This window comes from Trifolium pratense, linkage group LG1 (genome assembly GCF_020283565.1).
Source record: "Trifolium pratense cultivar HEN17-A07 linkage group LG1, ARS_RC_1.1, whole genome shotgun sequence".
Lineage (NCBI taxonomy): Eukaryota > Viridiplantae > Streptophyta > Magnoliopsida > Fabales > Fabaceae > Trifolium > Trifolium pratense.
Genome location: NC_060059.1, coordinates 49,928,341 through 50,072,519, shown reverse-complemented (window position 1 = coordinate 50,072,519; position 144,179 = coordinate 49,928,341). Strand labels below are relative to the sequence as shown.

The 144,179-nt window shown below is 34.3% G+C and overlaps 8 protein-coding genes and 1 pseudogene across 12 annotated transcripts; 4 read left to right on the top strand and 5 right to left on the bottom strand.

Annotated features, from left to right (window-relative positions):
- Nucleotides 1-2,737: 2,737 nt before the first annotated feature.
- On the bottom strand, nt 2,738-10,766 carry LOC123902616 (increased DNA methylation 1-like). The gene is made up of 20 exons (XM_045952384.1): nt 10,014-10,766; nt 9,262-9,339; nt 8,927-9,131; nt 8,646-8,754; nt 7,964-8,056; nt 7,757-7,852; nt 7,539-7,637; nt 7,345-7,426; nt 7,210-7,269; nt 7,066-7,118; nt 6,767-6,933; nt 5,848-6,070; nt 5,629-5,686; nt 5,387-5,443; nt 5,052-5,297; nt 4,390-4,454; nt 4,249-4,305; nt 4,065-4,158; nt 3,431-3,571; nt 2,738-3,085 (listed from the first exon to the last, which is right to left on the bottom strand). The coding sequence occupies exons 1-20, from the start codon at nt 10,440-10,442 to the stop codon at nt 2,987-2,989; spliced, it is 2,511 nt and encodes an 836-aa protein (XP_045808340.1). The 5' UTR covers nt 10,443-10,766; the 3' UTR covers nt 2,738-2,986.
- Nucleotides 10,767-23,426: 12,660 nt separating this feature from the next.
- On the bottom strand, nt 23,427-26,084 carry LOC123895800. Its single transcript, XM_045946286.1, has 7 exons — nt 25,926-26,084; nt 25,591-25,600; nt 24,784-25,196; nt 24,580-24,703; nt 24,144-24,440; nt 23,949-24,050; nt 23,427-23,840 (listed from the first exon to the last, which is right to left on the bottom strand). Exons 1-7 carry the CDS (start codon nt 26,039-26,041, stop codon nt 23,427-23,429), a joined length of 1,476 nt encoding a protein of 491 aa, XP_045802242.1. The 5' UTR covers nt 26,042-26,084.
- A 16,002-nt stretch (nt 26,085-42,086) lies between these two features.
- Nucleotides 42,087-49,762, bottom strand: LOC123907411 (putative leucine-rich repeat-containing protein DDB_G0290503). The gene is made up of 9 exons (XM_045957679.1): nt 49,381-49,762; nt 48,277-48,474; nt 48,029-48,151; nt 47,700-47,737; nt 47,449-47,617; nt 44,100-47,075; nt 43,901-44,026; nt 43,604-43,740; nt 42,087-42,638 (listed from the first exon to the last, which is right to left on the bottom strand). Exons 1-9 carry the CDS (start codon nt 49,459-49,461, stop codon nt 42,401-42,403), a joined length of 4,086 nt encoding a protein of 1,361 aa, XP_045813635.1. The 5' UTR covers nt 49,462-49,762; the 3' UTR covers nt 42,087-42,400.
- Nucleotides 49,763-53,515: 3,753 nt separating this feature from the next.
- Nucleotides 53,516-59,175, bottom strand: LOC123907402 (carotene epsilon-monooxygenase, chloroplastic). The gene is made up of 9 exons (XM_045957666.1): nt 58,464-59,175; nt 57,014-57,310; nt 56,721-56,918; nt 56,229-56,330; nt 55,783-55,923; nt 55,326-55,433; nt 54,602-54,684; nt 54,336-54,498; nt 53,516-53,667 (listed from the first exon to the last, which is right to left on the bottom strand). The coding sequence occupies exons 1-9, from the start codon at nt 58,950-58,952 to the stop codon at nt 53,632-53,634; spliced, it is 1,617 nt and encodes a 538-aa protein (XP_045813622.1). The 5' UTR covers nt 58,953-59,175; the 3' UTR covers nt 53,516-53,631.
- Nucleotides 59,176-62,865: 3,690 nt separating this feature from the next.
- Nucleotides 62,866-92,126, top strand: LOC123902342 (peptidyl-prolyl cis-trans isomerase CYP59-like). 5 transcript variants are annotated; one of them, XM_045952037.1, is made up of 23 exons: nt 62,866-63,236; nt 65,842-65,922; nt 66,068-66,241; nt 66,438-66,582; nt 66,815-66,880; nt 66,958-67,055; nt 67,880-67,957; nt 68,049-68,163; nt 68,460-68,532; nt 68,656-68,765; nt 69,119-69,165; nt 70,250-70,367; nt 70,524-70,574; nt 72,319-72,410; nt 72,517-72,616; nt 73,492-73,614; nt 73,706-73,783; nt 75,812-75,825; nt 79,460-79,495; nt 79,582-79,637; nt 88,663-88,703; nt 91,636-91,760; nt 91,846-92,126. In XM_045952037.1, exons 6-23 carry the CDS (start codon nt 66,970-66,972, stop codon nt 91,907-91,909), a joined length of 1,407 nt encoding a protein of 468 aa, XP_045807993.1. In that variant the 5' UTR covers nt 62,866-63,236; nt 65,842-65,922; nt 66,068-66,241; nt 66,438-66,582; nt 66,815-66,880; nt 66,958-66,969; the 3' UTR covers nt 91,910-92,126. The 5 variants fall into 5 exon arrangements, 3 of the variants coding, with proteins under 3 accessions (XP_045807993.1, XP_045807992.1, XP_045807991.1); XR_006807564.1 differs by lacking the exons at nt 75,812-75,825; nt 79,460-79,495; nt 79,582-79,637; XR_006807563.1 differs by lacking the exons at nt 75,812-75,825; nt 79,460-79,495; nt 79,582-79,637 and having other exon boundaries at nt 91,618-91,760.
- LOC123902343 lies at nt 74,186-75,702 on the top strand (annotated as a pseudogene).
- Nucleotides 92,127-94,722: 2,596 nt separating the features above from the next.
- LOC123902340 (peptidyl-prolyl cis-trans isomerase CYP59-like) lies at nt 94,723-104,191 on the top strand. Its single transcript, XM_045952032.1, has 14 exons — nt 94,723-94,926; nt 95,049-95,153; nt 96,322-96,439; nt 96,596-96,646; nt 98,691-98,782; nt 98,889-98,988; nt 99,642-99,764; nt 99,856-99,933; nt 100,054-100,100; nt 100,188-100,243; nt 102,242-102,282; nt 102,728-102,824; nt 102,959-103,088; nt 103,175-104,191. Exons 1-14 carry the CDS (start codon nt 94,829-94,831, stop codon nt 103,884-103,886), a joined length of 1,848 nt encoding a protein of 615 aa, XP_045807988.1. The 5' UTR covers nt 94,723-94,828; the 3' UTR covers nt 103,887-104,191.
- Nucleotides 104,192-104,834: 643 nt separating this feature from the next.
- LOC123902341 (purine-uracil permease NCS1-like) lies at nt 104,835-106,749 on the bottom strand. The gene has a single exon (XM_045952033.1). It carries the CDS (start codon nt 106,674-106,676, stop codon nt 105,006-105,008), a length of 1,671 nt encoding a protein of 556 aa, XP_045807989.1. The 5' UTR covers nt 106,677-106,749; the 3' UTR covers nt 104,835-105,005.
- Nucleotides 106,750-112,605: 5,856 nt separating this feature from the next.
- LOC123902603 (isoleucine N-monooxygenase 2-like) lies at nt 112,606-114,316 on the top strand. The gene is made up of 2 exons (XM_045952369.1): nt 112,606-113,562; nt 113,684-114,316. The coding sequence occupies exons 1-2, from the start codon at nt 112,606-112,608 to the stop codon at nt 114,314-114,316; spliced, it is 1,590 nt and encodes a 529-aa protein (XP_045808325.1).
- The last annotated feature ends 29,863 nt before the right edge of the window (nt 114,317-144,179 follow it).

Genomic DNA, 144,179 nt, shown 5'->3' with positions numbered 1-144,179 from the left:
GACGTAAATCGTGGGAATATCTTAAGGCGTCTAATTTTGGTCAAAGATCATAATTACACTGGATTAGAAAGAAAGACAAATGTGTAATAAAAAAAACAAAGAAAGAAAGAAAAATGTTATTAAGAAATTCAAATTTACTATAGTGGTATAAAAAGTTAAAGGTACAAAATCCATATCCATATATTTACAAATTGAACAATAAAAAAAAATTAGTAAAAATAAAATAAGGAACCGCAACAATCTACTCTTTTCCACCAGCTTGAAATATTCACGAAAGTTGATGGTAAGTACTCTAGCCTTAAAATTCATGAAAAATATCAATCAATTTTTTATTTTTTGAGCCAATGTATATGATCTCAAGGTAGTAGTAAAATATTACATTATTTACAATTTGAAGTTTTCAATCCTCTCAAATATTTTACATTAGATAAATTTATTTTCTATTGAAGTTGCAGGCTGAAATGACAAAAGAAGTGATAATGGATTCAACACAAAAATGCAACCTCCACATTGTATGCATCCCTTTCATGGCAGCAGGTCACATTCTTCCCATGGTAGATATGGCAAAATTATTGGCTAGGCAAAATGTGAAGGTAACAATTATCACCACACCCCTTAATGCAATCCCATTCAAAACAACCATCAATAGAGAAATTCATTTAGGATCACAAATTCAACTTCTAGAAGTGAAATTTCCAAATGTTGAGGCTGGAATACCTGAGGGATGTGAAAGCATAGAAACACTTCCTTCAATGGGTCTCCTAGATAATTTCTACATAGCTATAAACTTGTTAAAAAAACCAATAAAAGAGCTTTTAGAAAAATTGGAACCATTTCCAACTTGCATAATATGTGACAAGAATATTATAAGTCTAGCTGAAATAATCCATAAGCTGAAAATTCCAAGAATAATATTTGATGGTACTAATTGTTTCAGCCTTTTGTGTAATCACAATATTCATACTTCTAAGGTTTGTGAAACTCTCTCCGAATCCGACGAATTCGTTGTCCCGGGATTGACACGTAGAATTGAGATTAGAAAATCTCAATTGCCTAAAATATCCCAGCCTATACCAAACAAAGATATGAATTTTATACGTGAGAAATTCAGAGATGATGCAAATAATGCATATGGGATAGTAGTGAATAGTTTTGAAGAATTGGAAAGTGGTTATGTTGAAGAGTATCAAAGGGTTACGGGACATAAAGTATGGTGTGTTGGTCCTGTTTCATTAATAAATAAAGATGATTTAGATAAAACTCAAAGAGGTAGCAAGAAACCAATTGATGATGCAAATCAATATTTGCAGTGGCTTGATTCATGGCCTGAAAAATCTGTAATTTATGTTTGTCTTGGTAGTCTTAATCGTGTAACACCTAAACAATTGATAGAATTTGGTTTAGGATTGGAAGCTACTAATAGACCGTTTATTTGGGTGGTGAGAAAAGCATATAGGTGGCGTGAAGTAGAAAAATGGCTTTTAGAAGATGGGTTTGAAAAAAGGGTAAAAAAGAGAGGATTTTTGGTAAGGACTTGGGTCCCACAAGTTTTGATATTGTCACATAAAGCAATAGGTGCATTTTTGACACATTGTGGTTGGAATTCAACATTGGAAGGTATTTGTGCTGGGGTGCCATTAGTAACATTTCCTAGGTTTGCTGATCAATTTTACAATGAGAAGTTGGTTGTGCAATTGATTGAGAATGGAGTTAAGGTTGGAGCTGAAGTTGCTGTGCAATTGGGTGATGAAGATAAGTTTGGTGATGGTGTTCAAGTGAATAGGGAAAATGTTAAAGAGTCTATTGAGAAGGTTATGGGTGATGGTGAAGGGAAAAATGAAGGAGAGAAAGGGCTATGAAGTATGCTGACATGGCAAAGAAAGCAATTGAAGAAGGTGGATCTTCTTACATCAATATATTGAAGCTTATTGAAGACTTGAAGCATGTCAAGTTAAATGGGTAAATCAAAGCTTAGTGTTAGTGCCAAATGCATGTGTTGGTGGTGCTTTATATAATGTATTTGAAGCTGTGCTTTGTTTTTCTGGGAATTGTTTTAGCGGTTCCTTGCTTATGGTTTTTTTTTTAAAAATAAATTGTGGTTTTTTATTAAGTTACTATATAATAAAGAATAAATGGAGAAAATGTACCAAAACACTAATAATAAATGGTGAATAAATTGATGTGAATCCTTGTGTTTCATGTGTTTTCAAGTTTTAAGTACTATTAAGTTATGTAAGCATTTATCACCAACTAGGTATTTTTTTAAGTACTATTACCTAATAGGTACCCACATTAGAGCAAAACACAAAGAGTACCTAATACGTACCAGTTCTACAATAAGAAGTAGTACCTATATTATTTTTGTGGACCTGTTTATAGTAATGTAGAGTTATTGGTGAGATGTGTTATTGGTGGGACATATTTAGAACTTTTTAAGAGAAGCTGTGTTGGAGGAATGAAGTACTTATTAGGTACTAATATTAAAAAATTATGAATGAGTGATGTGTATATGTGGAGTCCAGTTAAATACTCAAAAATGAGTAGCTCCATTGTGGATGCGTTTGATGGCTTATTTAATTTTTCATTCAATAAATGCACATCATAGGTAAATTTCACATAAACTTTACACATAAACTTTACACAAACAATTTCTATATCAGTTATCGAAAGGAAGTGTTTATTATGTTCCTCCAACATCTCATCTCATTTACATAAAATAAAATAGCACTGTATTAGATAACCAGAAAAAAAAAAGCATTGTATTAGACTACAAAACAATACTGGAATATTTGTCAGGGTCATTAAAACATAAAATAGGAAAATGTCATGTTAAAAAAAATGACACCATAAATGTTAGACACATCATGACAGTTTCACAAATGACTTCCAATAAAAATTTAGCACAGCCGGAAAAGAATACAATAAAGCTTGGGGTTTTCCCCTTTTATGATTAAACAACATCCTTTTTACATAGATTTCTCATATCTCATGATTTAATTACCCGACATTGAGGTACTGCTTTATGAAGCATAACTGTCCCTTTGAATGCCATCATCTGCTGGCAGTTCTTTCTATAGCTGACAAGCTGCAGCACAATGGAATACTCAGTCACTTTACGTGTTGGGATACATGGAAATATATCTTCTCCATTTCTCCTCTCCGTTACTAAAGTTTTGGAGTGATTTGAAGTGTATAGAGGATATTTGGACCTCACATAATGCCACACTATCATGTTTATGTTCTCATAACAATAGTAATGAAGATAAGATAATGAAAAATGGAGATATCCATTCCAGGTATGCATTGGTGTTGTAACAAATAATGCCGTTTGCCAAATTTCAAGCCACAAAAGTGTAAAAATAAATGCTGGAATGAAGTGGCAAAATGTTAACCTAGCTCCTGAATTGTAAGTAGTTGAGAAAATATATACCTGCTCAGGTCTCATCCTGCTAAACCCAAATTTATTTATCCATATGGATACTGCTTCTTCAGCAGCTGGTAGCACAAGGTTCTTCACATTCAAGAAGGCCAGCAACCTTTCAATACACGAGAACAATGTTTGGAAGTAGCCCTGTTCAGGTAAATCATAACAAAGATAAATATTCCGCTAGCCACGACCCAGACATAGGCACACAAGTGATAAGAAACTAACAATAACCAAGTTTATCCCAATATTCAAATCATCATAACAGAGCAATGTATCAAAATTTCGGGAACCAAAAATAAGAGGGAAAAAAATTATGTCACGAGCAAGACAGAAACCCAGATATTAAGTTACAAAAAATAAGTGGGTAGAAATCGTAGAACTGAAAACAATCATCGTTAAACACATTCTAAGGGAACTTGTCAGAACAATCCACTTTTTGAAATGTTAAGTACTGGTCTAGCTAATTAAACATGTGCAGACCGTGTAACCTACACCTTCCCCAACCTTACCATGGCCGCTTTATATTCATACAAGGAAAAAAAAAATTAAGAAAGGGAAGTAGGTTAGAGTCAGGTGAATCATATTGGTACCCAATTAAAGGCTAATCAAGTTAGTAGTACAGTCCCTCAGGCCTCACCTTTCCACGGTTCGTGTGTCTTGTAGCAATTAAAGGGAGTTCTGCAATATCTCTCCCAAAAATCCGAAGCATGCCCGCAGATACCACGAATGAACTATGATGCCAGGAAAAGAAAATGTGAATTGTGAACAATAACATAAGAGAAATATGAATTGTAAGATTTAAATAGAAAATCACTTCTTACTTGACCATTAATAATGCACAATACATTCCTCCAAAATCCTGAGTCTGCAAATTCCTTCTGTATTTGAATGATAAGTCAGTTGAGATGAGGAAAAAATAAATTGAAAAGAAATATGAAAATGTTTTGAAAGGTATTTCTTACCCATAAACCATGGAAGGAATAAGGTCACGTTCAGTAGCTGCGTCAACTATAGGATCAAAGCATTCCTAAAACAAATACCAAAGTCCAACAATCGTATTAAAGTGATGTTGTGGAAAACTTGAAAAGGGTCTTCAAAAGAAAAATAGAAATGCACTGTGGCACAGATAGACATTGAAAATTTGTAACACATTATTAAACAAATATAAGTATCATAACATGCAAGAAATTCCCCATGCAATACTATAAATGTACACAAGTATAGACAAACACATCATATAAATGTCATGTGCATAAATGAAGAGTCTGGGTGTGCACAAGCATATATAAAAAGATAAATAGCAACAAGTGAAAAAGCCATTACAGCTGAAAGTTTATCTGGGCTATGAGAAACTTTGGCGGGAATAAGTTAATCAGAAAATTAAAGCTGTGTGAACATGTTTTTATGTTAAACAAAGATTTGCAACATTTTCCAAAGGCATACAGTCGTAAGATACAATCATAGAAAGGCATACATTGAATAAGAATCAATTCAGAAAAAGACAACCATTAATAACAAAAATACAAAGCATCCCTACCATTTGTAAGGATTGTGACTTTCAACCATGCCACATAAAAAAGTTGTGATCATGAAAATGATGAAGCAAAGGACAAGAAGAAATTACATTGAATATTGACAGTGCCTCCAACAGCAACGGCCTGGTTTCAGGAGAAGCAACTTTGCCATTAACAAGTTTCCATCTTATATCAATCTCATTAAGGGGCTCCAAACATCTTTCCTCTTGCTTTTTCTTTATAACACCCAAAAGAGATTCAGGGAGACTCTCAGCCACCCTAACCAGGAGGTTCCCTAAAATAGAATGTATTCTTGTGCAATCATTGCAGCAAAGCCAATCCCCTTCCGGCAATTCCTGTCATTCAATCACGTTCAATGGACAAAAGTGAGGTCGGTGTCTAAACTTATATACCACACATGAAGAAAGCCACATAGTGATGATACCTTCAAAAAGGCCATTTTATGATCCCTCAAACAGCCCACGTGATATTTCTTTTCACACTGCAATGCACAAGGAGGGGAAGAGGGTTAAGGAAATAGCAGGAAGTTTGTTCAGCATAACTGAACCAATCCCACAAATCATTGTCGATCTGATCATACCCTTCTTCAAATAAGGATACTTAATTCTAAATGTTATCGGGGCTTTCTATGCATTGTCAAAATAATACATGGAACAGAATGATTACCTGATCACATATTATTATTGTACGTGGACCAAATCCTGATCTGCTGAAGTCAGAACCTCTACATAACAAAATTTTCCGTTTAAAAAATATAAAAGGGAAAATCAACAATGCTGAAGTAAAAGTGTGGCAACACTTTCTGATTTAACGAAATATATGTTAAGCGAAAGCCAAGTCTATGCATTGGCTTGTAAGGTATAATCTGTAGAATGTACTTATCACCTGCATAAAGCACATCCACCAGCACATCCACCAATCTCAGCTTCAATATCTTTCACTATGCGAATGCATCTCTTGGCAATCTGTTCTATAGGATCAACTCCTTCAACTCTTCCAGCTGCCACAGCATCAGGATTGAGAGCCACAGATCCTTCTCCGAGGAACTTGTGTTGACAGATTGGACAGTACCGGCAACGTCGTGGAGTACTCGATACAGATGCACATTCTGTACATTTCCAAGCATAAGACATTTACGCTCTCTTAGAAGATGACTAGTTATAACTTATCATACAGAGCAAATATTATTCCTAACTGCTGCTTCCAATTAAGTAAATCATGATATAAATTTTAGGCATCAAAGCCTTAAAATTTGATTATTTCCATAAGAAATTGGAGCCTAATACCTTTAGACAGCAAAAGGTTTACAAACAATATTATAGAACATTAATATACAAACAGCCAGAAAGCATGGTCAGATTACAAATTCCAATTGATAAATAATCCAATCAAGCATATTAGGAAATGAGATTACGCTAACTTGTATACATTTAGATAAGAAACCTAGTAGAGCCCATAACTAATAAGAAAATCAGCAAAGAAGGTAAAAAAAGATGTTGAAGAAGGCAAAGAATAGATAAACAGGCACATTTTTGTCTTGTTCCTTCTTCACTTTCTTTAATTTGAAGTACAGTTATAAAGGAGCTTTTTCCTATATGCTACCCAGGGGATACAGAAATGAGAAACTGTTGCCTCACATATCATATATCTTTGCTTCAATACAGATGACATAACTTACAAATAACAGAGCAATTTTATTTTTTTTGAATCAACAAACAGAGAGCAAATAAATAGGGAAATTGATGGTTCCACACACAAACAAACTAGATACTTCGCCCGTCAAATCTTGTCAATTAAATCTCACCTTTATGAAATGCCCTTGGGCATCCATCACAGAGCAACAGATTTCCACCATCCCAACAAACAATGCATGCAAGATCATTATATTTTGCAGTGCATTTGCGATCTTTTGAGAGGAATAATGCCAACTCATGGAGAGACACACCATTTGAAGTGTAGATATATGCATAACTGCTCAAAATCATTCCATGTCATGAAAAATTGAAGATATAAGCAATAAACAAGTCAAAAAGCTTCCCAGTTCCTTCAACACAGCCATGACCCCCCCGATCCCAGGGCATAGGGAACAAATAGAAAACTCACGGCTTCCTACGATAAGCCCACCCTGCATGAATCTCAAACTGTGCAGGGCTGATCTGCACAAATTAAAAATTCAAAGTATTACCTTTACTGCTTAAAATGCCTTAGGTGTGCCCACACACATACAAGGGAAATAAGCATAAATACCTCAGTGTTGCAGCATCGACAAATAATTCCAGATTTCATTTTAATACCCTCAAGATATTTCTGTTAATTAGAACAGAACAGTTAACCAAGGAATACACATACAATAATTTTTACATGAAATACACCACAAACAACCTGTCCACGGGCATAATAAGCTACTTCAGCTCCATCAGGCAATCCATCTTCTTCAAAAATTATTTTATGCAATCGCTGATGCCTTCAGAAGAACATGTTGGGGTGGACAAATAATTACTATCACTGATGATAAGTGATAAAGAAAATAGACAGATACACATACACAGAAATGAATTGGCAGAAAGGGAACTAACTTTTTATTGATCTTCCATTGACTCTTATTTTGTGGAGATGAACACTTTGAATTTGACGTAATTGGAGCAATCTTCAACTTGACTGTCAGTTTTGATGACCTAGTGATAACAACTGATTACAATAAGAGGGAGAAAGAGACATGGCTGTAAAAAATTTAACAAACAAGTATGTTATCCTAACTATATAAGGGTGCTAAAAAATAAAGCAAGGCACATACTTTGTTTCCATGTTGCACAAACTATTCTTCTGGATAAGAACAGGCCCTGAAGCACTCTTCTTGGAAGATTTTGACATGCTAACCCGTTTTGATGACCTTAATAACATAATTGAGAACATGTAAGAACTCTTCTTGAAAAATTGGTTATGCAAAACTTAACAAATTCAAATAATATACAGGATAAACGGAATAGATAATAAAACCTACTTTGTTCTCTTCTTCTTTTGTTTCTTAGTTTTTGATGAGACACACGTTTCAGAAATACTAGATGGACTAGAGAACAAATACGGTCGAGGAGTCCTGAAATATTGTAATACAGTGATGACATTAAAGAAAGTCAGAAAAAGGGTTTAAACACTTTTCATTTCAACTTAGGCATGGTTTGAAGAAAATGGATGATTTTTTCAATGATAGGAAAAAGTTATTTGACAAGAATCTTTCTAGTAAAATAATGTAATTCAATACATTAGTAACCAGTAAAAGAGTAAGCCAGAAGTTTTGTAGAACCATATCAATTCAAGAAAAAAATGATTTAAAAACTGTCATCTTACAATTAGAATGGGAATTCATTTTCATCTATCATTGCCCTGTAACAGTTAATTTTTGCATTTTCTTTTAATAAAATAATAATAATATAATAATAATGCCTATCATGCTTATGCAGCGGTATCGGTATCTGAAAGAAAATATATGATAAACAGATATACAAGTTGGATAAACAACTAGCTTCTATCCTTCAAAGGTTAAATAATAAGCCCAACAGAAGAATAAATAGGTTTGTTCTCTTGTACTATCATCCTTAGTACACTACACTCTCTCTTTAGGACTCTAAACTCACTCAAACTCCCAACAGTTAGATATTAAACCCAACGGAAGAATAAATAAATACCTGACTCTTTTGCCAACCGCACGCATAGAACCATTTTCAGATTTACTTGTTTCGATGCAAGAATGGCATATAAGCCCCACTCTTTTCACAGTTGAAACAGGGAAACACCCTATGGGAATAACAATGATAATAACAATAAGCATCCAAGGCAATCAACAAAGAAATAACGATTTCGTAATATTAAATTTGGTTCTTAGCTTTACCACAAAACTATGACCATGGTGACAAATTTGACGACAAAAAACACAATTGACACCAAATAACAAAAACAAAGCTCTTACCTCTGCAACTCCTGCAGGTAAAATATTTCTCTTCAGGCGGTAAACAAAGAAAGTTTTGAATAGTGGCCTCCAAAGCATGTAAGGGAGCTGCCCTGCAAACTCCCAGTAGTTCAAGCAGACTCTTCCCATTTTCAAAGCAAATATACTGCGTTGCCCTTTTATATATTTTGTTCGCATGAATCTCAAATTGGGAGGGGGGAATAATCTACATTGGCAGAAGGAACAGATAAAAGAGCAGTCTCAAACAAAAACAAAAAACCACTAGGGTAGGTAGCAGGCACTAAGTAACCAATTAACCATGACCCAAAGATAAAAAAATAACAATGACAACTCACTCTGCGTCCATTGCACAAACAGCACGAGCACAATATCCCCCCGCCAGCAATTACACCCTGCAATCCCGAATCTGAAGCCTACAATCACATCGCATCAATATTAAACTCAGTGGGAAGCTATGAAGCACCGAATAAGACCCAAGCCATCAGACACACTCACACGTCGACACCAGTAATAATTTGGCAAAAATAGAATAATTGAATCTAACTAGATATGTTAGTATCAGACATGCCTTCAATCTAAAATGTTGGTACTACATAGGTGACAGTATAATTATAAGGGTCTTGCTAACATGTGCCCAGGGCACATGTTAAGAATCCAAAAGTAGAAATATTCTCTTAAATTTTGTGTAATTAATTTGTGATCAAGTTTAAAAAGTGAATTAGATGCATGAATTATGATAAAATATTTTCTTTTTTGAATCACTAACATGTGTGTGCCTAAGGGCACATATTAGGTTTTCCCTGCAATCTAATAGGACTCCTATTAAATTAGATTAGATAATAATTAGATGATAAAATAAAGAACTTTTAGCAATGGATAAAATTAAATTAAATCATATTTATATAATTATTCACTTTAATTAAAGCATATCATATCCAAATGAGTAACTAATTTCTTAGTGAATAAGTACTAAACTAACATTTCAGTCAAAACAAAAAAATAATACAAAATTAACATTACCATTCTGGTACATTGAACAATTCATTCATGAGATAAATAAAAGAAATGAAATGAAGAAGAAACTAACCTCCTTCTTACAACCGACGTAAACAACGGGAACACCATCGAGCAAACCAGTATCAAAGAGCTCTTTTACAGACAATAGCTTTTCGCTAAACGACGCAACGCTCTTCTTCGTATTCACAACGCGAGCAACTACCTTATCAGCAGAACCATCATCTTCTGATTCAACCTGCAACTTAAACGACGGTCTACGCTGCCGTTTCGAAGTCCATAAAACGACGTCGTTCTTCACTTCCTCACCAATTTTCACCTTAACTTGTTCATTTTCATCGGTTTTGAGCCTCTTCGCTTTCTCGTTGTCGGAATCATGCTCGATCCTCTTACGTCGTGTGTAAACGAAGTAACCGTTCACCACCAACTGACCTCGCCGCCGTTGCTGTTGCATCTTGAAAGTGTCGGTTTCGAGGTTTTGGTTGGTGGTTTCCATTTCCATGGAGATGTGAGATGAATCAGACGGTGAATCTGGATGTGATGGAGTGAGTAATTACGCGGAGGGAGTGATTGAGAGGTGAATTGAAGGTGACATTGGAAATGGAGAGAGAGAGAGTAGGGTTTTGGAGGTGAGAGTGAAGTTTCAGAGATTTGGAATTAGATTGGGGAAGACGAGTGGTCCACGAATTTGACTCAGTGAGTCACTCGTAACTGATGACTAGCTCAGGAAAATGTAAGAGGCGTGGGTTTGGGTGTACTTGGGTATGTAACTTGTAAGTGTGCTCATGACGTTGGGTTCCAGATTTGGGTATACTAGTTGCACTTGCACGTGAATTAATACGGAGTAAGAATTATTGGATATACAGTACTGAATTTTTTTTTTTTAAGCAAGATAACTTTAAAAATAGTTACATTTTTTATCTTATTTATTTGTAATATTTTCTTTCTTTATCTTTTTATTTGTAATATTTTATCTTTTTCTCATTTTTTTATTAAAAAATATTGATGTGGCTGATAATTTTATTTTTAAAAATCTTTTTTATTAAAAAAATTCAAAAAAAAGTCCATCATGTTTCTTTTTTTTTTATATAAAATCCATCATGTTCCTTTGAATCTTCATCTCAAAATTTCAAAACATTTTATTTTCTCTCACTTCATCAAAATCTTCCTCCAAACTCAACAATTTTGTTAATCTCTCTAAAACTTTCCACCAAGATTCTTCATAAAAAAGAACAAAATGAAAATTAGGTTTTTGAAAAGGTTTACATAGAAATTGTTGTTGTTGTTGTTAATGATGATGAAGAAACTTCAATTTTGTGGATATTACATTGAAGATTTAAAGAACTTGACGAATAGGATGAAGATCTTCATCTTTTCCTAATTTTTTATTTTTTATTTGTAACACATAAATCATTTATTTTGTATATTTGGAACACTTCGATCTTTTTCTTATTTTTTATTAAAAAAATACTGATGGTGGTTGATGTTTTTTATTTGAGAGCTTTTTATTTATAAATACTTTGATGATAAATAAGTTAATGATCGAGTGGCCGAGATTGATTAGATTTTTTTGTCTTGTGATCTTGACACGATTTGCAAATCTCACTAAGATCGTATACGATGGTGATGACTTGGGAAGATTTGTTTTTGTGTGCTAGTGCAACCCTTTTAGAGTACGCCTCTTTGTCAAGGTTCATTTAAGCATTTAGGTGAGTCTAGTTAAGAATAAATAAATTTAAAGATAATAGTCGTTAAATAAGAATTTCTTTTATCAATTTTCAATGTAATATTAATGAATATTATTGTTAAGTGTATCTTCTAATGTTTGTAAAAAAAAAAGTGTATACTTTTGTCAAGTTATTTAGTGATTATAATTTTCACCTTTTAAAAACGAATAAGTGATGTACCAGAGTTCGATTCTAGTCCTCATATATTACATGCAAAGTTCCTACAAACTACTAGTAAGTTACTGAAATTCATCGTGGTTCTAATATGAATCTAAGGTTTTTTAATGGAGTGTATCTTCTTCTTTTTTCTTTGGCCAAAAAAACAAGTGCATCTTCTAGTTGATAATATATCACTCTCTAATCTCAATTAAAATATATTTCACATTATATATACGACAGTGGTAAATATATTTCACTCTCTTGATTGAATGCATGTGTAAAAAATGTTTTATTTTGTATTTTTCATCTATAGTTTTTTTAGTAATAATTTATTGTTATTATTATTAATAATATTATTGGATCAATAAACCTCACATCACATCTCATAGAATCCAATGGTGAAAGAATTGTCCAACTTGTGCACCATAAACCTATATATAATCAAGGACACCTTTATGCTTGGTAAAAGATTTGTCTTACTTGAACATGTTAGACAAACCATCTTTTACTAGTAAAAGGAAGGTTGAATTGCTCATAGGCCTTCATTGTGATGATGTGGCACCTCTAAAAAAACTCCATATTTTTATTGAAAATTTACCAACTTCTCTTAATTATTATTAATTAAAAATATCTAAAATAAAATTTATCCTCCACAAATTAAATTTCATGTCTAATGATTAATACATGAATAGAAAAAGAAACCCCCATAATTTCAAAAGACTATATTTTGGCATATATAAAATGATAAATATGGATTAATAGAAAACGTAAATGACTAAATAATTAAGAGTAACCTAAATATTCATATACTTGCCCAAATAAAAAACTTAATTCGTATATATGGATCAATAAAACATTCATACGTAAAAACCAAAAAAATATATCCATATGTCACTAAAATATGTACATATAAATTATATGTATATATAATTTTTAGTATTGTTATTAAATATATATAATCTAATTTTCTAAAAAAACCAAGATAAATCATATTAATATATTATTACACATTGCAAGAGGTTAAATCAACAATCAAACGATTAGCTTATCAAAAAAAAAAAAAAACAATCAAACGATTAATTACAAGGGATAAAAACAATTATGATTGACCCTTATGTATTCATATGATGCAACTATAACTGCAAAATTATTATTATTATTATATTATACAATTAACCCTCATGATTGTTGGAGTTCCTTTCAATAATTATATATAAAAAAAACTGTATGTTTTACCACAATAGTCTTTATAAATATTGATACTCACACATCACTACTTGCCCATGGTCTCATATTTTGTAATCTTATTTTTTTCTTTTTTTGTGTTTTCTAACCTTCTTTGTAGTAATTTCATCAAGTCATGTCTACTCTTGAGTAAATCAACTACACTATCTTATTGTTTCAAGGAAAAATGTAATTCTATTTTCAAATGTATTTTCCTCATTGTTTTTGGGATAGGTTCTTTTTTTTCTTTCAAATATAGCAATGAAATGTATATTCAAGAATAACATTGCGACAATGAAAAATATATATAACTGCAATTTCTTAACTTTTTTTTAGTGGTACTTGGTTTTAATATAGAAGATTTGGAAATGTAATACAAGTTGGTCGTATGAAGCAAATTTGGAAGAATTTAATCTCTACTTGGTTAGAGGTGTTTTCATATGCTTAATCATCTTGGTTAGGATTCAAATAAGTGGATTGGGCTGGTACGAAGGTTTTCAAGTTTGCAATTGAGCTAAGTTGTATTTTAATTTCTTTATTACTTTTAGAATAAACTCATTTAAGTCACTAAGAAAAATCGTAAGATTCTATTTAGTTTCTAAGACAAATATTTTGTTTGATTGATGAAGGAAAAGTGGCGTAGCAATTTAGTCACTACTTTACAATTTATACTTTTTTATTACACCAACATTTTAACTACTAATTTTGATATTCCATTGCTTAAAAAAACACATAAAATTAAAGATGCAAACAAATTAAAGAGAGGATAGTGGCATAAACCTCACTAAGAAAAATAAAATTAAACCAAAATAGAAAAGAAAAAGAATTAAGCATATGGTGAAAATGATAAACGAAACCACTAGCTAAATAATTCTGACAAATAAAAGGCAAAGAAATCTTAATAAGTAATATAAAATGTTATATTATATTTATCTATTTTATTATTTAAATTACTCTCTAAGCATAATAGTATTTAGGAGATAAGATATTATAGTTATGAGTGAGTACATAGTGAGATTGTCTTAAGAATAAGATGACATGTTGAATGTTAAATTCTTATAATATCATGCAAACTAAAAAAAAAAGAATAGTATTTCTTAATCTTTGTACTTTCGAACAGGTGGAGGGTGTTGAAGCCCTAGATTTAGACCCCCAAAAATAATTTTTTTGGTAAAGGATTTAGGCCCCAAATTTTTTTTATCACCTTTATACTATAAGAAAAGTTTACAATCTCTATTAAAAAAACCTTTTCATCATCTCTGTTAATTAAATTAAATCATTTTAATTTTAATTATCTTTAATTAAATCATTTTAATTTTAATTATCAATATATCAAATTATCACTATATAACTTCTTACACAAGGGACCAACTAACTAAAATGAAAAATTAAATTAAAAGGGACCAACTAATATATAAGATTTATATAACCACAAAATATTCATGACTATTGAAATTCTTTCAATACTAATAAAAAAAACGTGTGTCTCTCTTCATTGCATAGTTAATTGGTTCCTAAATGAAAAATTTAATTAAAAGGGACCAATATAACCACAAAATATATTCTTTCAATACTAAGAAAGAAAAAAAAAGTGTCTAAGACTATTGGAATTCTCTTCATTTCATAGTTAATTGGTCCCTAAATGACAAATGAAAAATTTAATTAAAAGGGACCAACTATCGATATCGATTTATACATATCCATTAGAATTATCAAAAATTGGATGGATTTTCAAAAGAAATTGGATGTGGCACTCTATAAAAAAAGTTTACAATCTCTATTAAAACCTTTTCATATTTCATATAATAGAGTTACTCTAATAATAAATAATAAACAATAATAATATATTAAAAAAAAACTAACACAATTTATTGTTGTTGAATTGAGACAAAAATGAATTGCAAGCAATGAAAAGTATTTTGATGATGTGGCACTCTATAAGAAAAGTTTACAATCTCTATTAAAAAACTTTTTCATCATCTCCTTTAATTAAATCATTTTAATTTGAATTATCAATATATCAAATTATCACTATATAACCTTTTCATCATCTCCTTTAATTAAATCATTTTAATTTTAATTATCTTTAATTAAATCATTTTTATTTTAATTATCAATATATCAAATTATCACTATATAACTTCTTACAAGGGAGCAACTAACTAAAATGAAAAATTATTAAATTAAAATGGACCAACTAATATATATGATTTATATAACCATAAAATATTCATGACTATTGGAATTCTTTCAATACTAATAAAAAAAGGAATCATTATATTTCAAGCAAGTGAGTCACTTTGATATTCCAAATCTCTTTGATCAATGTCTTAAAGAACTGAATTTAATAATAAAAAAAATGTGTGTGTCTCTCTTGCTTGAAATATATTCTTTCAATATTAAATGAATTAAAAGAGATCATTCTTCATTACTTATATTGTTCATAAGGGATTGCTTGAAACCAAAGGGATCATACTTCTACTTAGCCTAATGAATTAAAAGGGATCATACTTCTAATTTTATGACTCTACTTAGACATATAAGTTATTGTGATGATGTGACACTCTATAAGAAAAGTCTACAATCTTTATTAAAACTTTTTCACATTTCATATAATAGAGTTACTCTAATAATAAATAATAAACAATAATAATATATTAAAAAAAAAGCTAACACAATTTATTGTTGTTGAATTGAGACAAAAATGAATTGCAAGTAATGAAAGGTGGAATGATGCATCATGTTATTGTTTTAATTGCATTGCAATATATTATTAAAATATATATTGTATGTTACAATTTCCTATTAATGCAATTGAAAACAAAGAATTCTTGGAGACACTAATATTGAATATGTAAATTTAGCTAATTATCAAACACAAGCTCTATATAAAGTTAACCCAAAAACTAATTATCACTACCACCATATCAGGAAGTCTACCTTCTATGTTTTAACAAAATTTTAATTTATCTATCTCATGGCAAAAAAATGGAAATAAAATATTTAGAGTTTGAGTTCTTATTCAAGTATATTGATAAATGTCTATCATTGATTTTCAAGAAGCATATTCACTTGAAGTGAATTCAAAAAATTAATTAAGTTGAGTAGCATATGAAATACTCAATTCATGTGAAATATGTGTTTTAACGTATTTGACTGGCTCACTTGATAATGATGATCCCGGAAGGATTTAGTTATATTTGACAATGAATTTTTTATATCTGAGGCTTATATTGATGATAAAAATATCATTAAGACTCCTGAAGAGCTTATGAGATATTGTTATTTTTCTTACAAAATAAGTAATTGAAGAATGCTTCGTGAATCATGAACCTTATATAAAACATGATTCTATATGAAATTGTTGAAAGTTCATCAATAGTGAACTACTAATTGGTCCTGAAGTACCATATATCAAATGTTAATATATTTGTTGAGAAATATCATTTGCTATATATATTATCAGAACTCCTGAAGAGCTTCTGAAATTTGTAGATTAAAGAAATATGTTGGATGCGCAAAGTTTATTTGGAATCGCAAATTTATAATAAAATTATATAGCAAAAGTATTAAAACAGTTTGACATGGACAAATCTGTTGTGTACTAAAATAGTTGCGATGTCATTTGATCTGAGCAAAGATAGTGTAATGCATTAAGAAAAATGATGAACAATTTGAATTGGTCCTGAAGTATCATATCTTAATTCAATTAAGGACACTGATATATTTTACTATATATAGTTATACATGTCGTGGTATTTTATTCAACTAACACAAATATTGGAACAAAGTCAAGCATAATATTTATACCTTAAAGAAACACCAATATCATTCAATCATGTGAAATTTTCAGTACTACATCAAGCAAGTTGAGAAGGCATTTTTGTCGAGGTCTGTAATTCAACACATACAAGAAACTTGTTTTTATTACAAAAGGGTGGTTCATGCAACAATTCAATATGAAGATAATATCGGACACACTGCTAATTTGGAGAAGAACATAATAAAGAAGATATGACAGATCTTTCTACAAGTCAACTTCAAGTAAAACTTTTGATCAACTAGTATACTGAAGATTATTTGGTTTTTCATCTCTATATAATTGTCTTTATGAGGGGAAGACACAAATATGCACTGCACTCTTTTTCCCTTCACCATGGTTTTATCCCACTGGGTTTTCCTGGTAAGGTTTTTAATGAGGCAGTTCACACACAAATGATGATGTACTCTTTTTCCTTCACTAGGTTTTTTTTTAGAGAAAGAATATCCTTCATGGACATTCAAGGGGGAGTGTTATGAATAATATGTAATGAATGTCCATTATTGTGTAGGTTTTCTTGTCCCCTAATTGTGTCCTATAAATAAGACCCCTTTATTACAATGTAAAGCACACTTGCGAATAAATAAGACCCCATTATTTTATGTGAATAATTTAGAAATATAAATATGTGTCTCATTTTTAAATACTATATTGTCTACAATGTGTAGGTAATCTACTTGATCTCAATCAAGAGAAATATAGAAACAATAACAAAGTAGAAATTAAAATAAGTTTTTTTTTTTTTTTGTAGTTGATACTCAAGTCATGTGGTTCTTATAATTGTAATACATGCAAGAAGTATATTGATTCAACTTGACTTAGAGGTTATCCAAATATATAATCTTCATGCATTTATCGTAAAACACTTGCCTAAATCTGGATGGTTCAATATGAATATATATGAATTTTAATAGATGGTCCTATTTTAATCTACGCATGACATCCTATTCTTACAACCATAAAATGAATCGATGAAAAGAATTGTGCTAAAAACATGTTAGTTTAGAAATTGTGCTAAATACTTTTTCCTCCCACTTAGAATTGTACTAAAAACTTTCTAAATTAAATTAAAAAAAGACAAAAATTATTAAATAAAAATCGTTGATGCTCATTTGTCAAAATAAATTTTAGAAATTATTAAAACCGTAGATGTTAAAATATATTTACATATATTTAGAAAATATAATCACACATATATTTAAACATATTTACACACAACTAAAATTCACCAATAATTAAAAAATTATTAATTTAATTTACGTAATAATATAACTTTTTGGATAAATTAATTACATATTCTAAAAGAATGTTTACGTTATGGCTGAAAATAAAATAATGGAATATTTATAAGAATAAGATGTCATTTTTTTAAGCAAATAAGAAAATGACACATGTTAAATCTTAAATTCATCTATAAGACTTTCTTTACCTTAACCAAATAACTAAACCTAAATTCAAATATATAAAATCTTCGTCCAAAGTTATATATCGACAACAACAAATATTCAAGTTTATATAATATAATAAGAAAAATAAAATAAATGTTCAAGAAAATATTAAATAAGAAGGACAAAAACTAACAATAATTTTGAAGAGACACAAACCTCACCAAGAAAAAGAAAAACAAACCAAAAACAAAAGGACCAAGCAAAAAAAAATGTGAACCAAACAATAGACTAAAAAATTGGGACTAATAAAGTTGGAATAAAATTTCAGCAAGTGAATAAGTGAGAATAAACTCAAAGAGAACGAGAGATGAGTAAGTAGAGAAGTTATTTGGAACCTTAAATTGCATAGAACGTAGTAAGCAAATACGCTGTTTGAGACATAATTTTCAAAAAATGAGATCACGTGGAACAAATAGTCAAAGCCACCATATATGAATCATATTCTATAATCAAAACTTATTTTAACATTTCTCATGAGCAATATTGTCTACAAGTATAATTAGGTATGCCTCCAACTCTTATTGAAAATAATAAAATAAGGGATACATCAAAAATAAAAAAACAAAGTGACATTTGACTATAAAATTGCAACTCATATAAAGAAAACTAAAATCTTATATGATTACACTAATAAAATAAAAAATGATACATCCTTTCAAACTTATGAAATATTATAAGAAATCTATTAAATTAAAATATGAACAAACTACGATATAAATTAATAAAAAATCTAATATTTCTAAACAACTTTTTTTTTTACCCATATACTAATATTAAATATAATCATATTTTAAAATAATACCTATTATTTAAATATATGTGATTATAGTTATCACAATTATTATTTTTTATTTATAAAAATATTTTAATTATATATTTTAATCAAACCCGTGCAACGCACGGGGTTACCCCTAGTTTGTTATAAAATGAAGGGAGTACATTTTAATTTCTGTATAGCTGTGACTAATATGTTGGTTACACAAATTTAATTTGCACCATTAATATTTTAAATGAAGTAGAGAGAAGAATTATTTGGTTAGAACTGAAAAACATTGCAATGAGTTTGCATCGTGAATGCCTTGTTGGTAGGGTGCTCGCGGTTCGGTTTGGATCGGTTTTGAGGCAAAAATTCATCCGATCCAAAAAAAAATTCATTTACGGTTTGGTTCGGTTTTGGTTGACAAATAAAAAAAATCCGATCCAATCCGATCCAATATTATGCGGTTTAATTTGGATCGGTTTTTGGATATCCAAATTATAAATTGTAATTTTTTTTAATAAATATAAATATTATAAAAACGCTACAAAATAATAGTTTGACATTTTTGACAAAATAAATATTAAGTTTGATGTAAAATATAACATATAATATATTGAAAATTAATATTTTGGAATGACAATTACCAATTATATTCGAAACATATAAAAAGTAAAAAAAAAATTAAATTAAACTAACATATAGTATTAACAAAATTTAAAATGAAAAAAAAAGGTTAATGCAATATATATTTATACTAATAAAAAGATAAATAAATATTAAAATATATGTATGCGGTTTGGTTCGGTTTGGATTGGTTTTAAGAAATCAATCCGAAATCCGATCCGATCCAGCGGTTTTCACAAAAGAACATCCAAACACATCCAAAAAACTTCGGTTTTTTGCGGTTTTCAGTTTTTTTGGTTCGGTTTTTATTTGGATTGGTTTGGATTTGAGCACCCCTACTTGTTGGCAGAGACTTTAATGAAATAGTGGCAATTTTTTAGAAGATAAAAGTGTTAATTAATGGATCTCATGCCTAAAAAAAATTAATGGATCTCAGAAGGGTTTAATGTCACTTTCCTTAGAAATTGCAGGGACCGTTTTCATATTTAAGTCTAAATTTAACGATATTTTGTAAATGCATGGTCAACGCATTTTTCAAAAGTCGTTATCAAATAATTTTGCATAATAAAATAATTCATAAGGCCATAATTAAGTATGCAATTTACAAAATTAACTAGTAATAGATCCGTGCATTTGCACGGGTCGTAATGTTACGCCATTAATTTTTTAAGTCACACTTTGCGATAGCAGAATTACTAAAGAAATTTTTGCTTTTACACACTAATTTTAATTTAAAGTTAAGCAGAATTTAATTAAGTAGGCATTGATTACAACTTATTTGTTCAACAGCATATTTTAAATTGCACAAAGACATAAACGGATAGTACAACAGTTATTGCATCAGCTTAACTAAAACAACATTGTTTTCGTAGTAGTGATTACATATGAATTTCAAACGATTTTCAGGCTGAATGTTGTTAAGTTGACAAAAATAGCGTCATCCTTCTCCAAACTTGACGGTCAAATTGTCTTCATATGAAACCAGTAGTCTCCAAATAACAATGTTACCTAAGGGTCCACAAAGCTTAAATTCAGAATAAGTTGTCTGAGAAATGAGATAATGTCCAAAGCGCTGAGAAAGAACCTATACATTTAGATTCAATAGTCAATGATTAAAATGTTGTAATTCAATAGTCAATAGTCAATTATTTAAAATTTGTATTAAATTGAAAAATACAATACTCACAAATTCAGATGTAATGTTGTTTTGTTCAGGCACGCATTGACAATATGAATGATCATATGAAGTTGTTGTACTCATACTATGATAAGATGGAAGAAGTCTTACTGAAGGTATGTTTGATGAAATTAGCATGAGGAAAGAACTTTCTCCAAAGTAGAAAAGTGTAAGTTTTTTAATGTCAGTCCAATTATAATGGTTTCTTAAATCCTGTCAGCCGTTGGTTAGACGTGGTTGGATTGTCGAACCATTGAAGTTAACATTGTGAGCAACACCTTCATCATCAAAGAACTTCCACTGATTACTAATCTCGTTGAAGAAGTTAACTACAAAAAAAGGATTCAGCTGCCATATGTTTGCATTAAGATTTGAGATAAATTAATCAATTGAGTTTGCAAGCATGAAAGAAATAATGAGTTAGAAAACGAACCTGATTTGGAACATGAACTGTGACAAACATTCATTTAGGACTTCATTGCAAGATAGGAGGCCTCCTTGATGTCATAATGTTTGGGATGTTATGAATGATTCAGTGGGGAACATAGTATGGGATTCCCTTTATATACATAGGTTGAAATTAATATAATAACTTTTAATTGTTTCATTTGATTAGATGTATTTTGTCTTCTTTAAAGGGATTTGACAATAGATAAAAAGTTGGAAAAGATGTTACAAATGTGATGTGAGTGGAAAAAAAAAGTAGTGTGTGGTTTTTTTTTTGCAGAAAAAACAGACATATCAATTAATATATTGAAAATAATAGAATGCAAATATATGAAGTACCAAAATATAGATAAGATATGATAAATTTGATTTAACTCTACCTTGCCAAAAAATTTGTGACCATACAAAAATTGTTCTTGAATAATTATTCTTCAATGAAATGTGTTTTAAATAATGGAAATATAATCAAATCAATATATTGAGATATAATTAAATTATTAAAAGGTGTATAAGTATTGTTGATATTTGGATTTACATAAACACAATATATTGTATAGTTATGAAAAGTCAAAAGACAAAAATTTTGTAGTCATTTTCAGGAAATGTATTAATGAAAAAAAAATCAGATATAAGTATTGTGATGCTTGTTTGTCTTTTATTCATTTGTCAATAGCATGTGAAGAATATTTGATCAATGAAGCAATTGATGATGTAACATATCAATGACATTTGAGTATAACTTTATTGATTGAAGCATTGTATTACTAATATTATCTTGTAACATAGCATGTGATAATAATTCTTAGATAGTAGCATAACAGATTAATACCAAACATGATTAACACAAAGAGATTAGTACAAATAACTTAATGCTTAGATACATATGAAGTTGGAATGGAAGCATGCAACATCTTACATAAACCATGATAGTTAAGGTTCTATAACAATGTTAAAACTAAATAAAAGTGATACAAAAGATAGCACATACAACTTGAACACTAGTGAAGCTTGAATTTTTGCGACTGCCCTATAATACAAATTGCTAAATAAAACTGATAGTTGTACATTAAAAAGAGCATGTCATAATTTCTGACTTTGATTTAAAGTTTCCTATTTTGGTTATTGTTTGAACGAACAATGTCAATGTGAAGAATATTCGATCCCCTCTCAAGTTCGAAAATCAACTGGTCTCCTTCATTTAGACTATTAGCCAAAACCCAGGTATATCATCCTTGAGTGAAGTATTTCTCAACAATCTTTTTCTTTTTCTTGTCCTTGTTATTTCTTTCGTATGTCTTAATGGTGCACCTAATTCCACTCATTTTATGGGGAGTATGAATAGATATTTCTTGCCCCTCAGTACAAACTCATCTGTTTTAGGTGGAAAGTGCTATAAGATTGAAAAAATTACTAATCATTACACTACTAGAAATTTGGGGTTTTCGAACGGAATTTCAGGCGGATTAGAGATGGATTTCGGACAAATTTTGGACGGAAAGAAGGGTTCAGACCAAATTCGGACGGATTGTGTCACGTCCGAAAAACCCTCGTTGCTAATTGAAGTGTTCGTCTGCAATCCGTCCGAAATTATTTCAGACAAATTTCAGACGAAATTGGGACAAATATTGCCAACCAAATTTGTCTTACTTTCATTTGATTTGAGATGGATAGCAAAACTTTTTTAGATAGATTTCAAACAAAATGCATACTGCACTAGTGAAAAATATATAGCCAATATCATATTCATATAGATCAATTAAACAACATAACATCAGTTCCTAAACCAGAAGAAAAAAAATAGCAGACAAATAAACCAGGATCTTTAAAGTAGAACATTGTATTTTTAAGTTTGGAATAAAGCAAAACAAAGTAGCACAATTAAAGTGCTAGTCACAGCAACAACTCAAGCAACCATACTGCTTGTAAGTCAAAACATCACAAACTAACTAAATTCATAAGAGTGTTCATCAATCTATGTCAAAACAAAACTAACTAGAGCCACCTAAAGTGTTGATAATGTAGACTAAAGTCAACAATTGACATTAAAGTTATCACCATTGTTGCTACTAGAGGGAACATGATTCTGATTCAATTCATCTTCTATGGGAGCTCCACTTGCAAAATTTGAAGTAGTGGCATGTTGAGTTTTCCAAATAAAGTAACAAGCATGCTTTCAGTTGATTCAATTCTTTTTTGTTGCGCTTCTAACTTACTTTTTTGCTGTAGATTCTCAAGTTCTTGTTCTTTTACCTTTTCCTGCCACTTAACCAATTCTTGTTCTAGATTTGTTTCTTTGGATGCAAATGAGAATGAGCTAGTACAAGGCTTTGAAGAGATATTTGATCCTAGAGATCCAAGGCCATATAATTTCCCTTTTTTACCTCTATGAACTACTTCCTTCCAAATCGTCATTTCATCGGGCATAAGCTGGCTTTCATGAGACAATCCCTCACCATTCTCATTTTGAGTCAATGATAATTCAGAGAGCTCAGTTTTTCTCTTTTTAAACCCTTCCTGCAAAATGTTTCATGTTGAGTATCATTAGTCATTCATTGACAAACCATTTTGTATTATGCTTAAAACAAAATTTACAGAGAAGCTACAATTAATAACATCACATACAAATGCATTCTTAGCTCTATTATCAACCCAAGACTTGTTCTGTTTCATGTGACACTTAGCAAACATCTCCTCAAATGTAGGTTTGATTCCAGTAGCTTCCTCCTAAACATTTTGAGAACATTAGTGAGAACATTCTAAATAAATTGTTATAAAATGTAATGATTCAGAATAAAAAAAAACCAATGTTTATCTTACCATTCTACGTGCATGCTCACCCATAGATATAGAACCGCCTGTATGCATAGAACTACCTTCATTTGAAGCACGATTTATAGTATTTGCCACTGACAAATTCTTATATTTTTTATCTGTAGCCCAATAATGTTTCAATTGATTCCAGATTGGCAAAGACATGTATTTTGGTTTGTAATTTGGGTCTTTGACATAATTAAACCTCTCCTGATACATAATACCCCTAAATCGAGCATCTCCCTTAATATCAAAAATTTGACAAATCCTTGCCTCATATTTAGGTTCCCATGTACAATACTTCTACAATAGAAAAGAAATATGACATGTAATGAATCATATATCATGTTAAAGATACAAATTAGTAATCTAATATCATGATTCTTCTTTAATGTATAATTATCTTAAGAGATATAAATTAACAAACCTAATACCATATTACCTTAAATTCATTAAACCATAAATCTCTCATGTCCTTTGTTGATTTTCCCCATGTAGGACAATACCAATCAAATTTGCTCTTAATGGCAGCAGTCAAGAAACGAACAGCAGAAGATGGATTAAATCTATTAAAATAAAAATTATTGTAAGAAATATATGCATAATTATCATTTCTTAAAAGAATGATACCATTTTGTGCACTTACTCATTTCCATAAGGCATGATCTCTGGAAGGCATTCTTGATCAACATGATCATCTTGAGATTCAATATCAGATGATTGAGTTTGTTGTTGAGTTTGTTCCAAACTTTGAGGTATATGTGATGGTAATGGTGTTGGGGTTGGTGTTGTTGGCAACTGGGTTGGGGATGAGATTAGGATTGATGTTGTGGTTGGTGTAGGGGTCGAAGTTGTTGTAGGTAATGGGGTTGGTGTTGGGGATGAAGTTGTAGGTGATGGGGTTGGTGTTTGCGTATGGTCTGGTGTTGGAGTTGGGATTAGTGATGAGTTTGGCAACAATGGAGATGCATCTTGTAAAACATTCTTCCCTCTACTAGATGGGCATCGACCTCGAGAGGTTATGGACCTCCCACCTCTCTTTGAACCTCTACTTGACACCTAAAACAACAAATGTAAATATATATATATATATATATATATATATATATATATATATATATATATATATATATATATATATATATATATATATATAGTATAATAACAACATCAAGATAAAAACTTTATAAAACACAAAAACTCAAATATAAACTCACCCTTAAACTTTATAAAACACCAAAAAAGTATAAAGCTTCAAATAAACTTTATAAAAAAAACACAAAAACTCACCCTTAAATAAAATCATCCATAAAGAACAAAACACACAAGATAAAAACTCAAAAAAAATTCCCTACATACTAAAATGGAAGAATATCTAAGATACTTGCATATTGTTCAATATATATAAACTCATAAGTGACATCTAAATTAAGAGTTGTGATAGAAAACTTACAGCAGCAGGACTGCAACGACGAACAAAGTCAACCGTAATGCAAGCGAGACAACGAAATTAACCAAATGCAATGTCAAATAAACCGAAATTAGTATAGAAAGTGACTGAACAAAATAAAAAAGGAATACACTAAATTTATGTTCTACGTTGTTAGAAGTTTGTATGGTTATATTATATAAGTTTAATACATTTCAATTTCTTCTCAAATTTTGCAGTCTGCAATTTAGCAACCCTGCCAATTATAAATTGTTAATGTTATTATTAGCACAAACGAAAATAAATCATTCGGAACTAAAAAATGAAGTAAAAAAGATGGAGAGATTGAAGAAAGATACTTGGTATAGAGTTCAAAGTGTTTAGATTGGACATTGAGTGTGGCCATCATTTCCTTGTTGATGCGAATGTTTTCGAGTCGCATGCGTTCGTATTTAGTGAGTTTTGGAGATGCCATTGAAGACAGGAGAGAAAATTAGGAATTTAAGAGCAACACGATACAACCTCTATGCTATTAAAAAAAAATTTTACTGTATGAATGTTGAAATTCCTGGCACACAGTGGACAGGTGTTGCTCAAGGTGTAGCAACACTTGTCTGTTGTAGACAGATGTTGTTACTAGTGCGCCAACACTTGTCTATAAACAGAGCAAATAACATAAAACAATACAAACAGTAAAGTAAATAACACACGAGAGTTGTTAACCCAGTTCAGCCTAAAGCCTACTCTGGGGGATACCAATCCAGGAATGAAGTCCACTATCAGCAGTATTACTTCGAAGCTAAACTCACCCGTTTACAACTTCTCACTTAATCACTACCCAATGATCCTTCTACCTAGGAACTCCTAGATATGAGACCCCGTCCCAATTCCCACCTTAGCAACACAGACAGCGCTGCTATTCAACTCAGACGATTACAACGGTTGGAGACACACTCCTAAAAACTAGGATTCACTCTTGCTTAAAAGCTTGCGAGTAAACCACACAACACAACAGAACAATCTCCGTACTTCAAAGCTTAGGAGAAGTTCACACTTACAACTCAATAACACTCAGGTCCTAAGCTTGCATCAATGAGACACAAGATAGGCTCACAATTAACACTCTAAAATCCCTAAAAACACACGCTTTGTAAGACTCGATTTTAGATGCTTGAAACCATATGCTTGCCTTCGTATTTATAGTAGTAGAACGACTTGGGCTTCAAGAAAAAATTAGGGCTTCTAGAATTGCGGCAGCAGTGATATATTTTTGAAAACAATAGTTATATTTTTGAAACCGCACAAATATATTTTCCAAAAATATAATTCCTTTGGAAAATAAAACTAGGGTTTAGCTGCCTCATGAAACACATTAAACACGTGCGCCTTCTTCTGTAAGAAACCTTGACATAATTCTTCAAACAGATCTTCAAAAGATTGAGTAGAAAATAATAACATCCAGCTGGCGCGCGCAGAACAGAGTCAGGTGTTGTTCCAAAGTGTCACAACATTTGTCACAACACTTGGGGTCAGCACACTTGTCTCAACACTTGGCTAAAATATGTTTTTGCAAAATGTAGCCAATATACAAAAACCCAACAATCTCCCCCTTTGGCAAATTTTGGCTAAAACAATATTAGACCAGTATATAGAGAGATACCGTATTACCTTTCCTTCGAGTCAACATGATCACACAACTAGGAAAGAAAGTAACACATAATAAACACTACTTCCAAGATAGTCAAGTAGCATCAGAGGCAATGCAACAGCGGAATAAAACACAACTAGCCTCATGGAACAACACAAGGGAGAAATAAACTCCGATAGTAGATGCTAAGAAGTAGGAGAAATAAACTCCTAATAGTTTAAGGCGCATTCCATCAACATAAGAACAGCAGGGAAAAATAAATTCCCATAAACATCTGAGAAAAATAAATTCTCAGTCATAATGGATAGTGGACTCAATAGTCAGGTGCCATAACACTTGGCACAACATTTGTCATCAAACATATTCAGGCGATCAAGAGATAATATCACTCACACTCCCCCTGAATTCATGCATACACGCACCAGAATATTTACTACTCCCCCTCAGTACATGCATATTACTCACACTCCCCCTCAATACGAGCATACAGATACTAGCACAAAAACAGTCAACAGTCACCAGATGTGAGAACATCTGACCACACACTTGTCACACACACACACACTACTCCCCCTTTTTAGCCACAATTTAGGCAAACATCATGAATAGGAAATCATAGTGTACCAGAGCATAGAGAATATCAGTGTGCAGTTATTACAGACCATAGAGCACACACAGGTGCTAGAAATTCAGGGCCTAGTCCATAAAGGAACAACAAAAGAAACACCAAAAGTACATCAGAAACAAATATAAGGAAAACATCAGAAATTATATTGAAGAACTTTCATCAGAGTCCTCCATCACATCCTCAGACTCACTAGCCTCTTTTCCTTCTTGTCCATTTGGCTCACCCTCAGCCATCTCAGCAGCTTCCTCAGCCTTGAGTGCCTCAATCACACGGTCTATTTTCAGCTTCCTGGCCTCAAGAGCTCTGCTGGTCTCAGTCAAGTCTGCAATCATCTGCTTCCTTGAAAGAACACCACCCTGGACAGATGTGCCAACACCTGCTGCAGCATTTGTCCCATCCAGCAGCCTCTGCTCAATCACCAACACCCCTTTCCTTTTACAAGGAACATCAGTACTCCTTAGTATATCTGGGTGTTGCTCAAGAATGATATTGCATAGCAGAGTAGGGAGAGCAACTGGCTTCTCAACAGCATAAGTCAGGGCATGGCTCAGAGTCTCTTGAAAGAAATAAGATCCATAATCAAACTTGGCCTTTGTACCCACAGCATAGATAAACTTTCCCAATCCTCTTGCAATGTCACCTGAGTGAGTGGTTGGTACCCAATTATGGGCAGCAATCCTATTTAAAACAGCATAGAATGGTGAGAGGGAAGTTGCAGACAACTTTGCCTTGCTTGGCCACACTTTAATTTTTCCACCAGTGAGGACCTTGCAGATTTCATTATCTGTGGCTTTCAGAGGAGCCACTTCATCAGAACTTCTTTGGAGATATTGGTTTATCACAATAGGGGAGAATTGAACACACTTTCCACGAACAAACACTTGCCTGTATTCAGGACTTGCTGGATCATTACAGTCTGCAGCCACATTAATCAAAAATTCCTTGACAAGCCTGTCATAGCACTTGTCCAAACCCACAACAGTTTTCATCAAACCAGCATACTCAAGAGCTTCAACAACACTTGGACATTCAAGAATATCATTCTTCAAATTCCTTTCTAGAGCTAACCTTCTATGATACACAAATTTCCATCTTGCAGACCCATTTTCTAGATGGAATGAGACATTATCTAAAGGAGCATAGGGAACAGTTTGAGGAATCTTCTTCCTTCCTATACTCTTTCTAGATGTGCTGCCAGATGCAGCAACATCTGTCTCAGGTTCAAAATCAGAATCACTAGTTGGAGGAGTTTTTCTTTTCTTGGTCTCTGACCTAGGGACCACTTTACTGACAGGTTTTGGAGGTCCATACACAGGCTTTTTACCAGTAGCCTTTCCATCCTTAGAGGGTTTGGGTGTTTGGGCAGGTGTGTTAGTAGCCTCTACAGTTTTACCAGCCCTACTTCTAGTCCTCCTAGCTACACTAGCTTCAGAATGTGCAGAAATAGCCTTATCACTAGCTGTAGTTTCATTTTCATTAACAATTATTACCTCAGGAGTTTCATTCACAACTTTATCAGAACCAGCTTCTTTATCAGTATCCTTAGGTGGGGGACTCTCATCAGACTCTGAATAGTCCACCAGACTTTCTTGTGCCAAAGATGTGGGAACATCTGGCACCACATTTGGCGCAGCGCCATGTGTTGCAACATTCGGCGCAACATGAGTCTCAGGAGCAGTTTTCTTAATGGACTCATTAGCAACAGGATTATTGGTCTCAGTAGAAGCACCAATATTAGCATCATCAGCAACAGGGGAGTTAGGAACACTTTTCCCCAAATTTTCAGACACAGTAGGTTTCTCTAAACCTAGGTTTTCAACAGAATTTGGAGCATCAGAGTTTTGATTAAGTGAGTTCTTACCAGATGTGTCAACATTAACCTCTGCAGCTTTTACGACAGGAGTAGCAACACCACTCGATGGAAGTGGATCAACATGCAGTTCAGACATTGTAAAACTTCTTCTTGATTCAGACTTCGATTTCTTGCTCTTACGCTTTGAAACTTTAATCGAAGCGGAGGAAGATGAAGGATTTGTACTTGTTCGAGATGATTTATCCTTCTTTGCAACTGATTTTCTCCTCATAGTTGGACTTATGGACGGTATGGTGGTGAGAGGAACAGCATCGATTACCACCTTTTGAAGTGATGGAGTAGCGTCTGTCTTTGTTGGTGAAGATTTGGCGGAGTTAGACATGATTTGGAATTGAGATTTTCTGAGAAATGTAAAGGTTGAAGAAATGTTGATGAGGAAGTTGGAGTGGTTTTGAGCGTGAGAGAGAAGATGAATGAGAAGTAATGATTGTGGTTGATAGAAGTTATGGGAAGTTGAATGAAAACTTCCTTGATTAGCGTGTAACTTTAAGTGAAGAGAGGTAGTTACACGCATTACATGCTGTAACTGCTATTTGTCTTCAAAAAGGCAAATTCCAAGTTTGCCTCTTAAATTTTCAAATTGACTTGCATCCAACGCTTTAGTAAAAATGTCTGCTAGTTGTTCTTCTGATGCAATGTGCTCAAGTGTAACAATTTTTCCTTCTACAAGCTCTCTTATAAAATGATGACGTATATCAATATGTTTAGTCCTACTATGTTGAATAGGATTTTTAGAAATGTTTATAGCACTAAGATTGTCACAATAGAGTGTCATGACATCTTGCTCCACACTATACTCCTTCAACATTTGTCTCATCCATAACAATTGAGAACAACTACTTCCAGCTGCTATATATTCTGCCTCAGCTGTTGATAGAGACACGCTATTTTGCTTCTTACTAAACCAAGATACTAGGTTGTTTCCCAAGAAGAAACATGCACCAGAGGTGCTCTTTCTATCATCAGCACTTCCAGCCCAATCTGCATCACAATATCCAATTAAGGTAGAATCATTACCATGAGAGTATAGAATTCCATAGCCACATGTGCCATTGACATATTTGAAGATCCTCTTTACTTGAGTCAGATGACTCATCTTGGGTTCAGATTGGTATCTAGCACAAACTCCAACTGCAAACATGATATCAGGCCTGCTAGCTGTGAGATATAGTAAGCTCCCAATCATACTTCTATAGAGACTTTGATCCACATCAACCCCTTTCTCATCTTTGGTAAGCTTCAAGTGTGTAGGTGCAGGTGTCCTTTTGTGACTGCCACCTTCCATACCAAATTTCTTCACAATGTTTCTTGCATATTTTTCTTGAGAGATAAATATGGTGTCTTCCATTTGTTTGACCTGAAGACCTAAAAAATAAGTTAGCTCACCTACAAGACTCATTTCAAATTCAGATTGCATTTGATGCACAAAGTGTTCCACCATTTGTCGCGACATTCCACCAAATACAATATCATCCACATATATCTGAGCTATCATTAGCTTCCCTTTCTCTTCTCTTACAAACAAGGTTTTATCATTTCCACCCTTCTTGTATCCATGGCTGACAAGAAATTCAGTCAATCTTTCATACCATGCTCTAGGGGCTTGTTTCAATCCATAAAGTGCTTTCTTTAGTTTGTAAACATGGTTAGGAAAGCTTGGATCTACAAACCCTTTTGGTTGCTCAACATATACTTCTTCATTTAGATAGCCATTTAGGAATGCACTTTTTACATCCATTTGATATAGCTTGAATTTTAAAATGCATGCCACAGCCAAGAGTAATCTTATGGACTCCAAGCGAGCAACTGGAGCAAAAGTCTCATCAAAATCTACTCCTTCTATCTGGGTGTATCCTTGTGCTACAAGTCTGGCTTTATTTCTAGTAATATCACCATTTTCATCAGTTTTGTTCTTGTACACCCACTTTGTACCAATAACATTTATACCATCTGGTCTAGGTACTAGATCCCATACCTCACTTCTTTTGAACTGAGTTAGTTCCTCCTGCATGGCATTGATCCAGTATTCATCAGTCAAAGCTTCTTTAACATTCTTTGGTTCAATCTTTGATATGAAGCATGAATTGGAGATTGCTTCTTTTGATCTTCTTGTTGCAATTCCTTGATTTGGATTTCCAATGACAAGTTCCAGAGGATGATTCTTCTGTGTTCTAGTAGATGGTCCCTTGTTTGGTCTAGGAACCTCTGTAGTAGACTCAGAATGTTGATCAGGTTCAGGTTCAGTTTGATCATCATCAGGTGTTGGGACAGGTGTTATGACATCTGTCTCTTCAGCTGGATCTGCACTTGTTGTATCACTGTCATCAACAACAACATTAATTGATTCCATCATAGTTCTTGTTCTGGAGTTAAAAACCCTGTATGCTCTGCTGTTGGTTTAGTAACCTAAAAATATCCCCTCATCACTTTTGGGATCCAATTTTCTCCTAGGTTCTCTATCTGCTAAGATATAACACTTTGACCCAAATACATGGAAGTACTTCACAGTAGGCTTCCTATTCTTCCATAGTTCATATAATGTTGTAGCAGTACCTTTCCTCAATGTTACTCTATTGTGAATGTAACATGCTGTATTCATGGCTTCAGCCCAGAACTTGTAAGGAACATTTTTGGCATGCAACATTACTCTAGCAGATTCCTGTAAGGTTCTATTCTTTCTTTCAACCACACCATTTTGTTGAGGTGTAATTGGTGAAGAGAATTCATGAATTATTCCTTCAGCAGCACAAAAATCAGCAAATTTAGAGTTTTCAAATTCCTTACCATGGTCACTTCTGATTCTTACAATACCACAGTCTTTCTCTTTTTGAAGTTGTACACAAAGATTTTTGAATTCTTCAAAAGTCTCAGATTTTTCCCTAATGAAATTCACCCAAGTATACCTAGAGAAGTCATCAACAATAACAAGAACATATTTCTTACCTCCAAGACTTTCAACTTGTATGGGCCCCATCAGATCCATGTGTAGTAACTCAAGGACTCTAGAGGTGGACAAGTGTTGCAACTTTTGGTGCGACACTTTGGTTTGCTTCCCAATCTGACATTCACCACAGATATTGCCTTCCTGTATCTGTAAGATTGGTAGTCCTCTGACAGCTTCTTCTGATATGACTCTCTTCATGCTCTTCAGGTTAAGGTGTCCTAATTTTTGATGCCACAGCTTAACCTCTTCATTTTTAGTTAAGAGACATGTAGATACATTACCTTCTTCAAGAGGGATCCACAAGTAGCAGTTGTCTTTTGATCTAACACCCCTCATAAGGATGTCTCCTTCATTATTGCTGACCAGACATTCATTTTTTGTAAAGTTGACTTTCATGCCTTGATCACATAGTTGGCTTATACTGATTAGATTGGCAGTTAGTCCTTTTACAAGGAGAACATTTTCAAGTTTTGGTAGACCATGGTCAATCAGTCTTCCAATACCTTTGATTTCCCCCTTTGCTCCATCTCCAAATGTCACAAAACTTGTGGCATAGGATTTTACTTCCTTTAAATATTTTTCAACACCAGTCATGTGTCTGGAACAGCCACTATCAAAGTACCAATCTTCTTTTGATGATGCTCTGAGAGATGTATGGGCAATCAAACTTTTCCCACTGCTTTCAGCTGTATACTCCTTGGTATTGGTTGCATCATCTTTTTGCTTCCATTCCATCTTTGTTTTAGTGATGGATTGATCAGGTTCTTGTGGAATTTCACTTGGATAACCATACAGTTTGTAGCAATAAGGCCTTATGTGCCCCTTTCTTCCACAGTGATGACATCTCCATGAATGGTACCTGCTTCTTGGTCTAGGTATAAACCTAGGTCTCTGCCATCTTTGTTGATGTGGTGCCATATGTGGCAACACTTGTCTCTGCTGTCTAGGAGACAGGTGTGGCGACATCCTGTCATGCATTTTTGGAGAAGGTTGTTTACTTGTCTCAGGCATATATTTCCCTTCTTTGTTGTAATCCATAATCCTATTAACATTTTTGTATTCATATCCAATGCCTGTTTTGGATCTACTAGGAGCAGGCAAAGTTTCCAGGATTTCATCTAGATCACTTCCTTTGAATAGCCTAAGAACATGCTTCTTTAAATTCTCAAGATGAGAGTTTAATTCAGTTACCTCTTCATTCAGATGGGCTATCTCAGTCAGTTGTTTGATCTTGTCGGCTTCTAAGTTGATGATAGTTGCCTTCTGTTCCTCAATGATCTTTAAACTATCTTCCCATTTAGTACTAAATTCAGAGATTCTTGACATATTAGCAGCTCTCTCAGTTTGCAACTTAGTGATTGTTTCTTTTTGTTCTTCAGAGACTCTGCAGACTTCTGCACTCTTCAGACACAGCTTTTTATATGATTCAGCCAGTTCATCAAAGGTCAGTTCTTCTTCACATGATTCAGTGTCAGATGTGCAAACACTTGTCAATACATGTATAGCCTTTGCAGTATCAGTTTCTCCTTCAGAATCTTCATCTGACCAAGTTACAGTTAACCCCTTCTTTTGTTTCTTCAGAAAGGTACCACATTCACTTCTAATGTGACCAAATCCCTCACATTCATGGCATTGAACACCTTTATTTGGAGCTGATTTTTCATCTGTTACAGGTTTTCTGAAGTTCCTGTAAGTGTTGCGCCCAATGTCAGCTGCACCTGTCTTAGGGCGTTTGTCCATTCTCTTCAGTACTTTATTAAATTGTTTTCCCAAAAGAACCATTGCATCAGAGATGCTTTGTTCAGACTCTGTGTCACTCAGTTGATCTTCTTCCTCAGCATTTGAAACAAAGGCAATACTTTTGTTTTTCTTATCCATCTTTTCATTTGCAGCTACCTCATAGGTTTGTAGTGAACCAACCAATTCATCTAGCTTCATATCTGTGATATCCTTTGCTTCTTCTATAGCTGTGACCTTCATGTCAAACTTCTTAGGTAGAGACCTGAGCATTTTTCTTACCAGCTTTTCTTCAGGTATCTTTTCACCCAAGGCATCAAATTGATTGTCAAAGTCAAGTATGGTCATGTGAAAATCCTGAATGGTTTCATCATCATTCATTCTAAGATTCTCAAACTTAGTTGTTAGGAGTTGTAGCTTAGACAGCTTCACTTTAGAGGTACCTTCATGAACAGTCTCAAGAATTGTCCAAGCTTCCTTAGCACAAACACACTTTTTGATGAGTCTGAATATGTGTTTGTCAACACCATTATATAGTGCATATAATGCTTTTGAGTTTGCAAGAGCAAGCTCATCCTCTTCTTTGGACCATTCTTCAGCAGATTTCAACTCAAGAGTTGGTTTGCCATCTTTGTCCATCTTCACAGGTGGAGTCCACCCTCTCAGAACTGCCTTCCAAGTCTTGCTATCAATTTGTTTTAGAAAGGCCATCATGCGGGACTTCCAATAGTCATAGTTTGAAGCACCAACCAGAAGAGGTGGTCTGGTAACAAAGCCTCCTTCTTTGTCCATCCTTGCCAGAAAAAGTTTCCCTGGAGCTCACCCTAAAAATTCAGAACAGGGTGCCTGCTCTGATGCCAATTGAAATTCCTGGCACACAGTGGACAGGTGTTGCTCAAGGTGTAGCAACACTTGTCTGTTGTAGACAGATGTTGTTACTAGTGCGCCAACACTTGTCTATAAACAGAGCAAATAACATAAAACAATACAAACAGTAAAGTAAATAACACACGAGAGTTGTTAACCCAGTTCAGCCTAAAGCCTACTCTGGGGGATACCAATCCAGGAATGAAGTCCACTATCAGCAGTATTACTTCGAAGCTAAACTCACCCGTTTACAACTTCTCACTTAATCACTACCCAATGATCCTTCTACCTAGGAACTCCTAGATATGAGACCCCGTCCCAATTCCCACCTTAGCAACACAGACAGCGCTGCTATTCAACTCAGACGATTACAACGGTTGGAGACACACTCCTAAAAACTAGGATTCACTCTTGCTTAAAAGCTTGCGAGTAAACCACACAACACAACAGAACAATCTCCGTACTTCAAAGCTTAGGAGAAGTTCACACTTACAACTCAATAACACTCAGGTCCTAAGCTTGCATCAATGAGACACAAGATAGGCTCACAATTAACACTCTAAAATCCCTAAAAACACACGCTTTGTAAGACTCGATTTTAGATGCTTGAAACCATATGCTTGCCTTCGTATTTATAGTAGTAGAATGACTTGGGCTTCAAGAAAAAATTAGGGCTTCTAGAATTGCGGCAGCAGTGATATATTTTTGAAAACAATAGTTATATTTTTGAAACCGCACAAATATATTTTCCAAAAATATAATTCCTTTGGAAAATAAAACTAGGGTTTAGCTGCCTCATGAAACACATTAAACACGTGCGCCTTCTTCTGTAAGAAACCTTGACATAATTCTTCAAACAGATCTTCAAAAGATTGAGTAGAAAATAATAACATCCAGCTGGCGCGCGCAGAACAGAGTCAGGTGTTGTTCCAAAGTGTCACAACATTTGTCACAACACTTGGGGTCAGCACACTTGTCTCAACACTTGGCTAAAATATGTTTTTGCAAAATGTAGCCAATATACAAAAACCCAACAAATGTAAAAAAGAAGAGGTTTGTATTTGCTTACCAACACTTGAGATTTAGTCTTGTTTGCGTATGTCTTACTTACAATGCGGTCCCATTTATACAAACTCTGATAATTGATTTCTTCATTCTCATCAATTGCAGGTTCACTTATATTCTCATATGAATGGGCAGATCTTTCAGGACTTGAAACAATACAGCAATCTGAGTCTGAATCATTACCTGATAGATCAATAATGAATAATGTCTTCATTATTGATAAGAGTCATGGTAAATAGATTGTCATTAATTTGATATTTCAGAATGACTGAAGTGAGTTTTTGAAAGTAAAAGACAGTTGAACTCTTCCAGAAGTAATGTAACAGTCAGAATCTTGCAGGCATAAACTTATCCGAACTTCATTTCTATTTGGATGTCTAACCCATCCATATGACTGTTTCTGAAGTTCATGAATCCAAGCAGCTTTAAATTTAGGACAAATTTGTATTCTTTCCTATATGGATACAAATAAAATTTATGATAACTAAATTAAATGTTTTATGATGATAAATAATTTGAAATGTTTTGTTCATAGTCTAATAGTGAAAAATTTAACGGAAGAGACCAACATGAAACCTGCAGAAAAGATAAGGGACTAATTTGAAATTTTTAAAAGATAAGGGACCAACTTAAAATCTAAAATAAAGATAAGGGACAAAAAATACAATTAAGCCTTATATTTTTTATTGTTTATAATCTTTGATTCTCTAAAAATTTTACTTTGTTTCATTTAGTTTTAATCCTTGTGAACCAATATTCTTTCTATCACGACGATAATTTTATGCGCTTGCGAGACTATCAATTGTCCATGTAGGTACCTAAGCAAGTTTTATAGAATTATGAGCCATTTCTTTTAATTGTACTCGTTATTTTAACATTTGAATGAAACTTATTTGGTTTTATTGAAAAAACAAAAATCCATATGAAATATTTTCTTATAATCAAAGCACAAAATATTAGAATTCATAGACATCTTGTGTATGTGTTGCTTTTACGAATTACATATTGTTTGACACAAAACTTCCCATCAAATAATTTTCCCATCATAGAAAAGTTGTTTTTGACTATTAGATCAAATGAAGAACACAATCTTAACATAGTCATTCACCACTAGATTTTTTCTCTTACACTATCTTCATTTGCCATGGTAAAACTATGTTCTTTATTTGATCTAATGGTCACAAACCAACTTTTCCATGGTGGAAAAATTAACAACTTTCCCATGTTAAATCCCACCCACAAAACGATGTACTATAGTATAGATCCAGCAAGAAATCAACAATGAACTTACGGTAATTGCTTATTTTGCCGTAAGCATCTCACACATGGTCACTATATGTTACTATAGACAAACAAAATATTATACATATTGCTTATAGTAATGATTTGAATTTAAATTCTTCTGAATAATTCTTTTTTAATTGATGTTTTTTAACCACTTAAGACTGACTGATCAATAAATTATCAAACATTGCTTAGCAATAGCATGTTAATCTCTCGAATAGAGACTATAGATTCAAATTTTGGACGCAACTGCAACGACACTGAAAATACTTGGGACCACTTTCCCTTGTGATTACTAATGATAATGATTAATGATTATAGTTTAGTATGTTTTTTGTATCCGTATGGTATCAACCAATAGATACTGCAGAAATTCGCAATTGCCGCCAGAACCTCACCAAGCAACAAAGGTTTATATAATTGACTTATAATTTGACTTATGAATTGAATTTCAACTGCAGCTAACATGTCAATGACAACGATACACTTTAACTCTCTTCCAAATTATATTATATTTATATAAAATAAAAGGGTTACATTTTAGAGTTCGAAGACTATGCTTTGTCACTGTAAATTAATTTTACACTGACATTCAATAAGAATAGTCTACTATTCCATGTCATAATAAAAAAGTATAGGGCGAAATGAAATGATGTGGCAGAATACATAATTATTATTAGTTAATTGTGCAAACTCATTTCACACATTTATATATATATATATATATATATATATATATATATATATATATATATATATATATATATATATATTCCTTTTTCTCTACTTTTTATCAACTCTAATTAGACTCTAAAATTATAGATAATGTCAACTTAAATTAAAATTTATAAAAAGTGATATCTCATGTCTTCGATTTTGTAAGAATGAATTATATTAAATATAAAAATATAGTATAACTTTTGTTGACCAACTTTTACTTACATTTTAGGATAGAGGGAGTATAAGAGTATATTTATTGGTTCACTTACTATTTATACATAGGCGCGCACATGCACCCAAATTCAATAGTGTTGCGGTCTGATTAAAGTTTATAAAAAGTGATGATAAAACTTTTATCTTGCAAACCAATTTTATAGGATAAGTTAAATGCAATATAAAATCTTAATACAAAGAAAAAAAGAGAGAAAAAGAACAGAGAAGTTCTCCCAACCTAATAAAACGCAAATCTTCAAATTATCTTCTGGTAACTGCTAAGTAAGCATGCTTCTATGCACAGATGAAAGGAGGAGCATGCTTCTATGCTAGCTGTTTCCTAAAGAGGTTACATAACACGTTTACCACACTATATATATAGTGGACACTAGACACTTTTAATTTATAAACTCCATTTGATTATCCTACAGCAATGTTTTGTCCAATATAATGTCATACAAGTGGCTAGACTACTACCGACATCATCACAGAGTCGTTGGTTATGAGATTCAACGACTCTACAATGATTGTGTCGGTACAGCTGCCGTTGAAGATCCAACAAACCCATGCTACCACAGAGTAAATGTGTAATTATGAAAGATGCAAAAATACTAACAAAAATAACATGAGATTTAAATACACATTAACCATATCAAACAACCACAATATACTATTTGGCTAGTGGCCTATAGAAACGTACATTTATTGGATATACCTACTAATATACTATAGTATATAGTAGGCATATCATATCATACACAAACATAGCTTGCAATTCATGAAAATAAAAATAACATCACAACACACACAAAACAAAACATAAAAGACTATAAGAAAAGAAGAGAGTACAATACATATTACACAATAGGATGAGATAGTGTTGCCATTATGAAAGCTTCATCAAACCACAAGAGTGAAATTGAGATGAAGGAATTGAAAAATGCCAAAGGATCGAAGTTGCCCTTTCCAAAGAGAAGTATTCCCATCTACAAAAGAAGGTTCATTCCTAGCAATCTTTAACATATTGCTTATAGTCTTGAAAGAAAAGGACCATATGGAAATTACACACCATCAACTTTCTCCACTACCCCACTTCCAAATTCCTTCAAGAAATGGTTCCATATGGGGTAGAGGAGTAAAAACTATGTTACATGTTTAAGATATGGAGTGCAAATGAAAGAGGGTTTGAAATGGTAACTTTGGTTTGGTTTATAGGATTTGTTTGTTGGTCTTTAAAGGCATGAATAGAAAGGAATGATGACTTAAGTAGATTGTGTGGTTACTTTTTGATTAAAGGGTATATAAATTAAAGTGAAATAAGGTTCCTAATTTAGCATCTTCCATAGGATATGCTCTTGCTACCTACTATTTTGTTCCACATATGACAAACACCTTTGTAAATTTCCCATCACGTGTCATCTCCTTTTTTGATGTTTTTATTGTAATTGTGATCATACTCGTCATCCAACCGTTGTTTCAAAAGATATGACTGCTGATATGTTCTCTCAATTTCAGAAGGGGTATCAAATATTATGGAAAAGAATAAGCATTTTCTTCCTATTCTTAGTTTCTTAAATTTATGAATTTGTAAATTAGTCATTTAAATTGAAAAAGTCACTCAATTTACCTCATCCTATAAGGTTTCCCGACAAAAGATTAATTTGGTTTAAAAAAAAAAAAGAAGCTCAGTGTATGTTTGGATTCCATGAATAATCTGTGCGTCGAGCTCGGCCCATTCCAATGAAGGCCCAAGATCGCGCCCTCCTATACCTAACAGTTAAGAAAACAAACCTTCTGTAACGGCAGACATTAAAATAATTGTTATCCTTTAAAATGTAGACGTGACTAATTAAACTGAGGGCCACATTAATGACTTTTATCGGGTATAACTTTCATTGTATTCTACACAAATTGTCTAAAAAGTCAAAATAACCTTTTACCTTTCAAAAATTATACAAGATAAAATTTATTCAATATTTAAATTTTGTCTTGTAGAGAGTTAATAGTAGAACTGTCTCTTAAAAAATGACTATTTTATTTGTGTGCTAGGCAGACGCCACTGAATATTTTATCTTTAAAAACATAAGTTACGGGCATTTCGCATTCAGCCGTTCGGTGTCAAACTTTTACATAACTTTTGTTATTATATTTGAGTGATATTTCACATTCTCTTAATTGGCTGCAACAACAGCATCATCATCGATCAATATTATTTGCTCTGCCCCCATTTTAGATCAAAGATTTGCAGTCTATTTGCTTGCTTAAAGTTTGCCTTCTCATCAAAAGGATTTATAGTCTTTGAAGGCAATTTTGAGACCACTCTTTATGTATTTAATTAATTAATTTGAGGGCAGAGAAAGACTCTCATAAGTAAAAAATAAGTGGTTTCATTGTGGAATAATATTTGTCTCTTTTTCATAGAAGAAAAAAAAAAGAAAAAAATTGTCTCTATTTAGTAGAGTCTTATTACTACACTGGTATCGAATATTCACATCTACGATAATTGTCTTTATAGTGCATGAATAGTAGTATGGAATGACATGTCATAAGTAGTAACATGGATCAACTGTAAAGTATCATTTAGACAAATAAATTTTTAATTCATATTTAATAACACGGACATCACGTTCCATTCTTATTGCCCAAACGAAACAGTTAAGGTTGTAGCTTTCTGCAATCTTTCTTTCAATCTTAATATAATCAATCTTGTAGTTCAATTTTTCTCTCCTTTCTTTGATCAGTCCGGTTAAAAGAAAACCTTTATTGTTCCGTTTGGATAATATGAATAGAATGTGATGCCCTTTGGTCTAAAAAATGCTTCTTCTGAGTTTCAAAAAATTATAAACAATATCTTTAACCAATTCTCAAAATTTACCATAGTTTATATAGTTTATATTGATGATGTTTTGGTCTTTTCACAATCCTTAGACCAGCACTTTAAAGTCCGTCCGCTCTTCTACTTTCCAGATTTCTTATTTATTAATTTTACCTGTTTCCGTCTTACTGCTACATTTGTATATAATATTCAGATTTAGAATATTCAGATCTATTATTCATGCACAGTAAAAACAATTATTCTGATTCAAAAATAATAATTGTCTTTACGATGCATGAATAGTAGTCTGAAATGACATGCCATAAGTAGTATTTCCTCAGGTCCTATATATAAGAAAAACTTTACTTTTTAGATTCATTGTAAAGTTGATATATCTATTATCTAAATAATATTGTATTCTAGATATATAAACTCTACCATGAATTAAAAAGTAAACTTTTTCATAGGACCAGATGGAGTAACATGGATAAGCTGTAAAGTACAATTTAGATAAATAAATTTTTTAATTCATATTTTACAACACGTGTGTGGATAAGATAATCACCTTCTTCCATAGAAATGTTTATTTCTAAACATGGACACAATCACTACTATTATTTTCTAGAATAGTATTCTATGCAGGTAACAAAGTAAGAAATCTTTCTTAATCACTTCCATCTTAAACATTACATGAAAGTTTAATATTTGGAAACTGAAACCATGTAATAGGTCCACTCAGTGGAGGGATACCAAAGAAAAGTGTACATATAACAAAGCTACTAGTATCAACCACAAGACAATCATAATATCACAATTTAGATATTTTCTGTGTTAAATTCTAATTTCAAAATTTCTGATATTTACAACGACCGTTATGGTTTCATTATTTCACTCCAAACCAATGATCCTTTTCAAAATTAAGTATACTACTACTATACATCCTATAAGGCTATAACAGATTGAAAACTTTGTGACACTTCAAATTCATGGTATAGTGCACCTGAGATTTGTAAGGATAAAAAATGATAATGGTCATAGTTCTACGAGAGCCATCCTTTTTTGCTCTTAGCAACCCTGAGTTGCATTACAAGTTCTTCACGCTGAGCTTCTACCTCTGCATATTTAAGGCTCATGTGGAAGTAGCGGTCCTGAATATCTGTCAACTCTTCCTCTAGTTTTGATTTTGTACGTTCAAACTTTTCTTTCGTCACTAGTTCTTCTTCAGCCATCGATTTAACTGGGCCACTTGCCTGGTTGTTTCGTCCTTGAGGTGATGACCTATAGGATGAAAATACAAGGAAATTTATAACACAAATGGCTAAATAGATCAATAAGGCATGAGTGAGCATGACCTAAAATCAAAGGTATAATACAAATTACTTGAGCAGGCTATTTCCCTATGTTTCAAATGCCTGCAATCCTGATTTATAGGCTGACCTAAACCGTATAAAACGGATATACCTTGCTGCCTTAAAATTGGCTTCAAATAGTTAGCAGCAGAGTAACCACAACTTCTTTGAACAATGTACCTATATTCTGATATCCCTAAATGAATTATGCATGTGTATTTCGACTGTATCCAACTTGGTTCTAAATCCCACCAATTGCTAAAGAAAATAAAACACAAGCCTCACTAACAACCAAATGAACCAAGTGAAAACCAGATCTTATAATTGTATATCAAAACACAATCATTTAATTTTATGGAGGAACTAGACATTATTTGGTAGACTGATCTTGGACATTGAGGTAAGAATGAGATTTGAGATCGCAGTTTTTTTTTCCTTTCCGAAACTCCACTCTTAAGGCTCTAAAAAGTTCCTTTTGGGACAGTAGAAAACCATACTAAGACATAATTAATAACAAATTTGGCATCGCCTTTTGTAATTCAATGTTTCTTTTACTTTTCGAACTTTTACATGGTTTTTTACCTGATAACGATCGCTGCGAGCAAAGTACCCCATAGCCTAATATGGCTTAACCATAACATTCTGGACAGATTTTATATCAGTTTCCCTAAAGCACAATTCCATACTCATATATTATCCCTAATTTGTACAACTACCAACGTATGAATATGTTCCAATTTCAAACATCCTTTCTTTCAAGACATCGGAAATATTTTTTGTTAAAGTAATTCTAAATAACCCACCTTGTGGATAAAGGGTTTTGTTATTGTCTGCAAATTTCTAAATAAAAGAATAGGATAAACAGAATAAGAAGTCATAATGTGTTCCTCTGACCTGTTGAGTTGAACTTCATATATGTCATTGGCTTCTTTTGCCTTTTCTACTTCATTTTCAAGCAATTGAGCCTTTGATACTGAATCAACTTCAATCACATGAACATTTTCATCAAGAAGTCCATGCTCACTTTCCACCTATGAAGAAAAAGGAGAGACAAACAGAAACATTTAACTTTCAGCGAGATTGCAATTATTTGACATGATCTCTTTGGGCCACACAATTGAAACCATAAAATATACTTGGTAACATTTGAAAAGGAGGTAAAATAAAATTAAGAAAAATTCAACACATCACCTCATTCTGATGTTTCCTGCTGTAATAAGGGTCCTGTTGATCTTTCAGGATTTCTCTGTCATTCTTTAAAGATGGCTTTTTTCTATTGCCACGAACTTGATTGGTATTCTTAACCATAGAATTAAGCTAAATCAAAGAAATAAAATTGTTAGTCGTGTCATCACAATGATATCATGTAACTTATGAAAAAGAGACTAACTTTTGAGGCCTTCTGATCATCGTTAACAGGTTTCCTGTTTAGCTTCGAAACATGATTTCGCTTTTGTTCCTTAATCAGTTTCAATTCTTCTTCAAGGGCTTGAGCTTTTTTCTGAAGATCAGATTTTTCCTGGACACATCTTGTGTCTCTTGCAATCAATTCATTTTTCAACTGTGTAAGCCTTTCTTCAAGGGATGCTTTAGTTCTCTTGCAATGCTCCAATTCTGATGCATCCTTCTCCAAGCTTGATATCTTTCGTTCAAATGATGTATTCTCTGCCTTCAGATCTTCACATAGTTCAGATTTCAAGCATAATGAGGCTTCCAGTCTCTCTTTCTCAGTATTGGAAGCGTTGAGCTCACTCTTGAGAGCCATAATCTCATTTTCAAGTTCACATGTCTGCTGCAACTGAACCTTCAAATTGCCGTATTCTTCCATGTATTGCTGTCTTCCATATTCAGTGACTGTGAGTTTTGATTCAAGGGAACTTATAGTGCTTTTGAGTTTCAGTTCTCTTGATTTGTAGTCCTCCACCAGCTCTGACAATTTTTCATGTTCAGCCATCAGTTCAGTTGTTATGTCTTTCAACTTCTGTTCATATTCACTCTGCATCATATTAATCTCAGTCTTGGACAAAATCACTTTAGATTGAGCTTCTCCAAAAGCAGATTCCAGTTTGGCTTTTTCATCACGTAATGTGGATACTTCAAGCAAAGCATTGGAAGCTATTCTCTCCTTTTCATCATAGGCTGCTGAAAGTTTCAGGCTGAGATTCTCTACTTCTAGTTTAAGGTTCTGAATTTCTACCATCTTCTCCATTTGAATCTGATTCAATAAGCTTTGACCCTGATCCATATGTTTCCTATTTTCATCCAAAATACCATCCATATCTGAATTTAAATTCATTTCTTTTGATGCAATATCTTCCATCATTAAAGCATATTTATTTTCTAGCAATCCTACTCTTCCACAGAAATCAGCAAATCTTTTGCCTGATTCCCTTAACCTGGCTCCCACAAGGGAGCAACGCTCCTCTAAATCCAACTTTTGCTGACTCAAATATCCATTTAGCTTCTCAAATGAATTGCATTCTTCTTCAAGATTTTCAATGGTAATTTGTAACTGCTGATTTTCTCCTCTGAGATATTCACATTCTTCTTGTGCTTCTGACCAATGAAATTGTGTCGCATTTAGTTTTTGTTCCAAATCTTCAATGGAAGAATCCATCTCAGACTGCATCTCCATAACCTTCTCTTGAAGCCTTGAAGCATTATTTCTAGCATTCTCTAGTTCTGATAATTGGGACTCTTGTTCGTTTGTCAAACCTCTCACTTGACTTTCTAAAACAGAAACCCGCGTCAACAATTGTCCATTTTCATGTTCTATATCTGATCTGCTGTGCTTCATTTCATGTGTTTTTTCTTTTAACCTGTCCTCCATGTGTTCCTCTAGTTGAAGTTTCTCTTGTTCAAGATGATAAACCTTGGCTTCCAACTCACTCAGGAGCTTCTGAAGAACCTCAATCTCTTTTTCTTTACTTGATAAGTTCACCTCAAGGTTTTCCATCTCATATGTTCTATCAGTTAGTTCATTATTTAGATCTGTGATTTTGACTTGTGCTGATTTGGAAGTCTCAAGCTCTTGAATTGAAATATGACCATCGTTATTAATCTTCTTGGCGCTTTCCTCCGGGAGTATGTCTTCTGAATGAAATATTCTAAATAAATTGTTGCTTGATTCAGACTCAAAACTCAAAAAAGATTGATCATTGAGCATGTCTGACAAAAGATCTTTGGATGTACATCCATCTTTTGAATTGGTCTTTGCTTCTTTTAGTTTGAATAAAAGCTCGAGGTTTTCATTTGTAAGCTCATTACAGTCCATCTCAAGTTCCTGAACTTTCTCTTTCAGTGTTTCCATTTGTTCCAAAAGATCTGCATCACCAATATTTTTGGACGCAGTCTCCGCATTACATGTTTCTGGGACAGATTCTAACAGCCTTGCTTTCAAAATTGAGATTTCTTCCTCTTTAGAAGATAACTTTCTTTCATATTCCATTTCAATATCTGAAAGTGTTTTGTTGTTTGAAATCTTTGCATACTCAATGTCTTGCATTTTATCCTCCAACTTCTCTTCCAGGTTTTGCACTTTAGCCAGCAGATTTTTATTTGATTCCTCCAACTGCTCTATTTGTTGCATAAAGATCCTATTTCCTTCTTCACTTATCTGTAAAGATTTCTCGAGAGCACTGAGTTTTGAGGGTAATGATGAAAGATTTTCTATCTCAAGTTTTTGCTGTTCTATGGTTTCTTCTAGTTCCTGCAGAACAGAAACAAGCTCAACATTTGCTTCCTGGCTCTTCTTTAGTTGCAATGACAAGTTGGAATTGGATTCTTTCTGGAACTTTAATTCATCTTTTAAAGCATTTTCTATTTCTGGAATGCATTCACCTTGAGATATTGAATCTTCCAAAGTTTTTTGTCTCACTATTGGATCTCCTGATGGCAATGTTAAGTGGTCAACTTCTTTTTTCAAACTATCGCGTTCGACATATGCTGTTGAAAGGTCCATTTCCAGACCTGCCAGCTTTTTGGATTGATCTGAGAATTCTGTCCTCAACATCTCCAAGTCACCCAATAGCTTTCTGGCGTTCATCTCCCACATCTTTGCTTCTGCCCGTAGCTCTTCACTTGTGTCTTCTGCAGCTTCAACACTGTTAGTAGAACCGTTGGTCATCTTAGCAGATGATGCACCAATGTCTTGCATATTTTGGCAATTAAATGATGAACGATTCGATTGAGAAGAGTTGTTAACAGGATAATCATAATTGGAAACACTTTTCTGCGAACTGGTAGAACCTTGTCCATTTGTCGGGCTCTGCCTGTCACTGATGCACGGGGAGATATTTCCCCTTCCTATGGAATCCTCGGCTGAGTTATAGCTGTAGTTTGATACGGAACCAGAAAGACTTGTTGCCTGCAGGCAAGGTTCAATGTGTCAGTATCTTAATAAAGACGATTAATAATGAATTATGTCACAAATCACAACTCAAATATGGAGAGAAGCAAGATGATAGTTCTGCACAAAGAAATCCTTTTGTCTCCTAGACCCTGCTTGAAGACAACTCTGTACAATGAATGACTTCAAGGACCCAAAGGATGAAATATAGTTATTATCCGCACAAAATTCTCTCAAAAGATGTAGTCTTTACGTAGATAAGGGTACAAGTATTACTAAATGAATGCAGTATATTATAGGCACAAAGAGTTATTATGTACCAATATGCATGCATGGACTAGAATTTAGAACCATATGTGCAGTGATAATAGGGAAAGCATTGCAATTTTACCATAGTCTCAACTTCTCCAGTTGATAAGGTAGAGTCCACATCACCAACAGAGTTAGATTCAACACTCTGTACATATGAACAATCAGATTCATTGGACTTGAGATTCAGTTCATCATTATTTTCATTCATACCCTTCAAATGAGAATTTGTTTCCCTTGATTCTTGATCCCTGAAAATTTCCAAGAGATCAATATTTAATGAAATAATAGACATTATAATTGTTGTATAAAAGACCACCCTTCAATACAAACCTGGGTTTTTTTCTTGGTGTAAGGCACTGCACTGTTACCTGCAAAATGCATAACCACTGAATTTCAAACTCTAGACTCAATGACATTTTGCTGCAATTGAACTCCTAGCTATAAAAACATTTATATATCTATCTACCTGACTATACACATAATACTATATATTTTTATGCATAAAATCTTTAGTTTTTCAGAATTTCCTAAGTTTGACAGAAATCAACATGGAATCAAATATAAAATAAGACATAACTGTCCATGAATCACAAGAAAATTAAATGCCTTTTCACTTTCTGCAGTCAGTCAAGAATACACAATACAGTAGTCGGACTCACATTCAAAACTGTCCCATGGTTGCACTTGTTTAGTGGGATTGAAAGTGGAACAGCAGCATCTGAACTCACATAGCTGGTCATACTAACTGTGACCTCTCCCAGGATTCCAGATCTTAATGATCCCTGTTAAATGGTATTATTTATTAATACTCCAAGCAGAGTTATTTCAAACTGATAAAGCTAACAGCAAAAGGAATGAATTCATAATAATCAAAGAAGCAGAAAAAGTGATAGTACTATAGTAGTACCATTGAAACAATAAGCTTGAGGAGACAATCATCAATCTCCTTCGACGAGTTATCTCTTGAAACACATACAGATTGTGAAAAAGTATCCGACCACTGACAACTTCCATTACGCACTGCTACTTTGCTAGACTTTGCAATTGTCTTACCATTTTCTACAGAGACAACAGAAACAAACAGCTTGTCCCACCCCTTTGGTACCTGCTAACATTAGAATTCAATTAGCATTTGTTATTAACAAAACCAGCACTTTCTTTTTGTGGCCTCATGGAATTTCATATTTCATTTCAAACATTAACGGTGTTCTCTCTAATATCCAAACACCCTATTACAGCCTTGAAATCTTGGAAGGTTATAAAATTTACGGTCAGTGTGGATTGATTTATTTGAACTTATCTACTAACATAAATGTCTGTTAATTAGATTGTTGGAGAGAAATTATGGAAACAACTTATGACATGTCCACAACCTATTTTGTGCTCACTTTGAAAGCTCTCCACAATCGTTTATCAAAACAGTTTATAGCTTATATTAATACAGTTTGACTTCATTTTACCTTTTGCTAGAGAAATAGTTTATAAGATAAGTGTTTTATTAACTTATAATCCCGAACCATCTTAACACTCAAGTAACTTAAGTCATTTTATGATATGGTTATGTTGTATTATTATTTAGTCCTAATAACAGAACATGCATGAAGCATAGTTCTTCTGCATTCCATCAAAACAGAAACAACAATGCTAATTCATAACAAAACACCATGATCCGAATCTTCAATTTCATAAAAATTCAATTCAAACACATTACAACTCAATGTAAATTGTAATTCCTCAACTCCGAACTCATCTCGACGTTTTTTCCCCCGAAATTTCCAAATTATTACTACGTTTCTTATACAATAAATTTCCATCATAACAGTTTATGTTATTTCCAAATTAATATCTAATAATCGAACATATTCAGTTACATAAAAAAAATAATCATCACCGATCAATAATTCCTAAAACGAAGAAGATTAAGCAACACATAAATTAGAAACTAAAAGTAGTTAGTTACATTGATGAATAAGACGAAATTGAAATGGAAAAAGTGAAAGAAGTAATTAACCTGAAGTGCCTTAAGATGAGAAATTCTGAACTCAATTTTATCACCAGATTTCTGAGACCTGTGTTTGTGAAGCTTAAACATTTTGTTTCTCTTTAGAAACTTCTTCTTCACAGTTCAAAGTTCAAACACAGTGTATATGAATGTGCTTTGTGTTGTGGATTTTTCTTCTTTGTCGATCACATTCATGATTTTCATCATCTTTTTCTCTGCAACCACCATCACCAACTGTTTTGAGAGAGAGAGAGAGAGAGAGAGAGAGAGAGAGAGAGAGTTAGCTAAATGGTCATTGTTGTGAAGGGTGTTATTTTATTGTTCCTTCAAACCATAGCGGGAGAGAGAAAACAAACAGAAAGTGGCACGAGAAAGATTAACAACCCAAAATAAAAGGAAGCATAATTCTATATTATTTATATTTTTAATTTATTTATTAATTGTTTTTGTTGTTTTTTGTTTAAAATGTGAATAAATAGCGTATTTGAAGTTTGAACCATGATTCCTATATATAAACAATGATGTTTGCTTTGTTGATTAAGTTAAGCTTGTGCGAACTAATTATTTTGTTGTTGTTATTGTTATTGTTATTGTTATTGTTATTGTGTATCCATGAGAATGAATTTGGATTTGATGACGAGAGAATCTTCTACTGTCAAATCACATGCAGGAAAACTTGAATCTTTTGATTGAAAATAAATAAATAAAGTTAAAAATAAAGAGGTCGAATTTTTAGATCTATTTCTCCTGTTAATTTTTTTTTGTCAAATAGTTAAAATTTCATATTTTAATGTAAATAAGTGGAAGTACCGAGATTCGAATCTCAGCTTTGCATATTACATGCAATGTTTGTGTCAACTGAATTATGTTTAATGGAACTCCTTCCGTTAAATCTACATTGGATGAAATATAATTTTTAAAATTTAACATAGTTTCTGAATTTAAATGTCAAATCTATTTGACATAAACCTAAACTTTAAATTATATATCAACAATTGAGATCTATTAATGAATGAAACCACTACAGAGCCGAGTCAAATCCCATCATCCATAACAATGCACAGTGTGTGTAGTCTTTAGTGGAGTTATTTTATCCTTTTTTAATGGAAAATTCTGTGAACGATTCTATTTGCTGACGTGTCGTTTGTAGTTGGCCAAGAACGTTAAAGTTGTTACTTTATACGATGGAGCAGTTGCAGCTTATTACTAACTGCAACCACCATGGCAAAATCATTATTAGCAAACAAAAATGAACAGCTGTTAGTTTCAAAAGATTTTGGTAGAATTATTTGATTTTCAACATTCGGCTCACAATTAGAAAAGGAATATGTTTATATTTGTCTATTAACTTAAAAATAGTATATCTATACAGGCCAAGACTAACATGCACAAGTGTGGTGCATGGTGCACAAGTCTCGAATAACATTATAACGAATACGAATTTTATAAAATTGACCATTGGATTGAAAAATTATATCATATAGATCATGCATAGAAATTTTTAGAAAAATTGAAAATCATTTCATATGTTATTGAGATCCATCAAAATTAACGGTATTTAATAAAAACTCATAAACCGTTAATTTTGATGGGTCTCAATAACATATCAAATAATTTTCGATTTTTCTAAAATTTTTTGTGGAAGATCTATATGATATAATTTTTCAATCCAACGGTCAATTTTGTAAAATTCGTATTCATTATAATGTTATTCGAAACTTATGCACCATGCACCACATGAGTTGCTTGTGCATGTTAGAAAAAACCTATCTATACTACAAGAATGTGCCTATGAAAGAGACTTTGCCTTGACAACATCGTGATTTCTTGTGTGATGGACATAATTGTATATTTTATTTGGTAAGAAAGTTAAAAAAAAAAAAAATCATTAAGAAATAATGTCCTTATTGTGCGGTTTTTAAGAAAATCACGTAAGCATTTTGAAAAGAAATCAACATCTGAGAAGGTTTCAAGTTCAACAAAGAAGTCTGCACATTAATTCCTCTTTCTAAGTATGTGATAAAAAGAAACATTTATTTGAGAGAGTAACTCTTTTATATCTTGGATCAACACAACATGAATATGATACTTAACATGATGACATTTGATGAGGTTGACAGTGTAAGGATCAGAGTAGCAAATAAGTTCACTCATGTCTTTGGCCAGCAAGAGACCCTTATAGATAGCATACAATTCAGTGAACAAAATGTCAGATGACTCTTGAATGAAGCCTGAGAAACCTACAAATAGTGGCCGAAGGGTTTTTAATAATATAACGTCAAATTCATATTGAATTGGGAATCAAGACAACTTCCATCCACATTAAGAATGACACATGAATAGTTATTGTGGTTCCACTTGATATATCTTTCAACTAACCCTTCGTTAGAAGCTGGGAAGAAACAGTTTCCAAAGGATTCAACCATAGTTCGAATGTTAAATGTTAAGAAGTCTCATATCGGTTGCGAGATGGCCTGGATAAGTGTTTATATATTAGAGGCAATCCTTACCTTACAAGCCGGTTTTGTAGGGTTGAGTTAGGCCCAAAATTCAATTTTAAGATGGTATCAAGCCTCTTCACGATCTGTTGAGCCAACTGTTATCATGTTTCCGAAATCGGGCCACCCACCGTTTATATACTGACATTGTTTTCAATTTTTTATTTATTTTAGGGATAATTTAAAAAGAATCATATGATAATACAAATTACAAAGGTAGAGTACTATTGTTCACCCTCTATTGTACAAAAAAAAAAAAAAAAAAAAGTGCCATTGTTTATTCCGTACACAGCTTTGCGCTTTCCTCTTGAGAATGGAATGCTGGCAGTGTCGTATTCAATTTGTGTCTTCTTCGTAAATTACTTGTTGAATAGAATTTAAAATACAGTATAGTGTTAATATCAATTTAAACATAGCAATGATGAAGGTGTTACACTGATACCATAAGTTGCACTTCATTTATGTTAATGTAAATTTTGTCTTTTCAGGTTTGTTTTGGGGTCACATCCAATTGATCTAAGGTTAATCACCAACCGGTCACAAAGAATAATGCAGCTGTTAGTAAGAAAAGAATGTCCCCCGTTCTCTTACCATCAAAACACGTTACTTATATTATTTTATTTTTATTTAGCAGTTTAGTGGTTAGACTTTCATATTATAAGTGTGTGGCGGAGTAAAAAATCAGAAATTCAAACTTCAATTTTTCTAATAATATTTTTAGTAACTACCAATTGATCTACCCTTATCGATCAAACACGTTACTTATTATTATTATTATTATTATTATTATTATTATTATTATTATTATTAATAGAATGATGATCAGCTTAATTAATCATTAATCTGCAGCCAGATTTATGTGGTGGATTTGCTTTACATTGGCTCCATTGGTTAGTTTGTCCATTAGTACTGGTTAGTGGTCACTATAATAGAGGACTTTGTGTTTATGACAACAATTAGAATTTAGAGGACTTTTGTTTCTCCTAATTTTGCTTAATTATTTTAGAGTATATTTAAGAGTTGGATTTTGAAGGGAGAACTTTGGAGTATTAAGTTTATATTTTTAAAAATTTGAGAAAACAAAATAATAATAATAATAATAATAATAACATTTCAACCGCACTTATTTAATTTTTAAAACATTTTACACTATAAAAATAACACATTTTATAATGTTATTGATTTAAAAAAGAAAAGTAAATTTATCCCTCTAGAACTCAACTCCCAAATATATTTTAGTGTTATATGCTTACTTAATTGCAATTGGGGCTTTGTACTGATTATTTGTTTTTGTACTATCTTGATGAAGTTAGAAGAAAGAGCAGAGGATGAGCTAAGCAAAAGAAAACAACATGCCCAACAAAAAATGAAGTGAAACACAAGGCAACACTGGCTTAAGACAAAGCCAATCTACCACGAAAAGGTAAGACTAATAGATAAAAAAAAAATGATATTTCTTTTTCTCCTCTTATTTTATTAAACTCACAAAAGTAGTCCCTTTATTTTAAAATTGATTTTTTTGGTTTTCACCACTAGTATCCAGTCCACTGGACCGCCTAATCTGATTCTGAAGTCAGTTCTGGCATCAAGTGGTTTCAGCCCCCTCTTGATCGCAGTTGCTCCGTGGTTCAAGTGGAAATATTGAATAAATGATAATGCTGGAAATATTTTTCTATCAAATAATCATGATAACGATTTAATTATTGCTACTTGTCATAGACAATAAATTTTACAGTTTATGTGAGGATGAAGTGAATGTTAACTATTTCAACCGCTGGCTCAGTTTCATGTACAAGCCCTGCAAAAACAAAATCCTATTAGATCACACTAAAATGCACTAGTTAGAAGTTTCCTTGTGCTCATTCAATGATAATTTTGAAATAATGATAATGTGGAGGACTAGATTGATAAGGTCCTATAATTTCACAGAACAAATTGAGTATCACTCCTAAAATAATTAGGTATAATTTAGCATTTCCTTGCGCTCAATATTCCCTTGATGAAAACATGAAGACTCTGTTTGGTAAAAAGTGGCAGATGACTGATAAACTAGCTTGAACTTATAGCTTATAGCGGATAAACTAGATGATTGAGTTTGTAGTGTTTGGTAAAATTAGTTGTTGAACTAGCTTATAAGTATGAAATGACATAAAAACAAAATATTTAATTTTTTTCATCTGAAAAATAAGCTATAAGCTCAAAAACTAATTGAAATAGCATCTGGAAAACAAGCTATAAGCTAGTAAAATAAGCTATAAGCTCATAGTGAAAAACAATTACCAAACAGAGCTTTTTTTGTAATTTGAGCTCATCAGCTATAAGCTATAAGCTCAAATTGAGGTCTTACCAAACAAAGCCGAAGTGAGACTTAGAAAGCTTAAAAATTTGGTGCAAGTGAGTAACTGAGACTAAAGAAACCACTTGTAGAAAACACATATCAAAGAAGACACAAGTGAGTAACCTTACATTTGTGGTATGTATTGTTGCACCAGTAGTCATGCTGATATTCTGATCAGGGACCAGCTCAAAGTTCATGTGCTGTAGAAAGACTGCAAGAGCAACGGTAGCTTCCAATAAAGCAAACTGATCACCAACACACTTTCGTGGCCCTCCGCTAAATGGAATGAATCTGTAACACGTTTTGACTCATCTAAATACGAGTGAACTATGATATACAAACAAAATTACTCCAAAGGATAATAATAAAATTTTACTGTAACGATAATGTGCACCTGAAATCTGTATTTGTTTCATTTGGCACTGGACCATTCAAATCAAATCTATCTGGCAAAAACTCTTCGGCCCTATCCCAAACCTTACGAAATCAAAATAAAATATATACAATAGATTAAAATAGTGACCTTCTTTGAGGAGAGATAACATGTGCAACACCTTGCATATTAGACTCGAACTCGATCTAGCAAAACAGGTTCAAATCATTTTAAAACCTATGTTGTTAATCTCATATAGTAGCACGTAGCGCCGACCACTATTGTTCAGTCTAAAATTCCATGTAAAAAGTAAGAATAAACACACCAACAACATACATAAATACTAAAAAATAGAAAAATACACAATTATAGGGACAATCATACTTAATAATAACATTCCATCAAGTTCTAATTCTAAATGTACTCAAAAAGGAAGGAGAAGGAACACAACACAGAAAATGAAAGTGGACAAAAGCACAACAATGATGAGGCATTCATTTGACAGTTTTGTCACAGGATAGGCCAAAATAATGTGAATTTTAGGAAGCTTATTAAAAAAATATAGATCTCCACTGCTTATTTCTCAGCTATATATATCTGTAGTAAACAAGACCAATTACTGCGATTTAAAAACTCCATCATCAAAATTCCTGACAAAAGTTTACATGTTTGCTAAATTAAAATCATGAATCTTTATTTGACCCATAAAAGAAACATTTTTTGACATAAGAACATCAAGTAATACCTTAGAAGAATGATGTATGTTGTACACAGAAATCATAATATCTTGACCAGCATTGATTTTGTAATCACCTGGAAGTTCATCAGGAACTTGAGATCTTCTTATCAATACCTTAAGAATGCATTAAGTTATATAAACACGTCAGAAACTCTAAAAACACGCCAAAGATATTTCAGATACCAGTTCCATTATAAAGTATAAAAGACTAAAACATACAGCTGTGTCTAGAGAGACTTCGTGGAAAACTTTTTATGAAATTCATGTGCGAGTGAGTGATGAAGTCTCACATTGGTTAATAATAGGTTAAATAAAAACAGTATAAGTGCAAAGTCACATATACTTAATTACTAATTGCTTAAGGTTTGGAGTCACGAGATATTACTAATTGCTTAAGGTTTGGAGTCACGAGATATGGTGTCAAAAAGACATTCATATTGGAAATTATTGTATAGTAACTTACAGGAGGATGCGGATAAAGTCGGAGTGACTCAATAATACAGCGATTCAAGAACTTAAGATCTTTAATATCTTCATAGGAAGGACGCCTTCCTTGTAAAACACTATCTACCTCTTCTTGTGCTTTTGACAATGCGGAAGAATCCTGCATAAATAAAGCTTATAATTCACAGGAAGAATATCATGAAGGAGCTCTGGTTCTGTTTTTGCTCAATGCTAACATTCATAGGCTATATAACACATAGATAAATTAAAAATAATAACGGATAAAAATTCACAAAGTCGTTGAATTATTCGCAAAGGTGAAACAAATTAGAAGAAGGTTATGAGGTCATTAAATTGGTTTTAAAGTTTCCAACTTCAATGTCAATGAAAATAGAAACAGATTTGGTTATAATTGAAACTAAATTGTGTTATACTCTACTAATTATGGTTTACACTATTAGATACCTTACTTAGAAGATAAAGTGTCCAAGTCAGCACTGAACCGGTGGTCTCATGACCAGCAACTAACATTGACAAAAGATCATCCCTTAATTGCACACTTGAAACCTGGCATGTAGAATCACCATGTAAGAATATACACATGAAGAACAGATCAAAAGAAACTTCAAGTAAAGTATATTTGACAAAGAAATGAGCCAAAATATTGTCACCATATACTGATATCGCATGTTCCAGGAAGAAAGTAACAGTGTAACTAAACAAACCAAAGCTCGGTGATTGAGCAATAAGCACAGCTACGTTACAAGAACATGAAAAGCCGCAATTTGTCTCCTTATGGGGATACTTCCACATCAGAATTCAGAAAATGTCGATGGTTTACAACTTTTCAAAAATTTAATATTAAATTTAGTTGGTTATGTTCAATATCTCAGCTGGAGTAGCTTAAACAGAATGTTAAGTAATGATAAACATATAGGCTATAAAAATACAGCGTACCTCTTCTCTGCTGGCAAGCAAAAATCGAAGAATACTAGGATCGGCGTCATTGACATATTCATCAGCATCAATTCGTTCACCCTCAGACTCTACAATCTCTTTGCATTTTGTGATAAGATCTTCTACTGTTTTCCTGATAACACTAACAGCATTTTCAGCCTTTATTTGTCTTGGGATTATCTTACAAAGAAAATTAACCTGCAGCAATAAAGAACAAGAAGAAACGGCATGATGAACACACAAAAAATCCAAATTCCATATCATAAACAGGATATGAGAAAGAACTTGATTGCCTTCCAATACGGCAAGAGATCGGTTGAACGAGCCTCTGCCTCTTTTAGTGCAGTGTAAACAGCTTCAATAACAGGACTGTCTGAATTCAGTGCATCAAAGTTGTAGTTGAATACAGACAAGCCGATAACATCAAGGGTTAGTTGAGAAAATTTGTCCTCCATGTTAACAGGAGTTCCATTAATTGCATCAGATTGTAGCTTCTCTACTAATCTCTCGGCACATCTACAAAACACCCTATCCACCATAATAGACAAGTACCGTTTGTGAAGAGATGGAACCACAGCTCTGCGTCTTGCCTAATACATATAAGAAAATAGCTGTAAAAAAAACTAACCTATAAAACCATTACTTGAAGCACTAGTACCAATTCAAGTATAGGTGCATAATTGATTTTAACACCAAAAGAGAATCAGCTGTAGTGTGAGGGTTAATTACGCCATTCAAGAATTCATTGTATACATTAAGTGTAAATGTTAAATCAAGTTCACAAAATTTTGCAAAATTTTAATATTAAGGGCATGTTTGGATCGACTTATGTTTGAGCTTATGCAAATAAATAAGCTTTTATGTATTATTATAAGTTTATCAAGATAGTTTATGAAAAACCAGCTTATGACGATACATTTTTTGTCACTGAGAACTCATAAATTAATATAAAAGCTTGTTTATTTGCATAAGCTATTTTTCATAAGTTCAAAAATATGTCAATCCAAACGGGCCCTAAATGATACTTTATCAAATATCTTAAATTTAACATATAACGTACTTCTTAGAATATAAATAAATAGCTAAAATAAGAATACTTCACTGCAAATTTTACTAAAATTTTGTGTGCATGATCATCAAGATAATATACCCAATTGTTAGATTGTTGAAATTCAATATGAAAACCAAGTTAGGCCTTGTATGGGTAAACAACATAAATAAGCGGATACATATCATATAAGTGTTTATCTATAAACAATTTGTATAACAAAAGATAAAATAAAGTCAAATTGTATTTATCTAAGTTATAAGTTGTTTTCGTAAGCTATCCAGGAGAAATTAAGGAAATAAGCTGAAAACAACTTATGGATATGTCACAATTTGTTTTCGCAAGCTCTCCCAAACAGACACAACTTACACCAGATAAGTTCAAATAAGTCAATCTAAACAACCCTTATTTACTAATCAAAGTTACCCCCAATTTGATTTTCTCCCTGTTTTTATACTATATAATAAATAACAATTTGACTTCAAGAAAGAAAACAAGTTGCGCCAATGAAAGCCAAGCCGACAACAAGTTGTGCCGTTAAACGTTTCTGAATGGTAAAACAAACCCTCTTAAAAACACATAACAATCTCACATTGCTATAACAAGTTCATTTCATCATTCCCAAACACACGTAACAATAACATAAAAACAAAACATAATTGTAATTAAAACAATGTCGAGTAATTGAAGATTACCGTCCATAGAGACCCTTCAGCAATAGCAAAACCAGACCCAAAAAGAAACTCAGAAACCTCAGCAACAAGCCCTTTACCATATTTACCATAATTCTTAAGCACATGTTTAGCAATAGCAGGATCACTAACAACAACAAAATTTCTAGGACCAGCAGCTAAACGATAAATGGGACCATATTCATTCATCCATTTAAACAAAGGAAGAAAAAGAGCACCACCTAAAAGATCAGAAACATCATCAAGCTTAGCACTTGCTATAGGAATACCAGAATCATCATCTTTTCCTGTTGTTGTTAGAGACTTAGATAGTGAAGTGAGCCAATCTGGACTAACCCATGAACTTGTTTTAGTGATTTTTTGTGGGGTTTTGTTGTTGATTGATGATTTTATTGAGAAATGGTGAAGTGGATAAGATTTTTGAGGGAGAGTAGTTTGTGGTAGTTTGGGGAGGAAAGAGAGAGAAAGATGAGAGAGAGATGATGATGGCATTGTTTTTGTGGTGGTTTAGCAATTATACGATGAGAGTTTTTTTTTAATGATGTTTTTGTTGAGCACGGGTGTAAAGAACCATATTAGTTCTAAGTCCCATAAAAGTTGAACAAAACAATTCTGGCAATAAACCAACCAAGCAACGAGGTTGGGATATTATTTGCTTGTTTGCGCACACAGAACATGACACTCTTTCTCATGTTGTACATAAAGACACTCTTGTAGATTGTTTTCTATATTGAATGAATTTTGTTTTTATGAAATGAAATTTGGGTTTTTATTTCCTACATTGCCTTATACTAAATCCCTACAATTTTTTTATGAAATGAAAATAAAATCCTACAAATTTTTTAGTTATCAAAATTGATCCATGCCGTCAGTGGCGGAGCCAGAAATGGTGTTAAGCCCGGGCACAATTTTAACCACAAATACACAAATATTTATTGGTTTAAGGTTTTCGGATCGATCAGATGGTTTTAAACTAATAATATATATTATTTATATACTTAAATTATAATAAAAGTAATTAATTTTAAGAATTTCATCTAAATATTTGATTCATAATAATTATATAAGTAAAAGTCATAAATTCCTCACAATCCTACATATAAAAGAAAGTATAATTACAACATATTTTACATATTTGAGATTAGCACAAAAGAATAATATTTTTTTGGTATTTTGGGTTATACTTAAGCATGAGGTAAAAAATTAAAATCAAATAAAAACAATAATAATACATTTGTTTACTATTTTTACCATATATAAAAAGGGAAACAAAATTGATATTTTTAGTATTTTTTATAAAGATTTTTTGTGATTTTTAGATATGTTTAATAAAGAAAATAACATAAAATTAACTTAAATGAAATAAAGGGTAATTTTGATAATATATATGTAAAAAAATAAAGAAAACAAAACCAAAATAAACATAAAGTTTTGATAAATGATAGGAAGTTGGGAGTTGAACACAGGCCCCCTGTGTGACCAATTCATCTCTCAGCCACTGAGCTAGTACGCACGGTTGTGTCTAAATAAGGCTTCATTAATATATATAAATATATATTAAAACAACCCTTTAATCTACTGTTCATCATCTTCAACCTCCAAAACAACCAAAATCATAAATCGAATTTTTCAATTCTAGCACTAAATTGGACAAGTAAATATACCATTTTGCTCAGAATTTCATGAGGATTATGAATATACACTTAAATTTTATTAATTCTTACTTAAACATTCGAATTTTCAGATTAAAGTAACAACCCTAAAAAAAAAAAATTGGGTGCCGAGCCCGGGCACGTGCCAGGGCATGCCGGGTGGTGGATCCGCCCCTGCATGCCGTTAATTTTACAAAAGAAATGCTATGTCAGTTTATTAAAAACATTCATATTTTCCGTCACGTCACCACATTTAACCACACTTTCTTAATATGACATGGAAGGTTGAAACATTCTTATTGATTAAGTGTGTAAAGATTTTTTTACTCTGTTTGTCTATATCCATTAAACTCTTTTTTTTTCATAAAGTTTTGTTTGAGTTGTTCTTTTGTTTGATCTTGGTTTGTTCTAATTTAGTTTGTTTTGATAGTGTATGCATTTAAGAAGTGGTAAGAATCTTCCAGAAATGGTGAGACCACCCCTTCAAAACGCGTATGCGTCTAATAATCAAAACAATAACCCTGCAAATACAGAGAGATAACCAACCCAAGCGTCCACAAGTACTGCTGGTACAAGAAAATGCGCAAATTTTTTTTGGCCCTAATAGGCAGGATCGTCTCCGACTTTTTGGAATCCCTGTAGAATTATTAAAATTGACCCTAATAAAAGAAAATGCGCAAAAAAAATAAAAACAAATCAATTTAAAATACAAAAAACATTAATTACATTAAATATAATTATTTTCGTCACTAATATAAAAAAATTGATAAACAAGTGAATCTCTAACACACGACTCTGCATTTAATAAAGTTATAGTATGACAATTAGCTATAAAGTGTCTAATTTTTTCCACAATAGAAGAATATATTTTAGGACCTTATGTAACCAATAAATCCTTTATTTTAAAATGCAATGTCATTTGCCAAATGAGCTAACTCATGAGAACTTACCAAAATTTAACTAACTAGTCCTAAATTTATTTATTTATCTTGTTAGAGAATTTATTATTATTTTATTTATAAACAGTCCTAAATTTATTACAACAGAAGTACTAATTGGTCATTAATTAATATAAAAATATAATTATGTATTTTTTTGTTTTATAATAAGCCCGCGATCGAACCCATGACCTATAACATATTAACATGCTACTCAAACCCCTCACCACTAAACCAAACCTAATAGCTTATTATATAAATTTTTTTACTAAAGATTAAAAGAATTTTGTATCCCAAATTATATACATTTTATCCCAAATTATAAGAAAAAATTGATAAAAGAATTTTTTTTTTTTACAAGATAAAAGAAAGTTAATATTTAGTTAAAAATTTGGAATAAAATACATGAACTTGGTTGGCAGATTTTTTCTTATATATCTTGGACGGAATGAATATTAATTATTTTATGCGGATAAGTTATATTTTCACTCTGTACATTCACGACTCGCTTGTACCAAAAAATATACTCCACTCAATTTTTAATTTCTTTTCATTGGCGTAATAAATACGACTCGACTTTTTTTTTTGAAAAAGCAAAATAGTATTAATAAAGTGAATTATGCACAAGAAGTGCAAATTCACTAAAACAAGTCCAACTGATACAAAGCAAGATACCCAGAAACAAATCTTCCCTATTACAAGGACATACTATATGGCTGTCACAAAGGCCTAACCAAATCAAACCACTGATACAACATCAATAACAGGGCACATACAGCAAAAACGCAATAGACAAAGCTGATCATCCATCCAAGCACATAAATCTGACAACAGTGAGGAAATTGATGCAGTGAGCTGAAGAATCGAACGCACATCTTTGGCTACTATTGCAAAAATTGCGCAGCAAAATAATCAGACAGTTAATGTACTCGATCAGCACCACAAGCCTCTGAAACCAGTCTAGCGTCAGTTATACACAAGCAATCTGCCTTAACAGGACAACGGTACCGCGGTACACCAATAGATTCCGCAAACAAAAATTTCCATCGACTGCTTTTTTAAATGTGGTACTTTAGGACCTCTCGCCAATGCCACTAGCTACACTCAGGCCCCAGAAACAAAAGGCGTTTCCATCCCAAGCTGATCAGGGCAAGGCATTTTTGAGGTACAACCAAGGCACCAACACAAAAAAGACACAGTCTGTAGCTGCAGATACTGCAGCCTGTTACACCGCACCAAAGAAAGTCTTCAAAAAATATCTAATTACTCTTCTCTGATCTAATGCGCCAAATAATGAAGCCGAAAAGTCCCTTGATCCTAGGCAGAGCTGACAGCGCAACCATTACCGAAATGGACATCCTAAACATACTCTAGGATTCAAACACCAATGAGCCATATTGTACTCTAGGTTACTAGTTTTAAACTTCAGCCAATTCCATGATAAAATCTTAATAGATTCTACAATTTTGTCAATCTGCACCTCCATGTTCTTGAACAGCTTATCATTCCTGGTTTTCCATATGGACCAGATACTGGCAAACCAAATCACGCTGACTCGATCTGCAAATACTCTACCATTACCAATCAAACCTTCAAATTGTTCCAGGTGCGATAAGCCTTTGTTATGAAATACCGTCGATACTCCAAGCCACTTACCTATCCGATACCAGATCCCTGCAAAAACTGGACACTCAAAAAATAGATGTGAAATTGATTCCTCGAAGCCACACTCACCGACACATTGCAAAGTCCCTTGACCAATAACACCTCTCCTACATAAGTTATCTTTCGTAGCTACCTTATTTTGAAGCAATTTCCATACGACTCGACTTAGAACAAAAACGCACACCGTCATGTTATAAGGTTTCTTTGTTACCGTTTTCGATCTTTCTAACACCAAATTCAATTTCATTCTAATTGATCTTCGATTCAACCTTAGTAACAAACCCACAATGTCTCATTGTCGCGAATCTTTCGTTCAAGCCAATTTCTCCTCTGTTTGTGAATCTGATTCGCTCGCCGTGAATCTTGATTACTCAAACCCTAACAAGTTTATTTGAATGGTTTTGCCATTTTAGGGTTTCATGTTTCAGCCCTTGCTCGATTTATTTTGAAAGAGATACGTAGAAATGGAAAAGAATTCTAAGCATCTTGATTGGACCTTCAAGTTTATCAATGTCGCTCAGGTCGGTATCAATGTAATTGTTATCACTCTTTCAATTTTCGATTCTTTATTATCTTTTTAAAACTTTCTAATCGATTTGACAGGAATGTTGTTTTGAGGTTGATTTTTGTTTGCAATATTAATATGTTGTTAATGTTGTTTATCCAAGAAGATGCTAAATCGGTGAGTCTTGATTATTCAAGCCTAAGAATGCTAATTTGGATTGAAAGAAATTGTATAGTTTCTAAAACAATTCTTAATACATGTTTTGGGATATTGTGTTTGGATGACCCAATTAGATGTATTTTTTACCAAACATATTGCTTATAATATGAATTCTTTTTACTTTGGTGCCTTTGAGGCGAAATTGAGTATATGTCCCTCTATGTTTCTAAATTGATATATGTCCCTTGATACCTCTAAATTGAATATATGTCCCTGGATGTCCCTAAATTGAATATACGTCCCTAAATTGATGTTCTGAATGAATGCAATTCGATGTCCCTAAATTGATGCTCTGAATGAATGCAATTCGATGTCCCTAAATTGATGCTCGAAATGAATGCAATTCAATGTGAATGCTTAGTCATAACTTGAAAGTGGAGATGACCCTTGACATGATGACTATACATGCTATACATGCTTTTTCATAATGGTAAACTGGGATGATGGTTTTATGCCTGTGTGACCTCAAATGTGAAAATTGGATATATGTCCCTTGATGACTCTAAATTGTTGGCCTGAATGCAATTTCCTTATTAATTGTTGGATATATGTCCCTTGATGACTCGAAATAGTGTATATGTCCATCGTTGTCCCTGGATGTCCCTAAATTGATACTCTGAATGAATGCAATTCAATGTCCCTAACTTGATGCTCTGAATTAATGCAATTCCATGTCCCTAAATTGATGCTCTGAATGTATGCAATTCGATGTTCCTAAATTGATGCTCTAAATGAATGCAATTCAATGTGAATGCTTAGTCATAACTTGAAAGTGGAGATGACCCTTGACACGATGACTATACATATGCTTTTTCATAATGGTAAACTGGGATGATGGTTTTATGCCTGTGTGACCTCAGATGTGAAAATTGGATATAATATGTCCCTTAATGACTCTAAATTGTTGGCCCAAAAGCAATTTCCTTATTAATTGTTGAATATATGTCCCTTGTTGACTCGAAATAGTGTATATGTCCATCGTTGTCTCTAAATTAATATATGTCGCTTTATGTCCCTAAATTCAATATGTGTCCTTGGATGTCCCTAAATTGATGCTCTGAATGAATGCAAATCGATGTCCCTTAATTGATGCTCTGAATGAATGCAATTCGATGTCCCTAAATTGATGCTCTAAATGAATGCAATTCGATATGAATGCTTAGTCATAACTTGAAAGTGGAGATGACCCTTGACACGATGACTGTACATGCTTTTTCATAATGGTAAACTGGGATGATGGTTTTATGCCTGTGTGACCTCAGATGTGAAAATTGGATATATGTCCCCTGATGACTCTAAATTGTTGGCCTGAATGCAATTTCCTTGTTAACAGTTGGATATATGTCCCTTGATGACTCAGAATAGTGTATATCCATCGTTGTCCCTGGATGTCCCTAAATTGATGCTCTGAATGAATGCAATTCAATGTCCCTAAATTGAAGCTCTGAATTAATGCAATTCCATGTCCCTAAATTATTGATGCTCTGAATGTATGCAATTCGATGTTCCTAAATTGATGCTCTAAATGAATGCAATTCGATGTGAATGCTTAGTCATAACTTGATAGTGGAGTTGCCCCTTGACACGATGACTATGCATATGCTTTTTCATAATGGTAAACTGGGATGATGGTTTTATGCCTATGTGACCTCAGATGTGAAAATTGGATATAATATGTCCTTTAATGACTCTAAATTGTTGGCCTGAATGCAATTTCCTTTTTAATTGTTGGATATATGTCCCTTGTTGATTCGAAATAGTGTATATGTCCATCGTTGTCTCTAAATTAATATATGTCGCTTTATGTCCCCAAATTCAATATGTGTCCTTGGATGTCCCAAAATTGATGCTCTGAATGAATGCAATTCGATGTCCCTTAATTGATGCTCTGAATGAATGCAATTCGATGTTCCTAAATTGATGCTCTAAATGAATGCAATTCGATGTGAATGCTTAGTCATAACTTGAAAGTGGAGTTGACCCTTGACACGATGACTGTACATGCTTTTTCATAATGGTAAACTGGGATGATGGTTTTATGCCTTTGTGATCTCAGATGTGAAAATTGGATATAATATGTCCCTTGATGACTCTAAATTGTTGCCCTGAATGTAATTTCCTTATTAATTGTTGGATATATGTCCCTTGATGACTGGAAATAGTGTATATGTCCATCATTGTCCCTAAATTAGTATATGTCCCTTTTATGTCCCTAAATTCAATATATGTCCCTGGATGTCCCTAAATTGATGCTTTGAATGAATGCCATTCGATGTCCCTAAATTGTGTATTTGCTAAAAGAAACTAAGACAAGTCTTGGGATGCTGTGTTTGGATGACCCCGACGAGATGGATTTTTATACCAAAAATGTGGATTACAATATGAATTCTTTCGTTGTGCAGCTAGTACTACACTTTGCAATAGATCAGAGCTTCGGTTTTGATGTACTTACAGTAGTTGCATGCACTGCTTCAACTGCAAAGGTAGTAGTAATCTTTGAACTGTACTTGGGACTATTAGTTGTTCATAGTTCTGCTATGTTTTGTTTTCTATTATGGAGTTTATGGGAACAACATATGGAAACAAGTGCCAGACTCGAGTTTTTCTGTCAAAAATTGTGCTCGTCAGTTACTTGAAGATTGGAATTTAGCGAAGAGGGACTCCGTTCTGTTTCAGGTCTGATACAGGCCGGTACTTTGCAGAATGCTATCGCGGCTGGGACTGGTGCAGAACCTAATTTGTAGAAGCACTGGAATTATGTTGTTCAAAAGGCATAATATCAGGAGCCTTTTCTGCACAAAGGTACATCTTTTATTACAATGAAGTGATAAATATTATTGTACCAACTCGTGCCATAATTAACATGGTTTTGCTTGAAAAAAGGTATCCATTTTTTCCCAGTATTTAGAAATTTTCCCTCTTTTGCCTATGACCCATAAGTCCAATTCTTGTTGTGTATATAACTTCGGGTATATGTTTCTTGAATGACCCTTATTAGATGTTGACTCGACGACGATGACCCTTAAGTCCAATTCTTATTCGCAAATGCGATTCTCGAATCTCGAAAGTCTTGAATCCAACCCGTTTCTTTCACTGTACTTTTGCTCACTACTCAGTCAGTAGTGCTGCCTTCTCCCTTCAAGGTTCAAGTTCAACACATTATATTCTTATTTTATTTTCTTGGCTTAATTACCTTTTTCTTTACCTTATTTATGAGATCCAAGTTTGTCCCTTAAAAAATGTATATAAAGGTATAAAGTATGATTCATATTTGTTTTGTGAATGATTGTTGTAGATTCACATTGTCTAATATTTATAATAGTTCTGAAGTATTCTTGATATATGTCTTCTTTCATTGTTTATTCTGGTTGATAGGAAGCATCTTTGTTGTTAGGTCTTTCTTTGACAGAAGGATAGTTGGGTTCCTAGGTGTCGAAGGTGGTAAGTGCTCTCGTCTTTCTTTGTAAATTTGTATGCAAGCCTTTCCACATTCTGGTGATAAGTATTAGTTAATATAGGTGAAAAAAATTATGCAAAGGATGAGCATGATGTTGTCTGGTTTTGGCTGGAAAAAGGCAAGTCCCATGAGTGTCTGGTGTGCACACATTATTCTGAGGTAAGTTCTTATTTAAAATTTTATTGTTACTAGTCAACATGATCAATTTGGAGTGTCAAGATATTTAAGTATGTAGAAAAGGCTATGACTATATTACTTGTGCTGGCATTTGTTTCAGAAAACTTGATTTGGTTACTAGAAATGAACAAACCATCATCATGAGTCCATGACTCAATGTAAGTGAATTATCTTATGGATAAACTATTCTTTCTCTAAAGTCAGTAGATCTTTTAGTCTTCATATTACGGTATTGAACCACAAAATTCCTATCGATTAGATAGATTCTCAAACGCGATTCTCGAAAGTCTCTCACTCCGTCACCGGCTATATCAAACGTGAGTTAGTTCTTTATTTTTTCCTTGCTGCAAAATGGATTCTCTGGTTTATTTAATGCACTGAAAAATGGGTTCTTTGGATTTTTTGCTCTTTTTTTCTTTGGATGATTTTTTGTCTAATTTTGGGTTCCTTCCTCCTATATCAAATGGGTTGTTGGAGTACACTGATAATCCAATGATATAATTAACAAAAGAAGTATAGCATTGAAATTTATATACATCATAAAGAGACAATAAAATAGAAATGGAGGGAATATATCATAAAGCTACTTGATTCACATTGAAAACTAAGCTTAAATGTAAGATATGACTCTTTGAATTGTGGATTGATACACTTATGCCTGCATCGAGTTTGGTTTAATTGAATGTTTATATGGGTTTTTATTGTTTGTGGACAAATCTACTTGTGTATATATATATATATATATATATTGTTCTTGGAACAAGTTTAAAGAAAACAAGCTTAATTTGTTAGATTATATGGAACAGGTTGAATGGAAAAGTAGTTGCAGATCGCAGTCACAAGTGGATATATAAGGAACCAAATGATCAAGAAATTAACTTCTTGTCAGCATAGCACAATTCAGCTTGCATGCAGTGCCTTTTTGGGCAGACACTGCCGGAAAACAAACATTGAAGTTTTTCTTCTTCCATGCAGGTTCGTTTTTACGTTCGCTCTCAGAGCTGGCCCAGTTCAAGGTCTACTTCAAACCGAAATATTTCCCAGTCGAATCAGAGCCAAAGCCATGGCATTCTGTATGTCCGTGCATTGGGTGATTTTCTTCTACTTATAATTTCAGCTGTCCTATTACAAATTGGTTATAGTTATATTGGCTACACACCATTTAGTCTAATGAGTGTGATAATGAGAGGTTTTGTTATATGTTTAATTTATTCCATGATGTTCCTTAACTTTACCATGATTGAATTAAGAAAATTAATCTTTCTAAAGTTTATTGCAATCTTGTTACTGTTCACTCCATTACTGATTGGGATCTTATTACTGTTATGTTCTCCATCGTCCTTTTGCCTGAATTAACCTTGTTCCACATTTCTTATGCCAATGCAGATCAATTTGCAGCTTATGGTGACCTGTTTCCTGCTGAGCAATCAAGCGTATTCTGCTAACCACATTCTAAAAGGTATATTCGATAATATACGATCTTATAGCGATGTAGACTAGATTGGGTTTGCTGCAAGCTTTTTCGAGATATTCTCAGATATCATGCTTATTTGTTATATTGCTGTTTAATGAATATGTGAAGGAACACAGATGGCTCAGTCCCGCTACTTGTTTGCGCTATCATGCTTTCATATGAATCTTCTTACTGAAGCAGAAGCAGCTTTATGTCCCCGTAATGACCCTGCTTCAGAGGTATAGTTGAAAATCAAATACATTATAACTCTAGCATATTTTCTTCACCCTCTTTTTGGTATTTTTCCGTTGGCAGTGGCGATTTAATGGATAAAGATGAATGATTCAATAAATTAATTAAATATTTTTCATCTGATGCCCTCATCTAATCTTCCCTCCGCTAGATTTCATCCCATGTACCTGACAGGGACTTCTTGTTCTGAGTTTAATTTTCTGGTTGCCACTTAATTTTAAGATTTGCCTTCTTTCATTTTTCCTTGTGTGACATTCTGGTTCTAGTTATCTCTATTATGATCTCTTGAGATGAGTTAAAGAGTTTGGAGTTCAGTTTGTAATTTATCTTTTATTTGCAGGTCCCTAATGGTGCAGCAGGTCATTACCTTCTTGGGCTTGTTTACAGGTTGCAATATGTTGTTTCTTCACTCCCAAATTTTCTGTGTACTTCTAGTGGTTCTCCATTGTCAATCATCTGACATTTGCATGTCCATGTTCCATATCATATGATCACATCATACATACATTCATGGCGTGCCCACCTTTATCAGAATCATATTTTTTATGTGAATCGCAAGGGCATCGCAAACGAGATCAGAACTTGATAAACCACAAGGGCATCGCACCGACAATCACCTGCCCTACATCCCCCCTCTCGAGCACTCGCTTTCCCTTAACTATTTGCTTTTCATGTGAATATACATTGTCTGAAATCTGCTTACAAGTTTTGTTGAAATATAAAATTATTTTAGAACCGGTGGATACATGGAACTGCTGTGTTTCTGTATATGTGATAATGACATTCTTTTTGCTAAACTGAACCTGTTTGGTTGACTAAGATAGTCAATTAACAATGAAAATGACTTACTGATACTGGAAAAGGACTAAGGATTAAGGAACCACATCAACAAAGAAGACAATTTAAGAAAGAAACATCAAGATATTTTGGTTCTTCTTTGTAGCTAGGGAATTTTAGTTGCCCCATTTATTTGCCCAAACCATTTTAGAACTACTTTGAAGAATGTGTTTTCGCGTTGAACTATATCCATGATTTTCAAGGCACTGTTTTTAGTTTATTGATTGGTTTTCTGTTTAGTTATTCTGGGCATGATTTTTTTGTTTTGTCATGAGTTGTTTTGTCCAATACTCTTACCTTTTACAAATCAAACAGACTCTATAATGGCACCTTTCACCTTACATGCCGGTTTTGTAAGGATAAGTTAAACCCAATATAAAGATCTAATACATTGATATGTGGCTTCTCAATTAAGGGATCTTATTCTCCAATCAAAATCTTGCTTCTTTTCTTTACGGATTTAACAATCTATTAGGAGTTGGGACCTCTTTTAAATAGCAGATCCCTGCACTGGAGCCTTGGTTTTTTTATCTCTTCTCTCACACTAGAGTGAGAGCATGAGAAGAAGTAATCTTTATTGCAAAGTTTCTGACTTGATGTTGTCATTTTGTGCAACGGCCTTCTGTTTGTTCAGGTTTCTTTATGGTGATCAAGCTCAATTTTTCAATGATGAGATTCATATTGATCGAAAGCATTCTAAGACTGGAACTGTTGCCATGGCAAGTGCGGAAGAGAATATGAATGCTTCACCGGTATTGCATTTTTTTCTGTAGCAGCTTGACTATTGCTCTCCTGTTTACTTGATCTACATGTGTTCTTCACTGACGACGTTGTATAAAGCATGGGTAATTAAGGCACCAGATAAAGTAATTTTCACTTACTATTGCTTTTCCTGTTTCTTTTTTCAGTTCTATATAACTCTACGTGATGACCTTGATTACCTTGATGGAAAGCACACAGTAAGCATTCTAGGAATCATTTCCTTGATTTGGTTGTTTAATTCATCACATTGAATACACTGAATTATTATACTTATACAGGATTTGGATAGATATCTTTTGTAAATTTCATTTCCACTGCACAAAATGTTTAAATTTTTATGTACCTTGAGTCATGACTGGGGATAAGTATTCTTTGAGTTGTCTTTCAATAATTAATAATGAAAATACTTAATATGTACTTGTAAGCCGTTTGTATTTTACAACGTTATCACGCTTAGCGTTAGTCAAAGACAAGACAGTAACAATAAAATCTAAAATTCTAAATGTAAAATTAGGTCGAAAGAGAACCCATTCCATGCTTTTGAGAGTACACTTTAGCAACCAAATGAGCTTTGTAAACCAAATTTGTTTCAATTTTTTTGTCCCTATCAGATAACTCAGTTAAAGCCCTTGTTTGGTTCTTTTCAACGGATTTGATTTTCCATGGCCAGTCTTAGTTTACACTTCACAGCTTCCTACAATGGATCCCTTGACACCATATGAACTTCATCCATGTAGACCTCCACCGCTAACAGAATCACCCATCCATGTAGGAGGCTGTCCCCTGAAGTGGCCTCAACTCCCTCGCTCTCTTTCCCCCCCAGTCTTATATCCTTAGTCCTCCCCACAGTCTCTCATACATTTCCATCAGTATTTTCTCCATTCTCATTTTTACTCACTCCTTTTCACCCCATTCCAAGTCTACTCACAACAACTCTATTATTAACAGGAAATATCTTTTAGCCGTTTAATTCCTCATTAACTCCCAATAGTTTAGAAGTAATGCTTCTATCAGTTATTTCTTTAGCAGTACCTTGTATGAGAATTGTATCGAGAACTGTCGGATCATTTGCCTGGAAGAGATATAGGTCCATCAAATTCAGCTTCATCTCATCATTATCCTTTCTCTCTGCATCTGGAAACTGCTCCACTTGCTGGCTCAAATAAAGCAGAAAGCCGCCCCCTTAGCGATTATAAAGGCAAATGGTAACAGAAAATCAGAACAATTCAAATACATCTCTGGAGAAAACAACAGTAAACTGAGGTCACAGCCAAGTGTATGGCTAAGCATAAAGAATGTCATCTCGAATTGTTAAGTTTTGAGTTGTTATGTGTATATCATAAATTATTTGCATTTTCACCATCTATCTTATTGTATAACCACCACTCATCTATTTGCTACTGTTACTGCATTTTTTGGGATTGTTTGCTCTATACAACTATTGGGATCCTCACTGAATATTAATGAGGAGTTTTGAGGGGCTGTTTTGATCTTCTTTTGGATGTAGGGGGAATGAGGGATTAATATGCGAGACAGTGGAAAGCATGTAATTGCATGGTTTAAATAGTGAACGGTTATTCTATTAATGACATGTTTTCTGTGTCAAGAGAAAGCAAAATCTAAGAAGCTGTTCTAAGAGTCTAAGAATGTCATCAGGCATCATGTATTACCCAATTCTATTAGACATTAAGCACTAATTCCATCTTTTTAATGTCATTTGACGTTTAGAATTTAAAGAATTAGAGAAAATAAATTTTGGAACTGAAAATGTATTTTCTGATTGGTAGCTTCAGAGAGCATGAAACTCAATTTAAAGAGTGTACTTAAGTTTGTTAACCAAGTCCTTACAGCTCTGCGGTTATGCAACTGTACTTAAGTTTCTCTAAACTTTTACACTATCGAATTTATTTCTTTGGTTTCTAAGGTATGCCATTTTTGCAGGTTTTTGGTGAGGTAGCCGAAGGATTTGAGACTTTGACAAGAATAAATGAGGCTTATGCAGATGGAAAGGGCAGACCATTTAAAATTATTCGGTTTATACTCTTTTTACTACTCAGAAATGTGGGATTGAAAGTGATATTTTAGTTCGTCTTTTAAAGAAGAATGTAATGTATTCATCGTCTTGAATTACTTGAACAGAATCAAGCACACTTACATCCTGGAGGATCCCTATGATGATCCTCCTCAGCTACCTGAGTTCATTCCTGAAGGTTCACCAGAAGGAAAACCTAAAGATGAGGTAAGGGTTGATTGAAGAACTATATTTCATAGCTTGAAACCAAGAACAATTTAGCATAGATTATATGTTATGATCCTTTCTGTTATGAGAGCATTAACTGTGAGAAATGAGAATGACTCCAACTGAAAGAAAAAAAACATTGACATCATTTTTATTAACATGATCGCATGAGCAAACCCACTTGTTACTTCTTCAGACACATTTTAAAGCAGTAAGCTTAAAGTTATATTAGTTAAAGTTTTTAAAATGTGGGAACAATTCCTTTTTATGGGTGCCAATCTAATATTGGGAGCAAACCCACCTGTTACTTGGTGTTTCTTTCATGGTTTTCCTGATCATGAGTTATTCAGCTTAATAAATTTATGGGTCATGCTAAACAGTGCCCCGGGGTAATGGCTAAGGAAACAAAAATGGAAACAAAAGTAAAAGTTTTAAGTAGAAAAGATTCCTTTTTTTAAATTTCAAGGCATTGAATGCACTACTTTCAAGAATATATTACCATTTCTGTTTCCTTAACCATTGCCCCTGGAGCACTGTTTAGCATTTCCCTAAATTTATTTACTTGCTGTTGTATTGACGAAGTTTTTTCAGCCATGTTTATAAATTACAACAGCAAATCAAAAATTGATTATCGGATGATTGGATTCTTGTGAATTGTGATATTACAAATTGATTTATATTGGCTGTCACTGTATGACTAATTTGGAGATGAATGACAACATCATCTATATATGGATATGAATATGTCGGGTTTTACTTTTTATGTATTTATCATATATCAAACATTATAGTGAACAATTCAATTTTACAGTCTTCAGTAAGCACACCTGTTTGAATTTCAATTTCAAAGTCATGACTAAGTGCAATTTTACTAGGTTGATGATGAAGTCCGGCTTGAAGATGATTGGGTTCCCGTGGATGAACAATTAAACCCAGGAGAACTTGAAGAAGTTATTAGATCAATGGAAGCACATTCTAGGGCAGTTGTGCTTGAGAGTGTAAGTATACATTACACAAAATTCTTAGTACCTCATGCTTTCGTATGTGACTATGAGGCGTTTGTGTAACTCCCTTGCTTCCTTATTTTAGATTGGGGATATTCCTGATGCTGAGGTTAAGCCTCCAGATAATGTACTATTTGTCTGTAAATTGAATCCGGTTACCGAGGTCAGTAATCTTTTATACTCTCTGTTGAGATATTCTATATTTATGACTAGGATATTATGGTTTTATGACTTGATACTTATTACCTATTTGGTACTCATGTATTTGTATACATACGGTGTATATTCCTCTTTCAATATATGAAATAAACCAACCTCAGTTTCAAGTTGGTTTCCAGAGCAGGTTTTTAGGGTTCAGCCGCCGTCAAGGCTAACCCTAATTTTCACAAAACACTGTTCACACGCGAGCACTGTTCACTCCGCGCACCGTTCATCGTGCCGCCGTTACAGTAGCTGCGCTACTCTCTGGCCACCTTCCACTGCTTCGTTTGCGACGGTGTTTGTTCTGCGGGTCTCGTTTTTTTTTTCTGTCCTTGATTCTGTTGGGCGTTTTTTTTTATTTTTTTTATTTTTTTTAGCCTCACGTTTGAGGTGTGTTGGCAGTTTTTCGCCTCAGCTTCATCGGTTTTTTGCTATTTCTGTTTGTAACAGTGAACCTTTGGGGTCTGTTTACCGTCTCTCCAACTCAGCCACTTTTTGGTATTATTTTTTTGTAAGTTTTTTTCTGGTTGAAATATCATGTCAGACATTCCAAAGACCGATGTCAAGTCCGCGAAAAAGAGTTTGATATCATTTGCTTTTCACGGAACACCTATTATCACAACAGAAAAGTTGAATGGTAAGAACTATCTGAATTGGCATTCTTCTGTTGAGATATGGTTTTTGGGACAACGCCTTTCAGATCATCTTACTAAAAAGGCGTCAGAAATTGATGCTAAGTCAAAAGATGATTGGAAGGCAGCAGACTATCAACTTGTATCTGTGTTGTGGAATTCTATTTAGCCTAAGCTGATGGTGCATTTTCGTCCGTATAGGACATGTTATGAGGTTTGGCAAAAGGCTAAAAACCTTTATGCCAATGATATTCAGAGATTAGATGAATCTGTCCGCAACTTGGCTACCCTTCAGATGATTGACCAAGATTTATCAAAATATTTGGCTTGAGCTCAGTCTACTATTGATGGTCTCAAACTCATGTTGGTTAGTGATGATCCTAAGAAGGTACTGGAAAAACTTGACAATATGTTTATGGTGTTTTATCCTTCATGGTCTCTCTAGAGAGTATGGTGCTGTTAGAGATCAAGCCTTAACGAATGCCACCATCCCTACGGTAGAAGAGCTTATTGATCGTCTCACTCGTGTGTCTTTACCAAGTGATGATACCAAGACAGCCCCCGAGTCCTCTGCGTTTATTTATAATTCCAACGATCGTAGTCGTGGACGTGGCCGAGGACTTGGTAGAGGCGGTAGAAGTAATTTCCATTGTAAGGAAGACGGGCACACTCGGAATTGGTGCAGAAAGTTGAATGGCTCTCCGAGTAACACTGTTAATGTTGCTCAATCTTCTCAAGACTATGAGTCAAAGTCTCAATTTGAAACTACTTTCTCTGACAATGAGTATAAAGAGTATTTGCAGACGAAGGCAACACAACACCCCACCTCCTCTGCCACTATGGCTCATACCGGTAATTCTACGGTTTGTCTCCTTCACTCTACACCTACTCAATGGGTGTTGGATTCTGGTGCTTCAGATCATGTTACTGGTAATTCCTCATTTTTTTCTGAAATTACATGTAATCTTTAGTGTACACCACCTAAATATCCACATTGTATCACTGTTGCGGATGGGTCTAAAGTCGAAGCAACTGTTATTGGACGAGTTTCACCTATTTCCTCACTCTCTTTGAGTTCTATTTTATTGGTTCCTAATTGTCCCTTCAATTTGATTTCTATAAATAAATTAAGCCGTTCCTTAAATTGTTCCATAACCTTTACTTCCGACTCTTTCTTGATACATGACCAGAGTACGGGACAAACGATTGGAGCCGGGACTGAATCTCATGGTCTTTACTATCTCCAGCCTTCCACTTCTACTATATGTGCTGCAGCTGAATCTCCCAAGCTTCTGCATCGCTGTTTAGGTCATCAGAGTCTATCAAAATTGAAGAAAATGGTGTCTGGTCTTCCTCAGTTAGAGTCATTACAGTGCGAGTCTTGTCAGTTAGGGAAGCATGTCCGTGCTTCTTTTTCCAGTCGTATTAATAATAGAGCTATGTCTCCTTTTGATGTTATTCATTCTGATGTGTGGGGTCCTAGTCGTGTCCCTTCTACCTTAGGATATAAGTATTATGTCACCTTTATTGATGATTTCTCAAGATGTACTTGGATATTTTTAATGAAAGATCGTTCCGAGTTGTTTAATATTTTTAAGAATTATTGTTCTGAAATTATGACTCAGTTTGGTAAAACAATTTGCATCTTGCGTAGTGACAATGCAAAGGAATATTTTTCTGATCGTTTTAATTCTTTCATGCATTCCAAATGCATCATACATCAATCCAGTTGTCCTCATACACCTCAACAAAATGGTGTAGCCGAAAGAAAACATAGACACATTGTTGACACTGCACGTACCCTTTTGTTAAATGCCAGTGTTCCTCTTAAGTTTTGGGGTGACACTGTTCTTACTGGCAATAATTTAATAAATCGGATGCCATCCTCTGTTTTGAATGATCAAGTCCCTTATTCTCTTTTGTACCCTACAAACCCTTTATATGTTGTTCCCCCTCGGGTCTTCGGTTGTACCTGTTTTGTTCATAATTTAACTCCATGTCGTGATAAGATGTCTGCTCGTGCTATCAAATGTGTCTTCCTTGGTTATTCTCGTGTCCAAAAGGGATATCAGTGTTACTCTCCCTCTACACATCGGTTCTATACCTCTGGAGATGTTACATTCTTTGAGGACATACCATAGGCCAACTCAAAGGATCCTACACCTAACCTAGATCTGGTACTACCTATTCCTTATTTTGAATATGTTAGTCTACTCCTTTGTCATCCGTGTCTCCAGAAGTTCTAGACAAATCATCATCAATCCAGTCTCCACCACCAGTCAACCGATATGAAATCACCTATGAGAGAAGGGTTAAACCACAAGATTCAGCTCCTGCTCCAAGTGTCTCCATCCCTGCTCCGACTCCTTATTTGCCCATTGTCATCCGCAAAGGTAATCGTTCAACCCGTAACCCTCACCCTATCTATAATTTCCTTTGTTACCATCGTTTATCTCCCACATATTGTGCTTTTGTTTCTGCACTTTCATCTGTTTCTATTCCTAAGACTATTCAGGAAGCGTTATCCCATCCAGGGTGGAAACATGCCATACTTGATGAAATGTCAGCACTAGACTCTAATGGCACTTGGGAGCTTGTCCCAATCCCGTCTGGGAAATCTATTGTTGGTTGCAGGTGGTTATTTAATGTTAAAGTGGGCCCTGATGGTCAAATAGATCGATTGAAAGCTCGCCTAGTGGCAAAGGGATATACTCAAGTTCATGGCCAAGATTACAGTGATATTTTTTCCTAGTTGCAAAGATGGCATCTATTCGTCTTTTTTTTTGGCCATGGCTGCAATGAAACATTGACCTTTATTTCAGTTGGATATCAAGAATGCATTCTTACATGGTGACTTGGAGGAGGAGATTTATATGGAGCAACCTCCTGGATTTGTTGCTCAGGGGGAATGTAATCTCGTATGCAAATTGCATAAGTCTTTGTATGGCTTGAAACAATCACCTCGGGCATGATTTGGAAGATTTAGCAAAGTCTTGCAACAATTTGGGATGATCCGTTGTGAGGCCGATCACTCCGTTTTTACTAAATGCTCATCATCAAATGAATTTATCTACCTTGTGGTTTATGTTGATGATATTGTGATTACAGGTGATGACAATGAGGATATCAAGGATCTAAAACAACACCTATTTCAAAACTTTCAGACTAAGGACTTAGGTCCTCTTCGTTACTTTCTTGGGATTGAGGTAGCTCAATCAAAGTCTGGTATTGCTATCTCTCAAAGGAAGTATGCTCTTGATATCTTGGAGGAGACAGGCCTTACAGATTGCAAACGTGTTGATACTCCTATGACCCTAATGTAAAGCTCCTTCCCAATCAGGGGGAGCCCTATTCTGATCCAAGTAGATACCAGAGACTTTTGGGAAAATTGAATTATCTCATCATGACCAGACCCGACATATCTTTTCCAGCTAGTGTAGTAAGTCGGTTCCTCAACTCTCCTTGTGACAGTCATTGGAATGCAGTTATTCGGATAATAAGTACATCAAAGGATCGCTCGGACAAGGGCTTGTTTTTACTGATAGAGGCAACACCAATATTATTGGATATTCTGATGCTGATTGGGCAGGAGATGCAAGTGATAGACGATCTACATCAGGTTATTGTGTTTTCATTGGTGGAAATTTGATTTCATGGAAATGCAAAAAGCAAACTGTTGTTGCTAGATCAAGTACAGAGGCTGAGTATCGAGCTATGGCTCATGCCACATGTGAGCTTTTGTGGTTAAAACACTTGTTGCAGGAACTTCATTTTTGTGAAATTGGCCCGATGGAATTGGTTTGTGATAATCAGTCCGCTTTGCACCTCTCCTCCAATCCAGTTTTTCATGAGAGGACAAAGCATATAGAAGTTGATTGTCACTTTCTTAGAGAAAAGATACTCACAGGAATTATTAAAACTTCTTTTGTCAACTCCAGAGAATATCTTTACTAAATCTCTTCGGGGTCCTCGGATAAGCTACATATGTGACAAGATGAATGCATATGATATATACGCACCACCTTGAGGGGGAGTGTTGAGATATTCTATATTTATAACTAGGATATTATGGTTTTATGACTTGATACTTATTACCTATTTGGTGACTATTTATTTGTATATATGGTATCAGAGTCACCAAATACGTAATAAGTATCAAGTCATAAAACCATAATATCCTAGTAGAATATCTCAACACTCCCCCTCAAGGTGGTGCGTATATATCATATGCATCCTTCTTGTCACATATGCAGCTTATTCGAGGATTCCGCAGAGATTTAGTAAAGATATCAGCAAATTGATCTCTGGAGTTGACAAAAGAAGTTTTGATGATTCCTGTGAGTATCTTTTTCTCTAAGAAAGTGACAATCAACTTCTATCTCTATCATTTCCTTCTGTTAAGAAGTCCCACATCGGTTGCGATATGGCCTGACTAAGTGTTTATAAACTAGAGGCAATCCTCACTTTACAAGCCGATTTTGTAAGGATGAGTTAGGCCGAATACTCAATTCTAAGATGGTATCAGAGCCTATCCACGATTTGCTAAGCCATTTCGTTGGGCCACCTGCAATCAGGTTTCTGATCGGGCCCTCCAACTTTCGTATCCGCGCCTCAAGTCCAAAGCGCTTGGCGCGAGCGGGGGTGTTAAGAAGTCCCACATCAGTTGCGATATGACCTGACTAAGTGTTTATAAACTATAGGCAATCCTCACTTTACAAGCCGGTTTTGTAAGGATGAGTTAAGCCCAAAACTCAATTCTAATATGGTATCAGAGCCTCTCCACGATTCGCTGGGCCACTTCGTCGGACTGCCTGCAATCAGGTTTCTGATCGAGCCCTCTACCTTTCATATCCGCGCCTCAAGCCTAGAGCGCTTGGCGCGAGCGGGGTGTTAAGAAGTCCCACATCGGTTGCGATATGGCCTGACTAAGTGTTTATAAACTAGAGGCAATCCACTTTACAAGTCGGTTTTATAAGGATGAGTTAGGCCAAATACTCAATTCTAAGTACTTCTATATTTTCACGCTTTGAAACTGTATCACCGTGAGTATTACTGAAGAGTAGAATTGTCAGCATATTTAGCATTAGCATCTTGTACATACCGTTCTCACCGAAATATTTGATTATAGGGCTGAAATCATCCGTGATCACAAGACTGGTGACAATTTATGCTATGCTTTTATAGGTCAGTATGTATGCCCACAATCTGTGTTAAATTTATGCAATTTTAAATTCATGCAGGAACAATATTATTGTGAAATTTATGTAGTTTTATTATTCTCAATTGTTTAAATGGTTCTTATTTTTTAACCTCTTTAAATTGGCCTTTAATTCCTTTGCTACACTACGGTGGTCCAAATTATGTGTATCTATAAATTAATATGCCTCGTGAGATTTCTTAATGGGAATCTACATTTTCTTGGTTTTTAGAAGGATTGAAAGGTTATTGTTAGAAGCTATGAAGCCTAGACTCGGACACGAACACGGAATACAACACGGACACGAGGACACTGTTAATGTAAAAGACATAGGACACGGACACGACTAAGGAAAATTATCTAAAACATTTCATATCATAGAAAACCAGCCTCTAAGCCTGGCTCATCCAAAGACAACTCAACAACTTCAAGAAATCCACTATCATCTAATGATCCAAACACACCTCGAGCGACATCCCATATTTTAGTTTCCTCTTGATGATATTGGGTAGTACTCCTCGATAGAAGTCAAAGGTTATTATGCATGTATACCAAAGCTTCCGCTCTATGTGGTGTCATCTTGTTTCTCTTCAAATTATGGATAGATGAATATGTGCTCCAATTTCTTTCACAACATGATGATGAACAAGGTTGTGCAAGTAGCTTAAGCGCAACCTTTTGAAGTAATGGAGCTCGAGCCCCATGAACCAACCCCCATGTTTTTGGATCAATTTTATCTGTAACAACAATAGTATCAAGATTGTCAAAACCTTCTTTTCTATCTGAGAAGTTTGCAAACTCTATATTCACTGTCCTCCTTTCATCTGCATTAGGAAACACCCTTTTGAAACATTTTTGTTGTGAATTCAAACCGAAAACTACACCAATAATGCTTAGTGTGTGAGACAAATGGATTGAAGCAACCAAATCAAATGGATGAGCAATAAAACAACAAAAGCTAAACTACCAAAAGCGATAAAAACACGAATAATTGTTTACCCAGTTCGGTCCAAAAATGACCTAGTCTTAGGGATGACAATGGGTAGGGTATGGGTAGGGTACTATAGTACCCATCTCCATACTCACGGATTGAAAAAATACCCGTACCCATACTCATACTCGCGTGGGTAACAACTTTTGCCCCCGTCCTCATACCCTATGGGTACCTAGGTACCTAGGTACCCATACCCGTTACCCGTATTTTTACTAAAAATAAATTGATCAATTATAAAATATCATATAATTTTAATAGAATTAAAAAAAAAACTAAAGATTTTAATATTGACTAATGAAAATTATAAAAAAAATTATTACTAACCTTATGTTAAAGTTCATATTTATGTTAGATATTCACATTATTTTTATATTATGTTATAAATAAACATTTTTATTAAAAATATCTAATAGTTTAGTAGAGTTGTATTGTTCTAAATTGATTTACATATATTATAATATACTAATATAAATAAAATAAATAAATATATATTATGCGGGTATGGGGCGGGGTGGGTACTAAGGTACCCGTACCCGCACCCATACCCGTTCATTTTTTTGGGTAATTACCCATACCCGTGCCGTACCAAAAAATACGGGTTTTTACCATACCCGTTGTGGGTAGTTTTTGCGGGTACCCTCTGTGTATGGTTCAAATTGCCATCCCTACCTTGTCTGGGGAGAGAAAGCTCTTCGTTCCACTATGAATGATTCAACTTGATTACAAAGATTCAACCACAAAGAGTTACAAGAATTTAGAGTTTTCCTAAATTCTACCTTTTTCCCGAATCTCTTTCCGTGACCAAGAGATTCAAACAATAATGATTACAAGATGGAATAGATAAGTTCCCAGTGTACCCAAAAGAACCCCTTTTGAACCTTAGCTTGATTGATGTTGAAAAGACCTAAAAATTCCACTTACTGATGCAAAAAACGGAACAGAGTATATATATGGCTGCACACCTGCGCATGGCGCAAGACCAGCTGCGCATGGCGCAGCCACCAGACCAAACATCACAAAATTTGCTTAATCAATTGCGCATGGCGCAATGCTGCTGAGCATGGCGCAGCAAGCAGCAGCTTCCCCTGTTTTTCCTGTTTCTACAATTCTAAGGCAATTCCAATAATTCTCCACCTTGCCTTTGAATTGATGGCGGTGCCAACTTCCCACCGACCACCGTGCTTACACCACACCCTCTTCGGCCCTCGGAGTCTACCTCTCCGTTCCCCCGAAAATTGCTTGCCTTCAATTGCCCTTAGATTTTTAGGACAACCCACAAGCTAAACCATACCCTCTTCAAACCCCGGATTGTAGCTTTCCGGACTTTTGAAGATTTCCTTGCCTCCAACCAACCATAGAATTTTAGGTGGTTCTACAAGCCGCAATATCAATCTCTCCTTGCATCCAACTATCTCCAATAGTCCTACAAGTTACCAAGTTTGATCACCATTGCTTCCACACAAGATCTCCATAGCTATACCACTTTGGTGTACCTCCACCTCAAACTCAGTTCCCTCCACCAAAGCCTCAAAGAACCGGTATATCCACTATGTCTTCCACCTTGTACAAAAAATTTCAACTACTTTGAAACGCACTCCAAGTCATTGTTAGTCTCCAACACTTCCAATTTAGTTTCAACCACCTAGTAAACTTCATTTTACTAGACTTACTAAATCCAATGTCACTAACAACTACCAACCTGAAGATCCACAACTTAACCATATCATGAGAATTACCACTAGTAGCAAAAGCATGACCGATAGTAGAACCAACTATCTTTGCATCAAAAGTTCAAGAATATACCTCACATCATGTAACAAAGAAACAACCATACCTTGAACCTTACAAGCTTTCCCGTCTCCAAGATGAACAAACTCCACCTTCAACTAGCTCTAGGGCTTCAAAGTACTCCTTCCTCAAAACACATGTGATCGGAGCATCCAAAAGTTCACGACTTAAGCTCCACCAATTCCCAACTTCACCACACTAGCATCTCCACATTCTCATAATTATAAAGTTGTTTCAAACGTAACCCCGAGTATTATTCCACTGCCTCTCCAGGCCGATGCCGAGTATTGTTCCACCGCCTCTCCAGACTGACTAACCATCTATAGTTCCCAACTTGTGACTATGAGTGCTCCCGCACTCTCATAGCCTTCATCCTCATCAACGGCAACCTGAGCCGACGAACTACCATTGCCCCTCCTCTTAGGACAATCCTTCTTGAAATGACCCGGTTCTTGACAATGGAAGCATTTGAACTTGCCACCACCATCACCCTTTGCCCTAGACTTGGTCCCATGATTCTTTCCTTTCCCTTTGCCTTCGTTCTTGCTTCTACCCCTCGCCACATTCAAGCCTTCCGCACCATCATCAACTCTCCAGTCTCTCAACTTTGTCAAATCTTTGGTTCTCAAAGCCGATTGAACTTTATCCAAGGTGATAGTGCCTTCTTTGCCATAAAGTAATGCATCCTTGAGATTTTTAAGCGACTTGGGTAAACCACACAACAAATGAAAAGCCTTGTCCTCGTCTTCCAAGTTCACATCAATGTTCGCCAGGTCGTCAATGATCTTGTTAAACTCTGCAATTTGCTCCACCACAGACTTGTTTTCCACCATACGAAAGAAAAACAACCGTTCTTTCAAACACTGCTTATGTGCCAAAGACTTCGTCATGTACAACGCATCAAGCTTGGTCCACATAGCCGCAGCAGTCCTTTCCTTAGCTACTTTCCTCAACACATTATCCGCGAGGCACAAGATAATGGCACTCAAAGCCTTATCATTCATCTCGATCTTCTCCGCATTTGAGTAAGTATTCAACACACTTCAACGCTTCAACACACTTTTGTTGAGTCAATATTGCCCTCACCTTCACCTTCCACAACCCAAAGTCGTTACTCCCGGTGAACTTCTCAATCTCCCATTTTGAACCCATTGGTATTTAAATCGATTGAACCCTTGCCCCACGGTGGACGCCAATTGTTGTCAATTCGAACCGAAAACTACACCAATAATACTTAGTGTGTGGGACAAATGGATTGAAGCAACCAAATCAAATAGATGAGCAATAAAACAACAAAAGCTAAACTACCAAAAGCGATAAAAACATGAATAATTGTTTACCCAGTTCGGTTCAAAAATGACCTAGTCTGGGGGAGAGAGAGCTCTCCGTTCCACTATGAATGATTCAACTTGATTACAAAGATTCAACCACAAAGAGTTACAAGAATTTAAAGTTTTCCTAAATTCTACCCTTTTCCCGAATCTCTTCCTGTGACCAAGAGATTCAAACAATAATGATTACAAGATGGAATAGATAAGTTCCCAATCCCTAGAGTGTACCCAAAAGAACCCCTTTTGAACCCTAGCTTGATTGATGTTGAAAAGACCTAAAAATTCCACTTATTGATGCAGAAAACGTAACAGAGTATATATATGGCTGCGCACCTGTGCATGGCGCAGCCACCAGACCAAACATCACAAAATCTGCTTAATCAATTGCGCATGGCGCAATGCTGCTGTGCATGGCGCAGCAAGCAGCAGCTTCCCCTGTTTTTCCTGTTTCTACAATTCCAAGGCAATTCCAACAATTTTTCTCTGTCACCAGTGAGTTAAATGTCTTGAAGTGGTGGGACTCTATTAGGATCTTCATTAGCCATTCTGTAAGAAGACAATTGATCACTAATCACCATTTATCGTCCCGTCTTCAAAAGCTTAAATCTCTTGAGCATCACAATAGTGAACGCAAATCTTGGTGAAGCAATCGAAAGCAACTTCAATGGACCGAATGAAGTGAAAATTGACAATCTCATAGAGTAGCCCATGACAAAGTTCTTGATAAACATTGCAGCATCCACAATTTTGGTGATCCAAGAACACTCTTTATAAATAACACTATTTTTTTGGGTATCCTTGGCTGCACATATGTTCTTCAAAGCAAGATTTAATGTATGCACAACACATAGTCCAGTAAATAGAAGGAAACTCAACCTTAATAATCAAACTTGCTGCCTTACAAACAGGTGCATTATCTGTCACTACCTGCTGATCACTGTCGTTTCGTGATCAAAATATTTTCAAAAGAATAGTAGTACAAGGTAGTAACCTTGGTCGTTTCGTAAGGACTCACAATCAATTTAACAGTGTTAGAATCAAATTGAAAACTGTAAAATATGGGGGGTTTGTTCGATAACAGGGAATGTATAAAGCGAGAAATTTAATTGTTATAAAACGATCAATTCATTGGCTTCGAATAACTCGACCTTAATTCTATCATAGGTAACACATAATCATTCATACAACTATTTATGCTCTGGTTGATTTATAAAACTAATTATACAAGCGACAACCAGTTTTACAACGAATTCATTCGATTAAGCATCTAATGTGTTCAACCGGCCTTGAAAAGTGAACAAGCGTCTCAGACCACGGCCAATATCATAACATATTCGATCAACCTATTGCTAAGCGCAATTCTATATCAATTTCTGTTCGGTTTAATCTATAACAAGCGATGAATTAAAACGAATAGAACTACTGTATAAATTCGAATATAATAATTAAGCAATCATCTAACACAAATTCATACAGTGGAAAAGGAAACGAAATTGATAATGAAAAGCATAAACAGGAACGAAATTTGCCATTAAAAACAGACCTCAAGAATCATGAATCGAGTTCCTTACACCAACAAATTGAAAGATGAAAATTAGTTCTCCATTCAAGTGATGGCTGCTAGGGTTTGTTTGTTATTTTCGTGAATGATGAATGATTCATGACTCTGTCACAATTTCGTTTTTATACATCGAGGAAAATGGGCCACAAAACAATTGGGCCGAAAACTAAAGGTTGTCCTGAAATCATTAACTTTTGGCAAGTCTGGGACATTGACGAGTAAATATGACTCATTTACGCTCTGAATTGGCTTTGGACTTCAACGCGAAAATTGTAGCTCTTTGTCTTATCTTTCCAATGCAACTGACCGCGCCTTAATCCGATATTCCTAGCTCAAGTTATAGTCTGCGCAATGAGAAGGTGTCAATTTACTGTTTATTACGAAAATAAATAGCAAAACTTAAATAAACACAAAACATGATAAAAACACTAAAATAGCGGGAGAAGTCATAAAATTGCCATGGCACAGAGTGATTAAAAAGTGCACTAAAATGCACTGATCACGTTTGAAGGGCCCCAACCTCCATAATTACCTCGCTGATGCGTTTAGCAATGAATTCTCTATCTTTTACCTCATTAAATCAATTTACCGCCTTTAGAAACATAGGTGCACTCTCTGTGACAACCATGGAATTAATAAGAGGTCTTCTCTTTGGATCACTCCATCCATTGCTAACAATAGTGAGAACTTTTTGATTCCATGTATTTTCTATCGGCTGCAACAAATTTTCCATGTGGTTCTGCTAATTTTGAAGTAATGTAGTCCTCAATTTGTTATAAGTTGGGGGTTGATAACCAGGTATAGAATTGTTGGCAGCAAAAGCAAAAACCTCCCTAAAGTGAGGATTTCTTGCAAAATGAAATGATAGCCCCGTAGAATATAACATCCTAGCAATTTTATAATCTAGTGCTTCTCTAGATTGCACACTAAAAGCATATTATAGTGTTGATGCCTATCTCTTTTTTGGTTCAACAATGATATTTAAAGTGGAAGAATCTTGGAGTTCTAGGAAACCAGATGCAAAGAGACTGATTTTGTTTTTAGCTTTTCCATCTTCAATGTATACTCATTGATACTATTCATATACCTTGGTTTATATTTTTATGCCGGAGTACCATTTTTATGATTACTCATTGTATACCTTAGTTTGTGTTTTTAGTGTTGATGCCAAACTTCTAGATTTGAAAATGATGGACAATGAGTATACATTGAAGTTGGAAAACCTAAAAACAAAACTAGTCTCTTTGCCTTTGGTTTCTAGTGCACCCCAAGATTCTTCCACCCTAAATATCGGTGTTGAACCAAAAACGAGAAAGACATCAACACTAGAAGATGCTTTTAATGTTCAATCCAAAGAAGCACTGAATTATAAAATTGCTAGGATGATTTATCCTACAGGGCTGCCATTTCAATTTTCAAGAAATCCTCACTTTAGGGAGGCTTTAGCTTATGCTACCAACAAATTGAGTACTACATTACTTCAAAATGAGCGGAACCACGTGGAAAACTTGTTGCAGCCGATAAAAATACATGGAATCAAAAGGGTGTTACTATTGTTAGCGATGAATGGAGTGATCCACAGAAAAGACCTCTTATTAATTTCATGGATGTCAGAGAGAGGTTTCTAAAGGCCGTAAATTGCTTTAATGAGGTAAAAGATAGAGAACTCATTGTTAAACGCATCAAGGAGATATTTATAGAAGTTGACCCTTCAAATGTTTTGCAGGTAGTGACGGATAATGCACCTGTTTGTAAGGCAGCATGTTTAATTATTGAGGCTGTAAAGAAATAAACAATTTGTATTTCCTTGATATATAATACATGAAAGGTACATATAGAATACAATTGGCAGACCAGTAAGCACTAATCTAGCATGAGAATCAGGGCAATTATTCTTCCTATAAATGCTAATTCTAAATAAGGAAACAACTAATTATTATTTACAGTCAGTGTTATGAGCTGTACAAAACAGAATATGCTGATTCTGAACTAATCTCTAATAACTTCCTACAAGTTTCCTTATATTTATTGGACTCTATGTGTTGTGCATACATTAAATCTTGCTTTGAAGAACATGTGCAGCCAAGGATACTGAAGAAATAGTGTTGTATATAAAGGGTGTTTTTGGATCACCAAAATTGCAGATGATGCAATGTTTATCAAGAACTTTGTCAATTTTCACTTCATTCAATCCATTAAAGTTGCTTTTGGTTGCTTCACCAACAAATGGTGATTAGTGATCAATTGTCTTCTTACAGAATGGCTAAGTGAAGATCCTAATAGGGTCCCTCCACATCAAGACATTGAGCTCCTTGATGACAGAGAAAAATGTTTTAGAAGGGTGTTTCCTGATGCAGATGAAAGGAGGACAATGAAGTTTGCAAACTTCTCAGATGGAAGAGAAGTTTCAAATATCTTGATACTAATGTTGATAGAGATAAAAACATGGTGGTTGGTTCATGGTGCTCGAGCTCCATTACTTCAAAATGTTGCGTTTAAGTTACTTGCACAACCTTGTTTATCATCATGTTGTAAAAGAAATTGGAGCACATATTCATTTATCCATTCTTTGAAGAGAAACAAGATGCACCACATAGAGCGGAAGCTTTAGTATATGTGCATAGTAACCTTTGACTTCTATCAAGGAGCACTCCCCAATATCATCAAGAGGAAACTAAAATGTGGTATGTCGCTGGAGATAACTTTGGATTAGATGATAGTGGATTTCTTGAAATTGCTGACTTGTCTTTGGATGTGCCAGGCTTTGAGGTTGGTTTTCTCAATGTGGAGGAGTGACTATGATACGATTTGTATCATTTTGTTTTAGATGATTTTCCTTAATTGAAAGTACTTAGTTTGTTTTGGTGGATTTATGTCTTATTTTGGTTTATTGAAAGTAACTAAGTTTAAATAATCTGAAATTTTACTTCTCATTTTAGACTTTATAAATTTTGCTCAAAAATTGCATTATTTTATTAATATATATAGCCATGTCCGTGTCCTATGTTTTTTGCATTAACATTGTCCGAGTCCGAGCTTCATAGAGTTACCCTTGTTTTTCAGATTTTATTTATGTTGATGCCTCTGTATAGTTTTCCAACCTAAATGCTTGACCTTTGATGGAAGATTGAATTTCTAGCACTATAAATGGAAAATGCTTTAAACTGAGCAACCATGGTCAATGTTTCGGATTTCATATAGGTTTCTGTCTAGTACACTAACATTTTTTTAGAACCTACCCTGACTGTATTCTACAAACCTACCCTGCAAATGTAAAAGGAATAATTACTCATGTTATTAATGCAATCAACAGTATCTAATGTTTTGCATCATGACAGAGTTTGAGGACAAACAGGCATGTAAACAAGCATATTTTAAGGTATGCTGGATATCTTCAACTGTTGTTTTCCTAAATAGTATTGTCTTCCTTTTTATGGACAGTAAATGGATCTTTTTAGTTTCATGCACATCGGATGTTTTAGTAGGTTTTTTAGTTTCCTGGTTAGCTTTTGTATACCTTACATGATCTTCCTTGGTTAGCATTATCCGTCTTACACAATATTGCATTTATCTCCTAAAGATAATGATAATTTTGCTAGTGTTTCAGCTGCTTGGTTACATGTTTTATAATTTTATTTGCTGTGTTATCCTGTTTCAATTTTGATTGGCCTTTAGATGTATTGGATTGCTGAGTTGTTCTTTTCTTTTGTAATTCATAGTTTAAACTTACAATTTCAATTACATATTGTTGAAAGTTTGAATCAATATTATTATTATAGTTTAATAGAGTTTATTGAGTTTCTTAGGATTCCTATTGTTACTAGTTTTAACTATAGGAATTATGAGTATTAGTTGGTGTGTTACAAATTTAAGGTAGTTTAATTCTGATTTATGTTTATGTTTTTTATGTTATGTTTTTCATGTATTTAAAGGATGATAATATCAATAAAATTGTGTGAGTTGTATTCCTCCTTCCTCAAAAACAACCAACAGTGGTATCAGAGCTTTTTTCTTGAGGGACCTAGTGAGGTTGAGAGTTCCATCAAACACACACACAAAAAAAAAAAAGAGATCAAAATGCAATCAGAAAACTTAGCCATAAAATTGCCAGTTTTTGAGGGTAAAAATTATCACTTATAGAATGGAAGCTTATCTTGAAGCTAATGATCTTTGGGAGGCTGTTGAGGATGAGTATGAGATTGATCCATTACCGGACAATCCAACGGTTGCACAAATTAAAATTCATAAGACGAAAAAGCAGCGAAAATCAAAGGCAAAGTCTTATCTCTTTTCTGCTGTTTCTGAAGCAATCTTTACAAGAATTATGACTCTGAAGTCAGCCAAAGCAATATGGGATTTTCTCAAGCAGGAGTACGAAGGAAATGAGAAAATCAAAGGGATGCAAGTGCTGAATTTGATCAGAGAATTTGAGATGCAACGGATGAAGGAATCAGAAACAATCAAGGAGTATTCTGACAAACTTCTAAGCATCGTCAACAATGTAAGATTGCTTGGAACTGAATTTTCTGATACAAGAATAGTCCAAAAAATTCTTGTAACTGTTCCTGAGAGATTTGAGTCCACCATTTCTTCTCTAGAAAACTCCAAAGATTTGTCAACCATTACTTCTCTAGAAAACTCCAAAGATTTGTCAACCATTACTTTGTCAGAATTGGTGTATGCTTTGCAAGCCCAAGAACAAAGGCGACTTATGAGGGAGGAAGGCACGATTGAAGGTGCTTTACAAGCAAAGTTGAAGCTCAATCATGGCCACAAAGGAGAGAAGAAAAAGGCCCAATGGAACAACTTCCAGAAAGGAGAAGGTTCTAATAAATTGAGTAGTAAAGCTGAAGATGAGCAGACAAATTATCCTCCATGTCAGCATTGTGAAAAAACAAATCATCCACATTTCAGATGCTGGAGTAGACCTAATTTCCGTTGCAACAAATGCAATCAGCCGGGTCATATTGCAAAATTTTGCAAAAATGAAGTACAACCTAAAGTTGAGGCACAAGTGGCTGATCAAAATGAGGAGGAGGAATACTTATTTGCAGCAACATGTTTGTCTACCGACAAAAATAAGAAAAATTGGTTGGTTGATAGTGGATGCACACATCACATGGCCCATGATGAAGAGTTGTTCAAGAAGTTAGACAAAACAATTGTTTCAAAAGTTACCATTGGCAATGGACAAAGTGTTGATGTCAAAGGCAAGGGAGTTGTTGCTGTTGAAACTCTCTCGGGTACTAAATATATTTCTGATGTTTTATTTGTGCCTGAGTTGAATCAAAATTTGTTGAGTGTTGGACAAATGCTGGAAAAACACTACACTTTGCATTTTAATGACATGAAATGCACCATATTTGATCCTGTTGGTGGTGAACTAATGTCTATTAAAATGAGAAATAGAAGTTTTCCGATAGAGTGGAAGCAAACAGCAATGCATGCATCTACAAGTGTAGTAGAAGCCTCAAATAAAGAGAAGAACGGAGTAGAAATTCTCCAAGGCCAAAACTCTAAAACTGCAGAAGAAAAATTTGATGATAATGCTAATTTTTCTGTTAAAAAGTGTGAACCTCATGCTGAAATTTTTGAAATGTGCAATGTTGCTATGGTCAATCCTTTGGGTGATGCAAATGTGGCAAACATGGATGGTTGGAGAGTTGTCATGCAGGAGGAGAAAAATATGAAAGAGAAAAATGAATCTTGGCAATTTGAACACAAGCCAAGAGATCAAAAATTGAATAATGTTAAGTGGGTTTATAGAACTAAACTTGATCATAATGGTTCTAAGAGCAAATTTCAGGAAAAATTGGTTGACAAAGGCTTTCGGGAACATGAAGTTTATTTTTCTAATGATTTTGCTCATGTGGCAAGTCATGAAGGGGCAAGTTTTGAAGCTGAGAAAATCTACAAAGTTCATTAGAGAAGTTGAGAAGTCCAAAGAAGAGAAATTTGAAGTCAATAACTATTGATTCAAGGAGGAGTGTTGAAAGTTTGAATCAATATTATTATTATAGTTTAATAGAGTTTATTGAGTTTCTTAGGATTCCTATTGTTACTAGTTTTAACTATAGGAATTATGAGTATTAGTTGGTGTGTTACAAATTTAAGGTAGTTTAATTCTGATTTATGTTTATGTTTTTTATGTTATGTTTTTCATGTATTTAAAGGATGATAATATCAATAAAATTGTGTGAGTTGTATTCCTCCTTCCTCTAAAAAAAACCAACACATATGCATAAATATTGCTTTCAGAGGAATAAAAACTTATTTCTCTAACATCTCTTTAGTGGCCTCCTGATCTGCAGATGGATAATGCTTTGATTGATGATCGAAGGATACATATGGATTGCACTGGAGATGCTACAATGAAACAATCCACAAAATACATCTTGAAGGACAATAATTCCCAACGTGGTGGACATAATGCGAGGTCTGTACTTCTGATGCACGTGTCTATCTTTTACTGTTTGAGTTATTATGTCTGTTCTAACAAAGACTACAATTTAATGGTGTAGATATGAAATGGTTTTTGATGGAGATAACGCGGAAAGTCCAAGGCGTGAAACGAAACAATATTAAAATGCTTATCAATGGATACAACACCATTTTCAAACAACATAGTTGATTTTAAACTTAACACTGGATTTTCGTGTAGAGTTTGGATCAAATACGGGTTGGACCCCGTGGATTTTAAAATACTATGTTTACCTTAGTCAATTTTTTTTTTTGTTAAACTGTCTGAACCAGTCGTAACACTATCTTTTGATAAGCCATTTAATAATAAATTTTTGTATTATGGTTTTTCCAGAAACTTTCCCGTCTCTAGTTTTGAAAATCGCTATATACATAATTGGAGGTTGAATGTAAATATGACTAAAACCAAAACAAAAAAGAAACAAACAACATCTTTTACAATCAAAGGAGTATTTCCGATTTTTGTTGGGTGTAGGATCAATAGTGTTTCTTTCTGATGTTAGCGTTTCTTTTGAAACTTATATCTGTCAAGAACACTCTTAGAAGAATACACCAAGTTGTCTCTCACAAAATTACAATGAAAAATTATGAGAAAGTTGATTGCTAAATTTTGCAAAGTGCTATTTATAGGTAAAATTAAAATGATGTTCCACATAGGCAAACATTAAGTCTAAACGAGCAATGAACTCGTTCACACTTAAAGGATGCACCGGTTCATCCAATAAAAAAGAAAACAAAAATTACATCTAACCATTTTGCACCGGCTCATCACGTAGATGCACGGGTTCAAAAATCCCAGGATGCCGCTTTGCACCGGTGCAAGATTCTTTTGCGCCAGCACAAAATTCTTTTTGATTTTTGAGACAAGTCTATGCACCAGTGCAAAATATTTTCTGGATTTTCCCATATTTCTTATGCACCGTGCACCGGTTCAAAAACCAATTTTTAGAAAAACCAAATTTGATGTATCTTTTGCAAACAAACCTTTTAGAAAAACTTTTTGTTAAATTTTTGCCTACTTCAAATCAAGTTACTTAAAAGCTATTTTTGACATCATGCGAAACAAGAAGAGAACACATGCATTGACACGACGAACCATGGATCTGAAGTTAGAATAGCTTAGATAGGGGAGTGGTAAAGGGGAAAACGACGACGGAAGCGATTATGGAGGATATTGAGAGTGAAAGTTTTGGTCGTTGAAGAGTGAAGGTTATGGAAATCGAGAGCGAAGGTTTCACGAAATTGAGAGGAAAGTTAGCGAAATTAGGAGGAAACTTAGTGAAATTGAGAGTGAATAGTGAAGGTTATGAAAAAATGGTGATGTTGGTCGTTGAAGATGAAGTTCAGGAGAGTGAGAATAAAAATAGGAAGAAGAGGGAGAACGAAAACAATAGTGCGCGTGTTGGAAAAAAGTTGATTATATTAGCCACGACTAAACTGTGGCAAATCGACATCTTTACCCACTGTCAATTTAACCGTGGCTAAACAATGGATTTTTTTGTAGTGATAGTATCATAGGACACTAACAAGTGTTTTAAAGGACACATATTAACTTTTGACAATCTAAAATATTATATGCATATATGCACTTCCAAAGGAATATCATATCATCATATAGTGAAAGTTAATGTGGATGTGATCCTTGTGATAAATAAGAGTTCTAGAAAGTGACAAAGAAAATGCTTATAATATAAACATAAAATTGTAAGAATAACACATTAAAAGTCAGAAGAAGACAAGAAGACAAGATAATGTGATGTATGATATTTTTTCTTCAACATGTACAACTTTGGGGGTGTTTGTTTCAAGTCTACAAATAATATTCCTGGGAATATATGGGTAGGAATATATATACCCATGTTTGTTACAAGGTTGACATAAAATTAATCCTGGATATGAAAGTTTCTTGGAATAAAATAACTTCCAATAACTTCTCTTATTCTCGTGATTTTATTCCTAAAGGGGTGTTTGTTTCGTGGATACAAAATTGATTCCCAGGAATAACTTTCCGAGAAACATAAAAGTAGGAATCCTATTCCCAGAAAAATAGGGAAAAAAATGTTTGGTTGGTAACTTTATTTCTGGGCAGTTTTTCTTAAAAAATTCCAAAGAATAACTAAATTATGTTTAGTTTGCAATCTATATTCCTGAGAATTAATGTTATAATTATCAAAATACCCCTGATGTAGATATAATGAAATCACCAATATTACCTTGGAGATTTGTAAAATTTGTTCACGACGATCATAATATTTACTAAATATGTTCATATCAATGTCCATAAATTCTCTCCTACGAGCTTTGATTTCCATTTCCATTAAGAAAAAATAATGGGTATGTATACGGACTGGCGGTTAGAGTATGTCAAAGGGTAAAAATGGGTTTTCATAGCAGAACATGAGTTCATGGTTCCAAGGAACAAAATTTTCCAGCCCTCATCTCATGGGAATAAATTGGAGAAGAAGGTGGGGGGAACGTGAGTAGTTTGAGGTTCCTGGGTACTTTATATTCCAAGATTTTTTTTTTCTGTTTCAATGTACCAAACGTGAGTTTATTTATTTCCAGCCTCAGTATCCTGAGAATATTATTTTAAGAAGTGAAACAAACGCCGCCTAAGAAAATGGGTGGAAAAAAAAAATCCCATAAAAGTGGAAAATACAATTTAAATAACTTCCAATAACTTCTCTTTTTCCCATCTTTATGAATAATTCCAAAGGGCGTTTGTTTCAAGGTTATTAATTTTACTCGCAGGAATAATATTCTCGGGAAATAGTTATAGGAATTTTATTCCCAGGTATTTTAAGAAAATCATGTTTGGTTAATATCAATTACATTCCTTGGAAGTACAGTTCGTTTTTTTTTTAATCCAATAGCCTAGTAGTGTTTTATTGAACCGTTTTGGTAATTCGGTTCAATTTGGTTTTATGAGGAAAACTAAACCATAAATGGCTCAACATAAAACTCACAAACTTTCTTTCTCTCGTGTTTCCCTGCCCTCATCGAGAGAAGCCGCGAGCAGCGAAGATGTCAGTGCTAATGGTCACCAGTTTAGGGGACCTTGTAATCGATTTACACACCCAAAAGTGTCCCTTAACCTGCAAGAACTTCTTGAAGCTTTGCAAGTTCGTTTTCAATTCCTCATTCTTCTTTTTTGTTTTTGTTTTTTCTCTCTCTAATTCTTTTTTATTGACATCAATCATTATTATCTTAACATTTTTTTTTGTTGATTTGATCTTGTTATTAGGATTAAGTATTATAATGGTTGTTTATTTCACACTGTTCAAAACGATTTCACTGCCCAAACTGGTGATCCAACTGGAACTGGAACTTCTGGTGATTCTATTTACAAGTAATAAACCCTAATTCCTTTTATTTTTTATTGCATTTTCTCGTAATTCTGTTTTCTAGGGTTATTAATTGATTAATATTTCAATTAGAGTTTGTGAAGCTTTCTGTTTTTATTTTTAGTTACTGTTAGAATGTATGTTAGAGTTTGTGTTGTTACTAACTCACTACTACCAGCTAGCTAGCGCCTCCAAAATGCAGAATGTTGAGAGTTTGGATGAGATATGACTTTAAAATGTGTTGGGAGACATCCCTCGCCTTACAAGCTGGTTTTGCAGAGTTAGTTTTGACCAACCTATTACAGACCATAAATAAAGAGGGAACAAAAAGGGGGGGTTATATGGTATAATTTGGATTTGAGAGTCAATGGTAGCGGAGACAAGACATTACAATATTGTGGTGAAAGGGTAAACCCCATAACATAATATAATACTATTTATCCACCGTTTGTATCTTCAATCTTGAGTTTTACCCTTGATGGGAAAATACCCATTTGATGATTTTTATCAAAAGGAAAAAAAAACTTGAGTTTTGGGTTTTTTGTATCATTCTATTAGGACAAGCCCAAGTCCCAAATAGGTTAAAGATAAGACCTGATTAAAGTTTATGGGTGTGTTTGATTTGCTAAAAAATAAGGGATTGAATTAAACATGACAACTTCAATTGTTTTGTGTTTGATTTTAAAACTTTTCTTGGGACTGAATAAATTGGGAGGCGAGAAACTGGACAAAAACTGAAATTTTTGCCTCTCACTAAACCACATGACAACTTTTTGTCTAAAGTATAGCTTGTATAAAATACCAAAATGACTTTTTGTCCACCAAAAATCATACAGGTCAAAAAGTTGTTCAATACTTCAAAAATTTGTGTTGTTTTGTCATGAGTTGTATTATCCAATACTCTTACCTTTTACAAATCAAACAAACTCTATAAGAGTGGCACCCCTCACCTTACATGCCGATTTTGTAAGGATAAGTTAGACCCAATATAAAGATATTATACATTGATATGTGGCTTCTCAATAAAGGGATCCCAGTCACCAAACAAAATCTCATTTCTTTTCTTTACGGATTTAACCCAATCTATTAGGAGTTGGGACTCTTTTAAATAGCCAGATCCCTGCACTGGAGACTTGGTTTTTATTTTTTATTTATGGACTTCTGTTTGTTCAGGTTTCTTTATGGTGATCAAGCTCGATTTTTCAATGATGAGATTCATATTGATCTAAAGCATTCTAAGACTGGAACTGTTGCCATGGCTAGTGCGGGAGAGAATATGAATGCTTCACAGGTATTGCATTGTTTTCTGTAGCAGTTTGACTATTGCTTTCCTGTTTACTTGATCTACATGTGTTCTTCACTCACAACCTTGCATAATGCTTGAGTAATTAATGCATCGGATAAAGTATTTTTCACTTACTATTGTTTTTCATGTTTCTTTTTTCAGTTCTATATAACTCTTCGTGATGACCTTGATTACCTTGATGGAAAGCACACAGTAAGTATTCTAGGCATCATTTCCTTGCTTTGATTGTTTAACTCATCACAATGAATACACCAAATTATTTTACTTATTCAGGATTTGGATAGCTATCTTCTGTAAATTTCATTTCCACTGCACAAAATGTTTAAATTTTTATGTACCATGAGTCATGACTGTGGGGATAAGTATTCTTTGTATTCTCTTTCAATAATTAATATGATAATACTTAATATGTACTTGTTGTAAGCCGTTTGTATTTTACAAAGTTATCGTGCTTATCGCTAGTCAAAGACAAGAAAGCAACAATAAAATCTAAAATTCTAAATGTAAAATTAGCTCAAAAAAGATCCCACTCCAGTCTTAGTTTGCACTACACAGCTTCCTCAATATACAATGGATCACCTGACACCATACGAACTTCATCCATGTAGATCTCCACCGATAACAGAATCACCCATCCATTTAGATCTTCACTTCTAGCAGAATCACCCATCCATGTAGGAGGTTGTCCCTTGAGGTAGCCCTAACTCCCTTGCCCTCTTTCAGCCTTCACTAGAGCTATCTTCCTCTCTTATAACTCCTCAGTCCTCCCTACAAATCTCTCCTACATTTCCATCAGTATTTTCTCCATTCTCATTTTTACTCGCTCCTTTTCACCCCATTCCAAGTCTGCTACAATTTGCTTTTCATAACTTTCATGCCAATCAAATTGCTTACCTTCTTCAAAAATCTCATCCCTACTCACAACAGCTCTATTAGTAACTGGATCAAATATCTTTTAGCTGTTTAATTCCTCATTAACTCTCAATAGTTTACAAGTAATGCTTCCAAAATATCATGTGTAGTCCTTGAATTTGGACACAGGCGTGTGCTATGCAGCCAAAGGCCCAAAATGATCAATTAGGGATTCACTCCGCTTCTAGCATACTATCTACCAATGCAGGACACTTGTTTTGGACCCAAATAGTCTAGTTCACAGCATTCATTTAAAATGTTCTTGTCTGATAATGTGGAACAAACCATGTTTATTACGGTTCTATTTTTCCTTTTGGCTACACTGATCTGTTGCAGAATATAAATAGCTGCAACTTCCTTTTGATCCCACTTTGTTTGCAAAAATCCTTTAACTCATTTGGATTTGAATGAAATTCAGAATCACTCAACCAACATCCCTATTTTTATCTTCACCAGACCTCATCTGGTTACTTTCGTGTTATCTGTGAAGAGCTTTAAGATGAGGCCTATCTGTTATTTCTTTAGCAGTACCTTGTTTGAGAATTGCATTGAGAACTGTCAGATCATTTGCCTGGAAGAGATAGTTCTTCACCTTTAGGTCCATCAAATTCAGCTTCATCTCATCATTATCCTTTCACTTCCTGGCTTAAATAAAGCAGAAAGCAGCCCCCTTAGCAATAATAAAGGCATATGGTAACAGAAAATCAGAACAATTCAAATACAAGTAAACATTTCTGGAGAAAACAACAGTAAAATGAGGTCGCAACCAAGTCTACAGCTAAGCATAAAGAATGTCATCTTGAGTTGTTAAATTTTGAGTTTTTATGTGTATATCAAATTATTTGCATTTTCATCATCTATCTTATTGTATAACCACCACTCATATATTTGCTACTGTTATAGCATTTTTTGGGATTGTTTGCTCCATACAACATATGGGATCCTCAGTGCATTTTGATGAGGGGTTTTGAGTGACTGTTTTGGTCTTTTTTTGGATGTAGGGGAAAAGCATTGTAATTGCTTGGTTTATATAGTGAATGGTTATTCTATTAGACATTAAGCACTAATTTCATCTTTTTAATGTTATTTGACGTTTAGAATTTAAAGAATTAGAGAAAATGAATTTTGGAACTAAAAATGTATTTTGTTAAACAAGTCCTACAATAGATTTTACCGAACACGTGCATTTATATTTTTTATATAATTAATGAAGCTAGACTAGCAGAAGCAGATATTATAAGAAAAGCAACTTGCTATAACTTTCTATCAACTTTTACACTGTTGAATTTATTTCTTTGGTTTCTAAGGTATGCCATCTTTGCAGGTTTTTGGGGAGGTAGCCGAAGGATTTGAGACTTTGACTAGAATAAATGAGGCTTTTGCAGATGGAAAGGGCAGACCATTTAAAAATATCCGGTTTATACTCTTTTTTTGCTGCTAAAAAAATGTGGATTGAAAGTGTTATTTAGTTTTTGTCTTTTTAAGAAGAATGTGTATTCATCATATTGAATTAATTGCACAGAATCAAGCACACTTACATCCTGGAGGATCCCTTTGATGATCCTCCTCAGCTACCTGAGTTCATTCCTGAAGGTTCACCAGAAGGAAAACCTAAAGACGAGGTAAGGGTTGATTGCAGAACTGTATTAAATAGCTTGAAACCAAGAACAATTTAGCATATATGTTATGATCCTTTCTGTTATGAGAGCATTAACTGAGAATGACTCCAACTGAGAAAAAAAAACATTGACTTCATTTTTATTAACTTGATCACATGAGCAAATCCACCTGTTACTTCTTCAGACACATTTTAAAGCAGTAAGCTTAAAGTTATATTAGTAAAGTTTGAGTAATGTGGGAACAATCCTTTTTATGGGTGCCAATCATGGGAGCAAATCCACCTGTTACTTGGTGTTTCTTTCATGGTTTCTTAGAGGGTTTTCCTGATCACGAGTTATTCAGCTTAATAAATTTATTTACTTGCTGTTGTATTGACCAAGTTTTTTCAGCCATGCTTGTAAATTACAACAGCAAATCAAAAATTGATTATCGGATGATTGGATTCTTGTGAATTGTGATATTACAGATTGATTTATATTGGTTGTCACTGTACGACTAATTTGGAGATCAATGACAACCTATGGATGAATATGTTGGGTTTTACTTTTTATGCATTTATCTTATATCAAACATTATAGTGAATAATTCCATTTACAGTCTTCAGTAAGCATACCTGTTTGAATTTCAATGTCATGACTAAATGCAATTTTACTAGGTTGATGATGAAGTCCGGCTTGAAGATGATTGGGTGCCCATGGATGAACAATTAAACCCAGGAGAACTTGAAGAAGTTATTAGATCAAAGGAAGCACATTCTAGGGCAGTTGTGCTTGAGAGTGTAAGCATACGTTACACGAAAATCTTAGTACCTCGTGCTTTCGTATGTGACTATGAGGCATTTGTATAACTCCCTTCCTTCCGTATTTTAGATTGGGGATATTCCTGATGCTGAGGTTAAGCCTCCAGATAATGTACTATTTGTCTGTAAATTGAATCCAGTTACTGAGGTGAGTAATCTTTTATACTCTCTAATGGATCTCTATCATTTCCTTCTATACCCACTCATTTCTACCGAGATAGCATTCAGTGCTTTCTTAACTATTAATGATTTTCTCTTTAAATTATAGGACGAGGACTTGCATACAATATTTTCACGCTTTGGAACTGTATCATCGTGAGTATTACTGACGAGTGGAAATGTCAACATATTTAGCATTAGCATCTTGTATATACCGTTCTCACCTGAAATGTTTGATTATAGGGCTGAAATCATCCGTGATCACAAGACTGGTGACAGTTTATGCTATGCTTTTATAGGTCAGTATGTATGCCCACAATCTGTGTTAAATTTATGCAGGAACAATTTTACAGTGAAATTTATGCAGTTGAGTTTTATTATTCTCAATTGTTTAAATGGTTATTATTTTTTTATTTCTTTAAATTGGCCTCTAATTCCTTACACTACGGTGGTCCAAATTATTTGTATTATTTCTTACATTTTAAATTACATGTATCTATAAATTATATGCCTCATGAGATTTCTTCATGGAAATCTACATTTTCCTGGTTTTTAGAAGAATTCAAAGGTTATTGTTAGAAGCTATGAAGCCCGGACTTGGACACGAACATGACCGGACATGAGGACACCGTTAATGAAAAACATAAGACACGGACACGGGTATATATTTTATATATTAATAAAATAATGCATGAAAGGTTGACATTTCAACATTTGATATTCCTTCATGCGTATATATGGCCTTCCTGACATCTTCAATCATTGAATCCCATATTTCATAAATGAAGACATGAAACTTCTATGTCGATTCTTCTAAGAACATCATAAATAGGATTAGTGAAAGAAAGTATATAATCAACCTATTTCCACCAATTATCATACAACAAGGTATCCTTCACAAATTGTACCTTTTGAACATCATCATCCTTTGTAAGAAGACCATTGATCACTAATCGCCATTTGTTGGAGTCTCGTCTTCAAAAAGTTAAATCTCTTGAACATTACAATAGTGGACGCAAATCTTGTTGAAGCAACCGAAAGCAACTTTAATGGACTGAATGAAGTGAAAATTGCGGACGATGAAATGTTTATCAAGAACTTTGTCATGGGTCAATATGAGATTGTAAATTTTCACTTCATTCAGTCCATTAAAGTTGCTTTCGGTTGCTTCAACAAGATCTGCGTCCACTATTGTAATGCTCAAGAGATTTAACCTTTTGAAGACGGAACTCCAACAAATGGTGATTAGTGATCAATTGTCTTCTTACAAAATGGCTAAGTGAAGATCCTAATATAGTCCTTCCTCATCAAGACATTGAGCATACTGATGAAAGAGAAAAATGTTTCAGAAGGGTGTGGTGTTTCCTGATGCACATGAAAGGAGGACAGTGAATATAAAGTTTGCAAACTTCTCAGATGGAAGAGAAGGTTTCAAAAATCTTGATACTATTGTTGATAGAGATAAAATGGATCAAAAAACACCACACCATTACTTCAAAAGGTTGCGTTTAAGCGACTTGCACAACCTTGTTTATCATAATGTTGTAAAAGAAATTGGAGCACATATTCATTTATCCATTCTTTGAAGAGAAAAACAAGATGGCACCACATAGAGCAGAAGCTTTAGTATACATGCATAGTAACCTTCGACTTCTATAAAGGAGCACTCCCCAATATCATCAAGAGGAAACTAAAATGTGGTATGTCGATGGAGATGAGTTTGGATCATTAGATGATAGTAGATTTCTTGAAGTTGCTGACTTGTCTATGGATGTGTCACTGTGTCAGGCTTAGAGGTTGGTTTTCTCAATGTGGAGTGACTATTGATACGATTTGTACTCAGTTTGTTTTGGTGGATTTATGTTTTTTTTTTGGTTTATTGAAAGTACTAAGTTTAAATAAACTTAAGTTTTGCTTCTCATTTAGAGTCTATAACTTGTGCTCATAAATTGCATTATTTTATTAATATATATAGCCGTGTCCTATGTTTTTTACATTAACAGTGTCCGAGTCCAGGCTTCATAAATTGTTACCCTTGTTTGGGAAATGATCTCCAGATTTTAGTTATGTCGATGCCTCTGTATAGTTTTCCAACCTAAATGGAAAATGCTTCAAACTGAGCAACCATGGTCAATGTTTCTGATTTCATATAGGTTTCTGTCTAGTACGCTAACATTTTTATAGAACCTACCCTGACTGTATTCGACAAACCTACCCTGCAAATGTAAACGGAATAATTACTCATGTTATTAATGCAATCAACAGTATCTAATGTTTTGCAATTTGCATCATGCCAGAGTTTGAGGACAAACAGGCATGTGAACAAGCATATTTTAAGGTATGCTGGATATCTTCAACTGTTGTTTTCCTAAATAGTATTGTCTTCCTTTTTATGGAAAGTAAATGGATCTTTTTAGTTTCATGCACATCGGATGTTTTAGTAGGTTTTTTAGTTTCTTGGTTAGCTTATGTATACCATACATGATCTTCCTTGGTTAGCATTATCCATCTTACACAATATTGCATTTATCTCCTAAAGATAATGATAATTTTGCTAAAGTTTAAGCTGCTTGCTTACATGTTTTATAATTTTATTTGCTGTGTTATCCTGTTTCAATTTTGATTGGCCTTTTAGATGTATTGGATTGCAGAGTTGTTCTTTTCTTTTGTAATTCAGAGTTTAAACTTACAATTCCAATTACATATGCATAAATATTGCTTTGAGAGGAATAAAAACTTATTTCTTTAACATCTTCTCTCTTTAATGGCCTCCTGATCTGCAGATGGATAATGCTTTGATTGATGATCGAAGGATACATGTGGATTTTAGTCAAAGTGTCGCAAAACTGTGGTCACAATACATGCGAAAAGATAATAAGGGTAATAATATCTCTGTAAGCAATTGTTATAGTTTTAGTTTTTGGCATTGTACAGATTGCCAGCCAATGTTTGGTTGTTACAGATTGAAATTTGAAACTAACCCTCCATGTTAATAAAATAATTTATGACTGCAGGTGGTGGTTGCTTCAAATGTGGTTCCACAGATCATATTGCCCGGGATTGCACTGGAGATGCTACAATGAAACAATCCTCAAAATACATCTTGAAGGACAATAATTCCCAACGTGGTGGACATAATGCAAGGTATGTACGTCTGATTGCATGTGTCTGTCCTTTACTGTTTGTGTTATTATGTCTGTCCTGACAAAGACTGCAATTTAATGGTGTAGATATGAAATGGTTTTTGATGGAGATAACACAGAAAGTCCAAGGCATGAAACAAAACACCAAAGACATGACAGGGATGAGCGAGATGATAAAGTAGGTAGGAGGGAAAATTTTAAAGAACGTAGTCATAGAGGTCATAGTGATCAGGAGATGGCTGGCTCAAATAACAGAGATAGGTATGCCAACAGAAGCAGAGGGCTTGAAGGAAATGGAGATGATAAAGCACGACTGGAAAGAAGTGCGAGAGGTTCGGATTCTTTTGCTGGCAAGAAAGACAGAGAAAGGCAAATGGGAAGACAGAGAGATGATGACTACCGACGGAAAGATGAGCTAGACTCGAGGAAAAGAGACTTAGGTGATAGCTACACAGAAAGCCGGGCTAGTCGAGATGATAGGAGAAAAACAGATGGTAGCCATTCGGATAAGAGATATGACAGAGATTATAGGAAGAGAACTGAAGACAGTGAAAGGCAAGATGTGAAGATTGATTCAGGACGAAGAAAACGAAGCCCAGATGTTGACGATTACAAACGTAGAAGGAATGATGAGGATTGCAGAGAAGATTTAAAGATTGATTCCAGACGAAGAAAACAAAGCCCGGATAATGGGGACTACAAACATGGAGGGGACCATGAGGATTACAAACATAGGAGGGAAGATCGAGGAAATAGAAGACATGACACTGATAGAAGGCATCATGGCGACAAAAGATGATTGTTGGTGTAACCATATCCTAATTATGAGCACAGAACTTTGTCAATGCAAGTTTAAGGTAGAGTTTGATATGTAATGAATTGAACAGTATGTTTTGTTTTCTTTGGTTCCATTAAAATTGTTGGTGGAATCAGAAAGTCTTGTTTACTAAGTTCTATGCCGAATTTAATGTTTGGAACATAGTTAGAAATTGTGTCTAATATCTTGTCTTGTTTTTTAGAGTATACCAAAGAACAAAACTTACCTATAGTAGCATAGGTAAATGCATGAAAGTTAAGATTTCAATAACAGTTATGCAAATACAATTATAAATTGTTATTTAACTTAACAATTAAAGAAACTTATGGGAATGAAAGTTTGGTGAAAGAAAGATGGAGTTATCTCAAATTAAAGAATTTGTTATTTAACTTAACTTTTAATTGAGTGCGTAAGATTTTTAGGATGCCACAGTGATTATCTCAAATTCTATAGAGGAAGTGGTACTAGCTTGAGTTTCTCAAACATAACCATTTTATAGCACTTACAAGTTCTAATTATATGCTGGGGGCTTTGCACCATATGCGTATGTAATCTTCGAGTTTACTGTCAACTTCTTGCATGTACCAAGTTGGTCCGATTTTTGGTTGGTACAAAGTGGTTGTATCTAGCTGAGGAGGTTTAATTAGGCAGTAGTTGAGAGACATTGGTGGTAGTTTTTTCTGCAGAATTTTTCTGCATAATTGCAGTTTTCTTGAAACTCTCGAATGCTTGGAGGAAAGGGTATATATTTGCTGAAGATGCTTTTTACGCTTTGATTTCAGTATAGTTCTTGTGCATTGTTTTTGGTGTATTTTGACTGTTATAGATAATCCATTGAACTTTGCACTCCTTGTGCCTGTTGTTTTTGGACGTGTTTTTCGAAGTCTTCAATAATCGCATTTAGTTATTGAGACCCAAACTCATCTAAAATTTTAATTATAGAAGGAAAAAATAATTAAATCTTCGTAGTTACAACTTACAACGATGAGCTCTAGAGACTCAACTCTCCTAAACTTTTAATTATAGAAAAGACATCTTAAAGAAATCTTTTCATCCAAAGAAAAGTGTCTTGGTTGAGAGGATCCATAAACTGCTTTGTGCTTAATTTGCATCAGGCAAAAGGGGGTCTATAGGAACAGATTCACCTAATTTCCTTCCCAAACTTAATAGAACCCAATACAAAAGCCCTGCTGAAAAGAAACTAATAAACCAAGCATTGTTGTAAATCACAACAAAAGCATTAGAAATTGAACTCACAATTCCAACTTTGTGCAAGAAACCAGGAACAACAGGTAAAATTCCAACAACCAAAGCAACAATAGCTGCTAAATTAAACCCCTTTGAATAATAATATGCACCAAAAGGACTTCTTGTGTATAAATCACTTACTCTCAACTCCATGTTCTTTATAACATAATAATCCACAAGAACAATCCCTCCAATTGGACCCATCAATGCAGAATAACCAACTAACCAAGTATAAACAAAACTCTCACTTGACTTCAAAAGTCTCCAAGGTTGAAAAACAATTCCAAGTATCGCAGTTAAGAAAGCACCTCTTCTAAAAGTAAACCATGATGGATTAAGATTAACAAGTGCATTTGCAGGTGCTACAACATTAGCAGCAATATTGGTTGTAAGTGTTGCAAGACTTATACCAACAATTGCAAGTATACCAGTTGTTAAACCACCAATTTTACCAACAAGTTGAATTGGATTAGAAATAACTTCACCAAAAATCACTTTTGTAGATGAAGTAACTACTAAACCAACAAATGTAAATAACCCCATAAAAATTGGTAACCCAATTTGACCAATAACTTGATCCTTTTGACTTTTTGCATATCTAGTAAAATCAGGAATATTAAGAGCCACAGTAGCCCAAAAACTTATATTAGCAGTAAGTGAAGGGAAAAAAACAGACAAAAACTCTGAATTTGTGAGCCTTGAAGATAAAGAAAACATGTGACTAAAACCACCAGCTTTAACATAAGACCAAATCAAAAGACATGAAGTGAGAAAAATGAGTATTGGAGCTGAAAATTTCTCGAGCTGTCTAATTCCATCAACACCCCTCAATACTATAGCCAATTGGGTCACCCAAAAAACCATAAAACATGAAAATTCAAGTGGTGAAGTACCAAGCCAAGGTAGTGAATTTGACAAAAAAGTGATTTTTTTAAGTGAATCTGGTAGTAGAATGAAAATTGCTTCACCACCAATCCATGATTCAATTCCATACCAACCACAACCAACTAAAGCTCTTAGAAGAGTTGGAATGTGAGCACCATGAATACCAAATGAGGATCTAGCAAGAACTGGGAATGAGATACCATATTTTGTACCTGCATGGCCAGTTAAGATAAGAGGGAATAAAATGATGATGTTGGCAATAACAACGGTTGAGATTCCTTGCCACCATGACATGCCAAGATCAACTAAGGAACCAGCTAGGTAGTAAGATGGAACACCAACAACTAGTCCTACCCAAAGAGAAGCTATTTCTAGACCTGAAAATGTTCTTTGTGTTTGTGATGTTGGTTTTAGATCTTCATTTGTGAGTGTTGGGTCAGGTTCAAATTCAAGGTTTTTGGAACATTTCATTGAAGAGATTGAATGTTTCATTAAAGGTTGTTTTGAAACATGCAATGTGTTTATTAGTTTTGATGACAATGGGAGATGAGTGGAAGGGTAAAAGGGTCTTAGAAAAGTAGTGGTGGGGTGATGAAGAACATTGAGGGATAGAATTGGAGATTTGAGTAACATGTTCATATTGCAGTTTGTGAATTTTTCAGGTGGTTGTAGAATGTAATGGTATGATGGAGATAGATAAATGAGTGATCAGTATTGTACTAACATTTTCTCTAATTTAGCTTTTAATATCTCCGATATTTTTTATAAGAAACGATTGATTTTTTAGTTTCATTAAATAACTAATGTATTTTGTCTATAATATATATAAAATACATTAAATATGTAATGAATCTAAAAGTGAATGGTTATTTTATAAAAATGACCGGAGAAAGTAATATTAACGGTTCTGTTGTATGGTGGATCTCTTTGCATAAGATTTTTGTTTTCGATTCATTTGGTGACTTAGAATTTTATTTAGGAGATGATCTACAAGGGTAGTTTTCATACTTCTAAAGTTGAAGGATTGGCTTCAAAAGCATGGATCTCAAAAGTTTGCTGCTAATGTTGATCTTGTTGGGGTTATTCTACATAGGAAAATTATTGTAATTAAGAGGAAGTGTTCATGTTCCTATAGTTTTGCGATGAAAATAGTACTAAATCAGTAACATCAAGAAACTTCGAACACAAATTCAATAACACGAAATTGGAAGAAGTCATTTAGTCAATAAATAAAAAACCAATTGAAAATTGATAAGGAGAAGTGGGAAGGGAGAGAAAGCGCAGAAAAAAAAAATTTGACTGGAGTGGATCTCAAAAGTTTGCTAATGTAAGAACAAATATATTAACCGTTAGATTAGTTTTTGTTTACTGACATTATTTCTTTTTATGAAAATAAAAGAACAAATATACGAACATGTGAGTTGGGAACGAGGAGTGGAGTATCACTCTCCATTCTGTCATTTCTCCTTAAAATCTCCAAAATTTGGATCTTTTATCATATTTAAATAAATTATTAAATTAAATACAAAATTAATTTTACAAATAATTTAAAAAAATCACAAAATATTAAAATTTTACTATATTTTTCATAGAACATTAACCCGGACGATAGCACGGATAAGTTATACTAGTATATAGATTATTGGAGCGCAGCTTTGCTCCATTGATAGGAACTCCATTTAATCAAGTTGAATGCACATGACATGTGCTAAAAATAAACCAAATAGCTGAGATTGAAGCTTTAATTAAGTTTTATAGGAGCTTTAATTGACTTTAGCAATTTTGTTAGAAAGAACGTTGTCCCCCCTAAAGGCCAACATGTTTTGGTGAATGTCCTTTTATAGTAAAATTGTTCAAGACATGAAAATTGATTTTCACATAGCACTAGTCAAAAAGCTGTTTTTGGATGCTTGAAGGCAGCACATGCTCAAGATTTTCTCCTGGCTATCTCCATTGATGGATTAGGCCAACACATGTCCCCATTAGAGTATTATACTATCTCTAGGTACCGCCTCATGATTCCGTTATTTCATAAGGATGATGTTTGCCCTATTTGTCGTAAGGCGTGCCTTGATACTTTTGGGGAGCATATACAACTCATTGTAGGGAGCCTCTAGACTTAAAATACAGACATGACCTCGTTAGAGATGTACTTTTTTATATTTTTAGGCGTGCCTCAAACATGAAAAAAGTGCTCTGACAATCAACACGTTTTTATACCGTTTGCATTTCACACTTTTGGCTTTCTATCACCAGAAGCTGTAAAATTTTTTAAAAGAGTTCAAAGAGTCCTGCATAGTAATGTTGTGTCGCCTAGGTCTATGAATGTAGTTTTTCAAAATTAGGTTTTGCTATACATAAAAGTATAGCGATGCAGCTTGCTGCCCGTTTGCCTTTTGTTCATGTATAACTATCTTATATATACATATATATATATATATATATATATATATATATATATATATATATATATATATATATTTGCTCCCAAAAAAATATTTATTTTATTAAAAAAAAAAAAAAAAACCATGTGTGCTTCTTTTCTGATACATCTTTTCATCCTGTGTCTCATATTTTTCGGTGAAATATTTAGTTCCTATCAATTCCAATCAAGAATATTTTGTTGAAATAAATTAGGTAAAAACTTAGAATTTATTGCCTTACGAAAATTATTTATTTAATACAATTAGTGCCCAAGCCTGTGCCAAACACCGAAAATAAAATAACTATGAAATTTAAATAAAAATTTTGGGTGTGTTTGTTTCGGGGATTAAAATTATAATCTTAGGATTATTATTTCTTGGAATATTATTGCTGGGAATATTATTCCTATCAATATGTTTGGTAAATAAATAAAGTTCCTTGGAATATTTTTAAAATAAATTCAATTAATATTTTAAAATATTAAAATAAAAAAATAAATGAGTTAAAAATAATGGGAGAGTGGGGAGTTATGAGTGGTTACCTCTTATTCCCATGGAATGTAAGATTCCCACCATTTAACATGGGAATAAAAAGTGAGAAAGTCATGTGTAATTTATATTCCAAGGAATAAAAAGTTCCTAGGCATAATTTTTTAAAACTTGAAACAAACATAGGAATTAAAGATTCCCAAAGTCACATTCCTGGGAATAAATTTATAATCCATGAAACAAACGCCCCCTTTGTGAAAAAGTAAGGTCAATTTACATAAAGTTAGTATACATTTATTTTTTTGAGAAATAATTTAGCATAAATTTAAAATAAATTAAAAATACACACAAAAGTTAATAGTAATATTTAATATTTTAAAAATCAGACCGGTTTCACCGATTGAATGAATAATCGGTCTACACAATTTTGAAAAATGGTCTAGACAATTTAAAAAAAAAATTGGAGGTAGAAATTTCACAATTGTATAAGAAAAATGTGTAAAGAAGTCACAATTGTATATGTTTGAAGGTTCACTATATTTGTCAAAATAAAAATTATATATATTTTTCATCAATATATATATATATATATATATATATATATATATATATATATATATATATATAGTACCCCCTGTAAATGACTAAGAAAAATATAAATTATAAAAAAATGCCCCCATATAAATTACAATAAAAAGACCCCGTTTTAAAAATAAATAAATAGAGTTCTCTATTAATATATGAATATAAGCACCAATATATGCTCACGTACATATAAATTACAGGCACATATTAACTTGTAAGTATAAATGTATGCATCGTATAAATTACAAAAAAAAAAAAAAAGAAGGCCACTGTAATGTTCTTTTGGTCCCTGCAATGTTAGTGAATTTGAGTTTTAGTTCCTAAAAAAAAAAACTTTCAATTTGCCCATTTAATTTCAAATTAGTTTCATTTTAGTCCCTAATATGGTCATGTCACACAAAAACGTTGACATGGCTAGAATCTATTGATTGGACCACTGCTACATGTTCAGATGGTGCTGACTTGAAAAATTACAGGGATGAAAACCAATATTCGCATAAATTACTTGGACGAAAACCAAAATTTCCTCAAATTACATGGACGAAATTTAAAATTCATTAATGTGAGAATTCTTCCATTTTGATTTTTCTTGAATTTTTTTATAAATTTTGTTGTGATGGGCATCTATTGAAAAAATCATTTTATTTAGAAAATGTGCACTCTCTATTCCTAATTATACGATCTTTTACAACAATTTTTTTATTTTTTATTTAATATAAACTTCTCTACAAATTTTTAGATGTATTTGTTGCACTTTTCCAAATATATTTCTCACTAATATCATCAATTTCCATTAAAAAATGAAAAAAATAACACAAATTTATTTCTCTAACGAGCTCCCCTATTACGAATCGTTTGGGGAGAACCCAAATTTAATTTCTGATGAGAATAATTCTTGGCCAATTTTTTTTTATAGAGATGGTTCATATATTTAGAGACAAAGAGTATTAGACTATGAGTCTTAAACCAGAAACAAAAATAGTTTGATTGATATTTGAACGCGTGTTTATAGTTTTCTTCTTAAAATTTAGAGTTAGCCTAACTCAACTCTACAAAATCGGCTTGTAAGGTAAATTGCCTCTAGTTTATAAACACATGTGGATTGCCTAGTTTATAAACACATATTCAAGTCATCTTGCAACCAATGTGAGACTTCTTAACATTTCTTAGATTAGAAATGTGAAATTGTAACTATATTCTCTTATCAGAGTTGTCCCTAAAATTTTGAGTGTCATATTCAAATTATGAAATTGGTGTCTCATTTATTTTATAAGTCGTGTAATTTTTATTTTTTTGACGGATTTACAAGTTATATAATTGTAGTCTAAATTTATGTAGAAAATATTTATTTTAACAGAAAGGATTCGTTATATGATTTCTCAAGAAAATATAAATTTTTATGGTCACATTATATTAATTGTTGTTAAATACATTTATTTTATAATTTTTATTACAAATTTAAAATTGAACTTTTAAATAATAAATATTATAACTCCAGTAAAAAAAAAAAAACCATTCCAACTTCCCTCTTCTCTCTCTGTCGTGTACCCTCACCACCACCACCACTCTCTCAAACTCATCAAATTTCACCTTCTCAATCCAACCCCATTTTTCACATGCAAATCAAGGAATTGATTCATTAGACTTCAAGAAACAAGGTAAGAGGGTCATCATTATCACTCTCTATCTCTCTGTCACGATCTCTCTCTATCTCTCTCCCTTACCATAAAACCAAATTCTGACTTTTGACTCTAAACCCCTGTGTAATCTTTGCATGCATGTTGTCCTGTGCAAATTTAAGGGCATGAACTGAGAAATAGACGTGTTGCAGCAGAAGAAGGAGTTCAAGAGCAACATTGGGGGTTTGAGCTTGAACAGGATCCTATATGTTTAAAGGAAATCTTCAATTTCAAAGGTGGGTTCCTTTAGCTTCTAGCCTACCTTTCTAGTTCCAGTCAATTTTAGAATAAATTGTTATGCATAAATTTAGAAACCATGAAAATTGTAGTAATAGGGTCCCAATATACTCCTAAGTCCTAATGTTCATTAGGATGATAGTTTTCATGAACATAGCATATGCATGATAATTCTTAGTTATGGATTAGAATAAAATTGGTGCATGATGATGCTTAAAACCCCAAGCTCATCCTTGAACTAAATTCATGCTTAGAGGTTGCTTTTTATGTTTGTAATCTAAATTCATGTTTACCTCATTAAATTTGATTACACAAACTATTTCAAAAATATATTAATTTAAAAAGATTACTCTTTTTTAAAATTGCTTTTTTTTTTAATACTAAAAACATATTAATTTAACTACATTTCTTTTACTTTTAAAGGGCCTCTTTATCCAATTCGCCTGGGGCCTCTAAATGTACAGCGCGGCCCTGTCGACTTCTCTTGGGTACATCACAGAGATTTTCTTTTGTGAGAAATCTTCCCTCATGTCTTTCTTTTGCTTTTTATCTAGGTAAGGTTCCCCCCTCTCCACATTGTATAGTTTCTCCCTAATTACACACACACACACATAGAGGAGGAATCCGTTGACTCCATGAGTAAGTCTCTATTGACTTACTACGCTTAATAACTCGATATTAGCATTATATATCTTTGAATTCAACAGTTGGATTGAAGAAATATAATGCCAATATCGAGTTATTAACCGGAGTAAGTCAATTGAGACTTACTCCTGGAGTCAACGAATCCCTCTTTATCTAATTTAGAAATTAAAGATTATCTTTTGAGTTAGTCAAAATAATTTGTTCACAATTAAATATTTAATATTTTAATTTAATCATAAGTAAATTCAATAGAAAAAAATTAATTGAGTTTTTTGACTAATATTGTCATTTGGTCAAAATAATTAAAAGCATTTATTATTTATTTTAAAACAAAGAATGCACTGAATTGATTCATCATATCCAACAAAGAATGCACTGAATTGATAAATCATAGTATTTTAAAAACAGTCATTAAATATCTAGTATATATATAAAACAAAGAATGCACTGAATTATATCCAACAAAAAAGCAAATAAAACCTAGTAGCTTTAACAAAATTGCTGAGTCTCATGGAATCTTTTATTGTTTCAGACCAATTGTTGCCATCATTTTGGTGTCTCATACTCGTTTTTCTTGTTTCTACACTCCTCATCAAACATCAAAGTTGCAACCAAAAATCTGAAAAACCCAAACTCCCTCCTGGTCCCACACCTTGGCCTATAGTAGGCAACCTCCCTGAAATGCTTGCAAATAGGCCAACATTTAGATGGATACAAAAAATGATGAATGACATGAACACGCAAATTGCGTGCATCCGTTTAGGTAATGTTCATGTCATTACAGTGACTGATCCTGAAATTGCACGTGAAATATGTATAAAACAAGATGCAATTTTTGCTTCAAGACCGAGTAGTTGGTCCAATGAATATGTTACTACTGGATATCTGACCACTGCACTCACTCCCTTTGGAGAACAATGGAAGAAAATTAAGAAATTAATTAGCAATGAATTAGTTTCCCCTCTTAGACACCAATGGCTTCATGATAAAAGGGTGGAAGAGGCCGATAACATTGTACGGTATGTCTACAACCAATGTACGAAAATTGGTGGTGATGGAATTGTGAATGTGAGTGTTACTGCAAAACATTATACAGGGAATGTTATTAGGAGGTTGCTTTTGAATACCAGGTATTTTGGAAATGGTAGCGAAGATTTTGGACCGAGCTTTAAGGAAGTAGAATATGTTGAAGCGGTTTTTACTGTTTTGCAATACCTTTTTGCTTTCTCTGTTTCTGATTTCATGCCATGTCTGAGGGGTCTAGACTTGGATGGTCATGAGAAGAATATTAAGAAGGCTTGTAAGATCATGAAGAAATATCATGACCCTATAATTGAGGATAGAATTCGGCAATGGAAGAATGGGAAAAAGACGCATAAAGAAGATTTGCTTGATGTTCTCATTTCACTAAAAGATGCTCACAACAACGACCTTTTGACAGAGCAGGAGATTAAGTCTAATGTTTTGGTATGAGTATGACAAAGTATTTTAAATAAGTGTTTACAAAAATTTGTCCTGATCGTCAGATTAAGTTATTTTGATATTTGCATTATTGTCTTGAAAATGATTGTGGAGTTAAATTTTACAGGAATTGACACTTGCAGCTGTTGATAATCCATCAAATGCACTTGAATGGGGACTTGCTGAAATGATTAATCAGCCTGAGCTACTTAAAAAGGCTACCGAAGAATTAGACAGTGTTGTTGGAAAAGAAAGGCTGGTGCAAGAATATGATTTTCCCAAACTCAACTATGTGAAAGCTTGTGCAAGAGAAGCTTTTCGCCGCCATCCAATTTGTGATTTCAACCTTCCCCACGTCGCGATGAAAGACACAGTTGTTGCTAATTACTTTATCCCAAAAGGTAGCCATGTCTATTTAAGGAGACAAGGACTTGGCCTAAATCCTAAAGTATGGAAAGAACCACTGAAGTTCAAGCCAGAACGGCATCTTAAGATAGATGGGTATAATGTGAGTTTGACAGATCCGAGTTTGGAATTGGTAACATTTGGTACCGGAAGGCGTGGGTGTTCAGGCATCATGCTTGGATCTTCAATGACTATTATGTTATTTGCAAGGTTGCTCCATGGATTCACTTGGAGTGCACCACCCAACTGTTCTAGCATTGATCTCTCTGAATCTCATGGAGGTACCACAAAAGCTAAGCCACTTGTGGCAGTGGCAAAGCCAAGATTACCAATAGAGACTTATCAATTATATTAAGTTACCGAGAATGATATGTTTGCTGAAAAATAATTTAAGTAGGATACTACGGTACTCATTTCCTCGTTTATGTACGTAGTTGTCCTTTATTTTGCTCTCTTCTGATGATGTTGCATGTTGTAGGATTTTATCTTCCCTGATGTGTTTCCCATTATGTTATTTTGCACCAGCCTGGATGCATTTAGACAAAAGAGTACTATCTTTGTCTCAAATTAATAAATTATGTTCCATTCTATCAAAACATATTTGTGTCAAATTATAAGTCGTTTCCCCGCATCTCCACAATTTGGAAATTTTTTAATATTTATTTATGAGATATAGGCAAAGGAATGAGGGTGAAGTCTTTGCTGAGCAAAAAAAAGAGTTTAATTGATATGCACTGACAGTGTAAAATAGTTTTACACGATCGTCCAATAAACAACCATCATTTTGTCATGTCAAGAAAGTGGGGTGATGTGGCGGAAAACATGGTTGGTATTGGTTGATTGTGTAAAATTATTTTACACCGTCAGTGCATATCAATTAATTAAAAAAAAACAATATCAATAAAATATTAATGTTCATTTGACCATTATACATTATTTATTTAGGGCTTATGCATTATTTAGGGCTCGATTGAATTAAGTTATTTTTGAGATTATGCTAAATAATTTAAATAAATAAGATTTTATGTATTATTATAACTTCGAGGGTATAAATGAAAGAAAAAAAATTGCCAATAGAGACTTATCGATTATATTAAGTTACCGAGAATGATATGTTTGCTGAAAAATAATTTAAGGACGGTCGTAAAATAATAATTTCTACTTCTAGTTATGAAAACAAATGTTTGGTAAGTACTTTTGGTCAAAGTTTTTTGTTAATTAGTCTCTTTGGTTTCAAAATATTCTTCACTTTAAAATTTAGTTACCATATAGAGATGACAATAAGTATGTGTTAGTTTTCGGTTTTGAAAATCGATTAAAAATAGCAACAAAGAAATTACTGGCCGAGTCGCGGTTCGATATGCTTTCTTTAAGACGTTTCACGGCACTACCGAAATTGTGCAAGGTAGACTAGCAACCGTGAAGTCCCCAGGATAAAACAGTCAGTTCACTGAAAATACCGTTCTCTACTGCACTGTAGAAAACGGGCAGAAAAACACCTTCCATGGTCGTACAACAACCAGTCTAATATTGATAATCGAATTATCAATTCGAAGTGGCAACAACCACTTTCTTTGAAACAACGAAAAATAAATTTTTAAGTAAGAAGGAAGAAGCGAGAGAGAAGAATGAAGATTTCGGGTTGTGAAATCGGAATATCAAAAGGAGGAAAAAGTGGGAGCCAACAAAGACTTGGTCGAAGCACATAAAACATGTGCGAATTAATTTTGAAACGGTCACATTAGCACACGAAAAATAATTAATTTTTTCTTTCTGGGTATTAAAAAATAATATATCACCAAGCCCAAGCCCGACCCGACGGATGGCGGCGCGCGTGTGATATTTAGCGTGGTGTGTCCCGTTTACAAAACTGGGTACCCATTGGGCATACCCCAAGTAGTGACCTTCTAGTATATAAACACTACTAAAGTGTGTGTCATAACCAATGTGGGACTCAATGTGAACTTTTTCAAATTCACACACTCTAGCTCTTTCACTTGTGTTTATTTCAATATCAAGTTCATCATACAAGTTGTTAACTTGTTCCGACAATCCCCCATGATCAGTGCATTTTGGCACATATTTTATGGCTTTGTACTTTGACATATTGGAATCTTTTCTAGCCTAATATTAACTTTTTACCATGTTTCTAAACTTTGGGTCATAATTGAGCTCTAATGTATTTCTTTGATTAATTTTCGGATTTAATTGCATATTGATTCTTCTCAGTCCGTAGGTGATAACTTAAGCTACGAGTATCGGATTGAGGTGTGCAAATATACGTTGGAAAGATAAGAGAAATAGCTACAACTTTCATGTTAAGGCCAGAACCCAGTTCGGAGCGCAAAGCAGTCAAATAATTTACGTTTATGTTCCAGACTTTATGAAAATAATGTAATTTCGGGTCAAACTTATGTTTTTCGACCCGTAGCTTTTTAAGCCCAATTTTCTCTGAGTACTTAAGCAAAAACACAGCTAGGGTTTCATGAATTCTTATTCACGCAAAAATAGAGGCTGCTACATTTTCATGGAAAACTAGCAACCCTAGGTTGATCCATTGGTATACGGGAACATCGTTCATGACTTCTTGTGGTTCAATTCTTAATAGTAATTCAGTTTAGTTATTTATTGTCTTCTCTATCAATTCATGCTCTTTATTTATTTATGAAACTCAAATATAGTGATGCTTAATCTCTGTTTCGAGTTATATATTGTGAGACTTTTCAGATTGATTCATCGCTTGTATGATTAGTTCGAATAGGATTTGATATAGGTTTTTTCGCGCTTAGCAAAAAAGGGTTGGTCGAATTCTGTCATGATACAAACCGTGTTCTAAGTGACGATTGTTCACTACCCATGGTTACTAAGTGACGCTTGTTCACTACCCATGGTTAGTTGAACACATTCTTTGCTTAATCGAATGAATTCATATAAAACTGTTTATCGCTTGTATAATCGGTCTTATAAACCAACCAAGACATGAATATATAAACAATATTTTATGTGAACCGAGGATAGAATCATAAACGAAGTTTTCCTAAAACCAATGGATTGATCGTCTTTTTATCAATTGAATTTCTTATACTCTTTCGATCTAAACAAACCCAAAACCCCATATTTAATTGTGTTATTCATCATTCTTATTTTTACTAATTATCATATCAGAGGTCCTTGTGAGACGACCAAGGTTTAACTACCTTATTACTACGTTTTATAATTATAATACTTATTTTTGACCGCGCACGACAACAATCAAATTGGCGCTGTTGCCCAGGATCTCTGATTAGAATTAGTAAAATTAAGAATCAACTAACATCACTAACATTTGTTTTGCGTTTTTGGTGTGTTACATGTTCTGACGTTGAATTTTGAATTGAAGCTGAAAAAAATTCTGTTTTCGGTCAACTGTTCAGATTGGCCCGAAATTTGGTCACAAAATCAGAAACAAATCGAGAAAATAATACTTTCGTATCATAGATACGAAATTTCAGGCTGAAAATCCAGAATTCCTTCGTTTAGACCGCTTTATATATATATTTTTTTAATTTTCCATTTATTTAAAAAAATCCGAAAAAATTATATTTAGATTTGTTTGTTTTTTAGAGATTTTAGGTGGTATTTTATTTTTTTTAGATTTTATTTGACACGGTTTTTAATTTTTCTCTTCATTTTTTTTAACAAAAAGAAAAAAACCTAAATAAAAAAAAAATTATAAACATGGGTAGCTCATTGGAGGAATTGGCTTACCTTATTAATTTGATGGAAGCAAGCGAACAACAAGCATGCATTCAAAACCATATCCCACTTGCGATTTGTACTATTTGCTCTTCAAATTTTCATCGTAATGATGCATGTCCTATGTTGTATACTAATTTTTGTGGTGAGACTCAATTTGTAGGTAATTTTCAAGAACAATATTGCGAACATAATTCATATCTTGAAGAACAACCTATTTGGCCACATCAACAGTTTCAACAAATGAATCGTTGGGATCTGAAACACGATCCTATTGGGAAGATTATATCAAGCAGATGGCTGAAAGTAATTTGCAATTTCAACATGTCCAATCTTCTCTTCAAGATATAGCAATCCAAGTTCAGCAATTAGTCTCCACCGCCCATCAAATTCAAGCGAACAAGATGTTTAATGATGATGTACAATTTGTTGCACCAATGGAGGTAATACAATGTGATGCAAATCTTGATGAATCTTCAGGTGAGCCCATTAAAACATTGTTTGTTTCATCTGATGAACATAAAATAAATAACACAAACTCAAGTGAATGCATGAAAGAGAATATTACACCACAAAATTTTGATTTGGATGAATTATATACTTCTCTTGAAGTAGATAAATCTTTTGAAATTATTGCTTGTGAATGTGGTGTTTGTAATGTTTGTCATGAGATCAGTGCAGTTATTTTAGGTGAAGATATTTTGATGCCGACAACCACTTGTGCACAAATTCAAACAAATTCAATAACGCTTGACGTTGACACAAAAAATGTGGATTTTAGTCGGAAGAAAACATTGTCTATAGCAAAAAAATTGTTGATAGAACCTCTACTTAAGCCGTGCAACATGCAGTGGTCTTTCGCCATTTGTGTATTGTAACACCCAAACCCCTTAACGCATATTTATTAAATATAAATAAATAAAACACTTAAGAAAATTTAGGCGTCACGTGTTAATAATACAAACCACGGCATAATTAATTTCATGCTAGCACAGCGGAATTAAAAGCGAATCATCAACATAGTGAATATCATACAATGATCATAATTGTTCACACAATATCCCTAGGCTCTAGGCCATATCAACAAAGGATATTATGTTTACAATTCAAAAGATAGTATTAGCAAAGTTCAATATGCCATCACGGGCTTAATACAATTCAAACGAATAACCCGACTCGGTAAAACCTAATCAGAGCAACTCTATACAACCCATCAAAAGAGATATACAAATATATCTAAAGGAGTAGTCTAGGCTAAACTCCTCACCAAAAAGCGCTACACTAAGCACGAGCACGAACAGTCCTCTAACTCTGATCGGGATCCTCAACCTGAGAATCTGAACCCCCAACGGTCCAGCACATAACACAAAGCATGAGAGTTAGATCACAAAATCAAAATGTAAGTGCAAGTAAAAGAGTACTTAAACACTTCTTCAATAATCATGCATATACCATACATTCATGCATATTCATCAACAAGCTACCATTCAATCACAAGTATATAAACACATATAATCGAATATCCAACATCAATCAACATTTATCACAATTAGCCAAGTATGTGTCACATATCACTTATCACATAAATGTACACATAACCTAATGCATTCTAATGCGTCAACTTCATGCAATGTCACCCTAGACATATCTAATGCATGTGGTACCGTTTCGTCTTTATTAGAGTATCTCACCTCTAATATTCGTCTTTATCGGATAAATATAATCCGATATCCGTCTTTATTGGAATACCCAATATACAACAACAAAATTCATGAATGCATGTATATGTTTTTCATGAATCCACCAACAATTATTTAGCATAAAGCTCGTCATTTACTATGTGGAACACTATCCAACATACGTCATTATTAAGATTAACAAAACCTTAATATTCGTCATTTACAACATCATACATGATTAACAATCGTTATAGCATCAACAAGCATCAATAATCATGTAAGAATACCATTAAACCAAGTTACAATTGCCTATAAGCACTGTAAAACATCAACAAAAAGTTGCAGGAACAGAGGCCTTCGCTAAGCGAAGGCTTAGCGAGACATGGCGAACCTCACCAGCAAGTCACCTGCTCATAGCGAGCTTTGGCGAGCTTCGGCGAACTATTCGCTGAGCGAAGGCTCAGCGAGACATAGCGAACCTCACCAGGAAGTCCCCTGCTCATGGCGAGCTGCAGCGAGCTGTGGCGAGCTGTTCGCCACACGTTCGCTGAGCGAACGCCTCCTGTCAGGACAGTTCAAAACTTGCGATTTCTACACCAAATCACCCAAAAATCCCATTTTTCATGTTATAAATCCCAAATGAGTTCATATACAAGTGTAACAAACATGTTTAAGCATAAAAGGACGGTTAGTTTTCCCGATCTACATCGTTAACATCGAAAAAGTAAGGATTTACACCATTTCATCAAAACTCTCAAGAACACTAAGTTCTTGAGTTTAATCCATTAGAAAACTCGTTTTTAGCAAATATTTCCGTTCATTAATCATGTTACAAGCATGTTAAACACAACAAGAACCTTAGGAACGAATTTCATCAAGAAAATCCATTCCTATCTAAAACGAAAATGGGGTGGAGGAAGTTCGGGTGAGGAGAAATCGACATTCTCCCCTTCCTCGAGTCACCCACGATTAAGGAATCTACTCTCATACCTGGATTCGAAGAAAATACGAAGATTTGATCTTGATTCTCCTCACTTCCTTTGCCCTAGCTCCACTTGAGCTCTCTTCTCTCTCCAACCTCAAGAACAAGAACATAATGAAATGTTCCCTCTTGGACTTGGCCATATGGCCGCCCCACTCTAGCTTACTCGGCCCATTGGGCCTCAAGCCCATTGGCTTGGCCCAATTCGAGTTAACTCTTACTACTCGCCTAATAACTAAGTACTCGATAAATAACTAAAGTTATTAACTTATTTAAAATGCCACGTCAATTAAAACATTTTAACACATAAAAACATATAAATGAAAATTGGGTCGTTACAACTCTACCCTCCTTAAAGAATTTTCGCCCTCGAAAATTACCTGGAAATAACTCTGGATACGAACTCATCATCTTGCTCTCCAATTCCCAAGTCGCATTCTCACCAGCGGGTCCTCCCCATACCACCTTCACCGAGGCGATATCCTTATTTCTCAACCTCTTCACTTCTCTACCTTCGATCCTCAAAGGCACAGTCTCGACCGTTAAGTCATCCCTCACTTGAACATCATCCGATTCAATCACATGCGACGGGTCTCTAACATACTTCCTCAATTGTGACACGTGAAACACATCGTGCAAATTCGCCAATGATGGCGGTAAAGCAATCCTATACGCCACTTTCCCCACTCTTTTCAAAATCTGATAAGGACCAATAAACTTCGACGTCAACTTCCTCGACTTCAAAGCACGTCCAATTCCGGTAGTCGATGTAACTCTTAAGAAAACATGATCACCTTCTTGAAATTCAATGTCTTTCCTCCTCTTGTCATGATAACTCTTTTGACGACTCTGAGACGCTTTCATCTTCTCCCTAATCATTCTAATCTTTTCCGTAGTCTCTTGCACAATCTCCGGACCAAGAATCACACTCTCTCCGGATTCAAACCAACAAAGCGGTGTTCTACACCTCCTTCCATACAAAGCCTCAAAAGGTGCCATTCCAATACTCGAATGAAAACTATTGTTGTACGTGAACTCGATCAATGGCAAACATGAATCCCAACTTACTCCTTGCTCCAAAACACAAGCTCTCAACAAATCTTCTAAAGATTGTATTGTCCTTTCCGATTGGCCATCCGTTTGAGGATGATAAGCCGAACTCAACCTCAACTTAGTCCCTAAAGCCTCTTGTAAACTTTCCCAAAATCTCGAAGTGAACCTCGGATCTCGATCCGAAACAATACTCGACGGAATACCATGCAACTTCACAATTTGCTCCACATAGATCTCGGCCAACTTAGGCACCAAGGTACCTTTCTTAATAGCAATAAAATGCGCACACTTTGTCAAACGGTCTACTACCACCCAAATCACTTCATAACCTTTAGTAGTCTTGGGTAACCCTCCTACAAAATCCATCGCAATACTATCCCACTTCCATTCCGGTATAAACAAAGGTTGCAACAAACCAGACGGTTTCTGATGCTCAATCTTCGACTTCTGACAAACTAGACAAGCATAAACAAACTCAGAAATTTGCCTCTTCATTCCTGGCCACCAAAATAACTTCTTCAAATCTTGATACATCTTGGTTACTCCAGGATGAATACTCATTCCACTCCTATGACCTTCTTCCAAAATCATCTTCTTTATTTCGGGCACATCGGGCACGCACACTCTTCCATGAAATCTCACGACTCCATTCCCGTCAACTTTGAAATTAGCTTCTTTTCCTTCCTCAACTACTATTGCCAACTTCTCCATTAACTTCTTATCCGTCTTTTGACATTCTTTGATATTCTCTAGAAAAGGATTCGTCAATTTCAACATTCCCAACTTCACACTCTTAGGAGTCACTTCACACACTAGACTCAAATCTCGGAATTCTTCAATCAACTCTAACTCTTTCACCATTAGTGATGACATGTGCAACGATTTCCTACTCAACGCATCGGCCACCACATTAGCTTTTCCGGGGTGATAACTCAAATCAAAGTCATAATCCTTCAAAAATTCGAGCCATCTTCTTTGTCTCATATTCAACTCCTTCTGATCGAATAGATACTTCAAACTCTTGTGATCACTAAAGACTTCAAACTTCGATCCATACAAGTAATGCCTCCATACTTTCAATGAAAACACAACTGCGGCTAACTCAAGATCGTGTGTCGGATAGTTCCTCTCGTGAACCTTTAGTTGTCTCGACGCATACGCTACCACTTGACCTTTTTGCATAAGCACACCTCCTAGTCCCATCTTCGAAGCATCACAATACACGACGAAAGATTCCGTAGCATCCGGCAAAATCAACACAGGCGCGGTAGTCAACCTCTTCTTAAGCTCTTGAAAACTTTCCTCGCACTTCCCATCCCAAACAAACGCTTGATCCTTCCGAGTCAACTGCGTCAAAGGCAAGGCCAACTTCGAAAATCCCTCAATGAACCTCCTATAATAACCAGCCAATCCAAGAAAACTTCTTATCTCAGAAACAGACTCCGGCGTTCCCCATTGCAATACGGCATCAACTTTCGTTGGGTCAACCGCTATTCCTCCACTTGAAATCACATGACCAAGAAAACTTACTTCTTTCAACCAAAATTCACACTTCGACAATTTGGCATACAACTTCTTATCAGTGCATTTTAGTGCACTTTTTAATCACTCTGTGCTATGGCAATTTTATGATTTCTCCTGCTAATTTAGTGTTTTTATCATGTTTTGTGTTTAGAGTCCAGTTTTACTACTATTTAAGATTTGCTATTTATTTTCGTAATAAACAGTAATTTGACACCTTCTCATTGTGCAAACTATAACTTGAGCTAGGAGTATCGGATTAAGGCGCGGTCAGTTGCGTTGGAAAGCTAAGATCAAGAGCTACAACGTTCATGTTGAGGCCGAAAGCCAATTCAGAGCGCAAAGGAGTCATATTTACTCGTCAATGTTCCAGACTTAATAAAGATTCAATTATTTTATTTTCAGCATATCATATCTTTTTCGGCCCAATTGTTTTGAGGCCCGTTTTGCTTGCTATTTAAGAACGAATTATGACCTAGGTCAGGGTGACCACTGTTTTCACGAATTCACTATTCACAAAATACATCTTTGAATTTCGGCTATGTTCATGAGGAACTAAAATCCCTAGGTTGATCCATCGGTAAAGGAAACTTCAACTTGTATTCCTGAGGTTCGGTTCTAATATTGAATACTTTCTTTCATATGTCTATTGCTCTTTTATATTAATTCTCATGCTTTATATTATGTGCACAAACTCGAATTTGTATGCTTAATCTATTCGTGTTCGTGCCTTCAAAAATTATTCGAATCAATTCAACGCTTGTTTAAATTTGTTCGAATAGAAATTAATATAAACTATCGCGCTTAGCAATAGGGCTGACCGAATTTTGTAAGGATATCAACCATGGTAGTGACGCTTGTTCACTGCCCACGGTTGGTTGAACGCATTCGTTGCTTAATCGAATGAAATTCTACGAACCTGATAATCGCTTGTATAATCATGTTTGTACCAGCCGAGCATAGACTTTGAATGAATTTACTTTAGTAACCTGTGATGGATAAACAATTGAAGTTTGCCTAAACCAATGGATCGATCGTCTTTAATTAATTGAATCCTTAATCTTTTCTTTCAACTGTTTCCCGCAATCAAAAAAACCCCCAATTTACAGTTTAATCGTTCTAATAATCGTTGAATACTATTGCGAGTCTTTGGGAGACGACCAAGGTTAACTACCTTGTACTACTCTTATTTTAAATTTATTTTGATCACGAAACGACCGTGATCAAATTGGCGCCGTTGCCGGGGACTCAAAATTGTGTTTAACCAGTATTAGAATTGCGAATTTCTGCTGTTTTGCCGTAGGCTCACGCCTAAACCTAGTTAGGGCATAAATTGCATCTGTTTTGCCTTCTGACCGCTCGATTTCATCAGAAAAAAATCATAAATCAAAATCCCCTATTTTGGGACAAAATAGGTGACAGCAGCCTAAAAATCCGAAATTCCTTGTTTTTCTATTTTATTTTAATTTTTTACTGTTTTCATATTTTCAAAAAAAATCCAAAAAAATTTGTGCAATCTCAATTTGATTTAATTAGATTTTTCGTGATATTTTTAGATTTTATTACACTCCGTTTGATTCGTTTTCTATTTTCCTCACCTATTTTCGTTTTAGGGGCATAGTTGGAATTATTGTAATTGTTGTTTGTCACTTGTTGCATAACATGGCTGCTGAACAAACACTAAGGCAGCTTGCTGCTCCAGATGTTAATTACAATGGCTTGTGTATTAAATATTCTGACATTGATGTACCTTTTGAACTAAAATCTGGTTTAATACACTTGCTGCCAAAGTTTAATGGTCTTGCAGGTGAGGACCCTCATAAACATTTGAAGGAGTTTCAGGTTGTATGCTCCACGCCATTGAGGCCTGAAGGTATCACGGAAGATCATGTTAAGCTGAGAGCCTTTCCGTTCTCATTGCAAGGTTTGGTTGTTCAATTGGCAAACAGAAGCAATGCCCGTCCTGCTGGAGTGCTAGAAGATGTCCTTGTGCAAGTTAATGACTTAATTTTTCCTGCAGACTTCTACATTTTGGATATGGAGGGAGAAACTAATTCCAGCAGGGCACCCATCATTCTAGGCCGACCATTCATGAGGACAGCAAAAACAAAAGTAGACGTTTATGATGGCACAATGTCCATGGAGTTTGGCGACATTGTCGTTAAATTTAACATTTTTGATGCCATGAAACATCCCTTAGAGGAGCACTCTGTTTTTTATATGGATTTGATTGATGAGTTGGTTGATGAGACTTTTCCTGAATTCCTTGCCGTAGATTTTCCGTCATTGACCGATTTTGATTCATGTACTAACACTAACCTTTGCTCTGAAATTGAATCTGTCTTGCAGGATAATAACTTACATACAGGTGAAGGAGAAGATGTCAATGAAGCGGTCTGCGCAGTTGAAGTTCTTGACATCCCGGATGTTCCAACAAAACCATCCATAGACCAGCCACCGTCCTTAGAGCTTAAACCACTTCCTGAAAATCTGAAATATGCCTACTTAGAGGAGAATGAAAAGCCACCTGTGATTATTTCTTCTAACCTTGATTGTGAACAGGAACAGGAAGAAAAGCTTTTGCAGGTTTTGAAGCAGCATAAGAAGGGAATCGGGTGGACCTTAGCAGACATACCGGGCATCATCCCTACAATGTGCATGAACCGGATTCTCCTTGAAGAGGAAGCCAAGGTGGTGAGAAGCTGTAATATGGAAATGCAAGAAGCAAAAACAAGAAGTACAGGCACTGGCGAAGTTTTCAAAGTAAATGGACAACGGCTGAAGTTGTTCCATGATAGTTCGATGCCTAATGAAGCACCTGTTGAAGAGCTCTCCTTGGACGAGCCTTCCTACACCCCAGCCGCTACACCTTAGCCCCTCGGGTGTGTTCCTTCCTTTACTCTCACTTTGTGTTTATTATTACATTGCGGACACTGTCTGTTTTAAGTGTGGGGGAGGGACATTTACATTTTATATTATCATTGTCTATTTTAAATAAAATCAAATAAAAAAATAAAAAAAAAAATTGTCATGAGTGGTCACATGTTCTAAGGCTAGGGCAGATAGCTATAGGGTTGGTGAAATTTTTGGAAATTCTTGTTTTGATACTTGACATGATAGTCTTTGCACCCTTATGCACAACTGCTTGAACACTGTCAAACTTATTAATGTTTAGATAAATTTCTGAAATACACATTCTCTAGACTAAGTTCTCTGAATTTGAATATAATGGAGGGTACGATTAGAACTAAGTGTGGGGGTAAGGCTAAGTAAAGGATAGACTGATCATTGCTATTAATTGAAGGAAAAGGGAAACTTCTTGAGAGCTAAAAACAATATCTAAAAAAAATTAAATTAAATATATGGAGGAACAAGTGTTGTAAAGGATGCTTTACTCGGAGTAACAGGTTGGACTCGCAACAAACGAGATCCCGTCAGGTGAAAAGGTGGAGTAGTCCTAAAACTAGTGCTATAAAGGATGCTTTACTCGGAGTAACAGGTTGGACTCGCAACAAACGAGATCCCATCAGGTGAAAAGGTAGAGTAGTCCTAAAACTTAATTAAAATAATAAATAATAATAATAATAAGTAGTAAAGCTTGAAAGAAGTTGCCCCTGTGTTGAAATTGAAAAGCTCTGGATGTCTTGAAAAGAAAAAGCCCCCCCTAGGCTGAAATCCTGGTTAAACCCAAAAATTATAGGAAAAGAATGACACTTAGCATTTAGAATTGGTAGTTTCAGAGAGGGATCTTTACATTACTTTGGTTGACAGTAGGAGACAGTACACACACACGCAAGGTTGTCATTGAAAGTCGATAGGGAAGAGTTGTGCCAATCTTTGAATTTTTACCCAAGGCTTGAAGCTTGAAAACCTGGGATATGTTGACTGCTTGTGACTTCAAAAAAAAAATTTATTTTTAAGTTTTTCATTGTGAGTTTTGCACGGAGAGCAAAAGCTTAAGTGTGGGGGAATTTGATCAGTGCATTTTAGTGCACTTTTTAATCACTCTGTGCTATGGCAATTTTATGATTTCTCCTGCTAATTTAGTGTTTTTATCATGTTTTGTGTTTAGAGTCCAGTTTTACTACTATTTAAGATTTGCTATTTATTTTCGTAATAAACAGTAATTTGACACCTTCTCATTGTGCAAACTATAACTTGAGCTAGGAGTATCGGATTAAGGCGCGGTCAGTTGCGTTGGAAAGCTAAGATCAAGAGCTACAACGTTCATGTTGAGGCCGAAAGCCAATTCAGAGCGCAAAGGAGTCATATTTACTCGTCAATGTTCCAGACTTAATAAAGATTCAATTATTTTATTTTCAGCATATCATATCTTTTTCGGCCCAATTGTTTTGAGGCCCGTTTTGCTTGCTATTTAAGAACGAATTATGACCTAGGTCAGGGTGACCACTGTTTTCACGAATTCACTATTCACAAAATACATCTTTGAATTTCGGCTATGTTCATGAGGAACTAAAATCCCTAGGTTGATCCATCGGTAAAGGAAACTTCAACTTGTATTCCTGAGGTTCGGTTCTAATATTGAATACTTTCTTTCATATGTCTATTGCTCTTTTATATTAATTCTCATGCTTTATATTATGTGCACAAACTCGAATTTGTATGCTTAATCTATTCGTGTTCGTGCCTTCAAAAATTATTCGAATCAATTCAACGCTTGTTTAAATTTGTTCGAATAGAAATTAATATAAACTATCGCGCTTAGCAATAGGGCTGACCGAATTTTGTAAGGATATCAACCATGGTAGTGACGCTTGTTCACTGCCCACGGTTGGTTGAACGCATTCGTTGCTTAATCGAATGAAATTCTACGAACCTGATAATCGCTTGTATAATCATGTTTGTACCAGCCGAGCATAGACTTTGAATGAATTTACTTTAGTAACCTGTGATGGATAAACAATTGAAGTTTGCCTAAACCAATGGATCGATCGTCTTTAATTAATTGAATCCTTAATCTTTTCTTTCAACTGTTTCCCGCAATCAAAAAAACCCCCAATTTACAGTTTAATCGTTCTAATAATCGTTGAATACTATTGCGAGTCTTTGGGAGACGACCAAGGTTAACTACCTTGTACTACTCTTATTTTAAATTTATTTTGATCACGAAACGACCGTGATCACATACGCTACCACTTGACCTTTTTGCATAAGCACACCTCCTAGTCCCATCTTCGAAGCATCACAATACACGACGAAAGATTCCGTAGCATCCGGCAAAATCAACACAGGCGCGGTAGTCAACCTCTTCTTAAGCTCTTGAAAACTTTCCTCGCACTTCCCATCCCAAACAAACGCTTGATCCTTCCGAGTCAACTGCGTCAAAGGCAAGGCCAACTTCGAAAATCCCTCAATGAACCTCCTATAATAACCAGCCAATCCAAGAAAACTTCTTATCTCAGAAACAGACTCCGGCGTTCCCCATTGCAATACGGCATCAACTTTCGTTGGGTCAACCGCTATTCCTCCACTTGAAATCACATGACCAAGAAAACTTACTTCTTTCAACCAAAATTCACACTTCGACAATTTGGCATACAACTTCTTCTCCTTCAAAACTTGTAAAACAATCCGCAAATGCTCCTTATGTTCCTCTTCGGACTTTGAGTAAACTAAAATATCATCGATGAATACCACAACAAACTTGTCCAAGAATGAATGAAAAATCCTATTCATGTACTCCATAAAAACACCAGGTGCATTGGTCACACCAAAAGGCATCACCGAATATTCATAATGACCATACCTCGTCCTAAAAGCAGTCTTTGGTATATCTTCCGTTTTCACTCTAATCTGATGGTATCCGGATCTCAAATCAATCTTACTAAACACGCAAGCTCCAACCAATTGATCCATTAAATCATCTATCCTCGGAAGTGGATACTTATTCTTGACCGTCACTTTGTTCAACTGTCGGTAGTCGATACACAATCTCATACTCCCTTCTTTCTTCTTAACCAACAACACAGGTGCACCCCACGGCGATACACTAGGTCGAATAAACTTCTTCTCAAGTAGTTCCTCTAGTTGCTTCTTCAACTCATTCAACTCTGACGCTGACATTCGATACGGCGCCATAGATATCGGACTAGTACCAGGTACCAAATCAATCGTAAACTCTACTTCTCTTTTCGGCGGTACATCTGACACGTCTTCCGGAAATACATCGGGAAATTCACAAACAACCGGTAACTCTTCCACCTTAACTTCACCTTCCATCTTCAAGGACGCAAACAACGCATACACTTCTACAGGTTCCTTCAACGATTCTACTACTTCTTTCTTACTCATCAAATGCGAACTCTCTTCCGGTTTAGGAAACACAACAGTCTTCTCGCAACAATTGATATGGACTCGATTAAATATCAACCAGTTCATACCAAAGATAACATCTATTCCACTAAGTTGGATACACACTAGGTCCATTCCAAAGTGTCTACCAAACACGGTTACGGGACAGTCACGACATACGAGACGGGTAGTTACAGAACCATTAGCAGGAGTTTCTATTTCCATACGACCAGACATTTCAGACACAGGTATACTAAGACGCTTCATGCAATCAACGGATATAAAAGAATGTGTTGCTCCCGTATCAATAATCGCAATTAAAGGAGTGTTATAGATGAAACACGTACCTCTAATGAGATTATCCCCCTGATCCGCATCATCTCCACTCAAAGCAAACACCTTCCCCATAGTCTTCTTCGGCTTCTTGCACATAGGACTCTTGTGACCCTCTTCACCACAATTGAAGCAAGTCACCTTCACTTGACAAACATCGGACCTATGTCCCCACTTTCCACAATTGAAACATTTGTCTCCTTTCCCTGGGCATTCATAAGACTTATGGCCCACTTCTCCACACCTATAGCATTGACCGCTACCTTTCTTCTTTCCACCACTAGTCTCAACAACCTTCTTCCCCTTGTCACCATAGGGCTTCCCACGGTCTTGACCTTTTCCTCTTTTGTCACTCATGGCCTTGTAGTAGTTAGTCTTGGCCTTTCCATCATCATCACAGATACGACACTTATCCACCAAAGTTGCAAAGTCTCGGATTTGAGAAAATCCGATAAGATGCTTGATGTCCGGGCGCAACCCACTTTCAAACTTGACACACTTGTCATTCTCAGCTTCCACGGTGTTGTAGTGCGGACTAAACGCACATAGCTCCTCAAACTTCACGGAATACTCCGCCACAGACATGTTCCCTTGCTTGAGCTCCATGAACTCCACCACTTTCTTGTTCCTAATATCAGCCGGAAAGTACTTCCTCAAGAACTCTCCCTTGAACATCTCCCAAGTGATTACCACACCACCAGCTCCCATCCTCAGCTTAGCATTCTTCCACCACTTGTTAGCTTCTTCACGAAGTACATAAGTACCCAAGATCAACTTACTCTCCTCGGTACACCTCATAGCCTCAAAGACAATCTCTACTTCCTCTATCCACTTGACAGCAGCCTCCGGAGCATAGCCTCCAATGAAAAGCTTCGGATTATGCTTCATAAACCTCTCCAACCTCATCTCATCTTCCCTCCCGGGTTGATGATCTCTAGCCACGATGTTGGTCAAAGTAGCTATCGCATCTGCCATCTGATTGTTAGCCCTAGCCGCCATGATCCTGAACAACCAACCAATCCAAGAACAAACTTAGAAAGGTAATATCAACAGTGTTATCTCTACACAAGTTGAATATATGGGCAACTAATCCTAATTGATTCCACATGAACCGACCTTGCTCTGATACCACTATTGTAACACCCAAACCCCTTAACGCATATTTATTAAATATAAATAAATAAAACACTTAAGAAAATTTAGGCGTCACGTGTTAATAATACAAACCACGGCATAATTAATTTCATGCTAGCACAGCGGAATTAAAAGCGAATCATCAACATAGTGAATATCATACAATGATCATAATTGTTCACACAATATCCCTAGGCTCTAGGCCATATCAACAAAGGATATTATGTTTACAATTCAAAAGATAGTATTAGCAAAGTTCAATATGCCATCACGGGCTTAATACAATTCAAACGAATAACCCGACTCGGTAAAACCTAATCAGAGCAACTCTATACAACCCATCAAAAGAGATATACAAATATATCTAAAGGAGTAGTCTAGGCTAAACTCCTCACCAAAAAGCGCTACACTAAGCACGAGCACGAACAGTCCTCTAACTCTGATCGGGATCCTCAACCTGAGAATCTGAACCCCCAACGGTCCAGCACATAACACAAAGCATGAGAGTTAGATCACAAAATCAAAATGTAAGTGCAAGTAAAAGAGTACTTAAACACTTCTTCAATAATCATGCATATACCATACATTCATGCATATTCATCAACAAGCTACCATTCAATCACAAGTATATAAACACATATAATCGAATATCCAACATCAATCAACATTTATCACAATTAGCCAAGTATGTGTCACATATCACTTATCACATAAATGTACACATAACCTAATGCATTCTAATGCGTCAACTTCATGCAATGTCACCCTAGACATATCTAATGCATGTGGTACCGTTTCGTCTTTATTAGAGTATCTCACCTCTAATATTCGTCTTTATCGGATAAATATAATCCGATATCCGTCTTTATTGGAATACCCAATATACAACAACAAAATTCATGAATGCATGTATATGTTTTTCATGAATCCACCAACAATTATTTAGCATAAAGCTCGTCATTTACTATGTGGAACACTATCCAACATACGTCATTATTAAGATTAACAAAACCTTAATATTCGTCATTTACAACATCATACATGATTAACAATCGTTATAGCATCAACAAGCATCAATAATCATGTAAGAATACCATTAAACCAAGTTACAATTGCCTATAAGCACTGTAAAACATCAACAAAAAGTTGCAGGAACAGAGGCCTTCGCTAAGCGAAGGCTTAGCGAGACATGGCGAACCTCACCAGCAAGTCACCTGCTCATAGCGAGCTTTGGCGAGCTTCGGCGAACTATTCGCTGAGCGAAGGCTCAGCGAGACATAGCGAACCTCACCAGGAAGTCCCCTGCTCATGGCGAGCTGCAGCGAGCTGTGGCGAGCTGTTCGCCACACGTTCGCTGAGCGAACGCCTCCTGTCAGGACAGTTCAAAACTTGCGATTTCTACACCAAATCACCCAAAAATCCCATTTTTCATGTTATAAATCCCAAATGAGTTCATATACAAGTGTAACAAACATGTTTAAGCATAAAAGGACGGTTAGTTTTCCCGATCTACATCGTTAACATCGAAAAAGTAAGGATTTACACCATTTCATCAAAACTCTCAAGAACACTAAGTTCTTGAGTTTAATCCATTAGAAAACTCGTTTTTAGCAAATATTTCCGTTCATTAATCATGTTACAAGCATGTTAAACACAACAAGAACCTTAGGAACGAATTTCATCAAGAAAATCCATTCCTATCTAAAACGAAAATGGGGTGGAGGAAGTTCGGGTGAGGAGAAATCGACATTCTCCCCTTCCTCGAGTCACCCACGATTAAGGAATCTACTCTCATACCTGGATTCGAAGAAAATACGAAGATTTGATCTTGATTCTCCTCACTTCCTTTGCCCTAGCTCCACTTGAGCTCTCTTCTCTCTCCAACCTCAAGAACAAGAACATAATGAAATGTTCCCTCTTGGACTTGGCCATATGGCCGCCCCACTCTAGCTTACTCGGCCCATTGGGCCTCAAGCCCATTGGCTTGGCCCAATTCGAGTTAACTCTTACTACTCGCCTAATAACTAAGTACTCGATAAATAACTAAAGTTATTAACTTATTTAAAATGCCACGTCAATTAAAACATTTTAACACATAAAAACATATAAATGAAAATTGGGTCGTTACATGTATCTCTTCCACCTATTTTATCTGACTCACAACCTACATGTGGATTTTCTGATTTCCATACTTTTGTTAGTGCAGGTTTAACATATGTGTTGGCTATTCCTCCTAAGCCACTAGATTTTTTACTGATATCCAAGTTCACCTGGTATTTACTTTTCCCTATTTCATGTGTTCGTAGTGCAGCAAGGCCTCCACCTAAACCGCCGGACATGGACTTTCCAGCTGCTACTGAAGGAAAATTGATACGATAAAAGCAGCGGAATTTTAAAATTTTCCTTTTGTGATCCTTACGAATGGTCATGAATTGTGTTTAGAGTTTTACCTTTTGGTTCGAAAACTCCCTTTAAATCACGAACGGCTATCGAACACTTCGAATCCCGAACAAGGTCACGAACAAGAACCTCGAACCGTCACGAACAAGGTCACCACCAAGTCACCAATGAATTTGATCACAAGCGTTAAAGGTATAACGCCTCTAGCCAGTCCACACGAACAACAACCTTCAATGGAGTGCTAGCTCCAATGGTTTGAAGGGTTAGGAGAAAGGAGGCACAAAATAAGGATTAGGGTTTTTCACAAAAACTCTAGAAAGGTGATTAGGGTTTCTCAAGAGAGGAGAGAACAAAGGCTCATGAGAATGAGTAACAAAAGTGTGTAACTATTTCTCCTTACCACAAGGGTTCTATTTATAGAACCACTTGCCATGGCAAAATTACACTAAAGCCCTTTTAACTAAATGGGCTATAGTGGGCGCCATTCTCATGTAAATATGTCTAGTACATATTTGCACCCCCTTCTTGCTACATCATACCATATGATGTAATGCTCATTTTAATTACCATAATACCCTTATCATATTTCCTTATTTCTCCAAGGTGCACCGTACCTTACGGTGTTCCAATCTCACTAGATTGTTCTTATGTGTGTGACCCTGTAGGTTTTCGTAACATTGACAATTATAATAAATCACTATTTATTACAATAAACAGTGAGCGGTATCTAGCAACACATCACTGCTACTCAAGTTACGAGAAATTAACATGTGATCTAAACATAACCTCTTGTGATAATATCAGTGTGTATAATTACCCCTTTGCCCTTTATGTCTATATTGAACACAAAACATACTTGGTGTCATCTTTGTCCAGTTCAATATTGGGCCCATGACATTTATCCTGTTATGCAGGATTGGCAAATTCCATCTAGGTCACTACTGTCCCTCAGCATGCTTTGTGAAGTACCCATCAACTGCCTTTATGGTTATCCTGTTACGGATAACGTTAGATCAGCAACAAAGTACTTGACTCCACATCTAGGGTACAAAGTGGTTTCAGGTCTAAGGGCGGTTTACACCATTATCACCATGAGAGTAACTTATGACACTTTGCATAACTTTGCATGTAGTACTCTCATAGCGGGTCAATCCAGTATAAATATTACTCCTAATATTTATACCTACGTCAAGACTTGATAACTCCTTATCCCATGATCCATGAGATGTGATCATCAGTCTATCTTCATAATAGTCTTTATGCTTTTAAGGTTATCCCCTTTACCTTAAAGCTCGACTACGGATACTTTAAGAATAGTGTCCTTATGTTTAATATTATCTCATGATTAAGTCACACTTAATTATTAAACGGACTTTCTATTCTAGGGACTTCATTATTTTGCAACCTTACAAATATAATAAAGAAATGCCATATTTATATTCAAACTCCTAAAGCAAATACTATGAAAATAGATTGGCTCTTAGGGCTTACTCCAACAATCTCCCACTAGCACTAAAGCCAATCTAGGTTTCTCTTAATACCTATAGACTTAGTATGCCCATCACGCTTCAACTGCACAAGAGGCTTTGTTAGTGGATAAGGAACTATTTCCTATGTTGGTATCTTTCGTATCTTTCAACGTTCTATTTCGATCTCTATCGAAATATATAAGTGTCTAAGTATATTCATGAATCGTCGGTGAGATCTATTTTCAAGTGTTCTTGCAAGATTAAACTATTACCATCACTAATGTGATTAATGTGACTTGTAACACCGGAAACATATCTTTAGCTCAATCATGAGCCAAACGATCCAATCTTAAATACTCAACTTATTTAACTGAAACAAACATATTACGAAGCTTATCTTATAGCTTTCAATGCTTGTATTCAGCCATGATATACAATACATTGGTATGGAAACTTCCTTCATTATAACTTCCTTATAATGATCCTTCCCATACCTATCTATTTCAAGAAATAGGCCTTAGTTCCTTTAAGGTCCTTAGGGATATTCTTGAAGGTAAGTTAGTGTCAAACACTAATTTCAATTTTGGTACATAGGTTATTCCTAACTCTTTAGGAATTCTTGCCTAAGTGTTTCATCAAGAGTTATTTTCTTAGTCATGTCTCACATGTATAAGAAAAATGTCTTGATGATTAATATGATATCAGATATTATCACTCCCACTAAAACTTTGTATGCACAAGATTTATATTTGTCCTTCATTTGTTTTCCACAAAACTTTCAAAAGGAACAAATATTCAAATTTATTCGATCTATTCAAAGTTAGATAGGTTTGTCCTTGTTAATTTGTTTTCATAAAACTTCATAAAAGGAACAAACAATAATTTAATTTTCTGAGAACTCTATCTAATCAAAATTAGATAGCTACAAGTTATATACCTTTCTAGCATCATTTGGATCAACAAAACCCTTACGTATATGTCCAACGCATATATATGAGGTCATTCCAATTAAGGAATGCAACTTTGTTATCCATCTACCAAAACATGTAGTACAACATTTAGCAGAAGCAATCAAATATTATAAGGTATTCTTAATACCATCCATATCAGTGTTCAAAAAGAATACTCACTTTCATCGTATGAGTCTTACTCATCTTGAAGACATAACCATTATCTACATAAGGTTAGTGTATATGGATTCTGTATGAGATTTCATGGCATTTAGCCACTTCTCATAATCTAGATCGTCTTACGACCTTTTAGAAAGTCAAAGACTCATCTTCCATGAGAATCATATCACATTGCTGAGTCATGATAAAACCATACCTTGTAGCCATATGTGATATGTTAGACTTATCTTGGATTTGTGCAACTTTAAAACAATGGTTCTTCAACAACCTTGAGGAACCGGTTTGCATTCCCTTTTAAATAAATATGTTTTGTGGTACTTGAATTTATTCAAGTTCTATATCACTCCCACTGTCTCTTTTAGAGACACACTCCCACTAGAGGAATGTTTCAAACCTAGCAACAAAACAACCTTTTGTCCTTAAGAGTGATATAGGACCAATATCCATTTCTTTAGGATATTTCCACTTTTTCATTCATTCACTTGGAATTAGATTTATCTAATAAATTTTAATCCAAAATTCTCATAAAGACAAACTTGGTACTCTTACCTCCATATCGCATATGGTGTCTTTATGATCATTTTAAAAGGGAACTAATTGTGGGTGAAGATTAATTATAAGTAAAGAGATTTATAGAAAGAGTCAATATATAATTAAACTATCCTTAAATCATGTCAAACATGATGTGATAAAATAGTTATTATAGTCTTTTAATTAAGTATTTACTGATATGACTCATTCATATAACTTAAATACTTTTGTCGAGTTCTATTTTCTTCATTGTTGAATTTCTTTGACAAATTCAAAGATTTCTAATTGGTGTCATACACCTACCAACATCTAATGATTTTAATCATCAATGTTAATGAAGTAAAATAAACTCAATATACAAAATATGTTTAGTGGTCGACATACATCTCATGTATATTGTTCAAATAGGTCATGCGTTATTTTATTGACACATCGAATATTTGTACTAAACAACAATGCTCTTGATATATTTAAGGTCCAAATCATATTTGGCTCTTATCACGATTGTTATAGATAACCCTATCAAGACCATGGAACCCTAGTCCATTACTTGACTTGGAGTAATAGTATAGAAAACTTTGCTTAAATGATAGGACCATTACTTGTCTTATCATTTAAGGCTACAATTCATATATTGTCAATACAAGATATACAATTGCTACTTCTATTACTAGATGGAATTCAATAACAATTATTGTGTTCCATTTCAAACTCGATTTTAAGTCATTGCATAAGCTCTCATTATCAATGAAACAATTTTCATTCTAGATATGGGTTGACTTAAAATTATAGCCAATGTTCTAATTCTTTAAGCATCTCTATTTTCGAAAAATTGAGATTCAACATCTTGTATCATATACTTTTGATGTAGAAATAGAAATTTTGACTTTCTATAACAATATGTGCATTATTGAAGTCTCACTTCATACTTTTGGTTTGACTCTTCCAAGAACTATTTACGTCATTTTTATTTAATGGTCTAACCATAGCCGTTCTACTTTGACAACCATTTTGTACTATTCAAATAAGAGGAATATAAATCTTATTTATATTATATCTCAAATCTTTGATAGTGCAAATTAATTCTCATTCAACTCAACAAATTCCGGTAGATATTCAAAACAATTTTGTCTATATCTATTCCATTATAATTTGTTAGATTGATCCTATGACCAACTTTTGATCCATTGAGAAATTTATCATACTCTAAAGTTCTTTCAAAAGGATCTTACTTGAGATTAAATGATCACATCATTTATTATATATTCTATATCTAGACGTCAACTTGATGCTTCTAACAAGTATCCCTTTTCAATCTAGTTATGGTAGGTTGTTCACAGTTTATAGTTCAAGACTTATAGTTTTCTCGCATTTGAGAACAATTCTCAATTTGTACCAATACAGAAACTCCTTTCTGAAAATCTTGTCCTTCATAAGGACAACTTAATATGTATTGTATTTCGAAATTCTAATTACAAAGATATGTAAGATATTATGACTAAATCATATTTAATTCGGTCTTTAATTAAATACGCTCTCTCACTATTTTACTCAAAACAAATGACCCTCGACATTTGATTCGGAAAATCCCGTTGGAAGATTTTCTAGTGAGAATGAGATCCATATTTCACTTCGTTTTAAGTCAGCGTTGGGCTGATTACACAAAACTTAGTTATTTAGGTAGGAAACTCCTTTCCAATTGTATCTCATACAACTCTCATATCCTTTCTATTGGGTGAATAACACTTATTCTAATCCATCACATGGAATGACCCAATACTTTGCTTCTAAAGTCATATAATCTTATTATATTTTCTTTAGTTAAGTTAGACCCATTAAATAGCGATCGGATAAATAAATTACCTCACCGCAACTTATCAATATTGACAATGCACTTCGCGTTGGCAAAACCTACATTGATCGATATTGATCTTGAAGGGCGCTATTCGTTGGAAAGCAATAAAACTTAATATTAATTCCTTTGAGGGCTTTTATAATTAATTTGATCTCACCTTACCACGGCTTACATACAATGACGTCACTCCATTCATAACATGCATCAACATACATAATATAATAAAATGAAACAGTTATGGCCCATAGCGCATTTGTTCTCCCAAGCCAATGAGAGAACCTAATCTAACCTAAAACGATCTATACTTCTCCAAGCATGATCTCCAAGGTTGACCTCCATTGTTCTTCTTCTTCATAATATTACATAATAATATAAAAGAATACTCGTTTTACATACGAGGGAGTGGATGAGAAGAGAATATAGAGAATAGAGATAAGGCACGACACGCAGGCCGTATTTAAAAACCAAATGCAATAAAATAAATAAACTAAGGCCATAACCGATCATCAAATATAATAATAACAAACAAACTTTATTATTATTAAAGTCTCATAATTAATTAAATCCGGCGATTGATCAAATCAGGTAAGTTTGATTCAAATATTTAATTCACAATTAAATATTTCGAATCAAAATTTGCTAAAATAAATAACATTATTTTAAAGTAGAATTAAATCTTTTGACAATTCTCCAAATATGGAAAATTATTTAATCAAAACCTTTTTGAATAAAATATTTCCAAAATTGGTAATATTATCTTTTAAAACAATTTTAAAAGATATTTCTAGAGATTTGAAACGATTTCATAATTAAATATATTTGTCAAATATGGAAAATTATTTAATCAAAACCCTTTTGAATAAAATATTTCCAAAATTGATGATATTATCTTTTAAAACAATTTTAAAAGATATTTCTAGAATTTTGAAACGATTTCAAAATTAAATATATTTATCATCTACTTTTCGCATCAACACTTGATACGTTTTGCAAATCCTAATTTTAATGACACAACATTTGTGCAACCCTTTCATGCCGTCAAAATTCCTTATGACCAAATTCAATCCAATTGATCAACATGTCATTGTTTCACCATACAAATGTCGGATTCCGAAACAAATGAACACGGCTCGCTTTAATTGAATAACTTTCATAATAATTTTAACGAAATTACTAACGGTATATCACATACACCATTTTGCATTACGGTTACTTATATCATATATAAGTTTATGGCCGTTCTTGATTGTGTAACCTTAGGACAATTAACATATCGCATGCTTCACCATACAAGTGTCGGATTCCGAAGCCGTTTCAATGTTAATTACCCAATTCATACACAAAACTTACATCACATGTAAGTATTGACCGTTCTTGTTCGTGTAACCTTAGGACAATCAACATATCGCATGCTCCACCATACAAGTGTCGGATTCCGGAGCCGTTTCAATGTTAATCATCCAATTTATACACAAACAACCGTCAAATTTTAATTACTCGATTTTAATCTTTTATTAACTGTTTTAATCATATTAAAACTGAATTCATGAATTTAAACAAACATCAATTCATGGTTTCGTAAGTGGCTCTGATACCACTGAAGGAAAATTGATACGATAAAAGCAGCGGAATTTTAAAATTTTCCTTTTGTGATCCTTACGAATGGTCATGAATTGTGTTTAGAGTTTTACCTTTTGGTTCGAAAACTCCCTTTAAATCACGAACGGCTATCGAACACTTCGAATCCCGAACAAGGTCACGAACAAGAACCTCGAACCGTCACGAACAAGGTCACCACCAAGTCACCAATGAATTTGATCACAAGCGTTAAAGGTATAACGCCTCTAGCCAGTCCACACGAACAACAACCTTCAATGGAGTGCTAGCTCCAATGGTTTGAAGGGTTAGGAGAAAGGAGGCACAAAATAAGGATTAGGGTTTTTCACAAAAACTCTAGAAAGGTGATTAGGGTTTCTCAAGAGAGGAGAGAACAAAGGCTCATGAGAATGAGTAACAAAAGTGTGTAACTATTTCTCCTTACCACAAGGGTTCTATTTATAGAACCACTTGCCATGGCAAAATTACACTAAAGCCCTTTTAACTAAATGGGCTATAGTGGGCGCCATTCTCATGTAAATATGTCTAGTACATATTTGCACCCCCTTCTTGCTACATCATACCATATGATGTAATGCTCATTTTAATTACCATAATACCCTTATCATATTTCCTTATTTCTCCAAGGTGCACCGTACCTTACGGTGTTCCAATCTCACTAGATTGTTCTTATGTGTGTGACCCTGTAGGTTTTCGTAACATTGACAATTATAATAAATCACTATTTATTACAATAAACAGTGAGCGGTATCTAGCAACACATCACTGCTACTCAAGTTACGAGAAATTAACATGTGATCTAAACATAACCTCTTGTGATAATATCAGTGTGTATAATTACCCCTTTGCCCTTTATGTCTATATTGAACACAAAACATACTTGGTGTCATCTTTGTCCAGTTCAATATTGGGCCCATGACATTTATCCTGTTATGCAGGATTGGCAAATTCCATCTAGGTCACTACTGTCCCTCAGCATGCTTTGTGAAGTACCCATCAACTGCCTTTATGGTTATCCTGTTACGGATAACGTTAGATCAGCAACAAAGTACTTGACTCCACATCTAGGGTACAAAGTGGTTTCAGGTCTAAGGGCGGTTTACACCATTATCACCATGAGAGTAACTTATGACACTTTGCATAACTTTGCATGTAGTACTCTCATAGCGGGTCAATCCAGTATAAATATTACTCCTAATATTTATACCTACGTCAAGACTTGATAACTCCTTATCCCATGATCCATGAGATGTGATCATCAGTCTATCTTCATAATAGTCTTTATGCTTTTAAGGTTATCCCCTTTACCTTAAAGCTCGACTACGGATACTTTAAGAATAGTGTCCTTATGTTTAATATTATCTCATGATTAAGTCACACTTAATTATTAAACGGACTTTCTATTCTAGGGACTTCATTATTTTGCAACCTTACAAATATAATAAAGAAATGCCATATTTATATTCAAACTCCTAAAGCAAATACTATGAAAATAGATTGGCTCTTAGGGCTTACTCCAACAGCTACACCTTAACCCTTGGGTGTGTTCCTTCCATATTCTCGCTTAATGATTATTGTTATACATTGCGGACAATGTCTGTTTTAAGTGTGGGGGGAACATTTAGTTATTTTATTTTTCTGTCAATTAAAAAAAATAAAAAAAATAAAAAAAAATTTAGCATGCATGCAATTGTTACGAGTAGTTACATGTTTTAGGACTAGAGCGATATAGCTATAGGATTGGTGAAATTTTTGGAAATTCTCGTTTTCATACTTGATATGATGATCTTTGCACCTTAATGCACAACTGTTGAAAAACTTGCAAATTTAGTAGTGGCTTGATAAATCTTTAAAATACACAGTCATCAGCTAAGTTGTCTGAGTATAGAATACGATGAAGGTGTGAAAACACAAGAAGGGGGGGTTGAATTGTGTTTTAGTCAAGTTTAAAACTTTTTCAAGTTCTTAACTTAACTACAACAGCAGCGGATAAATAACACAATAAAACAAGTTAAGAGAGAGAGAGAGATCACACAAGCAATTTATACTGGTTCCTCTCACAAAACGAGAGTAGTCCAGTCCCCTTGCACTTCCAAGGGATTTCACTATAATCACACAAGATTACAACTGCTCAAGCACACAAGCAAGAGACTTCTCAACAATGCTCAAGCACACAAGCTTAAGACTTCACACTTAAGCACACAAGCTTAAGTTATCTCAAGTACTAGATGTAGTAAAGTAATGGAAAGTATACAATAGCTCTTAGTCAGAACCTAGGAGAACAAATACTAAATATTTGAACTAAAAGTGCAACAACACAGTTCAGAGGTTCAGAGCTTTGTATGAGGAATTCAGAGTTTGTTCGTGCGTGATAGTAATCCTTAACCAATAATTGTTTTATACAACTGATTCCTTTAGTATATATACGACTAGAAAAGAGTCGTTGCAAAGAAGACCGTTGAAGTAGATAACCTTTTGTCTTCAAGCAGCCTGTCTTGATGCAGTTTGGTTGTATCCAAAACTAAGTAAGAGTTTCAGGTACTTTGACTACTGCAGAGAAGACTTTCCTTATTCAGCTAACACAACTGATGACCCACGTTCTCAAAAGAGAACAGACAGAAAGAGATTAGCTGTTCTGATCAGGCTTGAAAGGTCCTTTTCTTCATTGGTAGAAGAGTTGACTTGCAAAAGAGAATCTTTACAAACTTCAAGAAGATCATCAGAGTTTGATGAAGCTAAGACCTTAAGAGGTTCTGAAGACTCCATCGTCTGAAGAGTACAACTTCTGAGTCTCTTGATCTTCTGAGCGCTTACGAACATCTGAAGTCCTTATCTTCTGATCATTAATCAGAGCTTAATTGAATCTAAGTCCTGCACACTTAAATTAAATTTTTAGTCCTTCCAATTGTTTATTAATACTTTGTTATCATCAAAACCTTAATAGATTTAGGGGCAAATATTTTTAAATCAATTTTGTTCCAAAATCTCCCCCTTTTTGATGATGACAAACATAAGTATTAATTGACAATTGTTGTTAAATTAACTTATCATGTTTCTCTTAGGTTTGTGAGGTTTGCAAGCTCCCCCTAAGATTGATACTCCTTAAAGCCTAAGCTTTAAGTTTTATCCATGATATTTTAATTTAGTATAAGATTAAGATAATTTGGAATAAAACAAATTTCATATCTTTCTTTAGAGTGAGAGGTTTGCAAGCTCTCCCCCTAAGTCTCATAAGGCTAAGTTAAAATTGCACTCTTAACTTATCCTTACTTATGAAATTTATTTCAGTTTCAACTAACTTAGTCTTCACATTGAAATACGTAAAACAACTTAAAAGTAACAACTTTTTAACTTAATGGATAAAAGCGTAAGCTTAATAGATAAAAACGAGAGCGTGGTTTCAGCTTTGAAACTTATCACTTATCAATTAATGCGTAACTACTCCCCCTTTTGTCATTATCAAAAAGTAAAAAAAAATTTAGATAACCAAGACAGTCAAAGAAGAAGAGTGGTTGTTACAAAGGTGAATTTATTTCAAAAACAAAAAATAACGCGCTAAAAAGTTTATAAAAGGTGAACGAGTTAACATGCCTGCTTCACATAAAAACAATAATAAACGAGTATTTCAAGAAAAATCAAGAAGAATGAGAAGGTTTAGTCCACGTATCGCAGAATTTCGGAGAAAGAAAGAAGAAGAGAAACGCGAAAAAGATGAGAAAGATAAAGAAGACGACAAGAAACCACAAGATGCTGAGATTATAATCATCTCATCAGATTCTGAAGCTGAAGAGAATGAAGATGATGCTGACTATGTAGAGTTCTTGGCTGGCTATGTTCCAGAAGAAGAACAAGAAGAAGAAGAAGAGCAAAACCCAGATCCTATAGAAATTTCATCAGAGGATGCTGAGGAGAAATCTGAGATTTCTTCTGAGTATTATCCATCTGACTAGGATTAGGTTGTCTTTTTCTTTTTCCCAATGTACTCAACATTGTTAGATCATTAATAAAAAATTTTCTTTTAAAATCATCTTGTGTTCTTATGTTCTTGTTTATCAAAGAAAATCAGCACACACAAAAAAAATACAAACCACATAACTAAGTTAAAATCCCAAAATAAAATATTGTTCAGACAATATAAAAATAAGGTAAAGAAAACATGAATATCAAGTTCAGAAGATAAAATGTCATAAAAGACAAAAAGTGCAAAGATTCCTAAGGTTTCTTAAGAAAGGCTAAGAGCTGGTCAAATTTGTCATTCAGAGACCCCACGTTGGAAACAAGACCATCCACTTTAGATTCCAGGTTGAGGTGAGCTGTCCTTTGCCTTTCCAAACCTTCTTGTTGTTCCCTCAGAGCTTCTTGAAAGATCTGCAGCTGATCTACAACCACAGGAGCTTGATTTTCAACCAAAGGTGCCTTGCCTTTATCAGAGGAGGGTTCACCTTCCTTTGGATAATCAATCATCAG

Coding starts and splice junctions, on each gene's coding strand:
- LOC123907411 (XM_045957679.1), bottom strand. CDS start 49,461: ATGTTTAAGCTTCACAAACACAGGTCTCAGAAATCTGGTGATAAAATT. Junction 47,738..48,028: donor ACCATGGGACAGTTTTGAAT/GTGAGTCCGACT, acceptor TGCATTTTGCAG/GTAACAGTGCAGTGCCTTAC. Junction 42,639..43,603: donor TATGAAGTTCAACTCAACAG/GTCAGAGGAACA, acceptor TTCATCCTATAG/GTCATCACCTCAAGGACGAA.
- LOC123895800 (XM_045946286.1), bottom strand. CDS start 26,041: ATGGCATCTCCAAAACTCACTAAATACGAACGCATGCGACTCGAAAAC. Junction 24,704..24,783: donor ATCATGCCTTATGGAAATGA/GTAAGTGCACAA, acceptor TTATTTTAATAG/ATTTAATCCATCTTCTGCTG. Junction 23,841..23,948: donor ATAGAGCTAAGAATGCATTT/GTATGTGATGTT, acceptor AACATTTTGCAG/GAAGGGTTTAAAAAGAGAAA.
- LOC123902342 (XM_045952037.1), top strand. CDS start 66,970: ATGCAAAGGATGAGCATGATGTTGTCTGGTTTTGGCTGGAAAAAGGCA. Junction 68,164..68,459: donor TCTGTATGTCCGTGCATTGG/GTGATTTTCTTC, acceptor ATGCCAATGCAG/ATCAATTTGCAGCTTATGGT. Junction 68,533..68,655: donor TGCTAACCACATTCTAAAAG/GTATATTCGATA, acceptor GAATATGTGAAG/GAACACAGATGGCTCAGTCC.
- LOC123902341 (XM_045952033.1), bottom strand. CDS start 106,676: ATGAACATGTTACTCAAATCTCCAATTCTATCCCTCAATGTTCTTCAT.
- LOC123902340 (XM_045952032.1), top strand. CDS start 94,829: ATGTCAGTGCTAATGGTCACCAGTTTAGGGGACCTTGTAATCGATTTA. Junction 96,647..98,690: donor ACCTTGATGGAAAGCACACA/GTAAGTATTCTA, acceptor CCATCTTTGCAG/GTTTTTGGGGAGGTAGCCGA. Junction 98,783..98,888: donor AGACCATTTAAAAATATCCG/GTTTATACTCTT, acceptor TTAATTGCACAG/AATCAAGCACACTTACATCC.
- LOC123907402 (XM_045957666.1), bottom strand. CDS start 58,952: ATGCCATCATCATCTCTCTCTCATCTTTCTCTCTCTTTCCTCCCCAAA. Junction 57,311..58,463: donor CTGAAGGGTCTCTATGGACG/GTAATCTTCAAT, acceptor TATATGTATTAG/GCAAGACGCAGAGCTGTGGT. Junction 56,331..56,720: donor TGCTTGCCAGCAGAGAAGAG/GTACGCTGTATT, acceptor TCTACATGCCAG/GTTTCAAGTGTGCAATTAAG.
- LOC123902603 (XM_045952369.1), top strand. CDS start 112,606: ATGGAATCTTTTATTGTTTCAGACCAATTGTTGCCATCATTTTGGTGT. Junction 113,563..113,683: donor AGATTAAGTCTAATGTTTTG/GTATGAGTATGA, acceptor TAAATTTTACAG/GAATTGACACTTGCAGCTGT.
- LOC123902616 (XM_045952384.1), bottom strand. CDS start 10,442: ATGGAAATGGAAACCACCAACCAAAACCTCGAAACCGACACTTTCAAG. Junction 8,755..8,926: donor TACCTGCAGGAGTTGCAGAG/GTAAGAGCTTTG, acceptor TTATTCCCATAG/GGTGTTTCCCTGTTTCAACT. Junction 3,572..4,064: donor GACACACGAACCGTGGAAAG/GTGAGGCCTGAG, acceptor TTACCTGAACAG/GGCTACTTCCAAACATTGTT.